Source organism: Pecten maximus, chromosome 8, assembly GCF_902652985.1.
Source record: "Pecten maximus chromosome 8, xPecMax1.1, whole genome shotgun sequence".
Lineage (NCBI taxonomy): Eukaryota > Metazoa > Mollusca > Bivalvia > Pectinida > Pectinidae > Pecten > Pecten maximus.
The window spans coordinates 16,088,242-16,222,209 of record NC_047022.1 but is presented as its reverse complement, the minus strand read 5'-3'; the positions used below and the strand labels follow the sequence as shown (position 1 = coordinate 16,222,209).

The 133,968-nt window shown below is 34.4% G+C and overlaps 7 protein-coding genes across 12 annotated transcripts; 2 read left to right on the top strand and 5 right to left on the bottom strand.

The window, feature by feature from the left end:
* The first annotated feature begins 17,487 nt into the window (after positions 1–17,487).
* Positions 17,488–30,395, top strand: LOC117333506. Its single transcript, XM_033892826.1, has 11 exons — positions 17,488–18,380; positions 18,737–18,766; positions 19,037–19,261; positions 19,971–20,024; positions 20,494–20,730; positions 23,619–23,789; positions 24,080–24,235; positions 24,694–24,998; positions 25,617–25,695; positions 29,211–29,293; positions 29,784–30,395. Exons 1-11 carry the CDS (start codon positions 17,699–17,701, stop codon positions 29,832–29,834), a joined length of 2,073 nt encoding a protein of 690 aa, XP_033748717.1. The 5' UTR covers positions 17,488–17,698; the 3' UTR covers positions 29,835–30,395.
* Positions 30,396–31,348: 953 nt separating this feature from the next.
* LOC117333505 (shell matrix protein-like) lies at positions 31,349–38,694 on the bottom strand. Its single transcript, XM_033892825.1, has 7 exons — positions 38,470–38,694; positions 35,549–35,638; positions 35,035–35,190; positions 34,347–34,717; positions 33,344–33,434; positions 32,055–32,131; positions 31,349–31,547 (listed from the first exon to the last, which is right to left on the bottom strand). Exons 1-7 carry the CDS (start codon positions 38,525–38,527, stop codon positions 31,503–31,505), a joined length of 888 nt encoding a protein of 295 aa, XP_033748716.1. The 5' UTR covers positions 38,528–38,694; the 3' UTR covers positions 31,349–31,502.
* Positions 38,695–46,968: 8,274 nt separating this feature from the next.
* Positions 46,969–61,503, bottom strand: LOC117332732 (shell matrix protein-like). The gene is made up of 9 exons (XM_033891755.1): positions 61,330–61,503; positions 56,146–56,314; positions 55,345–55,494; positions 52,388–52,513; positions 51,716–51,862; positions 50,524–50,882; positions 49,790–49,880; positions 49,382–49,458; positions 46,969–48,820 (listed from the first exon to the last, which is right to left on the bottom strand). The coding sequence occupies exons 2-9, from the start codon at positions 56,297–56,299 to the stop codon at positions 48,740–48,742; spliced, it is 1,185 nt and encodes a 394-aa protein (XP_033747646.1). The 5' UTR covers positions 56,300–56,314; positions 61,330–61,503; the 3' UTR covers positions 46,969–48,739.
* Positions 61,504–64,003: 2,500 nt separating this feature from the next.
* On the bottom strand, positions 64,004–82,238 carry LOC117333045 (flocculation protein FLO11-like). Its single transcript, XM_033892163.1, has 9 exons — positions 82,002–82,238; positions 70,258–73,774; positions 69,543–69,734; positions 68,881–69,117; positions 68,519–68,656; positions 68,030–68,400; positions 67,675–67,765; positions 66,181–66,266; positions 64,004–65,875 (listed from the first exon to the last, which is right to left on the bottom strand). The coding sequence occupies exons 2-9, from the start codon at positions 72,158–72,160 to the stop codon at positions 65,810–65,812; spliced, it is 3,084 nt and encodes a 1,027-aa protein (XP_033748054.1). The 5' UTR covers positions 72,161–73,774; positions 82,002–82,238; the 3' UTR covers positions 64,004–65,809.
* LOC117332149 (putative uncharacterized protein DDB_G0286901) lies at positions 72,192–97,344 on the bottom strand. The gene is made up of 2 exons (XM_033891033.1): positions 97,152–97,344; positions 72,192–73,774 (listed from the first exon to the last, which is right to left on the bottom strand). Exons 1-2 carry the CDS (start codon positions 97,342–97,344, stop codon positions 72,192–72,194), a joined length of 1,776 nt encoding a protein of 591 aa, XP_033746924.1.
* Positions 97,345–98,413: 1,069 nt separating this feature from the next.
* Positions 98,414–101,210, top strand: LOC117332147 (extensin-like). Its single transcript, XM_033891032.1, has 2 exons — positions 98,414–98,448; positions 100,073–101,210. The coding sequence occupies exons 1-2, from the start codon at positions 98,414–98,416 to the stop codon at positions 101,208–101,210; spliced, it is 1,173 nt and encodes a 390-aa protein (XP_033746923.1).
* Positions 101,211–102,159: 949 nt separating this feature from the next.
* On the bottom strand, positions 102,160–132,831 carry LOC117332982. 6 transcript variants are annotated; one of them, XM_033892077.1, is made up of 5 exons: positions 132,801–132,818; positions 121,816–121,937; positions 118,633–118,672; positions 115,017–115,156; positions 102,160–105,684 (listed from the first exon to the last, which is right to left on the bottom strand). In XM_033892077.1, exon 5 carries the CDS (start codon positions 105,548–105,550, stop codon positions 104,231–104,233), a length of 1,320 nt encoding a protein of 439 aa, XP_033747968.1. In that variant the 5' UTR covers positions 105,551–105,684; positions 115,017–115,156; positions 118,633–118,672; positions 121,816–121,937; positions 132,801–132,818; the 3' UTR covers positions 102,160–104,230. The 6 variants fall into 6 exon arrangements, with proteins under 6 accessions (XP_033747968.1, XP_033747963.1, XP_033747966.1 ...); XM_033892072.1 differs by lacking the exon at positions 118,633–118,672 and having other exon boundaries at positions 132,801–132,831; XM_033892075.1 differs by lacking the exons at positions 118,633–118,672; positions 132,801–132,818 and adding an exon at positions 124,549–124,670.
* Between the last annotated feature and the right edge of the window lie 1,137 nt (positions 132,832–133,968).

Genomic DNA, 133,968 nt, shown 5'->3' with positions numbered 1-133,968 from the left:
GAAAACGAAATCGCTGACCGTCATGTACTGTGGTGGTGTGGCCTTCGACAAGACATTATCCCAATCGCCCTGTATATATTGCTATATGCCTCCCCATGTTGTTCAAGGATGAAGTCACCAACTAACAATGATAACCCGCATAATAAAAACCAACAAATCAAACAAACAACAAGTAAGTTACACTGATGTTGAAACGTTTGGCATCGATGTCAAGTCAAGACAGTGAAAGCGATCGATAGGGACTTTGAATATATGGTTACAAAATCAAGCGGCACAAGTGTTTTCGGTAAACATATGTGTATATCGAATATTATGTCAGATCAGGAACAGAAATACGAAATAAAGTTACCGTATTTCTAGACTCTAGCGATGAATATGCATCATATTGAAATAATGTCAATAAATATCCAGGTGCTAATTCACCGACTGATATAAGACTGCTTTAAAATTTCTCGATCTTTACAGATCCTGTAGGGTGTACAGTCTAAAAGAAGAAGAGTCTGGAATAAGTATCATGGAATTATTCATACATTTATACTTTCAGAGGACATTATAAAGGTGGTTAAAAATGTATGTTTAACAGTATGACTGCACCCATGCGCTCGTGCAGAATCTGTGATAAACATATAGTGGACAAGAAGTCCTAGGTGTCTTAATGTGTTTAAAACGAGTATAGCCCAGTATGGCATTTTGCGATATTAAGAACAGTCCAGACGTGCGTAGCATGCAATTTGTACGACAGTAAACTAATCAGAGTATCGAAAATGAACAACACCTTGGCAGGGTCACATAGGCGGAATTGTCTGATAACAGGCTTTTGCATCGCTTAGGTCTATTTTAACTGATAGGTAGACATCCCTGTCAACAATAAAGAGTATCAATAATATTCTGCTGAAATGGTTTTAACCCGTTGATATTAAATTTCTGACACACTATTTCAAAATCACTCGCCAACACTGTTGTTGATATGCAGCTTAGCGTATGTTACTTTCAATCTGATACTCTGAAAGTCCGATAGTTGTGATGGAGCCAATCAAATAGCCACGATTGAAACAAACATGTTTTTACTGAGTTGACCTACGAGTGATAAGTGTAGCGTAGTGCAATCAACCGTGGGTAGCCGACGATTACCATGACCCTGCGTTCCAGGTCTCAAATTCCTATGAATAATTGCACCAATTCAGAATAAGCAATCATAATGCAATATTGATCGAATTATGTGATTAATACACGTTCGCTGATATATATTTCATAGAAATATATTGATTTTGCCAATTTTTCATTTCCTTATTTACTTTCTATTCAAACACTTCAATCCCATGAGAAGTCCTATATTGTGCTATGTAGTTTTATATTCGTTATAAGAAATACACTGTATTTACCACTCCAAAAAATCTTAAAGATGCTATCTACATGTTTTGAACAATATTTAAATGAAAAGATCCATTTCGAAGTTCTAAAATGTCTTCATTTCAATGTCATAAAAAAAGTATACCATGATAACGAAATAATCTTATTTATTTATTTAAATTTGTTTTAAAATTATGATAATATTTTTAAATCATTGCTTGGCAATTAAAACCCAATTAAATTAGGTAACGATGATCTTTGGTGAACACTACTGGTTCATGCTTTAATGTTTGATGGCCCAACTGACACTTTATTGATCATATAAACCTTTAACTGTCTTGGAATTTTATTGTTCTAGTACTGGGTCACCACCCAATGTTGACAATAAACAGTCAACTTAAAGAATTTGATAATAAAAAAACACTCATATTATGCATGCTTACAGGGAATTATTGAGCTGGTCATGCGATTTGTGTAATCATGCATGCTGATAATAATAGACGTCAAGAGCCCAGGGCCATACTCCTGACGTAGACAGAAAGGGATGGTATATACAATATGTCGGTCATAACTTTAAGGCCTAATAAGTAGCAGAATATTTTGTTGGGAAGTAGTCAGTTGTCGCATTATCTGTATGACCTAGTTGGTTAAGGACATTCGATGTAGAGAGCTACAATGACTGGCTTTCTAATGACATGGATATTTTTCTAGGGTTTATTTTATTGAACTATTGCCTTGTCCGAATATTTTCATGAAAACCGTAATTAGAATCCCCTTGTTGATTTCTAGCAAACACATTCAATTGTGTAGACGTATATTTGTATTGTTATTCTGAAATACGTCCCAGTAGTTATCATTATTGTACAGTGAATGTTAATAAAAAAAATATAAAAGAAAAGAAAAGAAAGGTAATGTATGTGTAGTGTCCACAACACATTTTTTAGTACAGTATTTGGTGTAGATAATATATCCAAATATCTAAATAATGATAGATTATATTTATCAATTAAGATATTAATAATAAAATAATTAATCATAATTGAAAATTGAAAAATGTTGAAATGAATAAATAATTTCAATAACATTTTTAGATATCTTGGTACAACGATTAACTCTAAATCTGTAAAATCGAAACAAATTCAGTGGTGAGAAAATCGCTACTTGGACGGGAAAAATGTTGTCCTGAGATAAACCACACGCCGAAAATTGTATTGGTAAATACGTAAAAGATATTTTATCTGTGACTAATGTTGAGTTACCTTCACTTCAGGCGAAACATAAACGTTACATATGTTTTCATAACGCCCGAGGTAACGATACGTAAGGCAGAAATTCGATTATCTTTTCTGATTATGTTTTGTCCATCCCCGAACCGCCTGGATTTGTTTGTTATACACATTTAGATATAAAATATATACCCAATTAGTTAAGCTAGGAACACTGAACTCGTGAAATAGCTCATTATATATGTCACTTTCTTCGAGGCCGTGAACGGAGACAGTCTGACATCAACCTTTGGATTCTTATTTGTACAAAAGAAAGGTATGGCAATATTTGTGAAAATAACAATACTTAGTAATGGAACGTATACGTGCCACTCGCAACACGGATATATTTAATCCATGTAATTTTTTGACAAAATTTACTTTGAACTCGTTGTAGAATATCTTTACAGCAATCTTTGATTGAATCAGCTCACATGTTTTTATCATGTAACAAAATTAATTAAATTAATTCTCACCACTTTGAATTGTATTTTCTTTAAACAAAAGTCATTTATCGATATATAATGTGGGAAATACATATTCTGCGACAATATTACTACACTGTGTTTTAGATACTGATAGCGCCCTTACTGGAAGTATGCGAGAGGTGACACAGCCGCGGGTGGCTCAGCTAGTCTTACTGCTTTGTGTCTTTTGCACTACAACATGGCACCAAGCATCAGGTATGGATATTTCTATTCAATTCTAGAAGTTGCTATGGGTTGTTTTTAAAAGTTAGTTTTAACTTTCTATACTTTTATTCAGCTTCCTTAATAAGGGATACAAAATTAACAGAGTTATATACATGTGCTTAAATACAAAAACAAGAAATCCATTCAAGAATACCTTAACTTTGGGTACGTTGGACATATATAAAGGAATGTATACCTGCTCGGAAATACTTATTTCACAATTATGAAAATATTCAGGGTTCAGTTTCAATATTTTCGAGAAAAGAATGAAAATAGTAAACATACATTGAAAATAAAAGACAGGGTAAGATATGGCCTTTTCATAATTACATATTCTGTTTGAACAGCATCTTTGTTGAAACCGTGAAGTTTAACTAAGGCCGAAACTGTTTTTATTCTATTTTTCCCGAACACTTTATCACTAATAGCCACCTGTCAGGGGAAGATCAATGTAGCCATTGCCATGGACGCGTCGCAGAGTCTCGGCAAGCTGAACTTTCTCCACGTCAAAGCGTTCGGCAAATCGATAGCAGATCATCTTCTTACAGAAAATGAAGGCGAAGGTAGGTGTGGTAAACAATTACTTCACAACTGTTTTTCAAACAATATATATCAACACACTATGATTAAAGTAGTTCCCCATAAAATGCTGATGTAAATTATATAATAACATAAATTAAGTAAATAATAATGAATTGATCTATAATTGCATACAGACAATATCTTAACTCATCAAATCTGTGATATTTACTATACAATAATTTGTCAGTTTTCCTTCTCTGATTCATATGCATTCAAACGGATAAAACTATCACAAGATAAATCAGGAAACTTAGATGTAAATCGTATTTGCTAAATATCATCTGTATAATTAAAAAAATCGAAGGATTAATTTTGCAGCCAATGTTTTTGCGTTGTGCTTTTGCCAATTGTAAAAACTACAAAGTCAAAGCATTAAGTCGTAAGTAATCATAAAAATGTAATACAAGATAGATTACCTGGTAACAAACGGGACGTATTTGCTATTTATCAATTTGTATCATTTAATCATTTCAAACATGAATTTTGCAGCCAATGTCTTTGTGGTGGCTTTTGCTAGAGACGTAGACGTTATCGTTGGAGAAAAGATGAATGTGAGCGAAACAATAGCCGCAATCGACGCTTTTGACAAAAAGTTGATTCCGGAAACTAATACAAACCTGGCTATAGATAAGTCTTCAGAGATTCTTCAAACCAAAGGGGATCCAGAAAAGCCGAGCGTAATCTTCATCGTGACAGATGGTCGGGCGACTAGTGGTCTCCAGGTTGTCATAGAGTCCGCCAATAAAGCGGCCGCAAAGCGGAATATCCTTGTAGCTGTAGGAGTTGGGAATGATTTCGCGTATGAGGAGTTGCTACATATAACGGCCGGAAGGAAGGAACACGTTCTTAATGGCACCTTCGCCAACTTGAATTTCGATGTGTTGGCAGACACTTTGGAAACAATTTGTCACTGTAAGTAGATTATGTTTGGGGAATTCATTATATTTGTACCATTATCTTAAACGTGTGATTTTTCATAAAAATGAGAACAAATATCATTTTTATGTTAATGAAATGTTGCAATTTATTTGCTCTTTGCTTTGTTCTACTATATGCCCAATGATATGCGTACTTGATGTCTAACAATACCACGTCATTTGTTCATTAGACTCTGTGACGTCAGTAAGGGCAAAGAAGTACTACAAGAATAGGATAATTACTTAGTGTTTTATTTATGACATGTTATACTTTGTATTACTTAAATTGTGTTTTTACTCATGCAGTGTCTGTGACAGACCCCACTGACCCAGCTATTGAGAGACCAAGTAAGTAAATAATCACAAGGAAGACGTTTAATGTTTACATTTTATCTCGGAGGTACGATTTCGTTATCTCGTAAATACAACATACTTAGTTGTATTTGTAGCATATATATATCGTAATTACGACTTAGCACGCTTTAAGTAAATCTTCGTGATATCATACTAAATCGTAATTACAAATTTATTTCATAATTACGGCTGCGTATGTTGTGATAACGGCTTTGCTACCTCTTAATTACGACTTAATTGTGTCAAATTTACGATAGTGTTGATAAAATAAATATGAGACGTTTTAAAATCATTTGTGGCCTTTATTGGTAACAAATATTGTGTTACATCAAGACAATCATTTGTTTTCCTACAAGTGCAGAATTTACCTCCCATTATGATTCATGTTTTCTTTTTAAAATTTAAAATTCCCAAATGATATCGACCTAAAATATTCGCACTAACATAAGAGTTTGAAATGAAAGTTTAATGTACTATCGAGTGGTTCTTGAGCTATTACGTACAATTATAGTTCTTTTTCTTCTGATTTATTTAATCTTTTGAAGTCGTCCGTCTTCTCTTGTTTACTGTGTAATATTTGCCTTTCATTGATTTCATTATTTAAATATTATCTTAAGTCAGAAAAGAAACAAGATTGATATAATGTAGTTACTTTTAGGTCATATACATGTTGCATATTTAAACGCGGTATCCACCGTAACATTACATTGAGTATTACAGTTAAAGATGAACATTACCTAGACTGGCAGATTTTGAATTTCATTCTCAAACTTGTTTTTTAAAATTCTAATTATTTTGTCATCTATCAATTTGTAGAATGTCAGGCTGACGGAACCATAGCAATCGGGGTAGAGGTATCGTCCACACCGGTACCGCTGGAACAAGAACCATTACTATACTTATTGAACATGATGAGTCCTGGAACCTTTACGGCAGTATCTAACGGAGCAACGATAACACCTTTCCACCCGGTCTCACAATTCACCAGCGGATTTTGGAACAACATGAATTCAACTGCAATAACATCTGCTGGCATGCTTCAGACAATGATGGGTCGACTGTCGCAGCAGCAATTTGGACCAAAAGTTGCTGTTGTTATCATAGATGGTTAGTTCAATGACTTATAGATACCTATCTAATATTACATGCAATATATGTTACATTATTTCCACATAGCTGTAATGAACATGTACATATTCTCTTTCAATTATGTATAATTAATTTTTATTTGTTTTCATGGTAAATACTCAAATGTGATTGGTCGAAAAATTCTTTTCATTCTTCTTTGAAATAAATTCCGAGAATGGCGCGAAAAATATGACGTCACAATACAATTGACGTTGCGTATAGATTTGAGAAAAAAAATCCCATTTAAAACCAGTAAAATTGTACATAAAACATGTTTTAAATTAGAAAATCATTTTCAAAAATTAATTATAAGCGTTGATGTCAATTTTTTTTAGTTTCATCGGGGTATGAAACAAATTTTGTTTGCAAACTTCTGTAGAATCCGCTACGCAGATTCATACAGTTTGCAAACAAAATTTGTTTCATACCCCGATGAAACTAAACAAAAATGACATCAATGCTTAAAGAGAATCAAGTTAGTAAGTCAAAGACCAACCATAAAGTTAGAGTATTATCTAACAATTGAAGCTTATATAATTATTGCTGTTTGGTACACGTGGAGCTCAGAGTATTTGTATTGGACACGTGACAGGATTGTGATGCATTGATATGAAGACATGATAAGAATATCTATGATTTTAGTTAATTAGCTTAATAAGTTTTTTTTTCATTTATACATTAAATGATAATGAATTTGCTTTTGGGAATGATTAATTTTTAAAAGAATGTTTAACATTGGGCGTTTTTTTACAGATACTTTTTGGAACAGCAATCACAATAACCTGGTTACAACTAAACAAATAGTAGATGACGCAGAAAAACAAAGTATCACAGTTATAGCCCTGATCGTTGGCAGACAGTCCGAAGAGATGGAGAAAAATCTTACGTCAATTTTTGGAACCGTCAATACGCTATCAGTCAATTCTGAAGACACAAATTATACTGTTACCTCCGGTTTCAATCAACTTCTGAAGCGTGTCTGTACAGGTAAATTTCTTGACGAAATGACTATTATCATAATGATTCGCTTACAGTTTAATATGTAAACACTCAATAGATACAAATATAAAATTGGCTATTGCAAGATAGTATCATTCATTAAAATATATGAACCTGATTTTTATTTGAGGTTTAGTACAATATTAAAGTTTGGGTATCACAACACCCCTGTAGGTTCACTCCGAACCAATTCGAAGAGAGGTAGGCTGAGCTTAGTACCAAGTTATATCAGTGTGACATAACGGTGAAAGTATGGTTATGAGTGTCAGCAAGTTTCTTGTTTCCCCAAAACATGCCTATTTTCTTTAAAGTTCGCCTTTTGAAAGCACCTTGTATTAGAAATCTAGAATTTTGCTTAATCTTTCAACACAATACATCAAATGTTTACTATAGTTCAAAGCTCGCACAAAAGACTTAAAGCGAAGACCGCTGGATATTAACGTAATAATTCTTAACGTATTTATAAAGTGTTAATCAATTTTACACTGCTTAATCAAACGATACTTTCAGGCGAGTCTTAAAAAAATACGTGAAAATTTAAAAGTAAGCCTCAAACTGAAAAGTTTATTTGAGACTTATTTAATAAGTTTTTGGAGATTACTTTTATTTACTTGTCCGAGAATTAGTGAACAACAAAAGACAATATTCTCAATTCATCCTTGCTAGCTTTTTTCATATTTATAAATGATGTCGTGATGTTACTTATGAAAGTTTTATTTCGTTTTTACTTCAAGGAAAATCTTGCGATCATAGACATTTAAATATTAGATACAAAACTATAAGGTGTGTAATCTGTCGTAAAATTACTGACAAAATGACATCATATTTATTTCTCGTGACTGGAATATATCGGCTCTTTTCTGAAAGTAGTGCAGATTACCATAACGCTAGAATATACAGCTACAGAGCAAAGATGTATTGCATAACACGATAATCATCAGGGGACAAACTGTTATAGATGTAACAAATTTACTAGGTGATTGATGTTAAAATCATATCATCATTTAAGGAGAGATAATGACGTATTTTTCTCCCCAAGCATACAAAGTAATACTAATTTATACGTTATATAATTTATAAGTTACACTGGTACTTTCGGTCTCGAGTAGTTTTTTATGGAAACGTTAAGAAAGAGAGATAATTATATCTGTTTGTTTCAGTATTGTCAGTGCCTGAAGCAGTTACCACAACGTCTACTACTACCACTACGACAGCACAACCTTCTACGACGCAACAGCCGCGTAAGCTAAACATTTATAAGTTGTTGGTTTTTCTTTTATAAATTTCCCTCAGGGTAGCAAAATTATTATCTTTATTTACGCATGTTCTTCGGGGCAATTTCTATGAATTCTTTCACGTAATTGTTATTTCTTACTTCGCCATATAGAACGCTTTGTACACTATGTCGCCTCCTAAAACAAATCTGTGCTCCTCGTTGAAACGGTGTTAAACATCTGTAATTCTCTCTCTATCAAAGCCAGCAAATTCCAAAATGTAGTAAAATTCAAACTACTGGATATTGTAAGTATTTCACGTGTGCTTTAGAAAAAAATGATTTTGTAGAAAAAGTTTTTTATCTGTTTCCTGAGGACAACATTTTCTCAGAAGAATATTTCCTTGTGACGAAATATTCGTGGGACAAAAATTTGTACGTATCGAGTATTATAATGAATAGCTGTACATCTATAGGTATTTACAACATATCGTTTAGCTTTAACCTTAATAGTTGTCAAAACTTAATTAAATTTTTTCTTCATATCATTTCCCTAGTTGCAAATTTTAACGGGGCTTTAGATGTCCATGTTACCTTCGATGTCTGCCAGGCTGTTTCACAAAAGGACGTATATTTCGGGACATATGGACACTTCACAGCTCTTCTGGCAGATAAATTGGTCTTCGGACCTTCAAATGTATCTCTGACTGCTAGCCTTTCATACTGCTCCGGCGTGGAGGTAATTGTCCAGTCTCGCGAATATATCTTCGAAAGTCATTATTCTCTTGAATTGGCAAGGACTGGTTCCTCAGAAAATGTTGACGCTACCACTATAGTGAGTGACGTCATACAAAGGTGGGACAAAACGTTAGAAAACGTAGGAATTATATTCATTACGGAAGGCAATATCGAGGATGGATTGCAGAGCGCATTGGATAAAGCTAGGATGCTCAACATCACATTTATGGCCGTGACCTTGACCTCTGACGGCGTGCCCACCCAGGCTATGGCACAGAAAGCAGTACTCATTGATGCATCATTCGTACAAATGAGCTACTCTGACCTCTACGCAGTACCAGGCCTAGCCAGGACCATCATGCAGCGCATTCCTAGCTTGTGTGCGTATATATTTTATGTTTGCAATCTAAACTTTGTGTCTGTTTGACTTATCTGTGAATATACTATAAATGTAAAATGTAAATTTTCTGTGATCAACCTGAGTATAGATTTTTCGGTTATAACATACTACAATGGAAGTATGAATAATTCCTAATTGAAAATATATATTGCATATTATATTGCTGCTTACCTTATCTCATGGCATTTGTAATATGGATTGATCTTGACATTATAACCTACCTCTGCAGATAAAGAACCCATCCAGTTAATGATTGGAATCACTTTAAATGGCGCATTACTTCCACAACCATTCGTAGAGGTGAACTTTCTTCTGCAAAATCTCAGGAAAATGATCAACTCTGTAATCGGGGACCAGGCATATACTTCATCCTTCCAGCGCGATCTCTTCTACAACCTGGAAATGACACGTAGAGCCAACATAACTCGTAGAATTGAATACTACAACCAAATTGGAAACAGCCAACCTGATTATGTCATCGTCATAACTAACAGACCGCCTCTTGATGTGGACACGATCAATGCCGCCATCAACAGATCAATTAATGCTGGTGTTAAGGTTTTTCTAACAGGTAAAAGACAATAATAATAAGACAATGACGTCATAAACCCTTCTGACGTAATATGCAATGTTTATATACATCATACATTACGTAATACTACACGCCAGAGAATGTCATTGGTGGTCTCAATACAATAGAGATTATTCTTTTATAACTTAAGCATGTTGAGGGATAAATTTTCAAAAACTTTTTTCGGGGAATTATATATTTAATCAATATTGATTTATTTTCGACGTAAGTGTCATTGTGAAAATAATATTGAATATTGAAGCGGTAAACGTATTTTAACGCTAATGTTATTGAAAACCTTCCGTTAGAGTATTACGCTAAGTGCAGTTGTTCCTTTATAACGTTTTCAAAGACAAGTATGTGCACCAAACCATTACCTTAACATGCCTTTTGTTGTATTTATAATTCTTAGGTTATACGGGAGAATCAAGTTCATCTGTGGCGACAATTGCTTCGGAAATAGGTTTGTTTTCTTTTTAAAAAATGCATTAGTGATATATGTGTTCAAATATGTATAAGCATATTTTGATTCCGAAGTGTTTCCTCATATTTTTGTTATACAATATGTGCTTAATTTTAATTGATTGTGCAAGAAATATACCTTTATATATGAATACTGCAAAATGATGAATATGACTGTTATATTGTGTAAAATTAATTTGTAAAAAGAAACCTCGGACATATTCTTAATCTCATCAAGGCCAAATATATATGAAAAACATAATAGAAGCATTACCCAAATAACCAGGATTTTTTTCCCGTTTGAATTCATAGACAAGGAAAACAAGTTCGTCGCTATACTTATCGACTCTTCTGAAAGTGTTTCAAGAGGGGATATATTTGAAGCATATAGATTGTCTGCTTCCCTTCTGTGGCGATTGAGTAATGCAGTGCAGGTCGAGGTCAGTACATTTGATGTCAACGCTCAAATAGAGATACCTATGAAGGAATTTTCTAGCACAACGAGAGTGGCATTTACCGGAGAGCTGAGCCAGATAACCCATCTTATGCTGAAACCTCCACTGTACAAAGCTGTAGAGACACTATCACAGGTGTCGGAGGATGATGTCCGAACAGTTGGTGTCATGTTTATTGCTGACAAACCGAGATACATGAACCTTCTAAATCTATTCCGAGACTACATTTATGCTAATCGTACGACGTTGATCGTTGTCGATATATCTCCGGATAATGATATACAAGGCTTGGAACAAGGTTTAGCATTATTTCCAATGCATATCATTCGTATAAGAAATCTGGATTTCGATGACCTTCCGGGACAAATTTTGGGATACATGAACTCATTGGGTATGCAATTTTTGATTATGCATCACTTCATGTCAGAACTTGATTAACTTGTCATTGGTAATTTAGAAAAGAAATTTAGTATTTTGCTCTTTTTCTCTAGTTGTATTTTGATGCTTTTAGTTTATACTTAACTCATGCATCGATTTTTAAAATTATTGAAATTTTGCTTTATTGCCGTTTTACTGATTTTGAGCTATAATTGAAGTTGGCATGACTATGATATCCAAAATACCTTCCAAGTGTATCTAACGCAGTTCTAACCTTTGTATCACCGCTATATCTATGTTTCTTTTCTAGGGTATTCCAAGTATCATACCGTTTTCACTGTTGGTCAGATTGGTTCCCTTGAACAAAACTTTAACTTGTTTGAAAACATGCTTGAAAAGTTTGAACAAGCCGCAGGCAGCTATACGTTCAGCACAGAATTTGGCTTGATCACGATGGAAAACAATGCTCTATTTGATTACTTAAACATTGACATGGATGTCATAATTGAAATTCTTCGACGTCTGATGAAAGTTAGTGATAGAGGATCAGAAACGGCTTTAGATTATTCCACGGGGATGCTGAAACACAGAAAGGAACAGACAAAAAAACAAGGGGTCAGCGTTATAATAACGGACGAAGATCCAAAATTCCCTGGCCGGTTAGCCGGTAAAGCCTTAAAAGCAAGAGAGGAAGATGCCAACCATGTTCTTGTGATGGGCGTTGGAGACAGCTTGGATACGTCCAGTCTGCTGTCCTTAAATAATGTCGGCGATGGTGACCTTTGTATGGCTTCGGACGGCGAGGATCTTCGGAACAGCTGTGTAGGATGGTTAGTCAACAAATTACGGACGTGTAAGTATTGCATTATTTTTGGCTTGTATTCTACTGTTTTAACATGCCGAGGACCTGTAAAAATAATGGCCTATTGTTTAATGAGTGTTGTAATGAAATATGATATAATTTCTTACAGAATAAAACACTGCTCAGTTTGGAGGATCTTTTAAAATGCCCATGCATGTAACAATATTTAATTTAATTTTAACATATGGAATATTTTACTTGATGAAACGCCCCACTGGAATAACTGGTTATTGATATACAAACCAACATACATTCAACAATATATATCTTACAATTTGTGATGCGTTGAATTTATCTTTTCCTATACGTTATAGTCTATATTACCCTGATAATAAAATGATTACACTTATATATGCAGCGGTAAGATAAAAGTTACATACCGTATGTTATTGCCCGCTCTTTACGTTTGAGCGTATCGTTTGGATTTAAAGGGAATACATTAGTTGCCTGTCGAAGACATTCGGTTGAACCCTGATTCTAAATTTCGTATGTAACTCAAGATCTGGTAAGTGGCCGATATTAAGACTCCCTCGTTATTTGTTATCTTATTTTGTGGTATTAACCAAATATAACGGTTATTGCTATACTATTGATTCCATTTCCTGCATTTTTGACACGCAGTGTATACGCTATCCGTGATGTAGCATGTTTAACGGTATGCACTATTATAAGTATGTACACATATTTCTTCATATACAATGACATCGATCATTTTATATTGCAGTACCAACTCTCACTCCTATGACATGTAAGTATTATATATTTCTTTTGTTTTGGAAGGTGAGAAGATGAAATAAACAACTCCTAGGTGAGATTACATTGTGTAGAGAGAAGGAACCAGGGCTCCCAATACTATCATTTCGCATTACAAGAAAAATACAAATACTTGCATCTTTAAAACTATATAAAGTTATCTAAATCAAAGATGGGAACGGATGAGTTTGTCTTGGGTCAATCAGTGTCACATCAAAAAGGGCAAGAGTCAATGTAGACCCCTTTACATGGATTAAATTATACTCGTGAAGTTATTTTAAATCGTGATAGTAGAAATTAATATGTGGTTACCAACGGAATTACTATATACATGCATGTACTATGCACAATGTCCTCTTGATATGTTTACATTCTGTACCATAACGTTATTACCAACAGAATTTTATATCTTCACGTTTCTATATTTTGCGATGTTCCTATAAAAGGTTAAAGCAAAATTATTTTATGGTAAACAAACTTTTGTTTGTGATTTTGGTATTTTTTCTTATTTCTAGCGACTGCAGCCCCTACAACTACAGCTCAATTCACACCGTGTACGTATGTTCTAAATACTGAAACCTAAGATCATTGCTGCTAAAACTCGTAGTACTACAGTCGGATAAGATATTGTATAACTTAATCAACACGATTGCAAATTTCAAATAACGAATTACATGGAAATGTGGACTAATGTCTGTTTCAATAGTTCTTATATAATATATCAATATGATTTTGTATCGATACTAATAATTTTTAGTAATTGACGTATATTTAGAATTTTGACACGTTCCGCCGTTGTTGTTACAGCAATTTCACCAAATGTCACTACTAATACTCCCCCTCAGAGTTGTAAGTATACTGATGTTTCACAACGGCCCTTTGTTAAGTAAAATACGCAATACTTCAGGCAAAATATGAAAACATAAGCTCTACTTATAAAAATCACAGTGGATGATTAATGTAACCCACAGTTGTCTATACAAACACATTATTACATTAGTGTTGATGAAAACCATCAAAGATATTAAGTAGGATAATAGCATTTTCAAATGATTTAGCTATATACTCAACTAAAAATATGCTAAGCAAAATAGAAATCTGACCAGGTAAAAGATAAGTATTTTCTCAGCACTTCAAGATCCAAAACATTCAAATCAATGAGATGTTTGATATTTTCTTGATTGCTTACTTGGCCAAATTAATGTGTTGAATAATTTTATCTATTAAATTATAAATTGATGGTATTTTACAAAATTGTTTTGTTACAAAAAACTAGCCTTCTTATGCCAGGAATTGACATCAATAAGTTGAAGTATTAATAAAATGTAATAAGCAACTAAACTATTTATTTGAAACCATTGAACTAATTTTGAAATAAAAGTTTTCTATCTAATCAGTCGATATAATCTTTATATGATTCACGTTATTGTTTCAAGCAACATATATACCAACAACTACTACGTCTAGTGCTATATCCACTCCCGCTGATAGTTGTAAGTATACAGATCGTTACACCGCCGCATGCTTAACACTTTAGATGATACAAAATACTCCCATACAAACGTTCAATAATTAATATTTTTATATGTCTGAAAGTACTCGTACTGTAACAATTAATTTTTAAAATAGCCTTTTTCAATAACATTTTATACCTTTTTCAAACTGCTTCAACACCATTTTTATATAAAGAGATAATTGAAGCAAGTAGTGCTCTACTAAGTGGGTATTCACCGGCATAAAGAAATACTTTCAAAACATATTGTAAATCAAGTATAATTGTTGCTATATTTTGCTGTTATAGCAACAGCATCACCCATAGAAACAACATCCCCCATAGAAACAACATCACCCATGGAAACAACATCACCCATAGAAACAACAGCACCCATAGAAACAACATCACCCATAGAAACAACATCACCCATAGAAACAACATCACCCATAGAAACAACATCAACAATAGCAACAACATCATCAATGGTAACAGCACCATCATCACAAATAGTAACAATACCATCAATAGCAACAGTACCATCAATAGCAGCAGAAATATCAACAGCACATTCAGCAACAGCATCAACAACACATACTGAAATACCTACGACAGAAGCAACAATAACAATAGAATCAACAACAAGAGCAACAGAAACAACATCATCCATAGAAACAACATCCCCCATGGAAACAACATCACCCATAGAAACAACATCACCCATAGAAACAACATCAACAATAGCAACAACATCATCAATGGTAACAGCACCATCATCACAAATAGTAACAATACCATCAATAGCAACAGTACCATCAATAGCAGCAGAAATATCAACAGCACATTCAGCAACAGCATCAACAACACATACTGAAACACCTACGACAGAAGCAACAATAACAATAGAATCAACAACAAGAGCAACAGAAACAACATCACCCATAGAAACAACATCCCCCATGGAAACAACATCACCCATGGAAACAACATCACCCATAGAAACAACATCACCCATAGAAACAACATCAACAATAGCAACAACATCATCAATGGTAACAGCACCATCATCACAAATAGTAACAATACCATCAATAGCAACAGTACCATCAATAGCAGCAGAAATATCAACAGCACATTCAGCAACAGCATCAGCAACACATACTGAAACACCTACGACAGAAGCAACAATAACAATAGAATCAACAACAAGAGCAACAGAAACAACATCAACAGCATCAACAACACATACTGAAACACCTACAACAGTAGCAACAATAACAATAGAATCAACAACAAGAGCAACAGAAACAACATCAATAGAAACAACAACAGCACCAGTGTCAACAACTCTAAGTACCGCAAAACCTACCCCGTATGGTATATGTAAGTATATTGTTTGTTCAAGCTTTAAGCATTGTCCTTATTAAAAGCGTGCTGTATACTTCTGATCAAACTGTGATGGAGCATTTGTTTTACTTATGGTATCCGCTTAGCTACACCAAAAATGCAACAGTGTTGGCAATTATACGTCAAGTTCATTGTGTGTGTCGCTTGCATAAACCATCACAATATCGGCTTCCGTACAGAGTTTTCCTGCGATAACTCATGTTTCTTTGGCCCGATTAAATTCAAACTTCATGCAGATCTTACTGACCACAAGTTCTTGCATGAGATTGTTTTTAATGGTCCAGAGGTCGAAGGTCAAGGTTACTATTACTATAAATAAAAAATCTGCTTCCGTGTAATGACCTTTTGTTATCAACCAACTTTCTGCGCAGGCGACACATCCACTTTCGTAGATATATTTGGAAACAGCAAACACATTATTTTGCAAATCACTTCTTACAAATGACACGATGATATTTGTTCGACAAGCAATCGGTACAGCTTTATCTAAAATAGATGTATCTTGTACATTGTAGAAATTTGTATTAGCTACTCAGCGATATTGAATCATTAGAGTTCAAAATACTGCTTTGTTTGATGAAGGTCTGAGGATGGAGTCATGCTGTGAAGCTTGTGTGTAACTGCTTTATTTTTCAAGTACATAAGGGATAATCCAATCATTCCGTGCGCTTTTCCAAATGCAAATTCAAATACATATATTGCCGCATCTAAGTATTATTTTTTTTGCTACACCAAGAACATGAAATATGAACTATTACCATCTTAATGCTACATACTTATTGAAATGATTTCGCTTTTAAGTCATCAGCGGTTACGGATTGTGCATACATTTGATTTTTTACACTATATCGTCGCTTGTTATCAGTAACCAAACAACATCATCTGATACATTCAGTTAAGTAACAAAATGCTTATTTGCTTTATAAGAATCCAAATTGTACTTTCGATTTGTTTCTACTGTATAGTTTTATATGGTAAAATAAAGATAACAGACCGAAAAACATTTCTGTTCTGAGCCTCTTCCTCACAATTTTGCGATCTGTTATTCTGATATCTGATATTTTACGTACAATTTCTGAATATATAAAGATGTATGCACGCCCTACGTCCTATGATTTGATTGGGTAAGTGTAGAGTTATCGGTCGTAGTACGGAAAGCATTGCCTGTTCTGATAAGGAGCCTTTTATTGATATCTCTTTTTCAGATTGAAATATGCACAACAATGTTGACGTCATGATCCGAACAATATCTATTGTGTTTTTATATATGTATTGTTTTATTTTACATTTTCACTTCCAGAAAATAATTTATTAGTAATTTACAGGAATGTAATATATGTATTGCGCATGACAGAAAGCTACTGCTTGAACGAGAAAAGATATTATTGAGAAGAACGATGGACGATAAAACTTATACTTATTTTTGTCTAATTGATTGTGTTTGATCCACTTTTGTTTACGTTACTGCAGACAATTTAGTTCACACAAGTATTGATGTTTTCATAACGAATGGTTCATATTCGTGGGAATATAATTAAAATGTAAATGTGGGAAAAATCAACAGGTTTGTAATTGGGGGCATAATGGTGCATTGTTTGTCCAACACATTAGCCTGAATATTTCCATTCATAAGGCATTAAATGTTTTCCAAGGTATTAAAAGTAATTCGAATTACAAAATATGTTACCAAATCATGTGGATTTGATAATTTATAAGAATAGGGAAGCATTGATCAAACAAATTATTATTAGTGTTATTTCTAATATCTCGAGATTCCGATTAAGGCTATTAATATTTAACTTGTATAAATACCATATGTTTTGTTTAATAAGAAATAAAATCCTTGCTTTCCCCTTGTATTGTAAAGTGTGCAATGCTGAAGCGCAAGTTGGAATCGGAGTGACATCTAGCCTACAGGTCCGTGACGTGTTTGAAACCTTCCAAGACAACATAACCAAGTCCGTTGGGGATGACGTTGATTTCAAGTTCCTGTTTTTTTACAATTCACAACTATTTGAAGCAGCCACTGAGATAAAGAATACCGACCCGAAGGCTTTTCAGAGCGTTGTGTTGGAAGTAAATACAAGACTGAAAAATATATATACAGTACCGTCTAATTTGATAGCTTTGATCTTTACCGACGCAAAATCTGCAGCCGGTGGGCTCTCGTCTGATGTTTTCAAGAGTCGAAGTGAGTACATTGAATTCGTGGTGTTTGGAATCGGGCAGTTCAATGCATCGGTCATAGCTGATATGAAGAAACTAACTAGAAACAAACCAAAGAGTTTGATTATGGTGGATAGCATAGATGATGTAGACTACGATAGGAGTATCGCTTATCTTGGTAACGCTGTGTGTGACGGTAAGTGCAAGTCGATTTTTTTTCAGGAAATTCTAAGAAATTTAATGTATCCAAAATCAATGGACATTATTCTTGGTAATTACATGTACATTGTACTTTAATGCAATTCATTAATCAATACAGCCATTATTCATAAATTTCATTTTTCGAAAAACACTACATGTAAGTTAAAGATAATACAACGGAAAAGTATATCTTCTATCTAAACAATGCAAATATTTAAAGTGAATATATATCAATTAGAAAAATATAACATTAATTTGATTATGATTATTAATCATTATATAATTTTCACAATGTTTTTCCCTTTAACACTAAAATGAAAAACATTTTGATTAACTCACCTGTATTGACAGCGGTGACCAGACCACCTGTTCTTGACATTCGTGAGTATTATATAAAAATTTACTTAATTGTATTTTCATCATTATAAATTTATCCGTTGGTTATTATACTTCAAAATATATGTGTAAATGTTATTAAAGAAGTGTGTCATTTAAAATGAATTAAATCAAAATACATAAATTTCATTCCAGGTCATTTTGCGAATGTAACGTTTAGGTATACTAAAATAATAAAATGACATACATTTTAGATAAAAGATACACTTTCAAATGGAACGGTTACAGTAAAATGTTGTAATATCTTTTTACTAGGTACCAACATAACTAGGATTTGTGACGATCTACCTAAGGATAAACGCTTTGGTGTTGACGCTCAGAATGAGAGGTATCCTTTCGACTGTGAGAAGTTTATCAACTGTATACGCTTCGGAACGACATTGAAAGTTAATGTTATATCGTGTCCAAGTACGGCTAGGTTCAATACAGTCACACGGAAATGTGACATGAGTCAAGATGTAGAATGCAAGGAAGTCACAGGTAAATATGAAACTTTCTCTGAATGAATATATTTCGCGGTAATATTATTTTAGCGTGTTTGATTAATTAAGTTAGTTAATTGAGTTTATAGAGGAGTTGTTTATATGTAGATACCCTTTCCAAAATGATTGCGCTAATTTGTTTAAACCAAATAATGCGCTAAAATTTCAGTGCGCCAAAATAAATAGTTAGAGTATGTTGCACACTCAGTATTCTTTCCTTTTGATAGAAACTAGAGTTTTATCAACTTTGCTAGAATTATTATTTCATCTGAAATATGTTAAACACTTGTATACACGTTTGAAGATAAGCGTAAATATCAGATAAAGATGTGTCAATCAGCTATGTTATACCTTTCTTCGTGATGCATTTGGACATTATGATAATATTCACGTACTTTCTGTTTATTAGAATGTGACGTCATTCACAGCAATGTTTTGCAATTGCAGGCTCTAATAAGATGTGGCATAATAATTACTGATGTTACTTTTTTGTTATAATGTTACGTAATAATCATACGTCCTTATGGTATACGCTTTCTCTTAAACTCACTCTGACGCCATAACCAAGGTGTTATAACACTAACATTTGATATATTGACTTGTTGACCATCTTCCAGACACAATTCCCCGGATAAATTGTGAGATTACAATAATGTCTTTTAGATGATATTATGGAAATGATAACTAATAATCAATTTTATTTTCAGCGGAGAAATACGCTCTAGAAATCGGGAAAATCGTCGACCCTCCGACTCCTAAAGGTAAGACAACACATTCTTATAGCGTATTATGTAATTGAAAAAAGTGCAAAAATTACGAAATCTTTGAGATCAAGATAAATTTATCAAGAATAATTTTACTAGCTACAAGGTATATAATAGAATTAATACAATGTATACATGCGCATAGTCATCAAATTTATTTTCGTGATACATGTTGCAACAGAAGAACAAAACTTTAATGAATATTGATTGAAATCAAGTTTAAATATTTCCTTACGTCAATATTTGGGCGTAACTCCAGTCGATTCTCGTTATCTCGAAATCAGTCGGGCCATGAAAAAAAGTCGAAATATCCGAGTATTCGAGTTATCTGAATATTATATATAGATACTTTTTACTGTTGGTACTGAATTATAACATCAAGTTGAGCAAGATATTAGAAAAATAACAGATCGATATAACGAAGTTTGTCTATATATGGTAATATAAGCTTTCAGTTTTCTTGCAGTGGTAAACTTAACTGAGGAATGCATACACAATTGTTTTAAGTCGGAGGATTTGACTGACAACTATGGATATACTTACCATCCAACCAACTGTTCAAAGTTTATAGTCTGTCATCGCCAGGGATTCGCTAACCCGGGGTATACGTACACTACCAAGGTAGCGGAATGTCCTTTAGGCCAATTCTGGAACGCTCAGAGAAAAATATGTGTCCCTTCACATCTTGCAAACTGTGCAGAAGGTAATTTGTGTTTTATTATTTTATTTAACTACCTTCAATTTATTGAAATTTATTTGTATTTTATTCTTGTAAACGATTTGTTTTTGAAGTATGATTTATGTTGATGGGGGAAAAAAGGTATGACAAATAATTATTTAATAGTATTAAAAATATATATACATCAATGTAGACTACAATGTATTAGCAACTTTCTTGAATTATTATATTAAAAGAAAATCATCATCACAGGCAATCAACTGTTAAAACGATATAAGATCAATAAAATATGTTAACTAGATTTTACAAAACAAACCCATATCATGACTTCCAAAACACAAGAGAAACGAACAATATTCACGTTTATCAAAACCCTTATGGCAAGCAGTCTCTGGCAGACATATTGAAAGGGAAAATCAGGATAATCGGCTGATGTGGAGGAGTCTCTGTGCCAATATATATGTAAGGGTCTAACGGTCTGATATGATCAATGCATGTAATGGTTTTAAAGACAAAACGAACATTTGCATATCAGAAAAATGAAGTATTTGACAAAGTCGGTTATTTAAAGAAACTTAACTTCTTATGGCAGCGAGATGCTATAAAGAAGTTTGTTTTGTAACCTAGGTATGCCAAAAGTTTGCTTGAGGATCTTAGTTGTGATATGGTAGTTTATTAGGAACAATAATAATGATAAAATAATAATTAAATAAGTATTTATATAATAATCCGAATTTTTATGTTAATGACCGTAGCGACTAAACCACAACTGTTCTGAATACATAATGACAAAATTAGATGATCAGACCACACTGGGACATTGTACGATGTTTACTTGCCGAAATATACGCATTTTAATTCCAATCCAAACCGCCTCACAGCTTCGGGTCGCCATCTTTGCTCAAATCAAAACATCTGTGCGTTTGAAAGAGTCGGTACTGCAAAGCTTCTAAATGATCTTGTGATACAAATTTTAAGATTATAATAGAAACGAAATATGGATTTTAAAATAATTTGATTTAAATTACTTATGCTTTAGGTTAGCAAATGGTAGCAATTATTTACAATGAACTTTAACGTTGTACTCAATACTGATCACGATGCTTTTATTTAGACGTTTTCTATTTCTTTCGCTTCATTTCATTTAAAGAATTGTTTTAGATTTCCCAGTAATTTCGCGGGAAATGAATTTGATGACGTAGGAAGCCGACATGCTATAGAATCAGGCATCTATAGTCGATAAGTGGAGGTTTGGAGTGGATAACACTTCGGTTCATTAGCTGTATGACATTTCGTGGCGTCGGTTATTAGAACGTGACCCAGAAACACAACGATAATAAAAACAGAAGACAATTGTACATTACCGGATTATTTTCGCAATTTTTGAGACACCATTGTGCGGAATTGCAATGGAAAGTAACACTGTTTTAATTCATAGCTATCGTATCGTAATCTATATGTAGTTGGTCAAGACCTACTTTCGTTTTACAGTTTACGGATATGGTCATATAAATAATTCATCTTCTCAACCATAGTCGAATTACTTCACGGGATAGTTCTATCAAGTATATTTGTTCTTCTTATGTACAGGGTGCATCTTTGTTTAAAATTGGTGTGATCTGGCTACTCTCAGCAGACCCTGACCCCGGGGTCACGTTACTATCGTATTCCTTTGTAAACACTTCATAATAAATGTATCCACGACTGATTCGTTTGGATTACTACAACTTTCTACCTTCTGGAAGAGACGTGTATATGATATACCATATTTACGTTGATGGATACTTCAGCATTTAAAATACTTTAATATATAAATACTTATAACCGGTAAACTTGTAATAATAATAAAAAACAAAAAAACAATTCACGGGAGGATGCTAAAGGTTTGCTGGTCGATCATAGCTCATTTGTTCAATCACATTCCGTTTTACATTTATACGTATTTGTTTACTTGACTGTCCGGGCTACAACTTCAAAATCGTTCCACTCAACTCCACAAAACGTTTTTGTATATATTAGGTTAGGACCCTACTTGTGCCTTTTCCTATTTACGACATTTCATTGATACATGTATATAATTAATGATATATCTGTATCCGCGGAAGCATAGTAAAAATAGCAAACATACTGTTTACTTTCCTCTCCGGGCTACAACGTCAAAATCGTTCCACTCAACTCCACAAAACTTTCGGTATATATTAGTTTAGTGCCCTTGTTGTGCCTTTTTAAGTGAAACACACATAGGATCTACATCACGATATACTCTTATATACTTGATATACATGTATCATTTGTGGGGTTTTATACCAACAGCTTGACGCAGGGGATAATGCTAGTCTTTGCGGCTCATTGCAAAGAGATACGTGACAAAGACTTGATTGTGCTGTCAAACAACCGATAATACATTCAGGCCTTTTTATTGGAACTTTAAAAAAATTTCATATAAAAAATTGAATTGACCTAGCTAAGCACTTCCATGTTTCTACTATACTGGCAGTGTGATACGTTTCCCCAAATTTCAAGCAGAGTTAGTAACAACATGACTTATCTCCCCTTGAAATTTGTTTTGCGTTTGTTCAACGCAGTTTTTGTTGTCACAATAAATAAATAAATAAAAAATATTAATGTTCTATTTGAACAATTTAATTTTGCACTTCAACTATGTGTGTTTCAGATACTTTTGTTTTGTTTGTCCTATGAATCTAAGTTGGAGTTGGTAGCTACATTAGTCTGGAGTTATAGCAAAAAAATCGCCAAACCAGTTATTTTTGTCTGAATAGCCAGTAGCATATATAGCGTACGTGTTTTACATTGCAATATATTTATTTGATTTTTTTTATGATTTAAGATAGTTTTTGTTATGAGTTTTATTTATGTATTTATTCATGCATTTATTTATTTTTGCATTACAGATTTGTGTAAAATGAAATCCATGTTTTCGTTCTGGAATGTCCAAAACTGTAGACATTTCTACACCTGTGACAGCGGGAAGTCCCGACTTGATAAGTGTGCCGAGGGGAAGAAGTTTCAGTTAAATGGCCACTGTGTTGACGATCCTCTCCGGGCCTGCGCAGATCCGATTGGTACTAACAGCTATTATTGCTAGTAATATATCGTATTTCAACGCAAATGTTGTCTGTCTACCTTGAACCTTCTGACATTATTATTTTAAACAAGTTTGCATTAGCAATAACTAAAAGATAACAATAAACGTTTTAGACGAATTCATATTCAAAAGATTACGTAGCATAGTCATATGGTGTTTATAAAAAAAAAGTTCAATTTTATGGTATGCCAGAAATTTTTGAGCGAGTTGCATATGTAAATGTTTGAATTACATCCCTTGTGACATAATATATATAATCACTGACAGTGCAACCAGAGAAACTGTGCTACAACCTGCCTTGGACCGATAGTACAATGTACATCGATCGTACTATTGGTAATAACGGTCAACTGACAGCATGTCCTCTGGGGAAACAGTATGAGCACCACACATGCTCCTGCAGCAAGAACTACATCATTGGATGTAAGTAAAGGAAGATTTGATATTATATTGTATAGTTTTTCTTGTTTGTATCATACAGAAACGCTGATGAAAATCATATAAATGCTTGATGCAAACCTAAAATATTAATTATCTGAGGTGACATGCAAAGCGTTGATGTTATGCAGATCAGTATGGTGCCAAAAGGAGACAATGCTAAAATCTAGATGAATACAACGTTAACAAAAGATTCGAACGCAAAATGTAGATATATATATATTGTTTATTTCCAATGTATGTATTACAAAATAAATTATTACCTTAAACATTCATTGGAAAATGACTTAAAGAATAGAATTAACTCGTTTGATATTTTTCGGATTTTTACATATTTTTGAAAGGGGCATTATGAAGTTAAAATCTTATCAAATCAATTTTCGTTTTGAGTAATACGAGTTAAATTTTATTTCATCAAGCAATGTTCCCTTTTTTGGTATTAGCTTGCCAGCCAGTATCATCTAAAACCATGGACGGTGTCATGTCAATTAACAATGTCTTCATGCGAGGTGGAGTAGCTTCATTCTTTGGACTTGGCTTATTGACGATGCCTCAGCCGTCCCCACTTACCGACACTTTCCTGATCCACGTTATACTAGGCGTGTCCAAGTCAAACCAGGACACAGTGATATTGAGTAGTTGTCCTGATCCGGACACGTCCGCATTTACTCTCCGTTTGATCGATGACCAACTTATTGCAACTGTGCAATTAAGCAGTGGTGCAGCTACTTTGTCATCTAGTATACAGGTTCGTTTTGATTTCGTACATTTTACAGCAGTAGAAAACGTTATCAGATTTTTAGTTTTTTAAACAATGTATATAGAAAGAGGATATCATGGCGTATTAATTGAAAAAAATATTCTGATTTCATAGGAAAATAACACTTTTTTAAAATGTTTTGCAATTATCCATTTATGACTATAATGCTATATTTATCTTATGAGAAAGTGTTTTATTCTTTACGTATATTGACCAAACATACCGATCCTGTGTCTCAATATCATATAACATCGAGTGTAGATTCAAATTTGATATCGTAAGTAACTTATGAAGTAGTATACATCTAGCTTTTTAAAATGTTAAAATGTTGAATTTCATGTCTTGACATAAGTGTAGTATGCAAAAGAATAGCTTATCTGACGATTTTCTTTTGATTACTAAGAGCGCCGCTACATTTGTTGACGGCATCTAGCGACAAAATCTTGCCAACAAAATCAAATGTTGCGATAAAATATATGTTATAAGTATAAGTTTTTTATACTGTTATTAAAATATAAATCAATCAAACGTCATACTCATAAAATATCAGTATATATTAAATAAATTTGGAACTCATCATTCTATGAAACAATATATATTTGACAGTTTGACACATGGAATCATGTGAATGTTGCCTACAATGGGCAGCAGATGGTACTGAAAACAGACTTCGCCAAGGATCAAGGTAATACTATATAGTTGTTAATATTTCGCGGCTTTCCTAGTCGGAACTAGCTCGCGGGTATTTAATTCCACACAACACCGCCCTGTAAACATTCGGTAGTAGACGTTAACACACATCTTAATCTCTCGCGAATATTGCAATCTATACAGTTCAGAAGAGAGCCAATAAGATGTTTTTTTTCAAACAATAAAGAATATTGACATAATTCTAGAGCGAAATATAATCAATAACATTGATTTGCATGGAGACTCCCGACTTCATGGCAAATAAGACCCCGAAGGGTAAGTGTCTTCTGCTTTACCTACGACACCCGTCATACAAATCCATATAGAATCTGGGTTTAAGTGGGATTTTATTTCTGTTTGGTGGTAAATGTGTTTAGTGATGGTGTGTATAAGCAGATAAACTATCATTTCCTACAATCTTCCAAAAAATATCAAATTATTCAGAAAAATACCGAAAACCAACCAAAATTGCAATTTCAACTAAGCATTTAACAAGGATAGGATATGAACAAGAAGTGAATCGACATTGTCCCATTGAAGTAGTAGGAGATCAAGTCAATGCTTTTCACGATCCCGGTGTCATGTGGGATTCGTACCCCCATAGGATAAGTACCCGGATACTAAAACAGGCCATAGGATGAGTATCCAGGTACAATATTTGATCATAGGATAAGTATCCGAATACAATAAATGGCCATAGGATAAGTACCTCCATAGGAATTGTATCCCCCTAGAAATCAGCTTAAATGACATAAAGTGAGGGGGGATACAAATCCTATGGCTATAGAAATTAGCTTAATTAACAAAGAAGGGAGGATACAAATCCTAGGCTATAGAAATCAGCTTAACTGACATAAAGTAGGGGGGATACAAATCCTATGGCTAAAGAAATAAAGAAATACGCTTAACTGACATAAAGTAGAGGGGGGGGGGGGGGTACAAATCCTATGGCTATAGAAATTAGCTTAATTAACAAAGTAGTAGGGAGGATACAAATACTATGGCTATAGAAATCAGCTTAAATGACATACAGTAGGGGCGATACACATCCTATGGCTGTAGAAATCATCTTAAATGACATAAAGTGGCGGGGGGGGGGGGGGGGGGGGGGGTTACAAATCCTATGGCTATAGTTATCAGATTAAATGACATAAAGTAGGGGGGGGGATACAAATCATATGACTATAGAAATCAGCTTAACTGACATAAAGTGAGGGGGGATACAAATCCTATGGCTATAGAAATTAGCTTAACTGACATAAAGTAGGGGGGATACAAATCCTATGGCTAAAGAAATACGCTTAACTGACATAAAGTAGAGGGGGGGGGGGGGGGGGGCTGTACAAATCCTACGGCTATAGAAATCAGCTTAAATGACATAAAGTGAGGGGGGATACAAATGCTATGGCTATAGAAATTAGCTTAATTAACAAAGTAGGGAGGATACAAATACTATGGCTATAGAAATCAGCTTAAATGACATACAGTAGGGGCGATACACATCCTATGGCTGTAGAAATCATCTTAAATGACATAAAGTAGGGGGGGGGGGGGGGGGGGGGGTTACAAATCCTATGGCTATAGATATCAGCTTAACTGACATAAAGTAGGGGGGATACAAATCATATGACTATAGAAATCAGCTTAACTGACATAAAGTGAGGGGGGATACAAATCCTATGGCTATAGAAATTAGCTTAACTGACATAAAGTGAGGGGGGATACAAATCCTATGGCTATAGAATTAGCTTAACTGACATAAAGTGAGGGGGGATACAAATCCTATGGCTATAGAAATACGCTTACCTGACATAAAGTGAGGGGGGATACAAATCCTATGTCTATAGAAATCAGCTTAAACGACATAAAGTGAGGGGGGATACAAATCCTATGTCTATAGAAATCAGCTTAAATGACATAAAGTGAGGGGGGGATACAAATCCAATGGCTAAAGAAATCAGCTTAACTGACATAAAGTAGGGGGATACAAATCCTATGGCTAAAGAAATACGCTTAACTGACATAAAGTGGGGGGGGGGGGGGGGGGGGGGTATACAAATCCTACGGCTATAGAAATCAGTTTAAATGACATAAAGTGAGGGGGGGGGGGGGGGGGTTCAAATCCTATGACTATAGTAATCAACTTAACTGTATATATACCTTTGATAAATTAAAGCCATTATTAAAAGAATCAGGTGATTCTATTCATGTATATCACACAATACTAGGTAATAACTTATATATATATGTATATTATATATAATAATGATTAATACTGAAGAAATATGGACAATATAATAATAGTAATACATGTTTAGATAAAAAAAAAGTAAGCACAAAACTTTATAAGGTATTTTCTTTAAACCAAACCAAATCCTAATATTTAAGTTTAAGCCTTTTTTTAATTAATGCTTGTCACAACACACATCATCCACATTCACACCTGTCAAGTCCATGGCCTTCCTGCTGATTGTGTGCACATCACACCTTGACTCCATTCATGACTGCTCACTACCGCCTCCCTAATTGTCATTGAGGTGTAAGAGTCACCAGGTATGCAGAGATGAACACATGTATAAAAGTGAACAGGGAACCACTGCAAACTGTATAAATCATATTTACTGTCACTTGAATTGACATGTCATGATTAAATATATACAGTCTGTATACAAACTATACACCCCTGCAGTCCATTCTCCCAATACCTTTAAAACTCCTTTAATCCTCCAATTATCAAAACAAATTTCACTAATACTTTCTAGTTCATAAATTCAATGTATTGAACACCTACATGTATATACAGATAAGGTTTTATATGAATAGGGGGGATACTTTTCCTATGGGGGCTATACAAATCCTATGGGCAGTATCCGGATACAAATCCTAAGGGGGATACTTATCTTATATGACACTGGTCGATATCGATCCGACTTCTTTCTTATTCAAGAAAGAAAGTAACGTCTTACGAAATATATGAATTTTCACACTGTTATTCTTCCCGTCTGCTGTTTATGTTTCTCTAAACATATCGCATGATATTAACAGGCAAGGAATACCTGAGCATTTCTGTTTCGCTCATGTTGAATTTAATATGGATTGTAGCCCCATTTCATGGAGCAAGCCATTAACAGTGTAGCAATGCATTTATATGGGCTTTTTCATTGCAATTGCAATGTCCATAAACCCTTTTCTCAGAGATCCATATGATAGTGTTCTACATGAAATTCGAGCTTTCTAAGCGAAACTGCATATATGAATGGGTGGTTGTATTTCTTATTTACGTTTTATTTGTCAATAAGTGATATATACAATATGTAAATATGTAGCTATAAATCCTCAACAAACAAATCCAAGAAAAAGTATTAAACTTCAAGTAACAGTCAATCCAAACTCTTTTTCTCACATAAAATGCATATTATAGACAAAGGCACACCTGCTTATTAAGCAAGACTGTATTTTAATGTATTTCAATGTTTTAATGATACTTAGTCATTGTATATAACTTTGCAGTCCTAGCCACTGGTCCGATCAAAGGCTGTCAGAACTCCTATGTGCTTGGTTCCGATGATGGATTCTATGGGGATGTAGATGAGGTAGGTGATGCTATATATTGCTAACATAATCAGCTTGGTTCTATTGTGCACGTGATGCATTGATAAATGAATATTTTGTTAAATATTGGAGTGATGTATGTATGATAAAAATAATACGTATGCAATAAGATATACTTTAATACCACGTGGTCGGATGGAACAGTTGATCACACATCGGATGTCAACAAGATGGCCGGGGTTTGTTTAACGAAATGATGAAGGAGAGTATTTGGCCCCCTATACGCCACCAAATGCGTTGCCTCTGACATATTCGGTTTCCTCTCCCGAACCCTAGCTACCATCAATTAGCACAAACATGAATGACTGATATAAGTTATTGAAATATGTCACAAACAATATTCAAGCAAAAACATGTGTTATTACTAAGTTAATAATAGCTTATCAATGTTTTGTATTGAATATTCCATAAAAGTAAAAAAAAATATCATGGCATTAACAGTACAAATTTAAAAATCATGTCTTTTTTCAGATTATTATCTACGACTGTATCCCGGACAAGTCTCTCTCTGTGTTCAATTAGCAAACATAATTTGAGGCAGAAGCAGTACCTTGAGCTATTAATTATTTGTTTGTTTTTAATGCGTGTTTTATGTGTCAAATGTACAAATTGATAGCATCTAGCAAAGAGTGTTATTCGTTCATTTGGCTGTGAGTACCACAAGTGCCATATGTCAACGATACAAGTCAGTAATGTATCATTACGAGATTACATGGTTTGATACAAGTAAGACAATATATATTGTAATGAAATGCATGATGCTCCTGAGGTAGAATTCAAATACCACATGACTTTTTGGTGCATTATCAGACAAAATGTATTTTGTATTTTAATATCTTATTAATTATTTTCTTTCTATTCATGCATGTATATGATTCACAATTTTCATTCAGAAAGATTTTCATGTTTGATACAATTTTTAATGTTGATAAGTTTTTGTAGCGGGCAGAGATGTCCCTGAATAGAATCAGCGGAATGAAATCCAACAAGTACTTTAGGTCAGAAATGACATTTTTTATCCTCTCATTCAATATGTTTATCGTCTATATCATTTTGAATTCCAATAAACATGTAACATATCAATTGTTTTGTTCAGAAATTACTTTTACATGGTTTCGACTGAAATAATCATTATAAGAGAATTATTTGTTTGCTTTAAATTATATATTTTTTCTCCGTTACTTCCATTTTGTTTATAATAAAGCATAGCTATGCAGTGTATGTTCAAACGTATTCATAACGACTGTATCTTTTTGTACTCCTGGCATATACGGATATAATTTCATTGGTTAATCTTCAACTATAACGTTCAAGACTCTGAAAGGTAAATGCCATCTAGCAGGTTATGGCATCTTAGGCGTACCCTTCAGAAGGCATTAGTTCTCCGTCAAACGGCTGTACCATGTACTGGGTCACCCTGTCAATCATTAATGACGTGTCGTGGTATAAATAAAATTAGAATATAAATCAGACAATACAACTTGTAGACACATATAGACAGGGACAAATGTTAAGCAACATCTATATATATAATTCTTGTGTTGTCTGCAAATGAACATGCAATACGTCCTTGTCGTCCTTTCGCAACAACAAAAGTTATCCGGATGTAGTGCCCGACCAAAGACCCTTCCTTAATTTGTTTATAACTTGAATTGAAACTTTTTGAATGCAATTGTTTGGAAAAAAAATTCCGACACCTTTTGCCACAAATGGCGAAGAAGAATGTCAAGTTTTTGGTCAAATTAATTTGCATAATTTTGCTAGATTTTGGCGATAATACAATATAATTTGTTCTTAAACTAAAATCAACTCTTTCTGTAATTTTGATATAGGTAAAAGCATTTCTCAAAATATGGATGTGAATTTTATCAGAATGCATGCATCAGCATTTTGCTGCGTTGCTGCGAGGACTAATGTCGTTATAAACACTATAGCAATTCAGGTAACTGTTGAAGTAACTTTTACAACGTCTTGTGAAGCATGATGAATAAAAGCAATGAGCAACATTTTACAATGGATATAACAGAAAGCTCGTCACATTTGTATCTACTTTAATTACTAATATAAATTATATTGACAATATTAAATTTTGATACGTTTCATTGTTCACCACTTACATTGTTTGAGCAAATCAATTATTTTTTATATTAATAACTGAAGACTTCCCTCACATGTTCTGGTCAGCTGCGTTTAACTCTGATTAAGAGTTGCTAAAATGGGTTGACATAACCGGAACTAAAACAAAAGAAAAGCAAAATTTTTCATTGTTTTTTTCGTATATGTACGCGAAGTTTTTTTTTCTATTTCATTGCCTGCATTTTCCAGTTAATCATTTCATACCATAACATATGTCACTTCTTTCCCTAGTATTGCTGTATAGTTTCTACACTATCTATTCATAAGGAATTGATTTCTCGTAAACTTGCCTACTTTGGCGCGATCAATTTTTAGTGCCTGTCCAAATTGAAACAGATTGGCGCCATAATGAATTGACGGTTTCAATAGGCACAAGTTTTACACGAATTTGTGTTTCTATATATTAAAGTAAATTGAAAATGACATGCTAGGTTTGAAGTATATTCTTCTACCATAATTTTGCATAAGTTGATAATACAACTTCATAATCTTGCGATAATTCCGTAAATGTCACCAACATAAGCCGAACTCTTTCACATTCATTTCAATTCGATAATGTAACCACCATAACATTGACATAAACCTTTCATATTTTTAAATACTTACTTCATCAATATCTCCATTGTACCCGCGTCCATTACACATTCCTATCCGTAAGCTTCCAGGACTTACTGCAATGTTGCCTGTATAGGGAACAAGTTTATTTTATCATTTTAACGGAATATGTCATAAACATAACGTACCTTGATACTCAATACCAAAAGAAATTTCACAAGCACATCAAAAATAATTACCTTTTTGAAATTTGTAATATTTCATTAGGGACATACTTAGAGGGATTAGAGACTCACCTTGTTTGGAGGCTGACATAGCCTGCGTGACTACTACTAAATCACTACTATTATACAAGCAGATATTATGAGAAAAGTGGTTCACAAGGTAGTATTTATTTCGATAACATTTGTTAGTTATTACGTGGAATTTATTAACCTTTTTATAGATTTAAAAATTGAAATAATTGGACGAGAATTTTTGGAGAGAAGTGGTTCACAATAAGGTAAAGTAGTTAATTCGATGTCATCTCGCTATGTCGTTACTAACAGATAGAGATACTTTCCTATCCCTGTATGTACGTCCCTGATTTCATATATCATTGATACGGAACCCCATAATCATGTTAATGGATAGGGTAACCCGTTTCTAGATAATGAATTGCCGATCAAATGTCTTGCAACGGTCCATCTATGTGTATGGTATTATATGAATGGAGGGAGGTAACCTACCAAAAGCGCCAAAGGGGGATTTTTAAAGAACAATATTTTTATTTGGTGTCGTTGGTACACTTTATTATACATCTAAGTATAGAGAAATGTATTATCTTTTAAACGAACGTCATATGAGGAAGTTAAAAGTATAGCATGTTATGAAATAAAAAACTACGTAGAATTAGATACATATATAAGCTTGCCTTTCAATATGATAGCCCGGTTACCATATTCATGGGCAACTACTTAGTTAACCAAAAACAATGGATTTGACATTTGTTTTGCCTTTCACATAAGAGCTGCTGTGGTACGTTAATTGTGTAGAAATACATGCTTTTCGCATTTGTTCGTTAGGTACTCATCGACTCAATTTCTGCTGAGTTAAGAACACACACCTGTTTAAATAATATCTCGCGCATTCCAAGATTTACGATGCTGTAGATTGGGTCTCCATGATTGTAAAAAATTCTAAAGCGTCATTTACTTGACAAAATGCCTATCAAAGCTGCTGGTATTGCAAGCAATTGCAATCACCGTCTGTTGCTATATCATGAACATGATTTGCAGATGCGACGCACATGACGGTACAAATATTATTCAGCTGTTCTATTAAGTAAAACAAGTACTTGCCTGTCAACGGACTTGACTTAACCTGGTTGTTGACGTTTCCAGTTAGCGCGACACCATCGTACGAATACGTTACAGAGTTCCAGGACCCAGACTAAAAACAAAATCGATACAAATGATTTATTTTGAATAGTTCACTATCCATATCAAAGAATGTAGGATACCTAAACATGCCCTAAAGGTACTTATAAAGCTGCGACCAATCAATGGGATAATTTATACCCAACCCCTCTTAAGTGCAGAAAACATGTAAATTACAGTTAATATAATGTTAATGTGGTGTCCATGTGACGGTAAATAATAATAAAATAAAAGTCAAACACAGATCTGCTGTCTCCCTAGTACTTTCGCGGCTATATCGTGCCGCTCTCCAATATGTTCTCCCCTGAAGAGCGGCACGATATAGCCGCGAAAGTACTAGGGAGAAAGCAGATCTGTGTTTGACTTTTTATTTTATTATATATATATATAGTAGAAATAATGAAATCAACACGGCATTTTCGCTAACGTTTTCAGGCCTTGCTGGCCATCTTCAGGCGATATATCTTCAGATATATATATATATACATCTGGAGCAATTCATTAAAATACGCAAAATTCATGTATAACTAGAACATTGTTACCATGTTAACAGTGCATTAAAAGTAAAGAGGTACTGTCGCATTAGAAAAAATCATTTGTAACGTTGCTTAGCATTTGTTGCTTCACTAAAATATCTAATGTAATACGAATTGTTATTGGATACATTTTATGTATCAAATTTCACATGATTTATGCAAATAAACTTATATGTTTCGGGGAGTCAATAGTCAATACAGCAACGCTGTCATTAGACACTTATATCAAATATGCGAGTATATGAGCTAAATCCTTCGCATTTGTCTGATTAAAGTAATAAACTGCCACGCATAAAATATAATATTGTTTACGATATAGGAGAATATATTTACAACTAGAACAGAATCATTTATAATCACATACAGTTATGTATGATAGGAAGTTCTACCTTATATGGAATCGATACATTCGCCGTGTAGAGTTGATTGTTGCGACTTGTAGTTCCCCTGAAAACGACATTTTGGAGAAGGGGCTGTATGACGATTTCCACACTACCACCGCTATTGTAATAACAGTTTGAAACCAACACTTGCTCTGTATTGGACGCGGGTCCTCTGCTTCGGAAACTAAAAGTAATTCCAAGATGTTCACCAAAATATATACCAGAGTACATCCAGATTGTTAGAGCTCCTCTACCATCAAAAGTCCCGACATTTTGTGAAACACCCACTCTGCCATTGTTGTCCATAGCAATGTTCGTACCACCGTGATCTTTGATAGGCTCGGCATGAAACGGTACATATAGTGGTGCCCGACATCCTATCATTTTAACGAGAGATACATAAATAACAAAATGCATGATTCAAACATGTAATATATAGTAATATACAGGAAAACACACGTATCGAGTAAAGTTCCATTGTTAAAGTGTAGGGAAAATACCGAAAACAGTAAATTTATCTCGATAATGGACAATTCGAGGATCGTTCATGTGGATATACTACAATATATAAAATGAGTCAACTACAGAAGTTAAGATAATAGATGAATTGAGCTGTGACATTTCCTATGAAATAATGATATATTTATTATATAACTCATCGTTACATTCCATTAGAATAAATGAACATTCTTACGTTGTGCATGAAGGTTTGCTTTGGGATCGTGGTCTGAACAGTCGCACGTTCTTTGATTGAAAAGTGTCCCTAATGCACATGGCCTTTTACGCCATTCCCCGTTTACGTACATAAGGAATACACGTCTGTTATTGGAGTGAGCACGTAATTCACACGCTGCGTTAAAAGAACAACGTTCACATTGAGGTTAAAAGGATTAAAAAAGAGTTAAAAAGACACACAAAATATTAGCCCACTTCAACTAATTTAGCCAAAATGATAATAAATCAATATAAATGTATTAAATAAGATAATAATAATGATAATAAAAAACATATGTAACATACTTTTAAAAGTTGTATTTGCTAGGATGTCGCATTTAAAAATATTCAAAGAATCAATTCAATAATTATGTTGATTCAGTTTTAAACGATATCAAGTGCAATGTAAAATCGATTATAATTCAGAAATATTATTCAGAAGAATCAGACTGCAATAAGCATCATCTAGTATAACGAAGAGATGGAATACTTACGTTTTTCTGTGGTAGTTGTTACCCATCTATTACCAGTATCTCTGAAAGTTCGTCGTCTATTGAAAAAGTTAAACTGGGAGGATCCGACCACTGATAAAATACATAATAACTTGATGTCAACCAGGGAACTTTGGATGCAAATGCTATTTTTTTTAATGAATATCACGTTTGGAGTAAATAATTTGATGATATGTTTGTGTAGGTATTTACTTTACCAAAGTACATTATTTTCTGTTTTTGTATTGCAGTAAAGCTCTGAATAAGCGACTAGTACATTATATAGGAGTCGTTAAGAGGGCTGATTTTATGTTAGAGAGAGTATCTATATATAGTCATTTAATCAGTAGCTTTTGAAGACAACACCACATCCGATATCGATGTATGCATTGTTAAATCAGAATTTAAGGTTACACATCCCTATTTGTTCTGAGAACATATTGCTCTATTTTATTTTAGGATTGAGCAAGGTAATTGCTATTTATACACCGAAGACCAAAGAGTACAAAAGAATCAACAAGCATTGCGTCAAAAAACTAATCACAACACTACATGACACAGGATGCACGTTTAAATGTAAATACACTGCACCGGTTTGACTCGCAAATACCATACACATAACTCACGAATTATCATTAAATCTACTTAAACTCCAGTTTTGACACACATAGCTGACTTATTATCATTAAATGTATATGAGCTCCAGTTTTGTCAAACATAGCTTACTGGTTATCATTATATATCAACTGCAGTTTTGACACACATACCTCACTGATTATCATTTAATGTATATCAACTCCAGTATTGACCTATACAGCTCACTGATTATCATTAAATATACATGAACTCCAGTTTTGACACATATAACTCACTGATTATCATTATATATGAATTCCAGTTTGGACATCCATAGCCTCCTGATTATCATTTCATGTATACCAACTTCAGTTTTGACACACATAGCTCACTGATTTTCATTAAATATATAGAGGATTTTGAATGGTTTCTCCGTTTAATATAACATATATTTCACGAGTATGACAGAATATTCGATATTTTCACGAGTGCGAAGCTCGAGTGAAAAATATAGAAATATTCTGTCATGCGAGTGAAACATATGTTATATTAAACGGGATCCATTCAATTTTCTTTTAATTGCATTTCATATACTTAAAACTAAAATGTAAAACATTGAAAAATTAGTAGTCAAAAAGAGCGGGAATCAGTAATGACATCATCTCTTTGTGACGTTACTCCACGTCAACTTGACGGCGCCATTTTGAAAGGTCCTTATCAACGTGTTTTCTGTTGTTATCGGAAAATCTGTACATGAATAGCTTACGTCAAGTGAGCATTTTATCAAAAACTAGTCTGAATATTTCAGAAATATAGCAAAATAACCAATTTATTTATATTCGCTTCGATTGGAAACATCGGCAAGTTTCAATGAGGTGAATACAAAGGTTCGCTCGGATTGGTGAAAAACAGAAAACTTATAATTTCACTGCAAAACTTATATTTTCACTGCAAAATCTTATATTTTCACTTCTAATCGCTGCAGTGAAAATATAAGGTTTATTAGTTTGATACATGTCTATATTTCACTTGCAAAAATGCAATAAATATATGAACTCCAGATTTAACACACATAGCTCACTGATTATAATGAAATGTATATAATTCCAGTTTTGACATACATAGCTCACTGACTATCTTTTAATGTATATGAACTACAGTTTTAACACACATAGTTCACTGGTTGACATTAAACTTATGTAAACTCCAGATTTGACTCGCATAGATAACTGATTATCATTAAATGTATATGAACTTCATCGTTTTGACAAACTGTTCTCATACCCTGTGGTCTTAGGTTGTTCATAGCGTAACCCTGTCTCAACCACCAAAAACAAACAAAAAGGATTTTTGTATGAAACTGAATTAGCAAATTATCACTGTAATCCTTTTTTAACGATTGTACAAACAGCATTTCATGTTCATGTTGTGGTTATAAAAAGGTATTCAAGTGTATCTGTATTGACTCGGTATTTTGAAATGTTTAGTGTAGATTGTAAACGATCTTCCTAAATGTAAGAACCTGTATACTCTCTGCAAATACATACATAGCTATATTATATATTATTTTCCTAGAAAATAGAAAGTGGAAACTTGTTAAATATTTTCAATGCAATGCACTTTTTCTATTCACTTTTTATCATTATTGTTAGGTATTATCATGCTGATTTTTACTTCTTATTTGTTGAAAATTAATTCACGAATTTAAACCATACATATATGAACACGAAAGTTTAACGTGTCAGTTTTGATGATGATATCCCAAATACCTCTATCTATGGCCTTATTTGTAGTTCTGTTCGGTTAATTGAACTTAATTTATTAAAATATAAATGAACTTTTTTTTCAGTGAAAACATTTACTTTAATCGTTCTCATAGATAAATCATGAGTATTGTTTTTCAATATTATATTTATGATACTTTTTTTTTGATCTCCGTGGCATTAAAATATTTGTTCTGTCTCTGATAATGCGGAATATAGATAGAGTATATATGTTCGCATCAAAATTATTTATAATATATTCTCAAATATTACCGATAGATTATGCTGCATATTTCATTCTAGACCAAAGAAACTGATATATTGATTAGTTGATTATTTATATCCGATACATTCATCAATAAATAGTATGGAAGATTATAAATTGGCGGTTTATGTAAAAAAAAAACCACACCTTTAATTTGAATAAAGGAATGGAAAACAAAGCAGGGAAATATAAAGCATTCAATAGCAGAAGAGCGTTATATTCTAGATCTATTTAATTCATTGACCTGCATTAATGTGACATAAGCAGGAAATGCACAAATATATATATATATATCACCAAAACATATCCATTGTACTTACCTAAATGTGTGATAAAAATCCAGACTAAGACACGTGATAGACTAGCGAAGGTAGACATTACAAACGAATTTGGCTCAAAAGACACTTATATGATTCACACCTTAAACAATTTGTCGAATTAAAGTGTGTGCTGTTTTAAAGGCATGTTGTCCATAAGACGTTTCAGATTTTCCAATTACAACCGTAAATATCTCAACCTTTTTATCAGTTGATCACAGTTTGTTCGGTTCTTTTCCAAGTGAAATATCTCATAAATATTAATACTTATTTCTCAATCTATTTAATATTCCGTACAACTGTCACGTCCCGGATTTAAAGAGTGTTGACGTATTGTCATCTGTTGTCATTTAACTGCCCATCAGATATAATCTATACCTTTCAACCACATAGATGAAAACTTCATATGGTATTAAGGAACTTTCCTACCTGTTGCAAGGTAGGTATAATGATCTCGCAATACGCGGGGAGGAGTCACCACATTTGGTGTTTATTTATTTATTTACTTATTTATTTATTGACGATTGGGAATGATTTCGAATTGGCTTTTATTCCATAATTTGGAAAAATACTAAGTTCAGGACCCTGAGTGAACAAATCTTCCATCATGGAGGCTTCACGTTCATTTCGTCTCTCTATTTAGAATTTTCCACTTTTTACAATTAATTTTCCAATATGGTAGCATCATGACTGGGGTATCAATATTGATGATATTTCGTTTATTTGTGTCCCCTCCTATTGTTATAATCGGTAACGGCAATTAAAACCGTTAATCACACTGTGATGGATGTAAAGTTTTGACCTGACATCAGTCAACTTACACCTAGGATACTGAGGCGCGTCCGTACACACATCAAGTAGAGACAGATTTACAATCCTGCCTTCATTAACATGTCAGTCTATATAGGGGCTGAATCTAAATCAAATGATTTGTGGCAACTAAATAATCGGCATTGGAAGGTTCGTCTCTAACGGTTTGCTATAAATTTAGACACATTTACATGTATAATGTATATCGTATGTTAATATCTTCAATTAAATGAATCAGGTTCAGAGGGTTATACATTCGGTGGTCAGATGCAGTTTAAATGGTAAAAGCACCGCTTTAAGCTTCCAATGCACAAATATCACAGCTTGTTAGGTTTATTATAAAATTATTCATCTAACGGTACACATTTATTTTCAAATACTATTTTGCAGACATATGTAATTTTTATTGAAGTAAATATTAATAGACCATTTAATCGAATGAATTTAAATAACAATGAATGCCATAGAACATATATAGTGTGGAGATTTCAAATAAGTATAAGGCTACTCGCAGAATCACAGGACCAATAACTCTTGCAATCATACAGACTAAGGTTAATAGTATTCCGATTAATTTTGACGATTTGGGGAGCCGACTTTTTATGTTAAAACGTTACTGGACGCCAGGTCGATATTTAAGATATCGACCTGGCGTTCAGAAAATTCGGACTAAGTAAAAATAAGTACATTTTGACCTGATTTTCTTCCTAAGATAAAAGCATACAGTATCTCAGGCCCTATCAGCTATGTATGTTGATTATAGTTTGAAAGAATATTAAGGATTATCACAGTTACCCGATCGGACGTAAAAAGGTATGGGGCCACCTGCCCGACAACGTTTGTTTTCAACGGGTTCTTCGGTTTCCTCTCACAGTAAGACTCCTCAGGCGCTTCAATCCGGGACAACAAGCGTAATAAATATCAGTTGATATATTTGGTTTATTTTGTTTAACGTCCTATTAACAGCAAGGGTAATTTAAGGACGTGCCTTGTTTTGAAGGTTGCGGGAAGCGGTCTGCGGTCAGTACCTGGCAACTGTCCAAAGTGGGTTTCGAACTCGCAACCCAGAGGTGGAGGGCTAGTGATAAAGTGTCGGCACACATTAACCACTCGGCCACCGCGGCATCTAGAGTTGATATAAATTGTTTCGTATTTGTTGTAAAATACACAAAGATTTACCGTATGACGCACATGTCATTATTAGTTCTCTGGGGCTATTTATGGCTATTTATAGCTCCGAGAACTCATCATCATCATCATCATCATCATACTTTATTTGCTCCGGTTGGATATTTTAAATACAAGGAAATCGACATAAAAAAAGTAAATGAACAGAGGAATTAGAAGAAAAAGCGAAAAAAAATGTATATACATCGAGATGCAAGCGCGGCATTGAAAGGGATTTTCATGTCCGCGCGAAACAGTTACGTTGGGTTAAGTCAAGACACTACAACAGACATCGCGTAACACGAGCGACAAATCGAACAGATTTCATGAGGAATTGTTCATAGTCTGTATCGTCAATGAAGGGAATTCCTGCATTGGCTCCTAATATGGTGCGGGTGAAGGCAGTAGCATCCATTCTCTCAATGAAATGGAATACAGTTGGACCGAAGGTAATGAGAATATCTTCCATAAAGCTTTGTTTTAGAGCAGTATTGACTATACAATCAGCACACAGATGAATTACTGCGACGTCATGAGACATTGTGCAGAGTGGGCATTGTTCATCGGCACGGCCACTAGGCAGAGCCAACACAGAACATATATAATAAATGTTTTGCATATCGGACGGAGATTCCGCAGCATGCCACAAGCTATATAGGTCATATGAGCAATGAATCTTTTGGAAAAAGGAGAAGTCATTATCATTTGCCACTCGCTTTCTTTGAGAGCCGAGTTTTCGTAGGACCTAATAGTGGATTTCACTATGCGTTTCCATTGGGACTTGGTTGGAAATATGTAAGACCGTAGATATGTCTCCAAATAATAAAGAAGATTGTATTTCCGGAGTACTTTAACTATATCAGGGAAATATCCTTTATGGTTTGCTGGTGTGTTGGGTAACACTGAAATATATAAATGTAGACGTATGGTAAAAATTTGCTTCGGCAGATAGGATTGGTCCATAGCTATCATTTTTTGTAGAAACAGTAGTTTCCTCCGGTCGACTTCTGCTGGGATTCTTAAAAGACCAAGTATAGATTCGGCTATATCTGACCTTGTACGACGTGGTAAACCCAGTATGAGTTTTACAGCGTAGTGTTGAAAACAAGCAATCTTGGAGATTTCTGTTACAGTGAGATTAGTCCAATGTTCACACCCATACAGAATCGACGGTAAAACGACTTTCTTGTAGAGACTGGTTTTAACGACAGGACTTATTGCAGATAAGGAGGGGGCTACACCAACAATAGAATGTAAGGTTCTTCTACCTTTATCACAAGCGTTGGTGATACGTTCAGTGTTAGACAGTTTGGACGAAAACACTGTACCCAGGTGAGTTTGGGAGTGTGAGATATCAAGGGTATGATGGCCTAGTGTCCATGTTTCATTCGGATTCCTTGGAATGTAGTTTCCGATTATTAAAACTTTGCACTTTGTATCACGGGACTCGAACTTCCACTTCATACTATATTTCTGACAAATGTTCAACAGGTGTTGTAGCGAACGCGGAGATGTGCTGATGAGGGTGATGCCATCTGCCAGAGTTGGATTCCCAGAAGGGACCCTATCGATAACGGCGCCATGTTTGCTTTTACTTAGATAGTCAAGTAGGTTATCAATAAACGTTTGATAAAGAAAAGTAGATAAAACACCACCTTGTCGGACTCCAGATTCAACGGGAAACCAATGTGACGTCATACCCTGCCACGTCACGGCGCTCGACATACCCTTGTACGCCTCGCGAATGGTGTTAAGTAGATGGCCTGTGATGCCGACATTAGTGAGTTTACGAAAAAGGCCTGTGTGCCAGACGGTATCGAAAGCCTTTTTTATATCCAGGAATGCAACAAACACTTTGCTTCCCAACTCTATGTTATGAAAAATTGTTTCTTGGAGAGAAAATGTGGCAGTTGTACAACTGAGAGACTTGCGGAAACCGTTCTGTTGGTCGTTTGGAAATGATAAAAGTGAAGTCTTTAGACTGTCATGAATTCTGTTGTTGATCACCGATTCAAAAAGTTTGTATGTACAGCATAAAAGAGTAATTGGCCTGTAGCTTGCGGGATCACCGCGAGATTTGTTAACGCCTTTGAATATGGGAAGAATTATACCTCGTTTCCATACATTGGGCACGTGCTCATGCTCCAGACATTTGGCGAAGAGTTTTTGAAGACACAATATCAGAGTCCGTCCTCCATATCGTAAATACTCGTTTTGAATGAGATCTACTCCTGGTGCTTTGTTGAATTTCAAACCTCGGATAGCGCACTCAACTTCGTCGAAGTTTATATTTCTGTTTAGATCATCGTGATCGAAAATGTCCTTAGGGTCATCAAGTTCGGCGTCGAACATTGCTGCCGGCCTAGAATTAACCTTATAAACAGACTGGAAGTAATTACCAAAAGCTTGCGCAATATCGACGGGAGTGCGTAAGGTAAGAAAAATTAAGTTTAAATGTCTATTTTTAGTAACAATGGTGAAATATGAGCTATACCTCCTAATCGTTGGGACGAGAATCAGTGCAATTTGTGTATGTTGGTTGTTATCTGGACTAATGACAGTATCAATTAATTTTGTCCAGGCAGGGCGTCAACCACTGCTACCTAAGGTATAGTTTACACTGAAGGGAAACACACACGTGTATGTGGTCTACAGTGTAGTGAAGGGACAAGTCCTGAATGTGTTTGTGGACAAATACCCCTGTCTTCGTACATACAAATGCATTGCTTTATATTATCAAATGATAAGATTTAATTGAAGAATTAATGAAAATAAAATACATAAAGTTATATATAGCAAATTTATATAATGTATGTGACATAAAGTTATGTATAGCAAATTTATAATATATGTGACATAAAGTTTTAAATAGCAAATTTATTGTATGTGGTTAACATATAATCAGTATCACACATTACATTATTTAATTCCATACTACGAATATTCCATAAAATTTGCATCAGAATAATTGTATCACACTTAGAGCATAGCATAGTATAATTTATATACAATATTTGTATTATAATACGTGTTTACTACAAGTTGTGAGTGAAATATAACAGGAGATATATATCTTTAATTATTATTTAACTCCTTGTATTGTCGTCAAGGGAAATATCAGTTAAATGTGCAAATCAGCAGATATCATGCAAGAATGTAAAGTATAATCTGTCGAAACCAGGTATTCATGGTTTGTAAATGGCAATATATGAAATATGAAAATTTGCATCAAAATATTGTGACGGGGTTCAAGACACAAACAAGTGTTAATACACTATTTACAGTTTATTTACAGACATTTAGTACATATCCACATTCACCTGAGTGCGCACATCAACAAGTCCTAATCAGAACATCAGAACATCAAAACATACAAAACTTCGTACTATATGGTCACCAAATCAGAGACTCCATAACATGTATGTACACCTTAACATATAAACACAAGCTGACCAAAACATCATTGTCTCCCACTCTCAAGCCACCTAAAAACCTGTTAATCTAAAATTTACTAAATCAACCTCCAGATAACCCTGGGTCTTAATCACACTAGAGCTGTTTAAATTGACCTCTAGTGACCTAAACTCTTCCCTTACTCTGCCCCAGCGTTGACACATACCAGCCAGGATACTGGAGCTGGACTTGTTTGGGTTTTTTCTGATAAAACAATATGGCCTTAAAACTAATTGATTCCAATTCTGTACTTCGTCACTCTCACAATTTACAAGACGAAAATTAGATGATATATACATAACAATTAATCATCTACAACAAATAACTAAAAAGACAATCATGATCAGTTGGTGAGGTGGATATATCTGTTTTATATTCTCAAAATTATTAAAAGAATGGAAGCCTACGAAATGTTTATTACGAATGTCGTTTACCAAGTGAAATTAGGGATCAGAATGGACAGGTTATACTAAGAAGAAATCATACATGTGAAATACTAATCACTGGAATATAATTCACAATATCTCTCTGCTGGAATTTTGAATTTGAAGTTGAAATCACAAGAAATATATCTATATATGTGTATAAGGAAGACAACTATATATATATATATAGAATAAAGTTTAAATGTCCATGTGACGGTAAATAATAATAAAATAAGAAGCCAAACACAGATCTGCTGTCTCCCTAGTACTTTCGCGGCTACATTCTGCCGCTCTTCAAGGGATTATATATATAAACAAACAAAAGTTAACGACAAACTTTTTAGCACTTTCACAGTTCTTGCCGCTCTTCGGGAAAGTCCATATAGTAAGAGTAGGGGCTAATCCTTTTTTTATCAATACTAACCAGCGCAGTGTTTTTGTTTCTTATGTATTTGTTTTGTTTTTCACAACTAGGTAATGTAAACACACTTTCAATTCACAGATATCATGATGGGGTATCAGGTTACATATTACTGTGCAGATCTTCTACCCTCCTCATACCAGCCAGGTTTGGGCTGCTGACCTGTCACATAAATGCTGTAGAGATTAGATAGCCAGTGGTGTGCCTAGACAACCAAAGACACTGAATCTCGGTCTTTAAACGTTGCAAATGTATATACGGCCTTACTATACTTTGAGGAACGTACGCAGTGCGTCAGCTCTAATAGGTGTCCTTTGACCTGTTGTTCCTTGATCTCTAATAATGTCTGTGACTAAAATTTCTTTTCTATAAAAGTAGTAAATATGAACGTATTTTGAACATGCAGATACTCAAAATGTCCACCATGATAACGTACAAATACATTGACATCATTTGGACGACGACAGCTATAGAAATAACAATAATCATATATGGTACAAGAAAATAATTTTAGGTTGTAATCCTAAAATACTGTGATACACCATAACCTTTGTAGCAATCGTTCAAAACAGATCGTTCGTTGGTGATCAATTATTGATTTTCTTCAGTTATCGAGTTTTGACTAATGATGAAATGTAATCGGTTACTAATTGATCGAGGATCGGTTGATTGTTAAATTTGGAACTTTAGCTGAGAAAGTCGTAAGGGCTGCACTGTAAAAGATCGTTTACAGTTGCGATGTTGGTTGTACCAGATCTGCGTCCGCAAGTTATGCACATTAGTCATGCTAGTTCGCACATATTAAATTTATCTTCAAGATTCTGAAGGCAGTAATTTGATTTGTTAACCGTAAAGGTTACCTGGATGTCGTCAGATGATTGTGTCATCACATTAAATGAATAGCACTCACGACAAGATCTCAACAGCGATATTTTCAGTAAATTTCAGACTGTGTGTTTTAATCGGAAAGGAATTTCATACCACTTTCCTGACTATGTATATAATCATATATAATCGCTCATGTTAGAAAGATAACATCCCTAGGTGACTGATTCAATTTAATGGGGTCGACAACCTAAGGACCCGAAGGGCAGTGCCAAAATGGGTCCATTTAGTAATATACTTACAAAATATGGGTCTAGATGCACAAATATATGCACTTTATGTAACTTTTGATTTAAAATGTAATTTCTAAAATAACCAGGTGAGTGACACAGGTCATCTGGGCCTCTTGTACAATCATGAGATGTTGGCAGCGGGCACAATATTAATTATCACGCCCTATATAGCTACATGCACCTAAAGGGGAGGGAAATGAGTAAAGAAGCAACGACAAGCCCTCGTTGTGCATTAAAACAAAATTGTTTGACGGCTTGTCGATTTCTAAGGCTATTTTGACCCGCATATGCCCTAAATGAAATTATAATAAATGCTGGATTAAAGTTCAATTATAAAAGTATCTATATAATGGCCTCTTCATTGGTCAACTATAAGGCTGCAGTGTTCAAACAAACAAACTATAATTACCAAATGCAAGACAATTGACAACAATGAATTGAATACTAATGCCATGCCAAGAGAACTACGTGGTCCTTGGCCTCTTGTATATTAGTAGGAGTTAAGGACGTAAGTTTCACTATAGGGTAGCTACACCGTATTTCGGCAAGTGTAAGATATATGTAAAATACGGAATAAAACTGTTTTATATCCTTTTAAATAATCTCACAGTAAATATTGCTAAGGACCAACAGTGTGAATATGCGATAGGGATGATATATTGTAAATATACATAGTTTAGTGATGTTTGAGCTTGAAGCAATGCGCTAGATTAGGATTGTGCTAATAACATTCTATATATACTGTTTCTAAAGGAAGTGATTGGGGCTCACTAATTCATCAATGCGTCAAACTAAGTACGATTACAGTAATACCTGTCATCAATTTGTCTCGCAGGTCGTTTACCTAATTATCATTCCGTAACGGAGATTAAGTATGAACATGAGCTTAGCATTTCTTCTGATCGTTTTAGGAAAGGAGCAAAACGTCCGAATTATGCTTATCATGTGTTGATTTTTATATGAACTTGTGATATTCATTATTTCCGAGGTAAAACTATGAAAAATATTAATCGAATATGATGTAAAGGTTACATGTCTATGTATCATAGGTTGATTTTAGGAATGTCTTTTGACATACACAAAAAAGAAACAAATCAATTCAACAGGACTAGTATATAGTATGAACTTTATTTACTCCACGAAACCATCCTATTTCTGTTCATACACACATGTCCCGTATGAAACATTGATGATCATATTATGTTACAACGTAAAAATGAAAACAATCTTTAAGTAGAAATTTACCAGTAAGTTGATTGAACAATAACACATATCAAAAATATAGATCAGTGTTAATGAATCTAGGTCCAAATTGTACACGTGGTAATCAGTTTGTCACTCAAATGCTTATTACAGATAAAACAATCTGCTGAGACACTGCTTATGGCATTGTATTAAACAAGCACGTTATTCGACATTTGAAGCATCAAGGACATATACATATATGTACATTTAAAACATACAAATGAACAGTAGTGCTATATACATTATACAGATATAAGTAACTACATATATGTACAGGCTAATGCATTTAAACGTCAATCTTACTGAAAAGAAACTTATCGACACAATAAACTTATTTTTCCCTGACATTTAATTTGGTGTTATATATAAGATATACAAGGAATTGTATCTTAATGAAGTTCCCTGAACAGTATGCTAACATGCAATATAAAGATTGCTACGGCAATGATTGCGAAAAAAGCATCACATGACCTGATGAAATAGGATACATACTGTGAACGTAATCTTTTAGCAGTAATTTCATTTCAGCGAATTTCACGCTGAATGCATTACCTTATTAATGATCGGTAAAATGAAGTTTCGTTATGTATCTGATATATTATGCTTAAGCACTAATACATCCTAGAGCCAGTCTGTTACAATTCTATATTACGATTACATTGGATGCACATATACTGTTCAGATTATGTATCAATGTCATGTTAAGTTATAAAAGTAACTTGATGAACAGTTTGTATGAAATTACTTTTACCATACAGGACATCGTTAAAAAGCTTGCTCCTATGAGGAAGAATTCATACTCATACTGCACCATATATTTTCGTATTTATTGAGTATATCCATGGTCAAACCATTCAATTGCTTAATAAAGTCACCCCTTATGACATATCCCGGCGTAAAATTAGTAACGTTGTGTATGATTTTGATTGTACCTCGGTATATCAACAACATGTCATTTTGAGTAATAAAATTCAAAAGAATATTTAGTTTACCAATCTCTCACACATAATATGTAATTTTCATTGACAGTTTTTTTTTTTAAACTTGGTTTATGTAAGGAATGGGGAGGGGGGTAGGAATTTCAAACATCGAAGAAATAACAGATACCTACATAAACATAGGAGGAAAAGGTATTTGAGAGGTCTAACCGTAAATGTTTATACGCCCTACCCTCTGCACCAACAGGGCAGCCCTCGATAATTCAGTCTTCGGCGTCCTCTGCTAGACTGGCTGAAAAATTAGACTGGGGGATATGGGACTATGTTGTATAATAAAAGAGTAATCGGATCTTTTGACCACTAACTGGGAATCAGGACCATCGGATAAGTACTGACATGATTAGATAATCTCGACGGTTTATCGGATAATTCCAGTAATAAAGACACACTGTTAATTATTATCGTCAAAAGAACATATCTTAAGTCAGATTATTATATCATATTTCATTGAGTCACCTACAGCAAATATCGGTGTGAAATGTCACGTAGCAAAACTCTCTTTGTTTATGTACATCTTTCAGGTGCAATTTCGCTTGCTGCCTACACCTATGACAGCGTTTTATGGAATTTGAATGTTCACTATCAATTAATAACATGACAAAAATATTAAAACACTTTCTAAATATGAATAATTCACTATATCACTCGTCTCGTAAATCCAAAATTGTTATTAGGTCTTGTTAGTCCAAAGTGATTCACACATCTGTATACTCTCAACTGAAATAAATAAATATATAGTTTAATAAATAGAAAGATATTTAATATTATTAATAAATTAAAATGTATGAAAATTAAATAACTAAACTAACTGTTTATTTATTAAAGAGATTTTAATAGATTGCAAATCGTATGCTGTCTCCTTAAAAAGTAAACATGAAATACACAAATTAACAAGCATATATGAACTTAAAGTACAGTATTAAATTATGAAAGCATTATCCGTTATTTACATTACAAATATAAATACATATTACCATACAAACGTTCTATGGATTACGCATTGCTTGTCTATTTATTTGAAAATATTTTTGAAATGAATAGAAATATTTTTAAAAGATTATTCCACTAAGGAAGACAGATTCCTTTCCGTTTTTATTTACATTTTGAAAAAATATTCGATGTTCATCCAAATGTATTTTTCCATTCTTGCAAATTGCTCTTTTCCATATTTCTATTATATATGCATCTGTTGTGATCAAATACCGAGTTTACATATGTTTGGAAGTAAAGTAACAGCGTTAAAGAAAGTAAAATGAATATAACATTGAGATTACTCACCTCATCCACATAGCCGACATATCCGCGCCCGTTGCACATCCCGATTTCAAATCCACTAAATCTGATATCGAGGTTTCCTAGAAGCAAAAGCAAAAAATATCAATATTTTTCAATGAAATGTGTCAGTTTCTACAAAAGGTCAAATATTTATAGCTTTACCGACGAACCGTGGAATACTCAAAACGACATCATGAACGTTTAACCGAGAAAACGTTGATTTATTATTTTACCAGGAGCGGTTCATGTTTAAATATCTGACGTGATCATTTACAGTGTTTGAAGGGTAATTAAGATTCACATAATAAGGCATGTATATATCTCAGTTATACAGATATGGCAACCCTTGATTGATTTATACATGTGCTAATTTTAAAACACGAACGACATGACCTCTGCCATTTGACCTACCTCTGAGGGGAATAGATTTTTCTTCGCCATTAACCTTTCCAGTAAGTGTGGACCCGTCATAAGCATACGTCACATTCTTCCACATTTTCTCCTGAAGGAAGAAATATCTAATTGGTAAAATACCCCCATTTGCATCTCTTTCATTGCGTCAGTAAATTTTCATTTGATCTTGTCGTCATTTAATGATAATTAATCTTGATACTAATTATTTTATGGCGTATGAATGAAATTTGTTTTATAATCAAATGAATGGCGTTATATGATCGATCGATTAATAGTGTAGAAGCATAGTCAAACATTAAAATTGAATTTTTAATCTATATTTAAATATTTTTTTTAGCAATTTTTAATCATGCCGAGAAACATTCCAAACAGGTGGCAGATGTAAATCTGAATTGAACGTGACATAAATATAATTAACTTTGCTGGAATGATATTCTAATAATCAATCAATCAATCAATCAATAACAAAATATGATGAATAAATAGCATGATAAATGTTGAGTTTTATGTAATAACTGTTCGCTATGTAATCACATAATGTAGACATAGCGCATTTAAGAACAGAATAAATCGTGGTCATGAACAATAGGAAAAGCATATATAACTTTGTTGTTGCTGTCTGATCCAACTGATCCTTAGTCAATAAGGGCTTCATTTTACTATACATATGGAGACTTATAACAGCCTTGACAAATTGGTTCAAATTCCAGTGAAAATACACATAAACTGACCTGATAAGGAAGAGCTATTTCTACTGGTCCAGATTGAGCCGTGTTACCACGGAATACAACTTCCTTCTTTCGCGGACGTGTTGCAATCTCAATGGAACCAAGTTCCTTGTCAAAGCAATTCGAAACTAAAACTTGCTCTTCTTGTCCTCCTGGAAAGTCATAGAATCTCAGGTTAATCGTCAACAGTTCGCCAAAATCCATGTTTGAGTACATCCAGATAGTTAGACGTCCACTACCGTCAAATCGTCCAGCATTGGCAACAGAATCAACGTTACCGTTGTTACCAATGGGAATGCTGGTGCCGGCACCATCGGCTATTGGCATAACATCGAATGGGACGTACAGCTCTGCTCGGCATCCTATAGAACAAAAACAGAGAATACCGACATCAAAAGGAAACCCTGATTCCAACTCGACCAAATCGACAAAACGAGGCAAAATATGAAAAAATGTGAACTAAAGTGAAGACAATGGAACCAATTAGCGTGTGAACAGGTTTCGAAAATTCTGGCATCGTACAAGGATATCTACGAAATCATGATTTAAAAAGTACGGGACGTTATAATATATAAATTGCCTAAGATAATATATAAATTATTCTTTCTGTATCCTATAAAAAATTAATTTAATAAAATATCAAATGTGAAGGATTCTGCTCAAATGCTTCTGCTAGCCAACCAGCACGTACAGACACATACTTATGCACATATATTAAGACATACAACATCACATCAATTCGTCATCCTGATTCAGACAAGTTTTAGTTAATAAAGCTTTTATGTGATGTGATTTAAAATAATCGTTTGTTGTATCTAGATAGTATCTTAATAGAAATGTTATCGCATGTATTTACGAATTTTCATTTTAATTGTGACATAACATGAATAACAATGGAACATTAAATGTGAAAAGAAGGCGAATATATATATGTAAAAAAAAGATAATGTATAATTCATGTGGTTCCTGTCAAAGAAATTTATTTATCTATCTCGTTAAAGATTCAGATGATAATTTAATGACGAACAATGTTCAATGAAAGTTAAGTAGAATTTGTATCAATGAGCAATATTTCATTCCTAATTGTATTACATCATTCTAAAGAGGAACAATAGACCCACCAAATAGTGTACGGTCATTTCACTGCAATTTCTTCTTCGCAAAAGCGACAAGATAGCGATAAGGCTATACTTACGTAAAGTAGATACGGGGGCTATGTCATCACATTTACACGACTCCTCTCTGTACAGGGTACCGATAGGACATGGGCGTTTGCTCCACCCGAATCCAATGACAAACTCCTGATAGAAGTTCCTGTCAGGGTCGGCACGGAATCTGCATGCTGCAATAAGCAACATTTAGAATATTTCCTCACAATATAGATGTCATTTAATAATATCAGGCTTCAAACCATTTTAAGTTTATGTTTTTATGGTCCTCTTTATTATCAATGAAAAATGTAATGTTTCAAAGGTGACCCACTATGTGTGCATTACCGACTTGAAGGATTTAAAACCAATCAATTGCTTAAAACTTTGATAATGGACATCTTTTTCCTGACAAAAAATATATAAATATATAAATGTTTGAAGAGATGAAGAGAATGCAATGAAAATAGGATTGATTCGGGAAATTTAAATGATAATTTGATGATGAAAAGTCAAATAAATTACGTTTTCAGTGTGAATGCTTATATGTTTATATGTACTCAAGTGAAGAAAACCTATCACACCCGATAATATTATGCTCAATGAGTTTTTTCTGATGAACCAAAAGCAAAACCTGAAGGAATCAGGAACAGAAGTTAAAGAGTTGTTAAGGAGAATATCATGGAAGGCGCAATCACGTCACGGATGAATAACCTTACGTTCAGGTGTGGTGGTCATAAATGGGCGGACATTGTCAATAACTGGTCGACGTCCAGGTCTTACAGTCCGGTCTGGGAACGGCCTCGTCTGGGGACGAATGGTTGTTGGAACGGCTGGTAACACCACTGGAAATGACATAACAATAGCAGTTATCTCCCATTCCATGTATAATACTGATATCCAAATTACAGTATGTATTTCCGAGAGCTTGGTAAATCTACTTTAAATTATATTGATTTGTAAATGCAATCCTCGTAACCATGGTTCGACCGATGTAGTACAGCAGGAATGCTACATTTAAACCCAATAGGGTTATAAAAGAATCTTACTATTTTATATATTTTTGACGAAAAAAGATACTTTGATTACACAAAGAAGGTTTACTAATTAGTTAACTGAATTAAACGTCAATAGTATATCTTACTATAGACCATATATTCAAAACAATACAACTACGATAGGTGATTCAAATCTTTACCGTCGGATCAACAACTGCAATACATATGATACATTGTGGTTATAATTAGATATATAACATAGTTATACAAATGACAAAGGAAGACCATTTTTTTACTCTTGCATTGACAAAAATTGTCTTCCTTCGTCATGTCAGGTACATGTATCAGGCCGACCATCACTGCGACATTGAAACGTTCATTTTTTAAGAACGTGGATTTGGCGCAGCGGTATAAGCTGCGAGTATTTCTGGCTAGGCGGTTAGGTGTCGTAGATCATTGAATTAGATATCCGTTGATAAAAAATATATTTCCCACACAAATCAGTTCAAGGAAGTACACACGAATATGCATTTAATAAAATTAGAACATGAGAAATATATCATTTGGTATAAATAGGTAGGTCAGTAAGTATTTAGACAGTTATTATAAATCTATTGAAATCAACTGACACATATATGTCAGATATATAGGTCAACGAATGGGTAACGATTTGGTTGGTGGTTAGTCCGATTGGGCGTCAGGCTGATATCCGACACTCACCTCATTATTCCAGAAATACACGAATTCGAACACAGTATAACGGGGATATTGAAATTCAAAGTATTAATACGACAGCTGCTTGATGCAATTTTATATTAATTATTCAGTATAAGCAATACATATTATTGTATTTTTGTTTAAATTTGTTGTTCAATTGTCTGTCATTTGTAAATGTTTATAACAATCAGTAATCATATGGTTTTTATCATATATATATATATTTTATGAAATCATTTTTGTATACCTTGAGATTGGCTAAAATAGTGTCACATGATTCCCGATAAAATGTAAAAATAACCGACCATGAAAAAAACCCTAACAACTACAGAAAACAGGTAAAAATGCTGGTTGAGTTGTTTCCAAAAAAAAAAATCTTAATTATGAGTTACTAGTTCTTGGTATTGTCCAGCAATGTAAAGTATCTTGCTTGCTTTTGAAATATGACAAGCAATAACTGATTGTTATAATATAAAACAATCGTAAAAAATAGTGTTTTGAATACAAATAACAATGGTTGTAATTCTTGTGATAATCAGTCATTATACGTTTTCTCATCATATATAATATTTATTATATTAGTATATCATTAAGACTGTCATGTTCATATAATAATGTACACAGATGTTACACAACACACACATATATTATATGTATATACATAAGTTATCAATCGATATGATAATAAAACAATCAAACATACTATAAATCAATATTATCTTGATGGATAGGAAAGGAACATGTCAATATATAGTTTGTGTATGTACACAATTCACGCTGCAAGTTAGCCCTCTGCGTTTTCCCGAAGTATGCGACTCGCATTGTTTGTCTGTATTCGGTCAGGCGTGATACGACTGACCAGCGTGTATATATTAATAAAACAATCGCGTGTTGGGACGTAAAACTGTCAGCTTACATTACGATACTGGACGTTCACACCTGATTGCCCTTACAAGCGGAAACTATGATGCGAAAAAACTATCATATACAACTGTTGATAATATGTAAGTAAAAGCCTGCCACGGTATATATGTCTATCAAATAACCAAGACACTTACAACGCGCCAACTTCCTATCTAATGGTTCCGCTCAAGGTACGTAAATGAATTGTTTGAACTCTTGGATTATGTCACAGCAAATTCGAATGTCACATATAGCCATTTTATTAGTTCGTGACATAAGATACCAACAATCCTTCACCTTTGTTTTTACAAACTATATGTTCATACAATCTCATACACAGTCACCACTGTCCTCACGCTTGTATGCTTTCCTACACAAAAATGACCTCATAAACTGATTTGATACTTCAAAAGAACCACATGTTCTACATAACATTATGGTTAAAACATCTATGTTAACACATGACGGGATAAATTATGTCCCATACATCTACACCATTAACAGACCAATTACTGAATATAATTACAATAAAAAGGACATCATAAAGTTAGAGATTAGGAAATAAGGTTAGATTAACCAGGTGAAAGGCGATAGAGGTATGCCATTTAATGAAGTAAAACAGTATTAAGGCTAAAGGAGAATATCATATAACTCACTCTCGTTATAGTAAAGCACGTTCCAAGTAACAGACAATTTGTTATTTACTTAAGATCATCTAAAAATGAATCCGTGTTTAGCAATGTGATCATACTTCAACACTGCCGAATACAACATTGAAATCAATCTTGGAAAGGAATATACATTTATGATAATTACAGTAATACAACATACCAGTATATTTATGTCACATGAAAAACCTGCATATTTGAATAAGTTATTAAAAAGGTATGTAGAAGAAGTGGTTGGGCGTTCACTCATAATGCATAATCTATCTATAAATCGCCCTTCACCATTACCACAAGACGCTTCTCCAGGTCACTGTGTAGCAGAAAGTGACACAGAGGCGTCGTTCCTCAACAACCACAAACCAAATCGTTAAAGCGGTACAAGTCACTTACTGTTCCTGTCTTTTGGCCAATCACAGGCACATTTGTCAGGGTAAAATATAGTTCCTTGTGCACAGTAGAAGTCTAGAGATGTTCCGAGGGAGAACAAGTGCACTCGATACTTATTTATTGAGTTTGGAACTGGTTGTAGAACGCATCCGACTAAAATAAAGAAAACAAATAACATACATATTAGGAGAAAAGGATAGACCATTAGAATATATTTATTATTTGACAAAATCGTTTTCTCAAAAAAGACGTATTTGCAAAGAATATACTAAATCAATTAATACTACTGTACGTAAGCCAAATTTAGTTTCCTTACTTTTCCATAAAAAGTAAAGAAATGTGTTGAATCTGTTATTTGATATGGTTTATAGAACAATGATTTGTGCTTTCATCTCAAGACTTTAAGATTTTATTGACATAAAAAATGCCAGCATTGATCTGGTTATATAACTCTTACTAATTACCCTTTCATTTTTTCTTTTCGTGTTTTCGTTTTCTTTACTTTCTCTCTGTCTGTGTCGCTGTCTGTCTCTGCCTTTCTGTCTATCTGTCTCCGTGTGTCTGTCGCTATCTGTCTCTGTGTGTCTGTCGCTATCTGCATCTGTGTGTCTGTCGCTATCTATCTCTGTCTGTCTGTCTGTGTGTCTGTCTCTGTCTCTGTCTGTCTGTCTGTCTGTCTGTCTGTCTCTGTCTCTCTGTCTCTCTGTCTCTCTCTCTCTCTGTCTCTCTCTCTCTCAAAGATAATTCGGATAGATGTCCAGTTGGTTGATAAGTTTTGAGGTGCTCTGTCTAAGGCAGACTTACGTCTCTTTCTGTCTGCTCCCTGTACATTCTGTGGACCCCTGATGCGTGTGGTCGATGCCACGTTCCTCGGGACAGATGTCAGAACTTGTGAGTTGGCCAGTGTACAACAAACAGCAATGAAAACGACCAACATCAAAGTTTGTAGCTTAGCCATACCTCATACAAAAACCTGAAACATGATTTATTATACAAAAATCATATTTAAACATTTTGAACAAAAATAAGTCTGATATCTGATGGACAAAAACAATGTTGATGTCAGGCACATTAAATTTCCTGTTGTCGACTGGTACAGGACTGTGCAGGTCTATGAAGAAACATTGGGCATTGAGGAAGCATATAATTTCTAAAAAAAAAAAGAAAAAAGTCCAACGGTAATTTTGGGTGTGTTAATGTCAGCAAATCATGACATGAATACAATGGTTTTATTCTGACAGACAGCTTATATATAACATGGCATTTGTTGTAAATACAGTTACCAGAGTGTTACCTTGATTGCTGGCAGCTTATATTTAAAATGATTTGACATTTAAGAATATAATTTCATATATATGTATGTCTTGATGACTGTTCTCCTTATTAATGTTTCCGGTTGTTTTCGTGATTTAAGCTTCTATTACAAATTTAAACTTCACCCAAAAAAATCTTTAAATACCTTTACACCTCCCCACCAAGATTTTGCTATTTAATTTGACCTCTTTCAAGTTTTTGTAGTTTTTGATGGTCGCTGTAGACCATTAGCTTCAATGTGGATTTCCAGAACGACACAACGGCTGTATGTTGCATTTAATTCATTTTGGCTCTTGTGTATCTATCTTCAATGTGTCTTTAAAGATAGTAATACCATGTATATCTTTTGTAAGTCCTCAAACAAGAGATAACTGTATACATCATAAACGAAATACAAAATAACGTCTTTGTGAAGAAGAAAGATTGGATTGCACAAGAAAACTGCAGGCAACTGTTTTTGTAAGTGTATATGTGTTTCTAACTGCACCCAATGATTCGCAGTAAAATATGTCAAATATCGGGGGATGTGCACACATAACCCTGCCTCCTGTCAATCATTTACGCCAGCTGCCTGTTATTAATGACCGGTGAGTGTAAATCATGCACGAATGTATGTAAATATCAATATTATTATTCATATGATAATTTAGGCCCATGCAATTATGTATTAACAGCTGTATATTGTACACACAGAACATTGACGTTGTAATCAAGTAATAGGAATTGATATCAACACACACTGTAACCACATAAAACTGGGAAATATAAACTTCTCAGACATTCACATTCAATAATAAGGCAAAAAGGACAACAATTCCTCAAATTACTGCGATTTCAAAATACATTGATTCCTTGAAATCGGCTTTAGAATTTAAATGTTTTTAATACAATATTCTTCCAATTTTTTATATGTATAAGTTAGTTTTATTAATATATACAAATCTATAAAGTTTTATCTTGATCGTAAAAACATGCATTTACTGTTTTGAAAACTGGCCGAGATTAGTTGAAAAGGATTGAAGATCGGTAGTCTACATAAGAAAACGACAATGAAACCACATAAGGGGTCATTAAATAGGACGAACGGGTATAAGATTGAGTTTCAGCATATTCAATGAATTATTTAATATTTCAATAACGGTTTAAAAAATTCTAAAATTGGTGTGCAATGATTACGCATAAGATACTAGGTTATAATAGCGGAAATATATCATAATGAAGATAACTTTGAAAACATTTTCTTGAAATGTATTCTTCTTAATTTGGTAAAGACTAGATTGCAATTCTAAAAAGAAATCCTATGCCCCCAATGTAGGGTACTATAAAATCATGTCCTTGCGTTGGCCCTATTTTTTCTTTTTTTCACCGGCATATGAGTTCGATGATTAAGTGTATCCTGTTCTCATCATATCTAATAATATCAAAAATAAAACATCCATCTTAAAATGATTTTGATTACAATTACAGAAATTTAAAAAAAGTGAGGATCAATCGATGACTGTTATGGAAAAACTTAAGCGAAAGATAAAATGTTGAAGAAAAAAGTTGACTGCATGATAAGCATGGGTTACAGTGTCATGTAACCATTATACTTAGTTCAAACGTGTAAAATACGCAAGACTCTAATACCTTGTGATTGTGAAATTTCTGTATAAAATAATATGACAGAGGTCTTATAGGGTATATATCCTGTTTAGTTATCAAATGTATTGCATATCTATGGGACATGCTACATTGAATTATGATAGGGGAAGCGAGGCCTGACAGGTTATGGTCAGAAAATTGTCACATCTTCATACATATCAATTATTGGTGGGGACATTTCAATGAAAAAATGTGTATTCGCTGAATGTGAATATATATGTATGTAATAAAGGCATACATGCGTGACCGTAAGGACAGTGTTTCGCGTGGATGTCGACACTCGATGTCTTATTTAATGATGACAGCCAGGCAGGTGTATGCTCAAGGTGTTACATATATATGTGTTATATTTCATATATATGTAAATGCTATATCTAACATAAGCTAAACGGAGTTATCTAAATATCACATCCTACATAATATTACCGTATAAATCAGAACACTTAAATGTTTTTTATTTAATTTCTAATATTTAAAATATGTTTTGTATTGAACAGAGGAAAACAGAACTGGCGATACCAGTTAAGTATATTTTATTATCGATTGCTATGATCTTTAATTTAATAATTGAATTTACAAATTACAGTACTGCCAGCATTGTATCATGCATTGTACGAGGACTGGTTGATAAGTTTTGAGCCTCATATTGAAGGATTTGAATTTTGCCGGACGTATTGTATTATTTTTCAACATAATCCCGTTCAGTATCTATACACTTTTGCCAACAGTGTTTAAGGGCCTCAATGCCACTTTTATAGATCCACTTCTCTTGACTGTTCAGAAAGTCATCCACTGCATGCATGACGTCATCATCGGACCGATAATGGGTGCCTGAAGTTTTGGAAATTGATGAAAGTCTGATCTAACCAAATGATACCAGTCCTACCTGGTAGGACTTTAAGAGGACATCCTTGAGTACCTCCTTCAATACGAGACTCATAACTTATCAATCAGCCCTCGTATTTCCTTTTCAAAGTATTTTTAATCATTATTTACGATCTTTTGATAAATTACCATATTCCTTTATCGACTACTTTTTTTTTGCATTTCTAACATCAATAATAAGAAGAAAAATAAATAAAAATATTATTGTCAATGGAAATTTTCTGATAGTCAATTGAATGATATGGTACTTAATGTCGTCATGGAGTCACATGACAACCAAAACTTTTATGATTGGTGGTATGCACTGACGTCCGCTAAATGCAATTGTATATAGCATCTTCAATCGTTAGGTCGTTAAATCAAGTGGAAATATACTGTATGTTATATTTTTAACTATTTCCTGCAAAATACGTCATCATAAAATTTATTACAATTTATTGAATTTTCTCTTCTCCTCCTCCATCAAAAGCGGACCCCTTTCGATATTTCCTGAACTGATGCAATGTGATTGATAGCGACACATGGTCCTGAATTTTAATGATTACACGGTTAGAAGAGTATGATTTATCATTTTGAATTACCGACATGGGAAAACTTTAATAAAAGTAAATGCTTCTGGAAATAAAATGAAATAAAAGAAAGCTTAATTAATATATGTTGTATCTAGTTGATAAATAAAAATGAAAATGAAATATGCTGTTTTAAAACAAAAACTAAAGTTTAAGCAATATTTTCGCTTTCCCAGTTAAAAGTTTGATTTTGGCCGTATTTTTTCATATGACGTAATGTTATAGAAAATAATCAGTAGATTGTTCATATATCTAAAACTTATGTTTATCTTTCCTAGAGTTTCTCTGAGATCATTCCTCCTGTAAATACTCCTGCATATGTATTGCTTTACATGAATAATCGGTATTGTAATTATGTTATCATATTCAAGTTAAGTGATGGTTTATCATATCATATAGTTAAATATTGTATATAAAGATATTACATTGTATGTTCTTTGCTTTTTTATGGCGATAAATATGTAACATAAAAATAGGTATACTGTGGACGAACTGATTTTGGCGTACACAAATCTTAGCGCAAAGCCAAATTTTAACACATAAGCGTAATGCTAAGTTTGCGCACCAATGCCATTTTTTCACATACAGTGTATACAAAGGTGTAATTAACGCAATCATAATTTAGGCGCTGAAATAAGGTTATCGCTAAAATGCACATGTTCGCAGTATATCAAACACTTACATCATTATCCCTTGGATAAACCTTGACGAGAATTTTTGAGAAAGGGGAAACCCTTGTGAAGAAGGCAGAATTAAAAACCACGTAAGCGGACAACAATCCATAAATTGACTTTCTAAAATCTGCGAGGGTTGCACTTCTTATAAAGATAAAATGCAGGATAGGATGTCTAATAGATATGTTATCCGAGGATACCACGTTTTCGTTTTTACCAACAGAGAGCCGACATGGTGTACATTGACGCGCCCACTCCCGATATTCAGGAAGTTGTATTATAAAGATTGTCAGTTTGTCAAGTAGGTTCGACCAAGACACGGACTAGTTTGGTATGTCTCCTTTGGTGCCTCTTCAGTGAAGTGCCATGATCGGCAACCGCTCTTAGTAGCTTAATAGGCTCTAACGTGACATGTTAAAAAGCAGGATAACCCCGGCCAAATGCAGCAAAAGATTGTCCCTACCCTAGACAGAGCACTATATAGCCTCTACCTCTTACACCCATTTACACGTTTGGTGTTGTATATTTGAAAGCATTTTCTATGTTCTTGTTTTTGGTAAATATACTTTAAAAAACCCCAAAGTAAATCACTCAGCTTCAAATTCCTTGTAAAGCCGTTATTATAAATTTAGTATATAATGGGCGATAAAGTGCTTAGTTGTAACATTAAAAAAAACCCAAAACAACCTCTTGTTCCCTGCTGGATTACTGCAGATAAATATTGGAATAATAATTCATTACATTAGTCATTTAAAAAACCCTCTTGTTTGACCATTCGAAGAAAATAAAAGTAAATATCTTGGTATTCATTTTGTTTTCGTTATAGCCATTGCATGACAACATATATTCTTATATAGAAATAGGAATACTTCAAGAAATACCGCATCCGTTTTAATACTCACCTATTGCCAACGCAAACTCTTTCTACCTTCCTGAATAGTTAAACGAAGTATTCCCAAAGATGTTTAACACAAGTGCTCTTTTTTTTCTAAATGAACGTCATTCTTCACCGAAGTAACGATCATATAGTAAATGATTTTGGCATTCATCAGGTGTTATATTGACCAACCAGAGGTGGACACAGGCTAGCGATCGGTCGAGCGAAACGCTCAAATGAGCCAGGGCTCTCTGTGACAAATGACAGGTAATAAAGGAATGGACAGATACATGATATCTTGGCCTCATAGGACTAATGATATAAAGTGTATACCAGGTATATTCTAACAACAAGAGAATTGCGTGACTTTTATAGCATTCATATGTCGTTCCTAGTAATATTATCTACTGTGTTGTTTCTCTCTCTTGGCAGTTACATCTGTTTTGCTCGGTATGCCATCAACTCTACGCTGTAATATCTAAGACAGTTGATGCTCGGAATTGCCTGTTGCTGTTTCTACCGACAATAGAAATATTTGCGCCCTAGGATCAACAATATTTACGTGGAAAATAAGCTACCTCCAGTTTTCCAGAAAACATCTTTAAAAGTGAAAAAAATAAATTAAAACACTTTCGATTGTTTTGTTTTCACTATAATATTAAATGTATTGAATAGTTTTCCCCCAATAATTACTAACCGATTTCTAAAGCTCAAAAATCGCATTTCATTAGACCTTAAAGCATCATATAATTATTATATCAATAGAAAATAGACGATATTTTTGTGGGGAAATATCGTAGATTCTATGCGTTCTAAATTCGAAATAGTCACCTTATCAGATTAAATGACCTCAAACACTGTATATCTGTTTAATTTTGCATTAGTTTACATTAGGTGGTTGCCCCTGTATCAGCTATTTTGCGGGATTTAATTTGACACAGAACTTCATTGATAACATACTGTAGCTGCAAACAGACATAACTATACATTTATTGTTCACCGTATATTAATTAGTTGGGGATAAATGCTTGGTTATTTAAACACTCACTTATAAAACGAAATTACCGCGAAATTACCCCCTCTCTCCCGTGAATATTACGAACGATACATAAGTAGGTGGTAGGATAAGATGAAGATTTGAACATGTAGGCTGCATTTCAATGTATGTGCTGTGCCCTAAAGACGGACACTGCCCCTCTGTAACCTTTAAATACACCCATACCAACACCTCTTTCTTTCATAACCTTGTTTTATTAATGTATAAACACATGTTCATGAAAGAAATTTACAATTGCCCTTTATTTCATTTACATACATGTATAACTTTTTCTTACTTGAAAACGCACTGTAGATACGGAATGCTGATATATTGTCTTTCAATGCCACCTAAACTTCATCCAATAATTTATGTTTAAAAAAAGATCCGTAACAAATGGTTGATTCTAAAATATGGCGTCTGTTTTTCAGTATATCTTTTATTTCAAAATATGATATCTCTTTTGATAAATTGTTATAATCAAGTAAAATATGCTAATTGCTTCAAAAACTGGGCAATATTTTATAGCACCTTCGAAAGTACAACCGCAACAGCCAATATCGATCATATTGAAGCTAATTATGAAATTTCCTGCTCTATGAGTTTAATTTAACATCAATCATCCTAACTTTCCAACTATGTACCTACTGTTTATTCCTCTCGCGTAGTTCGCGTGTGAAAGGTATATTTGAATAATACTAATATAGAACATGAGGTTTTTATGTAGTGACGGCTTAAATTACACCAAAGATAGAATCTTGATAGCTGATAAATAAAAATTATAACAATTATAACAAAAAATAATAATTTTAAAGATTCAAACATTTAAATTGTTGATTAATACATATGAGAATAAAGCATAGCAAAGTTAACCATGCTTATGCCTTTGGAGCATATTGGAGGTTTATGGGATATGACCTGGCTACTAAGTATTCTCTACCATCACAGGGTTCCTATATATATTGACAGGATTTACGATCATATTCATCACGCACTTATTATACCTATATACTACATAGCCGGAACATTAGGAAGATGTATCGTGGTTCAATTAAGGTCAAATTTGACCTAGTTCTTTTTAATATACTGTGGCACAGAAATAAAACATATTCTTGTTCATATATTAACAGTTCCTTAATCTATTTTACATATTACATTAACATCGGCATTGTGTTGTAAGTATTTTATTTTATTGATATGTAAATAAGGACAAGGACAATAGCTTCTTTATTATTGCCCGGATGTTCTTACAGATATGATCATAATATCCCAATGAAAATTCTACTTGGTTTTTGGAATAGACTTTTTTGAAAAACAATTAATCATTGTTATCGATTGAATAAATTTAATATCATTGTGATATTCCAATTCTTTTAATCACATTGTCAATACTATGATCGCGCCCGTTAAATTGAAAGATGAAAATGTGCTCTGCTTACGGAATGAAAATGTATATTTAAATATATATGCAGGATTTTAATACATTTCTTTTTTGATGATACAAGTGCGGCTGAAACTAAATTAAATGATTTTATATTATCGATATTCCTTAAATGTGTTCATCCAAAAACTGATGGGAGTTTATCTGTATAATTAACATTGAAATGTCCAATGTTTGAAAGAGTATCGTTTTGATAAAGTAAGGAAGAACAAAACAACAAACTACACATATACATCATTATTTTATTTCGTTCCAACACTAACATTAGATAAAAGTATACAATGGACAAAAGTGTGAACAATGTGAATAAATAACCTCTGTGTGATGTTGAATGGAGATGAATAGAACATATGTTTAAGTAATGTATAAAACAAAGCATTATCAATTACATTTTACTTCTATATACATCGAACCTTTTCTCTCGAAGTCTGCGGGGCAATCAAAACTTCGAGATATCTCGAGCAACCGAATCTATTTTATCTAGAATTTTACTGGCGGAACTGAAGTTTTATTTCGTTAAGCAAAATCTTCGAGTTATCAGAGGTCCAGATAACAAACTTTGATTGACTTAAAGGTATATCACGTGATGCTAGATGAAAGGTGCAGTGCTTCGTCTCTACATTGAACTAGTGCTAACATGCACAGAGATATATCTTAAGACTGGCTTTTCACCAATGTGATACTACATTTATAGCAATAAGTGCATCTATTTTTCTTTTGGTAAATAAGTACACAATCAGATAACACTTAACCATTGAGACTGAATTTTAAGGTTAGGTATATGATACCGATTATGCTTGATATATGAAATGTAAATATCATAATTTAATTTTAAGGTAAATATCCAACGATGATTTAGCAGTTTACGATTTGTCTGAGATAAGTATTTTTGTCTAAACATGTAATTGCTTTATTTGAATTCCCTTATGTCAAATATCCGATATGCAAGAGATATTAAACATGTCAGTGTCTCATTGGTCAAATGTCATGTGACATCATGATAGATATACATGTCAGTATCCACTTGACCCCATGATGAAATTGTTTGTGGAATAACATAATATTTAATGATAGTGTGCAATGGGTAATATGACTTTACTCTAGATATACTTCATTTTTTTTACGAATTCGGAATATGTCTTTTTAATACACAAGCTGTAGTATTTGCTCTATAAATGACATAAACATAACAAAAGTCATAGCGGACAAAACCACATATATACATAAATACAAATATAATTGTTTTTATTGTTATATAAATTACAAAGTTGATTAAATTAACTATCTACACCGGTATTGACGATGATGATGTGGATGGAAGAAATGATTTAGAAAAACAACATTTAGTTAACATTATCAGTTAATCAATTTAACTACCATGCCTAGCATATTAACTTGATTTTGAGAATTTTATCTTAAATATTTTATACGCAATGCGTTCCTCATGTATTATCGAGTTCTCACCTGCCGTGGTCGCACTGGTGTATATGTATACATCAAGTCATTGCCATGGTTACGAGGTAGGGTGATTTGTTAGTTATACTTTTGGATGCGTTGCTTTATTCCAGTAATCATCAGTTTTATTACAGAATATTGTATTTATAAAAATAAAAAGTCATCCTAATATCGTGTATCGAAATCTTGTAAACACACACACGACTTTTTTCTCGTAAGCCCCAAGTTGCTTCGATATACTAATGTCAACATGTATGATAATAATATTGTTTTCACACGTGATGACTTAGTGGATCATCTCCAGGTATACATGGAAACGGAATTTCCTGAGTTTCATTTTTACCAACTTCTCCGTTTGTTAATGCATATATCCACAAGTATATCCTTTCTATTTTACTTATTTCACTACCAACGAGAAGTCGTTCACTGATATCACGTCTATGCGTCAATTTTATCAGGGTATGAACTCGTTCGCCATTTGCACAGTGTCACCAGTTTCCTCTTCTGAGTCTTCATCTAACATAACGACTATGAGCTTTGCTTCAAACGTCTTTACATTATTTGTTTCTAACATTATTTCCTAGCGAACAGATAAAGATTCTTAAGATCTTCTGGTATACATCCATTGTATATCGATACCTGAAACATTGAAAATAAAACAAAATTAATACCTAATAGTGTAGGTAATTTGTATGACTACAACATTGCCTATTTCTAGTTCCTTCTTCATTTACCTTACTCATATCTATAAACCTCTCAAATGGAGTATCGGATGTTATTTCGAATACTTCGAGAATAATTCAAAGATGTTTGGGTATTCAGGTTAACACAGTTATGTTAAGCTAAGATTGAGTGCGCCTTTGATTGCATTTAATATGTATGGTTTTTACTTCCATTATTTCAGAAAATAAAAACGTAAGTGAGTGCTATATATAGTAACTTACATCATCGACGAGCCCTAACAGGCCTTCTTTTTCCTTCGCGGAGCAACCTCCTATCAGAAGAGGTGGATGTTTGCTGGGGATCTCACCTGTGGAGGCAAAATAATGGTTTTATGAACGGTTGTCAATGCCAAATTCTGTTTAAACTACAATAACTCCTCATATAAATAGTTTTGTTTTCCAACTCTTATTTGCGCTGAACTTATACTTATGTTATCGACAAAATAAACCGCAAAACTTAGCTAGCGAATAAGTTGTTGATAAACAACCCAGGAAGTATGTAACCAATAAATCTACATCTTCCACGAATATTCATATGATGGCATTTTACTTTAACAAAGAAAGCTATATTCTCAACGACATGGACACTATTCTTATGAAAAATGAAAGTAACATCAAAACATGAATATTCACACGCTTTTGGAATTTCAGTTTTGCTTTTATCGGTGTATACTCTCTCATATGTAATTATTTCCATAGCAATGGTTCATAGGTGGACTCGTGGTGTTTTTAGACTTTTATAACATTCCGACATTTTAAAAATTTGCTCTGAATAATGTTTCTGTTCATTGGTCATCTTTGAAATTGTTAACAATGTATTCTATCACTTTGTACATTAATGAGACATCAGTTATGACAGCATTCATCATTTTAATGTTACATTTGAATATCAATGATGCATATCATGTATAATTTCAGTTACTTGCGTGTTCATACTTACTAAACTTTAATAAAATCCTTATCACGAATAGGTGACCAATTTATAATTAGCTCTCTTTTAACGGCAAAGGCTTGTATAACTCATGATAATTTTTAGTGTCAAAATAGCTTTGTAAATATTTGTATATATGTGTGCTAGTATAATTTACATAATAGCATCTCTATCACAATAGATGGGTGTTATTCAACTCCCAAGGTATGAAATAAGCATTGCAACTACTGAATAACATTCAGTTAATACCACACTTGGAATAAACTCTTAATGCCTTTTGATATGTTGACATGATGACCTCTAACCAGGACTATTGAATTTATTGGTTTGAAAATAATGGATTTCCTTATTATTTATTATGATTTGTAATTATCTGTAATTTCCACACATTTCCGAAATTGTCCGTTTTACATATTAATGCTCACTAAAGCTCGTGTTTTTGGTTCCTTTATAACTAACTCTAGTGAAAGAAATACCGAGTACATAAATCACTCATTGTGTAACCTCTATTTATCATTGACTGATAAATTAATTTAATGCAAGCTAATGTTAATATATTTCTAAACGAACATACCCTGAATAATGTTTATCAAGCGCGCCCAACAAATTCATTCTTTAACTTCTGGCGGAATGTTTGCACAGAAACGAAAGCAAACGGTGAATTGAAATTGCCCTGTTTGATTGGCTATCATTTGTTGCTATGCCTTAATTGAATAAATCAAATTATCTTCAGTTTTGAAATGTGTAATTACTTAGTATTATCATTAATGAAATTGTGAAAATACCTTGAATGAACATAAGTTCGTATTCATCACCCACAGCCGCCACAAAACTTCCCCCGTCGTAGATCATTGTAACATTGTTCCACTGGAGAGCCTTCAATTAACAAACAAGATAAAAGCTATATTCGGTTTGTATTGGCTGTGTTTTCTTTATCAGCATTAAATGTATCAAATTATTACAAACAGCATCAAGGAGATTTAACTTTAGTCGGTTTTGAAATAATTGTCTTATTTTCATTTTTTAAGGTTTAATAATTTACTTTGCAAAAGTCAATTTATCCTATCGTTTGAAACAATAAGTATATCATAGATGTCTCTTTTCAAAATGGATACTTTTTTCTTATTCTAAGAAACTTACATTATACGGTAAACTTATTTTATTGCCTGGGCTCTGAGTAGTTTCAATTTTGAAATCGATCACACTTTTCCATGTATCCAGCGTTATATCTATAGCGGCTATTCCGGATTTCTGATCACAATTAGACAGTAAAGTCTGCATCCGGGAAGAGTAGCGATATGACAGGAAGCTGAATGTGATTGCTATTGAGGATCCGATGTTCTGGTTGGAATACTTCCATAGTGTGATTGCACTGTCCTTGTTAAATATAGCTCTACCCCGATTGTCTGACCGAACGTCCTTCTCCTTTACTGTATTTCCCTGTCCTGATTTGTCCTTGAAGGTACCTATCATGTCTGCTTCAAAATCGAGGTACATATCTTTTTCACAAACTGTCAACAAAATAAAAATAAAATACCTTTAAGTAAAAGTGGCTAGACATTTTTAAACGGAATACGATAACCACTATATCATTAAAAGAGATACAGTAAAATCAGAAATTAGATATACCTCTTGAAATAGGTGCTGCCTGACTCGTTATGCACGTGCATTGTTCTTGATCAAAACGTGTTCCTGGAGCGCAGGGCAGGGTGAGCGACCCTCTTTTGTAACTGAAGAGATCAGATGGATTGGCGAGCAAGTTGCACTCTGTGGACAAAACAATGTAATGATTAATATCTCACTATTGTGTGTTTGTGTTCTATTCAAATATCTTTATTTTTTGTTTATTTCTTTCTGATATATCTCTTCTTTATATATTTTCACAGTATTCGATCACGTATGTTAAACGACGAATGTCGATGTGTTATATAAGGTATATTACAACTCAATTGAATATTTTTGACGGTTGTAGCAAAAATGTATGTATGAACCTTTTGGTTTGTTGGCATTAATCAGGGTGAGGTTAGCTCTCTCCTCCTTTGACATACACTGCCCATCATCCTTGCAGTCCGGCATTGGTATACAGCCAAACCGGCCGTCCTGGTGAGGTCCGTACCCGTACCCCTTGGCGCAGCATCGGGCACTTGAGTAACTACGTTTACAACTCCAGTACGCCCGACAGTTTCCTATGTATGTATGATTTGATACGCCGCGTTGTAAACAGGGATCTGTCAAAAGTAGAAAATCCATAATAAAATAACATAAAAATGATGTTTCTGTTTTACAATTGCAATTGGTTTCTTGTCATGATGTTGAATAGATGCCTTTTTGTGGATCACGTATACACTGTATGTGCGACTTGTTAATTCTTTATCCATGTATTGCTGTGCACTATTGCTCTATATATACCTGGTGTCAGTAAGTCAGAGAACGCTTCACTTCCGGAAAACTTTTACTTTGTGTTTCAAAACTTTTCATGTAAATCTATATTTGTGCATATATGCCTTCGTTTTGTCGGTTCTAGCTCTGAATTAAGATTCCGTTTACATATCGGTTTGCTTTCCTGGTATGCATTTGAACAGAAATCTCAAACCAATAACTGTTCAAGCATTCTGCCTTGGAATGTCTTATGGTTTCGCTTTACTGTACTTACCGTATGCACATTTTACTCGGAGTGGTCGCTCGCACGTGAGATTGCCTTGGTGCCAAAACAGACCATGTGAACACTCTTTCTCAAAAGCTCGCACCTCTTTGTCATGTTTCGAGCACTCTATAAACCGGTTACAGTTGCCAGGTAGCTCGAGTCGACAATAGCCGTTTATGAAGTTACAGTTTCGGCAGATTTCTGAAATGTACAGAAAATATGAAAGTTATCCATATAAATTTACAAACATACACACACCATTTCAATATAATTTATTGCACATGGACCTCTGTCCAGCTACTTGCAAATGTCACTTAGCTCTATTCACCTAAGTAGACTTTCTAATACAGGTCGGGCTATATTTACACATGCACTTCTTACCAAATATTTCTATATGCTAGAATAAATAATAGAAAAAATGTATGTGAAGTGATGGCACCACAAGATATCTCAACATTATTTTTTTTAGAAGTATCAAACCATAATAGATTATATCATGTACCATGGATTTAATAAGAATAGTGTTGCCTATGTCTGACTAAAGTTGGTTTGCATCATACTGCACCATACGACAATTTTAATCATAAAAAATGTTGGAAATTCATAATCCAAATTGGCCGATTAAGATTTGAAAATGCTACATTGTTAAAGTCATGTACTTCATTGACGAAAGGTTAACATCATACTAAATATGTATTTATACAAATCCACGAGTGACCTTTACCTGCAGCATTAGTGAACTCCCGAAGCTGGGCCTGACTAGCTGCTGGGAACGTCTCACTTGTCAGTACAGGTTTAATGTTTGTTTCCACAGGTGTTGGATTAGGTATATCAGGTGTTTGATTCGAAACAACCGAGCCAGTATCTACGCTAGATGTATCTAATATATTAGTGGCAGTTGTCTCAGTTCCTTCAAGCTCTATGTTTAGATTTGAGGACGGAGTGCTACTACCCAATGTATAAAACACAGTTTCACTTGCAGTTTCTATAGCAGCAGCTGTAGTTGTCTCTGTCAGTATATTTAATGAGTCAGTTGAGCTTAGCCCGCCAAGAGAGCTCGTTGATATTCCACCAGCTTCCTGTTCTGACTTAATGTCTACAATTGGTGGCAATGTGCTTGTCGTTGTAGTTTCAGAATTTTCTGTTATCGGTAACACCTCTCGTGCGGCTTGTGCAACAGGCATAGAAGGCTGATTTGATATCGAACCAGTTTGTACATTTCCTGAGGGACTCCATGGAATATTTGTGTTTTTAGATGACTTTATATTATTATCTATTGAAGGAAAAAAGCTCTTCTGATTTGATTGCATTTTTAACGAATTGAAACCGTCAAATGGTTTCTTGTCAAAGGAAGGTTTGAAGAATTTGTTTTCCCAGCTAGGATCACCATGCATAGCAGAAAGTTTATCTTCGACGAATCTAGGTGACCGCTTGGTGGTGATGACACTTTCACCTGTTCCTGATCTCCCAAATGAAGCCCCAGTTATTTTAGCAAATATTTCAGAGGCGTCGTAACCTATCCTTCCTGGTGGTGGTGGAGGAGGTGGTATCCCTCCGGAGGATTCAGCATTTAAATCTGAAAATGGAAGGTTTTTCGGAGGAGGTGGTTGCTCAAACTGTGGCCGAAACAATGATGCTCCTGCTTTCGACGGGGGAGGAGGAGGTTGCTCAACATTGGACGAAGAAAGTTGTGGTGGACTTGGGTTGTTAAAAATGTTACTGCCGAGGTTTGATGATGGCTTTGGCTTAAATATAAAGGGAGGGTCTCTAGTTGGTGTTTTTTGGTTTTGTTGACTTACGGATCCGGATTTTTTGGAAAGTGTTGAGCCAGCAGTTGGTAGCCGCGCGTTTCTCCATATGTCAGTCATATCCCGATTTCTCGAGGATGTTGAAGATCGGCTTGGAACCCCAAACTCTATTAGTGCTGGGTCAGCCTTGTCCCAGACTGGAACACCTGGACGTCTTGCAGAAAAAGGATTTGTATTGACATCCATCGGAGGGGTTTGAAACAAACTGTCAGGGTTCATCGGTACACCGGGAGCGGATTTTTGAATTGTTGAAGCCGAACTTCTTCCAGATGATGAAAATGGACTAGTCCTTATGTTCGTCGGCGACTCTTTAGTGTTAAGAGTTTCTGTTATATCTCCCAACCCAACGAAAGGAATTCCTATTCGCGATGCTGCCAGGCCGAGTTGCTTGTCTAATGCATTGGATGAAACGGAGGACATGATAGAGGTGTCAATGATTCGGCCCCCAGCAGGATCACTCATGAATGGTGTTGTATCTAGCCAGCTTGATACTGCAGGCGCCTCATTTACCACACTATTAACCACTCTCTGGGCAGATCCAGTCTGTGTCGACGTCTTTGACGAACCTGGTACCTGATAAGGCCATGCAAATGGCTGATTTCCGGAATTGGCAGACTTAGTATTAACATTATTTACATTGGGCGATTGGCTGTTTTTAACTACCGAGTTTGTTGATCCAAGAATTGATCTGGCCGGTTCACTTGCCTCTTGCTGGCCAAAGAACTTAGCGAACGTAGCATCCCTAGTAATAGACTTATCTAGTTGTGGGGGAGGAGGAGGGGGAGGGGCAACACCACTTGACCGAACTGCACTTTTCATAGCTGTTTGTACGGGTTGACCAGCGTCAGGATTAGGTAAAAGTAGGGGGATTGAATATATTATTAGGTTTTGAAGGTTTTTCAATTCTGTTTTCAGACGTTTTTCCTGTATCAGAATTACCTTTGTTTATATTATTAATGTTATTACTGGCAATGTTTTCACGCACTTCATTTGATACAAACATGTTGTTATTAGATGGAATTTGATTGTTATTAGATGGAATTGGATTGTTATTGAATGGAATTGGATTGTTATTAGATGGAAATGGATTAGTTTGGTCTCTCTGGTTTAAATTATTATTTTGTGTTGAACTAATCTGATTTTCAGTATTCTGGGAAATCGATGCAAATTCCTTTGTGGGATTAAAAAAATTGACACCACCAAAAGCTGGTACTCCGGCATTAAATGACTTAAATAAATTTCGTAGTCTTTCAATTCTGGCAATTTTTGTTTTCCTTTCTCTTTCAAAAGCGTCTTGTCTGTTTCTCGAGGGAACGTTTGACTTTGGTACAGGTAAAGAAATCTGTGGGAGTCTTTTTAATTCAAATTTTTCTTGGTCATTAAACAACATATCGAAACCTTGTGATGCCGCGGCTGGTGGGGGAGGTGGGGGAGGGGGTGGCGGAGGAGTGACAGGCTTTGGGGTAGTCACTACTTCAGCAGGGGGCTCACATGGGGGTTCAGTGCATAAGTCAAATTGGGCTGGTTCTGGGCCAAAAATGTCCTCTCCGAAAGGATCCCCTTCAGGTCCATCGCCAAATGGATTGCCAAAAGGATCATCAAAAGGATCCAGACCTCCGCCCATACCGGTATCAAAGGGAGATTGCTCCAATCCGAGATTTTCCTCCATATTTGGTGAGATAGGAATTTCTGTACTAGTGGCAATAGTGGAAGTTATAATGTCGGATTCAGGAGCAGCTGTAACAGTACTCGTTGTATCATCCGAAACCGAAGAATTGAAGACACCCCCGATAACGATGTCTGTTTCATTGTTTGTCGTCACGTTCATGGAGAAAGAATCATCGCCAGCAGCGTTTGTCATATTTTCTGACTTTGAGATATTACTTGTTAAAAACATATCATCTGATGTACTCATATTGGTTGCTCTGGTAATATTTTCTGACGTCGTAGTATTTATTGAACCCGTTGAATTAAAATCTGTAACAGTCGTGTTGCCATCCATTTGAGTTGTATTACTCTCGGATACCGTTGCATTGTTATCGTCAACGGTTGTGTTGCTATCTGAAAGTGTCGTATTGTTATCCACAAATGTCTCATTTCCCGAAAATGTTGAGTTATTATCCGACGATATTGTAGTAGAATTATCGGATAGTGTTGTATTTGTGTCTAATATATCATCTGAACTTGTATTAACAAGACTAGAGTTAGTGGTGATATTGTCTGCAGTAGAGTTGGCACTACTGGTATCCGACGTAGTGTTGTTAGAAGTACTGTTGTTTGTATCAGTAAAGTTCATGGGACTAGTAGTATTAGTATCACTGATCTCTGCTCCTGTTGTCATGTTACTAGAGGATTCAGAAGTATTTGAGGCTGTCGTGTTACTTTCAGAGTCGACAGTGGTAGCATTGCCAGTATCGGCTGGTCCAGCACCTTCTGGAAAAAAGAAAAGATCGTCAATAATATATGGTATGTATAGTGATAATTATTGCCAGTTGGTACATTCAAAGTAAGAGGGGATCTCATGTCATAATAACTGTAAAAATACTAAGATGGGCGTATCAAAAGAGAAAAATTTGTGAAACCGAAATTTGTTCGTGAAAAGTACAAACAAGAACATGTTCTTATTCACAAATCATTAAAGGAGGCATGTAAAGCAAGCAAATGATTTCATATCAGTGAATATAATGCATGTTCGGATCAAATATTTCTCTGTGCTAATTTTCTTAAACACTATCACCTTTAATTTGAGTTCACTGACAAACAATATTCCAAGAATCTAAAAGTGTTTATATTTTAAGATAAGGAAATGAGAAGTAACCTCTGCGTTTCTACTCTGTGCTTGATCGTCATTAATTCGGAAGGTATTAACCGATGTGGTGAAATACAAATCCATAAAGAAATATCCAATCAGCAAAGGTGTTACACTAGGCGGAGAGAACTACTGACGAAGAACGCAAATACCAATTGACCAATCAAAAAGATCGATACAAACGTACACAGATCATATTAGTAATGTCGTTTTTTCTTTTTCTTTTTAATAATTATGGTTTTATATAGCGTTTTTAAAGCAACTGAAGGTAATACAATATAATGACCGGGGTAATTTAATGGTATTCCTAAAAATAACTTATACATTTCATGTGTATTGCGCGTATGCATTGGTGTATTTCTCTGTATCTGCTCACTCGGGTAAGATATCAAATTTGTTATCACTTATACAATTATTGGATATTCAAAATTGTTTAACAAGTCTAGCGGTTATGATGGTTAATACCCATAGCAGTACCCATGTGGTACTACAAATCACATAGATTTCGCGAATACTTTATTTCGTCAACTTACCACTTCAGATATATTTGCGAATACATTATTTCCGAATGCTGATCACGAAATGACATTAAATATGCGAATGTTGAGCTATTAGAGTCATGGACTCAATTACCTATATTGCTAACCGATAGCTTGGTCACCGTCCAAAGGTGTTATTTTCTTACAAATGATCACGAAGAATTTTAATTCGCGATCGATTCTCCTTGCGTATTAACGCGAAAATAAATTTTACGCGAAATATATATTTTCAGTTTATAACTAAAAACGCGTGTATGAGGTTTACGAGACGGAAGCCAGCTTGTAAAAACCATATGTTGGTCGGTTGCGGGGGCACGCATTCCCGTGTGTAGGTTGTGAACATGATCTTGATGGATATGTTCGTGACATCCCTCATCTGTTATACCTTAGTGTGATCGATACAAATGATGATCAATGGTAAGTTTAATATAGCTGAAATAATAATGATATTCAAACCATCTGTGACACTCTTTTCAAGCATTCGTAGTTACATCATAAAAATGTCGTATTTAATTGTTGTACTGTATAAGCATCATCAATCGATGTCCAGGTACATGATAGACTTTTTTATATTACATTGTGAAATTATCAATGAAAATAAATTATTCATTCATTATACGAAGTTTTAATATATATCAACTTTTCAATAGATAAGCGTCAGTATACACAGCGCAATTTGTATACGCCTGCTTCTTTGTTTGAACTGCCTAACTAAAGGGACTGACGTTACCACTGTCCCCATCAAGCATCTTATTGATAGATGAATCTAACACAGCTTATTTTTTCCCGAGAAATGGGGCGATAGCAAAAAAAACCTAAAACGAACATCACGCAAGAAGATAGCATTCGCCCAGAAGCATCTCATGATAAATATTCCGTTTTCTGTTACTGTGAAATTACATATTTGTTATATATACTTTAAATAGTTTATTACACAAACATATTAGTTATAAGTGTATAGTCTAGATAATAGTAAGGTCTGTTTTCTGATAGATATGAAATTATAGTTTAAAAATCACAAAACTGTGACGTTTGAGGAATTATATTTTTGTAATTAAGCGGGGAAATGTTATTTATGTATACAGTTCGCTGTTCGTTTTCCTAACATGCCTTTATCCTTTTGTATAGTAGACACAGACATATATACATAAGTGTCATCTTGTATAAATGTCACTTGTGCATGTAAATACCTAAATTTGACCGCGGAATGACGGAAGCAGACGACATTTGACCACGCGGTCCGGAACTGGGCGTGAAAGGTAAGGTATCGAAAACACACTGGCATGCCCACACCTCTATGATTTATAGACGATGTATTCAGGAATATGTGGCGTTATTATGGTTTTAGGGATGTTTCCTTATTGACGGAATTTGTTTATTACGGACACAAATATAGACTTGGAAGATACCGTATGAAGCGTTATTTCAGAATTAAAAATAGAATGTAAGACGAATATATAATTGTGTTTATATATTCCTACATTATGCCGCATAACAAGATATTACTATATAAACAAAGAACCATTAAACATAATGTAGTAACAAATTACACAATTAATCAAATGTAATATATTCCTTAAGATATTTACTATGTATATACAAATTTTGACAATACAATTTATTCATTTATTGTTTAACGTATAAAATAAATATATAAAATGCACTATATTATAGTTAATTGTTTATATGTGGTACACGCGGTATTGTTACAATAACACCAGATAGTATCGATATAATATCGAAACCTTAATTCAAATCTAACCAGAAATATATATTTACTTTGATTTATTTGGAAATAATATATTAATTCAACTTTGTTCGAAATATGTTATATACACAAGTATGGCAATTGTTTTCTGGATATTCAGTATGGCGTTTTTTTCCCTCAAAATAACATGACCAATAGAGGTGTCACGTGACCGTAATCAACTAAGGATATTGCAGTTTAAGGATACTTCAACATGGCCTTGGTTATCTGTACATGTATGTAATAACGCCACCTTAGCTGTTGGCTGTAACCTTTCTAATAATCGAACATTTCACAATCTTCACACTAGTGACACATAATAAAGGTTACTTAATACATGATATAAAGGTAGAGTCACGTGATTAGCGTGTTAGCACTGATTATGCATACAATACTTTTTACATGTCATATGGTAGACGAAACAGAATCATTACTGATATGTTTGACATGAGAAACGAACTATAGAATGGTGGTGGGAGTCTATCTGATTGATAGAAGTGTCACTTAGTACGTCTGTCGAGAATTTATAGAGACATAAACGTGAATGAAGCTGAATTGCACATGATCAGAAATATTAACAAGCCTACTAGTCTATTTTACGTCTTTAATGTATTCTAGTTGGCGTAAGTCCCCGAGGATATCGCCGGCAAAAGCATGTCCCAGAGCTATGTTTCACGTTCAATTAGCATAATCATATCAAAATGTCGAATAGATAATGCGAAAATAGTATAAATATCTGACGTTGGATTTGATAAAATGTGACATGAAGATATATTCTCGTTCATAACTGTACGAATGACAGATTGTTCATATTTTAGAATGGGTATAGGAAAGTTAAATCTTAAACATATTGCCTTAAACCGTGCTCGATGTTCATTTATGAATTTATTGGTTCTATTGTCACAATCCCGATTCCATTTTTAAGAATATGACATTGCCAAATTTCAAAGAGTTACGTCATCCATGAGGAAGAAACTGCTTGTCTTTCCGGAACACCTGGTCTGATCGACTTTTTATTGAAATCCCCCTATATTTCATTCACAGTTTATCCTCGTTATGTAGTTATAGAGTTATGTTTTCATTTACACGTCAATAAATTCGTTTTGTTTTAAAGCTGAACTATGGTATATCATATAATATTTAGAATATAATAATGTGGAGAAACGGGCCAAGCTGACGTGATAAAACACGATCACACTGATATTAAAACTTTTGACTCAAAGTGGACAAACCAAGGGCAAAATATGAATTAAAGATAACCTTGCAAGAAAATCCTCCAAAAGTACTAGAACAGGATCTGGCGTTCGCCGAAAAACGATTTACTCCCGAATGTCGCGTAAGAAAAAACACAATTAGTGTAATTGATTAATCGTTAGAATGAATTTTAAAACAGAAAGGTTTCAAACATTTTAATTTGGATTTCAGAAAAAACGTTTCCCGGCCAGTATTCCCGCTATGTACAGAAAATCTAGTTAAGAAAACAAACAAAGCTCCTTAGTTACAAAATGGAAGATTCTGCATACATCCGAGGCCATTTGGTGGGAGACTTGTAGGGACGTTAATGAGTGGTTATATTTATTTATCTGTCTTTTTATCAGACGCAAAAGTGTTTGATGATGATTAGAATTTTTTTTCTATTACACGATACACATACTGTACCAGGATCATATACTTAAGGTCCCAGTTATATCAATGTATACGATAGGGTAGAATGTATTCAATACCGAAATCCTGAAGTATCCTTTATATTCTTTCGTAGAAATACATTAATTTTCTTTTTTTTTCAAGTTAGCGACAGATGCAGATTAATGAAGTCTATGAAAAAATGTTAATGATGTCATTTGCAAATATTATATTTCCTTATCCAATATGAAGTCAGACTGTTCCATGTGTGTTGATATGCCTAGTGGTTCCATTGTCCCCACCCTAGTCCCCATTTTGAGAATTTGACTTTGACCTAGATTTGTCTATCGGTAGTCGTCCATGAATCAGAAGATCCCTGTCATTTCGGAGAACCCTTTCTTATCTGCCTTGTACTTTTTTAATGTTATGTAAAGGTAATACACATCTATAGTTTTGTTTTAATCGGGTTTCAGTTGGAGGTTTGGTTTGATCAGTATGTCGATATTCTCTGGTGAATTTGTAATGTGTACAATACTATTGCTTCATTTTGCGATATCTCCCTACTTTCTACTCGCTACTTTTAACTAAGAACTAAGACATATATCTATATTCTACAGCCAAGCGCTTCCCGAAGCAAGCCCAAGCAAGAAGCAGATCAATGCTAAGACTTCTTTCCATCGATCGAACAAACTCCTTATAGTTGATATTGGTCGGCTGATTGACATTAGTTATTAGATCGTTGTCAGAATAACAACACCTTTCAGTGAGAAAGTACATCCGACAGTGATTTTCAATCGGTGGACACAGTCTTCGTGTTTGGCCAAAGCTTTTGCAAGAGCATACTTGCAAGTCCCCAAACAACTTAACAACCGGAATTGGAATTTGACAGCTGATATGTTATATCACCAATAAAGACGAAGAAATTAATTGAAGCCATGATAAATGTTCACTTACTTTAAACGATATTAATACTGCACTTCCGTTTGATACATTTTATGATGAGCCGACAAATTTCTTCAGTATGTTAAAAGATGTTTCACCAAATGCATCATTAATGCAAATTGGGTAACACCAAAGCTTATTAATGCGTCATGTTCAATTAAAATTAAAATCTAATATCGGCTGCATATCTGTCACTGCTATTAAAAGACAAACGGATCTTTATTCATTCAGTTTAATCATTTATAAATAACGTTTTAAACGAGCTTCAGAGAAGTTTCTTACTTATATCTCTAAACTTTTTTTTTTATAAAAAAAGCACTGACATCATTTATTGGCAGCGGCCGACACATGTAGGAAACTATTTATTCATCACCAATGAAAAAATAAAAGGTCACTAATATAGACGGTTGTACAAGACACAGAGAATACTCACACATTTTAAAACAATAGATACAGTAGAGATAAACATGTAAACTTTATCTATTTTACAACAAACTACAGTGGCAGCTGATGACCCTAAACCCTTCACATCAGATGGGGAATCGAACCCCGGCCGCTAAGTGAAAGGAAGTCCTTGAGATTAAATGAATTAAACTGCGTCAAAAGGCTGTTTTGTTCTTCTAGGACTAGTCAGTGACACTCAGGGCCTGAAGTTTTGAGCTTAAGAGGTGACAAAAAAAAAACTAGAAATATGTAGAAAGAATTGACACAATCTGTCTGGATGGAGTGGTGTCAGAACCATAATTAAAATTTCATAATTTTCAATATTTGATTTCAACAGAACATAGAATTAGTAATTATAATTTAAGGGTAGTTTAGATTACAATAGAAAGAACAGTTTATTCGAGTTGACTAGTACTTGTATGGAAAAGCATCTACGTAGCTTCTCTCTATGGAGGAAGCTGCTGTAAGACTACATGATACTGATATACAACTGAATGTTGTTTGTAAACCAGGATAGGATGTCCTTGGGTTACAAAGAGAAAAAACAACCATCTAGTTCCATCAAATAATCACTACAGTAAACATTTAATTGAAAATGTTATTGTTTTTTTGTTCAGAATGTAATTGATAATGTGACGTCCGCTTGGGAAAGGTTTCTTGTCTGATCGAAAGGTAAACAGATTGTAGCAATTGTCAAATGTGTGGCCTTTAACTTTTTATGTTGTTACGAGATTGATGGATCCCACCACATTAGCCTAAAATTGATGCTGTTGATGTTTACATGTTTTCATCTTTACATCTTTGTTTTTTTTTTCTTTGACGTTTTGTTGCCCTACGTTTTTGGTAATGAAGAAATACGAAGTTTGACACTTAGTCGCGTCATGTCACGTACCAGATTGATAGGACAGGACTCATCTGATGGGGATACAGGCACCGATCGGCCATCGGCCTCTTCGGCCTGAACACAATGACAGCAAAAGGGGACATTTAACCATGTAACCAACCAAACAACCAACCCATCAGATATATTTCTCTATTTATCTAGGAAATATAATTGGCTTTGTCACGCTAAAATGAGTATATTACATATATAACTCCTGTTCCTGATAAGTTTTTCTAATCTTTATTTCTCGTCGATGTTTTCAAAACACTTTTTTCGAATGAAATAAAAGATATAATCAACATGGCAAATGAGAAAATATCAATATCGATAAAATGGGTGCAATACATCCTAACTGATACAGATATTTATACTAGTATCCTTGGAAATTTACAAGAAATATATAACCATGTCTCTTGGGAGGTGACGACTTCAACAAATCAAATCTGGGTCAAATAAAACCACATTCTTTATATCAGAATAGGAAAAGATAAGGAAACCACACTTTATGCATATTAAACTATAAACTGTTCATTTAACATCAATTCCGAAACAAATTATATCAATTTATAATAATCATGCTCTCTGGCCCGGATGCAAGCGCTCGAGGGGTCTAACTGCGGGAGGGAGGGAGGAAAATGGAATATTCGTTGAAAACCCACGTGGTCGGGCATGTGACCTCATATCTCTTTGTACGACCTATCAGGGAATCGAACCCAAATCGACTAGGTGTAACGACTGTGCAATCCGACTAACACATGCATATTAACGAGCATTGTACATATTACACAGGAAAACTTGTATTTGCCAAGTACATAACAGAGTCTGTACATCCTAATTCTAATGTATTATCCGTGTTGATTCGATAATCCTAGGATGATCCCAATATGACCAATTTAAACGGAGATAATGTTATTTAGGGTGAAGTCTGGGTATTCGCAACACCTATAACATGCAAATAATGTAGGCTTGGCAAGTATGGTTGTGACTATCAAGGAATGGAAAGTTCGCATGAAATTGAATCCACATTGTGGCTATTGATAACCTAGTTCGGTGACAGATGTAGAAGAAGCTATGATATCATTGATTTAGGTTTCGTCGGTTTTTATCAATTTTCAAGTTTTTCTTATTTAAAGTTCAAAAATGTTTACACGACTGACATGAAAATTTTATTTTCTGTTTATTCACAAATGCGCATCATCAAATTATCTTAAAGTGGATTCGAGGAACTCGGCTACACGCACGAAACACAATGTTTTAATTTGCAGTGACAAGCGCAATTACATATAACATATGCGTTAATTAATGATTCTACTCAGACATCATATACACAACACGAATGAGTATTGGTGGGTATTCCCAGGACTATTTTCTATATATCATTTACTATCTAATAAAATGTATATCAAAATTTAATACATACATCATTATCATGGTAAAAATAATACATTTATAAACGTTTACATAGAAATATATTATAGAAATCTAAATCTAAATTACTTGATTTTGTTAAACCCGAAGTAAAATATTTCCTCCGCTATGTTTCGAGTCTTTCAACAAAATTGATTTCTGTATTCAATTATCATGGTCTGCCACAATAAATGGCCGAATATGTAAGTAAATCTTGTAACTAATATGCCAATTATGGTATTATCGAACGTGTCAATTTAACTTACCTTCCTGGCATAACGAAGGTGTGAGTATAATCCAAACGTACAGAACAGAAATAAAGATTGGTAGAACGTGAATTTTCCCCATTGTTGTTGTTAATAAAATGTCTGATCACATGAATACTTCACGAAAAATAAAAGCTCCCGAAACGTTAAATTTTCTGTAACTGTCAAGTCATCTTTGCCAAATGTATGTCCCTGTGTTCTGATACAACCTGACCGTGGAGCTCTCTGTATTCACGTGCTTCGATAGGAGAAGGTCTGTTAGTATTATATACCTTTCTTAAGCAAATTCTCATTAATATTAAATATATACTTTCTGTCTAATTAATATGCAAGCGGGCTGTCACGATTTAGAGGTTTAATGTAACAACCTACTGTCGCTACCGTCATCAGATGTCCACACGCCTGACACCCTCACCTAGCGCGCAAAGCGATCCTAAAACATAGAAATACCTTATAATTCTGAGATTCCATTAATCAACAGGAGTGTTTGTTAGTTACAGCATACACAACAACGTCATATAAAAACGTAAAGGTCGTTATGACTTAATGAGTGTTGATTATTAAGACACGCGCTAAAAGAAACCGCTATTTATTATTTGTAGATAGACCGATTGTTTACAGGCCGTGCTTTGACCCAACATGTACGAGCATTGTCACGTGGCTCATTTTATGAGGGATGTGAAGTTCATCTTGTTTATTTTTGCATATGGATTTCGAAAAAGGCCAACACCTAACATTAAACGGCATGAAGGCGTTAGTAAACACATCAGTGACGCAATTGTCAATCAAATGATTCGTTGTTTATCTTATAGATCTACAATCAGTCACCATTTCGTCATTAAAAATAAATAAATCATTATTTATGTTCGTAGCCATAATGCCAAATGTTTTAACAACTTGTATCAATCTCGTACAGTCATTAAGTACAGATGATGCTACCCTACCCTACAGATATTGCTAAAGTTAATGCAGTGTTGATGATCAAGGAGTTAAACATGTCCATCAATCTATCTGTAATAAAACAACATGTTTGATTACATCTGTTTAGATTGATAGGAGAATTTATGGTAAACAAAGCTATCTCTAGATTTTTTAGCTCCCTCCTTCCGTATCTACGTTTTTTCTTTGTTATTTGTTTTGTTTGTTTGTTTGTTTAGGTTGTTTTTTTTTGGGGGGGGGAGGGCGCCTATTTTTTAATGAGGGTCAGGTCTGGGGTAATTGAAGTGTACTATGATACTGCTGTATCATATATGCACTAAAGTATGGTAATGAATCTGAGATGTTTCATATCAATGCATAAAATATTACATCAAAATACTGGTCTTACTTGGGAAAATATTTTCAAGGGATAATGCCATTCATGTATTTAATGAAATCTGATTGATTACCATCAGATAGCCTGTATGTTTATAAAACATACCTTCAATTATTTATGAGGTGCATACTAATTTATCAGATAGCGAGTATGTTCATATAAAACCTCTGTACAGCACATGTTCACATATCATACAAAGTTTGTGAGATGTATGAAATAATTCATCAAATATGTTTTGAGATATATAATAGATGAAAGATGTCTCATGAAATCTAATTTAAAAAAGAAAAGAAAAAACAAACATTATCTAGTATCATATGTATCAAATGAATTAACATAAATAACATGATATAATTTCTCCCGGAAGATTACGGTGGTACAGCTGAAAACAATATGAAACACATGTATAGCAGTTAAAGACTAGCGGTCACTCACCCTATGCTAATTATAAGCATATTGTATTGTATATTAATTGGGTAATGGGGAAAATGGAATCCAGATGTTGTAGTGACTAGTCTACAATAAATAAATCAAATCATAAGGATAATTTTAATTTATTTTAATTATCATTGATACTACTTTAACAGAATTGGACAAAAATATGGCCGCAGTATAAGAACCCAGAAAGAGTACATGAATCCTTTTACAGACTGGTTACCAATTGTTCAGTTGTGGTCAGTAAGAACAGTCTCCCTTGTGTGCGAGCGTGTGGTGAGTGTATGCTTGTTTTGGCTGGCTTAGGTAGACCTGTGTAATGATACACTTTGAAGAATTTTCTAAGTTATTTCTCCATTCTTGAAAAAAAAATATCATGTTTCCGTTGTTTATAAAGAACTAAACATATTTTTCATTGAACACATGCTGTGCCAACTATACATCCCCAAAATCCGGCGAATATAAATCATGTTTCAAATGAAAAATCCAGTTGGCCTTACAATTCGGTTTTTTGGCATTAAGTTCTACTAATTCGTTATAACAAGCCCTCAATATACAATTATCAGTCTACAATAGGTGTAGCCAGTATTTAATGATATAAACCTTACGCTGTATATAATATGGAAAACGACCAAGTTCAAAATAAACCATAGAACTATTAACAGCCAAAACAGATTTTCAAAAACGACAAATGTAGCTTTTCAACCTGTGGCGCGGTGATGAAGCCCCTGATCCCACATTCATAATTCAAATGCATGATATGTAAGTATCAAATAATGATAATTTAGTATTTTAATTCAATATAAACTTTTTTACCTTACGATTGAGGAGATAATAAGCATTCCTGCCTTGCGCAGCAATGACACTCTGTACCACTGTAAATTTCCCATTATAATTAAAAACCAAGCCTAAGTAACAAAACTGATCTACCACCTCTATAACTTTTCCAGCATATTTCCACTGTTCATTTGGTAAGAATCGCTTAGTTTTTTTTCTAAAAATCACACGTTTTATCTACATTTACAGTCAAATTCCAACGCTCCGAATACCTCTTTGAAAAGTCAAGCATATTTTTGAGGTCAACAACATCTTCAGAAAATATATCAGCATCAGCGGACTCTCAACTGAAGACAGCATCTTTGGAAGAACAATTCGATATGATCCCATATCCAGTCGCCCCTTACGATTTCTGGAGTAAGTCTTACAGTCTTGCGTCATACCAACAAGATACTCCTCATATTTTTTTATTTTTTTTTATTTTTTTACGTTAGTCGTAGTTTACAAAGGACACACTAATGAAAACACTTGTATTATGAAGCCTACAACATAGAATAACATTTTGGTACCAGGCCCAGTTGTCCAAAAAGTGATTAGGCTAATCACCGTTAAAACAATTTTAAAATCCTGATAAAATAATTTATGGTAAAACTAACTTGGCAACGTGTTAAAAAAGCTATATCACTCTCTACAGTCACAGTCTCTCCCTTACTTGCTCCTTTTAAGGAACACACACACAGATTTTCAAGTAAAAGAGAAATGAGAGTTTCATTAATCGAGTGATTAAGCTAATCATCTTTTGAACAACTGGACCCTGGTGTATTTATATCTTAATCCCCGTCAGAGGTAGTTGGAAATTTGAAGCTTCTGAATACAAAGCTTTGTAGAAACTGCCATGTTGAATCTCAGACTATTACTGTTATCGGAGAAAATTAATACAGTAACGTTTTAGATACCTTTTTAAAAGACGTTTTATGTTACTCCCAATGACAGTAGTGGATGTGGAATAGTATTTTATATGATAGCGTTACCATAACTGTCTGCTGGTGTTATGTTGAAATAGTACGACTGTCAGAATGCTAACTTTTTATATCAAAACATTCATAAACATATCAACACCTGTGCAAATTGTGTCATATCTGCATGAATTTTTGATAATTATAATGTTTTGACGTAGCCGAGAAACTGTTATTACCGTATAAGACAAATTATATAGTTTTGATTCCAGTCCAAATGTGTTTCTAAGTTTAACAGCGGTATTTTTATTGTGTAATTATGTCTTTCTGTCGTAACTTAACACTCCACGTTCTGAATATATTGACTTAACGAGTTCATGCGTAATGCTTCTAAGAAAACTAAATTACACCTTAGCTTTACTCCAAATTTTATATATAGGAGGCACCTACTATCAAATCAGTAGTTTGATCTGTGTGACGTCTTCGTTCCACTTGGACTTGACAATAGGTTTTAAAGAATAGTCCATGTATATATTACATATATAATGCATACATGTATATTATTGAGGCCGAGTATGAGTGCCAAGTCCTTGTGCTTTGATGGATAATCGGCGGTGATATATATATATATATGATTCTAGGAAAGGTCAGTCTTAACAAACTAGATACGTGTAATAGACTGAACATGCTTTACCAAAATCTCGGAAGTCGATTGTGATATTGAATATTTGTAAGTGTATGGTTATTAAAATAAAAACTCGCTCTTTATTTAATCGATAAACACTATTGTACATGTATATAGCAATAACTAATAATGATAATAATGAAATAATAAGCATGTATTGTTTGGAAAACTATTATTTAAAGCTAACAGTGACTAACAATGGAAATCTTCACACCGTGACAGGTTCTAATGTTTCTGAAAAAAGGTTAATGACCTTTTGAAGAGCAACCACGAGAATGAGCATTCCTGGTCGTCAGTCGTCCGAAAAACGTAATAGTTTCTACAGATTGTTAGTAATGGTTAGCTTCCTCACCTTGACAAAGGCTATAACAATAATTAAAAAAAAAACATTCTCGTTCTACAGTTTAGTCTAGCATCTCGTAATTAATTGTTTTGGTGTATTGTAAACATCCACATGTCGACTGATGAGCCGAAAGCCGCGAAGTAATAAAGAACTGAACTGAATGGAGCATCTGTATCATACGAACTATTTTCTAACTTCACAGAAGGTATTAGTTTTCGCAACGACGACCACAAATCACGTGTTTTTTGGTTTTTTTGTGTGATAAACGATGGTAAACGATACAGCACTGCTTATAATCGTGATATTTTTTTTCCCTTCGGATCTCCTAAGGGCAACTTTCCTTGTTATTACTTTTTCCGATGTTGTAAGCATTCCTCATATGTTCCGAGGAATACAAAGATGCCACAAACAACTCTTTTCATATCAAAGCAAAATGATTTTGGTTATGAGAGTAAACTGCAAAGAGACATTGCGAAATGTACATTTCAATTTCATAGAGCACTACCAAATAAACAAACATATATCACTTTCATAAGATATGTTTGCAATCATTATCATACTACACCAACATGTTAACGCATACCCGGGAATGCATTCTGACACGCATACAAAACATACACACAACCTCACACACAGACACACACATACTACCTGTTTAGTTCTGGTACACTAGTAGCGCACTAGGTGTAAAATTTAGTCAAAAATCCACGGAATTTGTTAAATAATATTCTAGTGGATTACAAATTTAGTCGACATTCCACCGAATTTGTTAAATAATATTCTAGTAGATTACAAAATTTAGTGAAGTTTTTGTCATCTAGTGGATTGAGAAATACTCATTTAGAAGTAAAGCCTGCTGGCAGAGCTAAATGAAAAGCTTATAAAACAGAATAACACGTACTTCCGTCGGACATTCTGCGGGGGTTACCTGCCCGACCACATGGATTTTCTCCGGGTACTCCGGTTTTCTCACATCGCGCGCTTCGATTCCGGCAAACAAGCGTGATTACAGCTGTAATTGTTGTAAATAAGGTGCAAATTTTACGATTTTGTTTAATCTCTCATAATCGCAACTACTTTCTGACTTATTTCAGTTTGATATATGCTTATATCCCTCTATAAACTTACATATATTTATGTTTTGTGTTGAGAACGTGAATGCGGACAAGCAGTATCCTCTGTGATTATTTTAGGCTAAGCGATTGTGTGCCGTAGATCGTGAGTTCGAAGCACGGTCAGTGAAAGAGTCATAATGTTGTCTTTCTTCGTCATTTGTGTTACTATGTTAAATATGGGAGCTCGAAGTTGGTTCCGAGTTCCGAGTTCCTAAAACAGAACTCGGAACTGGGACCAAGTCCCGTAAAGCTTATACATAGTAGTTCCGTTTTCTTAAACGGAATTCGGAACTGGTTCTTAGTTTCGTTTTTCTTAAACTAATGCTATTACCTGTGTTAATTGTACTGCGTCTAATACATATTGTTTATAAAATTCGTTTCTATTTGTACATTTTAAAAAGCGTATACGGTGAAAATGTCCATTATATCAGTGTCCAAAAGTTATCATTCTCGATGCACGACAGACATATGTTGGTATTGGCTTTATCCATCATAAAATGCATTCATCCGTTAAGATGCAATTAATTTCATTTTGATATAAAATATTCCTTAGATAAATGATGTTCTCTTGATTCCATAAACCATAATGTGTTTTTATTCATACAAAACCAAAGCGTCAAATAAAATTTGATGATTTACATGAATATAAAATTCATCTCTCCTTTGAAGTTTACGACCTGATACATGAAAATGAAATACACGTGTGTTAAAAAAAACGAATGTGATCAATCACTTCCCAAAAAATATGAAATTCGACAAAAAATGAAATTGGCAACTCAAATATGATTGATAATCTTTAATACCATGATCATTAATTATACCAGAAACAATTACTGCTTTCACTCCATATTTCTTTTTGCATGTTACACAGTTATTGTGAACGCCTTGTATTAATATCGAAAAAATACAAAACATCGTCTGTTCCCGGAATAATTATTGAGTGAATATAAGTGTTTCAGTCAATGTATTTATATTTTTTCTATGTGATGGATATATTTGAATAACGCCCATTTTTATTAGGGGAGAACAATTGGCTATTTATCAGGTGCGGTTAGCCAGTTACAGAAAGATTGAATGCATAAGCATACCCAGGCTAAAGTTTTGCCTCTAAATAGTTTAATTAAAGCTAGACACTGCGTGTAGGGTAGTGGCAGACAGCGGGGATTAAGTCTACCAGCAAAGCTAAGCACCTTAAATAAATCGAGGTCAACCAGCAAGGCTTAGCACCCACCAATATCAAAGGACGTAAATTCAGCCAATAGAGCGTATCACATAGCAATATCAAAATAATTAAAATCAACTAGCAGGGCTTAATTAGGACCCAGTAATCTCTAAGGAATAAAAGCTTCCAAACAGGGCTTAGCACCCAGAAATCTAAAAGTCTTAGATTCTACCAACAGAGCTTAGTATCCAGAAATCTCCAAGGCATCAGAGTCAACCTATATGGTTTAGCACCTAGAAATCTCATGGACTTCTATAAACGATGTACAAATTGATAACACCAAGTGAAAATATTTCAAAATATATCAAATTTCAGTAACCGTGGTTTAGATGCAAAAATTGGAAGAAATGAAAACAGGCATTGAATTGTTTTTGTTTTGTTTTCGTTTTTTTTTTAGACAAAACAAAGTGATAAATGGCTGTGTCGATCAGATTGCCTTCATTTTTTTTTTTCAGTTTTCAATGCTGTTAGTGTAAACAGTATTTTGTCATTAGAACACCAGGTGTTTCGTTTTGCTTTTACGAGAATATTAATGTCTATTTGTCAATTAAGAAGACGAATCGTAGTGTTTTAATTATACCTTTGATCAGAAATGTAATATAAAAGTATTTGTATTCTAATACAATGGCACTGTTGGTGTCTACCTACTATAACACCAATCGTACGATCTCGGTCATTTCCGTGAAGGTTATGAATTGGATGAATATGAAGTTATGAATTACTGTATGAATACCCAGTATGACTGTACTTCTCATTTCTGAACATATGACTTGTGAAACGCCTTTACTTTACTGTTTTTTTCATGAATTACAGTTATGTACGTACAATCTGATAAGTTTGTATACTGAATCTAGAAGCATTGCTGCTACCAATGTATATTATAATGTTCTAATATTAGGCAATCTTGCATTGCTATGCTGTAAATATGCTTATGTATAAGGTGATTTCTTTTAACAAATAAACATTGAATTTTGATTCCTTTTACATACATAACAAGAATTTTGATTAATACATTTACATGTATAATATTCACAAAACTCCAGAGTATAGCCAAGGATGTGTTTTGTTGTTGTTGAACGTTTGATATACAGATTAAAATACAAAATGAGAAAAATATGTTGCCCCATGTGCCCATGGTTGAATCTTACAAATCCAACGTGACGTAATGACGACACTGATTAATTGTTAGTGGGATATAGGTCAGCAAAACATCCACGATTTTAGAAACCCGGTAGGAAAACATCGTTTATACATTAGGGTGCTTAAATGGGGAGAGAGGCCTATCATTCTAAATATATACACTTATATGTACTTATACTGTATATCTATAAATAGAACTTTGTAAAAGATGTTGCATGAGTCTACATCACATAATGATGATATTAATAAAAGCGGCTCGGTAAATGGAAAGTTAAAACCGTGACAAGTGAAGTTTATGATAATTGGAAACGAGTGTAAGATGCTGTTTATCACATAACGAAGGTAGTTTAGCTATTAGTAAAGAGTATACATTTGACTGACTAAATCTGAGTAATGTCAACATTTAACAGCTCAATTTTCTTGTGGTGGCAAATAATATTTGTAAATTAGATATTTCCCACTTTGCAGTAGCCGAATACGTTTTCCTTCGTGATACTTTGTGTTTCATAGGTGATATGTTACATGCAAATAAGTCATCTCGATCTAGGATTGGAGCTGATTGTTTAGGGATAAATCTGTCTGGATAACAATGTGTTCCTGTTATACATCAGTTTTTGCCGAAAAAGAACAACTTTTTTATTGGATTTTTGCCAGTGAAATATAGAATTTTATCAAACTAATAAAATGTATATTTCACAGCAGAAATGAGCAGTGAAAATGAAAATTTTGCAGTAAAAATATAAGTTTTTCGTTTTTGACCAATCAGAGGGAATCTTTGTATTCACCTCATTGAAACTTGCTGATTAGTCCAATCGAAGCGAAGATAGATAAATCTGTTATTTTTCTGTATTTCTTAAATATGTCACTCGTATGACAGAATATTTCGATATTTTTCACTGGTGCTTCGCACTCGTGAAAATATCGATATTCTGTCATACTCGTGAAATAAATGTTATATTCAACAGGAAACTGTTCAATATCCTCTATCTCTATTACACATTTAACTCATTCTTTATAAATATATAGTACATGTACATTGTGTTTACAATATTTTTCTTTAACGCCGACTTGGCCACGTGGCGAAGCGTTTTTTAAGCACACATGCATGGTCTTTGACAAGGTCAAGGCTAAGGTGTGATATATTGTAAACATTTCCCCTTGTTGCCAAATTCTTCTCGTGTTCCGAATAGCTTAACGCGAAATAACATAAAATCTACCATTTTGAATATCAAAAAAAAAAAAAAAAAATCTAGAAATCAGAGCTTACCTGCACATGGATCTGAAATGATTGACATCAAACGAAAATGTACAAAAGGTATGTTTGAAAGATATTTCCTATGATTTTTCTTATATATATCTTTTGTATTAACGATCTGTCGAGCTACATTGTATGTAACCCAGTTTTGAACGACGGGGGTCTGGACATGAGCCAACTGACATAAAAAATGTAACCAGCTGTTGTCACGAACAAATATTTCTCATTGGTGTGACGTATGTATATCTTAATATAGATTCATATGGCAAACAACAAAGTACATCATTGAGTATTTTTTAATAATTAACGAGTTAATGAACGCGGCAAAAGTATAATGACATAAATGTACGGAATAGAAGTTAAGTTAGGGGAGGTAACTCCTGTTCAGCTTTGTTATCCTGTATTTGCTAAGAGCGATAACTCAAATATTTCTGTATACTATTTATATCTAAACTGTCGACATGGTCAATTCTCTAAATAGGATCGAAAATATATCATTAAAATATCATTAAAAACAGATCAGAAATTGGTTATGTTTATTTTAAGACAGCTATCACCTAAACACGAATAACCGACTGTTTTACGATAGACATGCCCTACTTGTGTACACGATTTGTAGAAAGTATGTTTTATTATTCATATTATCAATTTTGTTAAACTAAACCTCGAAATATTATAATCAGTATCCTGAATGCATACACATGCTGCTGTTACGCAATTTTTTTTTAATATGAAGCATGTTTAAGATATTATTTGTTGTAAATGATGTGTAACTGTATCTAATTTTCTTGACTTGCCTTTTAGATAGTCATGTCATTGGTTCCTAGCATCGCTACATATTTATAATTATCATTTAATATTAAATTCATATTCAAAATGCTAATCATTTGTGTGTATTTTAACAATGCTTTAGTTGAATATCAGGAACATGATTTCAATATAAATACATTTCCCCAAGTTGTATTTTCTACCTTCGCAATGAATTATTTAATATTCTATTATCTGATGTTATTTTCCTGCCTACTTCATCTTTATGTTAAATGAAATAGCGACTGTGTCGATTTTTGTACAATTGTGAGTCAAGTGTCAAATACTGCATGTTACATTTCAAATGTCTGTGTCGATATTTACACGCTTGTGAGCAAAGTGTCAAAGATGTTCTATTTCCATATGGATCTATCACAAATATTATTTAAATGATATACATAGAATCGATATAAAGTATTTTACACTTTAATAGAACACATCTAAGGCGCTAAACATTTTATTTATGCAAATGAAGAACTGAAAGTTGACAGCTAAACAAGTATGTCATGAATAACATTTAAAATTTACTTTAAAGCCCTAAATGTTATAAAAATATCCTCATTACTGGACTAATATTTAAAACAAGTAATCGGCTTGTGTTTTGATATGCTACACCAGTTTCTATTTCACATACATCTAAATATACTGAGGTGTAGATTTCTGCATTGACATTTTAATGCCAACTTTCAAATAGCAGTACTGTTGCCCTGCAATACAGTACAACTGACATCAGTTTTGTAATCTTTATCTTAGTTGTATTTCAATATCCCACCTGTATAATTTAGTCCAAAATAATTTGACATGTACGGGACATGTAAATAACATTTAATGCATGTTACAGCAATAATAGTTTAATGTTGATTTATTACATGTGATGCAATAGGCAATTAATCTCTACCTCCGGATCAAGTGAGATTGATTGCTCTTGTGCGCAGATGTGATATTCATGTACAGGTGTTTAACGTTTTGAATTCGCTGTGTAAACTTGTGATCTCTAGTTCTAGTTTACCATTTTTATTGCAATTAATGCTATAAGTTTATAATTCTATTTTTCCCTGTGTACATGTTGTTAAATGTTTATAGCATGTGGGACTATATTCAAATAAGATAAATAATTTCCCATTTCTAATTTTCGTTCTATCGTTCGTTAGTCTCTTAGGACTAAAGATTAATTGATATCATACACGTGATTTTTAAGTGATGTTTGATTACATGTCAATATGCCTAAGGGTTATGTAAATAACACATTGTCTGCTCTGTGTCATTGAAATTGAAATTGAAATTGTCAATTATGCGCGCACGTGGCATGTAAATATGCACATGTAACAGTAACTATATGATTATGCAATAGGACGTAACAATATATTTTAAAATGTACCTTTGTAATCTGTTGGTACGCAGCTGTTCTCGAGGAAGGATATGTTGCCTTGCTGACAAATTAATACGCTTTACTCGACGAAACGTAATATATCTAAAGTCAATTTTCATAAACTGGAAATATTTAGGGAAACAAATTAGAGGATTATTATTATAAACAGTAAATGATAAACATGAATATTTTCTCCATGCAAAATCTATTGTAGTATATGAGAGATTGGGAGAACTCAATCAGTTGTTGAAAAGTTGCCTATTGTTGTATTATAGCGACATTGTCATGTTTAGAAAATGGGTACGTAATTTCGCACACCTGACGATGTTTTGCGTTTTCCCTCTAAGTGGTTGAGGACTGTGCTTCTTTGTTTATATGATGACTAATGCCAGACTTTAATGGAAATTTGGCATTTTAAATCTTTTCAGATTAAGTTTAAATTTAATTGATACGACACTATTCCGATAAAATGGATACTGGATGATTAAATATTTTATTTAAAATTATTCTTGTTGTTGATATGGATGTGAATTTTTAAGGAAACTGTAGTTTGATAAGATTATCATAAAACCTGAATACAAACACACTAAAGTATAACTAATAACAGCGTTGACCTGCAGACACTCTGTCATTTTCGCCGCCTTGTTTACATTACCTCCGTAGGGAGCGTTCATTATTTAACCCCTTCATCCATAGTGACCATATTGGACTTCATTAATGAATGGTAGAGTTCATTCAGTTTCTTAGGGTTGAAAGGGTTAAAGTAAAAGAATGCGGTAAATTGACACTTTCCAATTCTTAATAATTTTTTTTAAAGATTATTTTAATCATGGTATATTGCTTAATCATAGTTTAGGATGTTGTTTGTCTACAAAAAGGCTGAAAACTATATTTACCAACAAAATTAAAGAAGTTAGATGGGTGTGCGAATCACGTTCCCGATCGTCTTCAAACCCAGCAATAAACACAAGTTAACAACAGCTCCCATGCGCAGTGATATGTGTGCGCATAGCAAGTTACACACTTGTATGTTATACTGTACGAAGCATTCGTACATGTACATCTAACAATATGAGGTATTCTATCTCGATTTGAAATTGATTTGATGGAAATATATTTAAATGTCTACCGAAAGTGTGCGGAATTACGTACCCCCACTCTAACATTATTGTTAGCTAGCGATGTATTGTTAATTGATTGTTACCTGATTCACTTCTATACCTGATATACATCAATAGTTATTTATTACGGACCATGTTCCTCTCAATATACGCACATGTCATATTGCCAGACGGTCCCTATCACCGAATATTGACACTAATGGACTTGATGTACAGTATGCTTATTCTTTCACGTTCAATTAACATTTAATTTCGCAATCCCTTCCTGTACATATAAGATATCTGTCAAGGTCGTTTCCATATTCATTTTTAACCATGTTACAAAAGGACTAAATCAAACACTCACATAGGCCTACCATACATCTTGATATGATTGCAGCATACCATTATATTATTGCATAACTTCAGTATACCTTCGATACGATACTGTCAAGCGTCTTCGCGAATCCGAAGTGAACGGAACTTTTTGCGGGGTCACTTTTTGCCATGTTATTACCGCCATTTCTGATGGAGATGCTGATGGTGATATTTGGAAGCAAGGCAGCAGATATGACTAGACTTTACTACTGTAAAAGAGCTACTGTATGCCACATAATTCTAGGGCATTTCACTAGATGGTCGTTTTGTTTGCCCACCATCAGTAAGATGTGATCTCAAGGTGTTAGCAGGAGTCGAGCATTGACTGCAGAACGCTTTTAAAAGCGGTGTGGGGTTCGACTCCAACTCAGGACAATGTCAGTTGAGTTTACTTTCCCCACGAAGGCATATCGGTGCATATGTGTTGTGTTCGTCTTTTCTTCCATCCTTCTGTGCCTAATCAACCTTGTCTCCATCTAACACACTACTTGCCACTGTAACTGAACAATAAATGAATATGATGCTATATACATGAATAGCACATGTACAGGGTACCTATGGTTCACTTTACGGATCAGCCCGAGTTTCCCCTGGTCCTGACATCAGACAAAGTTTGCTCTGGTCATGACGCCATGTCTGATGCCGGAAACTCGGGCTACATACAGATATCCGGGTTATAATAAATAGTACAAAGGTAAAGCCCGGACTCTATAAATATATTTATACCAGGTTCTAATCATGTAGGCGAGGCTGTGTGATAGCAGATCACTGACCAATAATTTTTTTCTCCTTGTCCATTTGTGTACCTGTATATACACTAACATTTTTGCTCTGTGTCCCGTGTCTAGGAAGTACTCAGTCCTCTTCTCCAAGATACCATTTTTTACTGTGAAATATATACCTGAAATACAGATAACAATGACACAGAATTATGGCAAAATATTTGGGCTCACCTGTGGGTGGCCTTAAGTATCATTTATTGAAAGGAACTTAAAAACGCATACATATACATAAAAAGCAAAGGTGAGCGGCAAAATTACGCCAAAATGACCGATATGTTTGCATATCATTCATCCGCCACCCGAGCAGCATTGAAAGTATACCGCTCTAACATGTTATCCATCTAGTTGTTAAAAATGTTAAAATTATACCCGAGTTAGTTGAACTAAGGAGACAGTCAGGACCCACGCGCTGAAAGTATCCATCTTTGTGTTACAATTTGTAATGTATCAAAAATTGTTAGGTTTTTACAAAAAAGTGAGAGTCAGGACCCACGATTCATTATCGAAGGCTTTCCGCGTTAACAACTTGCGTGTTTTAACAATATATGAATTGTTGGGCTGCGGCCCCCGGGTACTTATCTACGATAAAAGTAAGGCTATAGGACAAACCTTGGGGATCATTAGTTACTGACAAAGTGATTGTTGAGGGAATACCTGTTGAATGTTTGTATTGATAAATGTCAATTATATGTTTGTTGTTCCCGAATTGCAGTAGGTGACATGAACATCAGCTACCTGAATCACCTTCATTGTGTGTATGTCTGTGCAAGAGGATGACCTTTCGAAAACAAATATAGTAGTATTGATGTTTCATCCACTAGAGTACAAACACCTGTCCAAGGATTTCCAACAATACCCTTTAGGGAATCCCTTGAGATTGGATGGAGCCCGCCCATGAGTTGTTGAGGCTTTTCAGGCCTTATTTTGCTTGACCATATCATCATGCCACCATTCCCATTCTACATTTTCCTATAGTTTTGTGTGGTCTTCGGATTTAAGGCGGCTAAAAGATGGTCCTAATAGGCCAATTTCACTGTTTTTTTGGCAATATTTCTGACCAATGACGCATACTTTATTAGGACTTAAAAATCCCTTGTAACGTTCGACAGTAAATAGACACAAATAAATGAAATAGGGTTGTTCATTGTTCAACGGACGAGGCTTTCGTCTTTGACACATACTGCTCAGTCGACAATCCCATCCTCGTTTTGTTAACCTACCATCTCCATAGCATTGTTTTGCTCCTCGTTTTCCAAAGAACTGAGATGGACACATCACCCTGCCCAGAGTTTTGCCTTAATGTTGGCTTAAACTAATTTTGATAAAGGAATGGACGAGGAGGTAAAAGCTGGTATGTCATCTCGAGGGGCAGTGGATGTTAACGGTAACGTTGGTGCAATATTATATACATTATCAAGGCTGAGCACTGTACGTATGGAATCATTTGAAGAAGTAGAGCATGCACTATTACTTATTAGTGACTGTATTTGTTTCTGCTGCACAAGCAAGATTTTGTCACTTGTGGTCCTTGGCTGCTGTTGCATAAGGCGTCTAGCTTCTTCAACATCAACACCTTTTTGAAACTCCTCATTCCCCAAGTGTTGCAAATCTTGCATTGGTTCCAATGGTACAGATGTATTAGTGTCTAAAACATTTTGTGACATGGGTTTGCATCCACGTGCTCCATTCTTCAGCTATAGAGTCTGTGCGAATGGTCTGATGCCGTCTGGCGGGCGGCCTATTCGTTGTGGGCCTCATGTTTTAAATTAGATGTAGAAATCTTGTAAAGCGTGTAAAGGTATAAAAATGTGCCTAGTACTAATACAAACATTAATTTAAGGCCAGTTTGGAATTAACTGTAACCATTTAAGGCAAGTGCAAAATAATTAACTGTGTAATATTAACGATGACCATTTAAATTCACTACAAAATCAACTGTAACCCTTTCAAGGCCTGTAAAAGAATACTAACCATTTATGGTCAGAACAACTATTGTAAGCATTTTCAGAGTCAAGTTAAATTTTATATCTGTAAACGTTGAATGCAAGTGTTAAAATACACTGAAACCCTTGAATGCCAAAACTATCTGATGACACTACTATTTATATTACTGATTAACAGTGTACAGATCAATCCCAACCATGTCCATGATACTGTGTAAGGGGAGATAACTCGTAAATATTCCGTCGGAAATTAGACATTGACCTACCAAACTCGTTGTACATGCTTGTAGATCGTAAAGTACACTGCCTCTGACAGACCTATAGTAAGGCTTTTGATAGAGGCAATGTAAACTCTCGTGTCGTAGAGGGTAACTATGTTGGACGATCTATCATGTTTCCAATTTTCGCTCTTCTGAATTTTAGTCTTTAATCGAGGCAGTAAACTTAGGACCATCACGTATTTTAAGTAAGATGAATAAAACAGATCGAGAATAAATTACTCAATGTTTTTGACTACAACGTCAGCCATGTTCGCTGGTCGGCTCAATGATCTAACATAAACAGTATAAGATATATGTAGATATGGTAGAATACTGGCTGGCCTGAAACGTCCGATGGTCGGTGTCGACTTGATGACAGGTTTTCACTAGAAGTCACACAGTTCCAAACTTTCTAAATGACATCTTCCCTTATCGAGGAGTCTTGATGTTGATGATGATATGTCAATCCATGTGGGCTCACAACGCTTATATAAAGCAAATGTTGTTTCAGCAAGGTATTAAAGTCAAATATGGCGTCTCCGGGATTCCTTGCATCGCATAAGGAGTAAAGGATGGGTCCACAGACGTGTGTATAATGGTGTGGCACCCAATCACCTGTATCACATATACATTAATAGCTTGTTCGATGACGGTTTGTAGGCGGCATTGACGGTTTTAGTAGGAAGCTTTTGTTTTTGAAATGCTATGGCAACAACAAATCTGTAACTTTGTTTCGACGTTTTTATCTGGTGAATGAAAATATGAGTCACACAGGGTCCGCTCAGTCAAAGGTGTATATATGTCAATACGGGAAACTACAGGCTGTCTGAAAAAGGGATTAACCACCGCCATGATAACGGGGAAGGGTACCCACAATCAGAGTATGGAATGTTTGTAGCGTGATATGTATTAAGGTGTTCTGTTTTACACAATATTTTAATATATGGAAGATCAAAGGATCCTGGACTGTTATAACATAATGCTATGTGTATGGGCCAATGCATGGGATGATAATAGAATGGAATGAGAGCTGTGAAGACAACTCCACAAGTACTTGGGTTGCAGGTCAATTATAAAACACAGTTGGTGTTGACGTACATAACAACACTTCCAGGACGATGTTGTAGATAGTTCAATTCCTGATGTTCTGCTAGAAACAAGGAAGAGTGGAAATGTCCATATTTCGTCCTCTGTTGGAACTTAATGACCGGTACATACATATATTGATACAGGAATTGGGTTCTCCTCACTATAATATTGATTTTGGTATCGACGATTATAAATCCTCATTGAGTGTTATACGTTTATTGAACAGTTAATACTAACACATAAATGAGAAACCAGAATAAGCTGTTTCATATTAAAGGAAAAGCACAATATAAAACAATGAAGAAAATATATCTATATATAATGAAGACAGATATATTTAACTTAATGAGCTTAATCATAACTTTGCTGTTTTTAGCATCTGACATTTCTGATCACGCTTCGTCCTTCGCCGTCCGGCGTACGTTTACTTTTCACATTTCAAACTTCTCAATTTTCAGTGGTACCACCGAGCTGGAAATTAGTGGGGATGTGGGGAAGTCGACAAAGAGTTATTATTTTCGGCCTCATAAAAACTAGTCAGTCACAGCAGCCATTTTTTAACATGATTTTGCAATCATGGTTTTCCTGAACAAAACCTATTTTAAACTTTCCGTGTTCCACCTGTGTGATTTAGCACAACCTTGCCTGAAATGATCCCGAGACATTCCTGTCCAAGTGTGTTATGTTCGGGTTGCTTTGTAATCCAAAACGGTGGCATGGTAAACATACAGTATGGTAAAATCCCAGTTGTTGTCAACCTCTATACTGCTACTCAGTATGCATATCAGTTGTCCATTAAGGCCCATGGGCCTCTTGCAATTTTACTACAGATCAAAACTAATGTATACTGTAAATTCACCCTTGGAAAGGCTTTATACAATACATTTTGTATTTGTATTTCATGTTGTACTCTTGAGAGAGATATAGAAAACTGAAAATAACAGTTTACAGTATCATGCATGTCATTCCTGACAAATATTTGGACCAAATGATAGGATATTATAAAATTGGAAATTATATATGCAAACTTCAGTCTGTGTAACAATATATATTAACTTTAAACTGTGTCTCATTTTTCCTGGAGGTCTTTTCACTTTCAGTGGAGCCGACAAATCACAAAACCACCTACGAGCAATATTGCGTCACCCTACGCCAACATACGTCACCCTACGCCACCCTACGCCAACATACGCCACCCTACGCAAACATACGCCACCCTACGCCAACATACGTCACCCTACGCCAACATACGCCAACATACGCCACCCTACGCCAACATACGCCACCCTACGCCAACATACGCCACCCTACGCCAACATACGCCACCCTACACCAACATACGCCACCCTACGCCAACATACGCCACCCTACGCCAACATATGTCACCCTATGCCATCTTACGCCACCCTACGCCAACATACGCCACCCTACGCCAACATACGCCACCCTATGCCATCTTACGCCACCCTACGCCAACATACGCCACCCTATGCCATCTTACGCCAGCCTACACCAACATACGCCACCCTACGCCAACATACGCCACCCTACGCCAACATACGCCACCCTACGCCAACATACGCCACCCTATGCCATCTTACGCCAGCCTACGCCAACACACGCCACCCTACGCCACCCTACACCAACATACGCCACCCTACGCCAACATACGCCACCCTACACCAACATATGCCACCCTATGCCATCTTACGCCACCCTACGCCAACATACGCCACCCTACGCCAGCATACGCCACCCTACGCCAACATACGCCACCCTATGCCATCTTACGCCAGCCTACGCCAACACACGCCACCCTACGCCACCCTACACCAACATACGCCACCCTACGCCAACATACGCCACCCTACACCAACATATGCCACCCTATGCCATCTTACGCCACCCTACGCCAACATACGCCACCCTACGCCAGCATACGCCACCCTACACCAACATATGCCACCCTACGCCAACATACGCCACCCTACACCAACATATGCCACCCTACACCAACATATGCCACCCTACACCAACATATGCCACCCTACACCAACATATGCCACCCTATGCCATCTTACGCCAGCCTACGCCAACACACGCCACCCTACGCCACCCTACACCAACATACGTCACCCTACACCAACATACGCCACCCTACGCCAATATACGTCACCCTACGCCATCTTACGCAACTCTATAATAAAGGGCTGCAGACTCCGCTTACTTTACCTCTGATGTTTTACGACTTACCAAAGAAACCGGTCACGTATTACACTAGGTGGACGAAGGTCCCTAATTGTGCACATCGAAGCTTTGTTGAAGAAGACAATAAAAAAACCTTTTAAATGCTTGTCATCTAAAGAGTTTTAAATGTTTTTATTATTGCCCAGCAAAATAAGAATAACATTCGGTTTACTAATTTATCATTTTAACAACGAACACAGTAGTCAAAGTAACCACAAGCCGGAAAGAGAACAAGGTCTGAAAAATTACTTTCATGGATTGACTGTTCACAGCACTTAAGAGAGTTCCTAAACATTAAAACATTATCACAATCAGACCCATGACTCCAAATAGGGAAGAAACTCCATTCTTTAAAGTAACAAATTGGAACTCTTATTTATTAGAGATAATAATAGATAACCGAGGCATTCTACCTAGTTAGCCTGCAATGGTCGTATCAAACCTATGCTACGTAACAGGAGTTGGTTCAAAATCAGATAAATCCAACCACTATTTGTTTGTATTATTTAAGATTGTGAGAGCATACACGTCTTTTTTATTTACCTGGAAAAAATGCAGATGTTACGACGCCATTCTTGATGTGGAAAAAACAAGTGATCCACATGCTCTAAGCATCATGATTGGCAATCTGTTTGTTCTTCCCATGACTGGCCATTGCTGGCATTTGGAAGCTATGATATATTTTTTGGGGTGTTTTCGATATTTCGTCGACTTCTTGTGACATTGCATATTCAATGACTAATGTAGTATATGTTACTTCTTACGTGTACAAGTCCTGCTTATATCACATGGCGGATATTGTATTCGTATTTCATTTAGTTTATTTTCATTGCTGTGTCTACATCAAATTTTAATTTGATCACGGTTGCTTTGCTTTTGTTGTCGCAAAAATAAAAGTCGAAGTAAGATAGTTTAAGTTAAAAATCAGTAAGGACAATTATCAAATAGTAACGTTTATTAAATGAAAGACAAAACGGGAGTACAAAATGACATAATCAACTTTGACGGAAGTCATAACCACACGTACCATAAATATCTAGAACAGACAATAACAAAACATAACACGTGTCATTAGTAATAACACGTATAAGTAATACGAATTACAAAAACATGACAGACCACGGGTATGCAGATTACACACACCAGATTAGTCTGGAACCCACCTCACTGACCATAGTTAGTGCTGAAGAAAGTAACCAGGTGGTTAGCTACCCGTGAGTAGACGTCTATTGAGACACATTATCATCACCAATGGAACTGTAACAACGCCTCGATGTGGCGGCGTAAATGGCTGTTCTAGTATATCACGTGACATTAGCGAATGGTATAACATGTTTAAAATGACATCACCAGACTAAGACAACATTTATAACAGTTATACCAATTACATCACATGGCATATGTAACCGGTATAAATGGTATGACTATTCAACAACGTGATATACACGGACGGCATTACAGGTTTGATTCAATCAGGTGGCATGAATGTAATCATCACGTGACACGTATTACAGGTATAACAGTTACAACAATTAACCATATGACATAAATAGTTGGTATAACAGCTATATCAATACATCACATGACATAAATAATTGGTTTAACATTTATGTCAATTCATCCATCACGTGACATAAATAATTGGTATAACAGTAATACCAATGCACCACTTCACACAAATAACTGGTAAACCAACTTCATCAATACATCACGTGACATAAAACATTGGTATATCAGTTATATCAATACATCACGTGGCATAAATAATTGGTAAAATATCTATATCAATACATTCATCACGTGGCATAAATAGTTGGTATAACAGTTATATCAATACATCAATCATGTGACATACATAATTGGTATAAGCTTTATATTTATACATCAATCATGTGACATACGTAATTGGTATAAGCTTTATATTTATACATCCATCACGTGACATACATAATTGGTATAAGATTTATATCAATACATCAATCATGTGACATTAATAATTGGTATAAACTATACCATTACATCTAACACGTGACATAAATAATTGTAATAACAGTTATATCAATACATCCATCACGTGACATAAATAATTGTTATAACACTTATATCAATACATCCTTCACGTGACATAAATAATTGTTATAACACTTATATCAATACATCCTTCACGTGACATAAATAATTGTTATAACAGTTATATCAATACATCCATCACGTGACATAAATAATTGTTATAACAGTTATATCAATACATCCATCACGTGACATACATAATTGTTATAACAGTTATATCAATACATCAATCACATCACATCAACGATAGGTATAACAGTTTTATAAATGCACCAGATTACACACATGGAAAACGTTAAAACAGTAAAAACATAACGATTATAACTTAGACAGAAATTACCCATATCAACAGTTGTTTCAAAGCATCGCGTGACAAAACAACCCTATGTAAATGGTAGACCCTCCAGGTGAAAGACGAAACTTTAACAGTTCACAATCTATTTTTGTAGGTCACTACTGTTGCAGTGCATAGCTGTCGCTGTATAATCGACGATCGCGACTTATAGCTTTCAATATGATATAAGGGCATGTAACAGATTGTTTATTTAAAGACAGTAATGACAATAACAATTGTTATTTTTAGTTTGACTAGTAAATGTAAGCGATAGCAAACAGTGATAAGAGAGAAGAAAAGTGACATATTATTTTGCTTTCTGTTTTGATAAATAAATTGCTCCTTGTTTACTTTGTGGTCTATTCTAAGGAACTTATCGAAAATTTGAAGTAAATAGATCAAACCATCAGATGAGTAGATGAGGAGTAGATTAGTGCACGTCACGCCATTGCGAGTACAATGCATTCCGTTGTTTAAACAAGAATTATACGCTCACTTATTTCCAAATTTCTTCACGGCTTTCATCGCACCAAAACATCTAAACACTTTATCTAATACGAAACATAAACTCCATTATCCAGAGACACTGTTAACGAACACATTGATATTATTCCGCCGTGTTAGATTTTGTTGGGGTCATAGAAGGAGGAGGTTTAACAGGTGATAAACTTTGTAGCTTCTGTTTTTTTGTCCCTCCAATTTTCCTCATCGGTGAACCATCCCGGGAAAAAATTGGAAAGTATGACCCCACGCTCCCTGAGGGAGAGAGCACTGGCGTTTTCGTTGCTATATTTAATCCTATATTTGATCGCGGGGACGATTGCACTGATGGAGGGGATTTTTTTGTTATAGGGATATTTCCATTAGAGATAACTCCATTGTTTTGAGCCTTGTTCCGTAGTAACGCCAGTTCGTTTGGCGGTAGACGGCGCGGCGGTGGTGGTCCTTGGTTGAAGTGATCACCAATCGGTTTTGTTCTAGCGAAATTTTCATAGTTTGTTGTATTTATTACTTCTTTATCACCAATATTTTTTTCAAACCACTCTCTGTCCGTTTTCGATTCGTTTACCTTTCCAAAGTTATCTGTTAATTTTGGTATGTTTTTACCACACTTTCCGGGACCAACATTTCTGCCATCCCCCAACTGATGATTGTTGATATAATCCCACACAGACTTTGGCGCGTCCGGGCCTATATGATGGCTGCTCGGTCCGTAACTTCCCAGAGCACCGTCAGACACAACGCTGGAACCTGACGACGAAGACGCTGAAGATCCCCGTATTTCCACCCTACGGCCTACTGATGGTAAATCATTTAAAGAAAAAGAAACCTTCTTTCCGGTAGAAAGCAAACTTCCATTTTGTGTTCCTCGATAAACAGAATCTGGCATGCGTGGAAACCTTGGACCAACTACTTGTGTCTCTACTTCATATACCGGCACCCCATCACTCTCCGTGTATTTGTAAGTTAATCTCTGTTTCACTGATTCGGTGTTCTCTGTATTTTCATTCCGATCCGTCATAGGAATATCTCGTGGTGGTAAATTGTGTCGCCTCGTAGGAGATTCCCTATATCTCTCAATCCTTGGGAGATGAATGCCATGAAGTCCATGTTCAGCGTCCCCGCCTAAATGGTTAAGGCCTTGACTGCCTCGGGGGGCCGTCTTGAATTTATCCATTCTTGGCTTTTTAACTCGGTATGGAACATTTGGAATAGATTTCATTAATGACTTGACGACACCCCTGTTCCTCTGCTGGTAATTCCAGATATCCTGCCGTCGTTTGAGATCGTCATCTTTAGGATTGTCGATCAGGTATGTTCTGATTCGAGCCCAACTTCTACCCGGCGGCTCGTGAGATTGTGATACACCACCGACCCGAAATCCCGGGTTGATCTCGGGAAGTATCGGAGTATTGACTTCCTCCATTTGTGTTTACTCTAGTGTATCCTATAACAGAACGGCGCCATTGTTCAACTTGTCTTCGGGTTCATATTTGGCAGTGTCCCCATTCCATTATGACGGTTTCCGCATCATTGAACAGCTGGGTGAACTCAACAAGTCTGCAAACATAACATAGGTAAATCTATAATACAATGAAATGAATATATATTTTAATGAGTATACAAAACGTAGCTGTAATCAATAGTATCCTCTATTCGTGACGTTTTAACATTTCACACCGCCGTATTATATATCTACACAGGGTTCATAACAATGGTCACGTGTTTTTTATGAAAAGATAAAGATCAGTTTAGTTTTTGACAATAAGCTATCAATGTATTGAAATATATCACTAATTTCCTTATTCAGGTGTTGAGTCCTCACACACGTTACCTGCGGATCAAATAAAGGAATGTTTATATGTTCATTATCGATTAACAAAGCTATGCACGTACATCAAGCGAGAAACATACCTAACTTATCAATAAATAATGATTTATAAAACAAATTAATCAAAACAAATACACAGTATTTCAAAATATTCCCTTTGTGTGTAGGATTAAGTCACTAAGATAATAAAAATTCCAGAGTATTTAAGATGGAGCTAGATTGTATCTTATCAAACATACTCCCATTTACATATACATGTAGTTGACTAGACTTATCAGAAGACACATACTCCGAATGATATGACAATATCTATCAATGACTTTACTTGTTGTTACGGAATACTGATCCATAACTGATGTGACTGTGATGACTGTTGAAAGAAAATTCTCTTGCAAAAAATAAAAAAAAAAAATTAAAAAAATTCGCTCATCCTTTTTAAAATCATAATAGTTTCCAAAGCATCAAAGAAATCGTTAAGTGTATTTTCATATGAACTATGGATAAAGTCTGTATTGTTGTATAAGAAAGGTGAAAACATTTTTTTATTTTCTTCAATTTGTTTACTCTACCATGCCACAAATCACAAGCTGGTAGTTTGTGTGTGAGCAAACTGACAAGTAACACTTAAATTGTGACACTCCATTGTCAAACATAACCTTCAAGGATTTAAATGACAGGGCTTAAAGTAAAGAAGTATCTGGGAAACAATCAACGATTTTATCCATTATAAAGTAAACTGGTCACTGATTATAGTTTGAGTGAGTATTTCATTTTACTCAATAGCTGTACTGTATTGGGTACATAGTGCTGATGGATTCATGTTCCATTTTACTACAGTCATTTCTGTAACAGCTGAAAATGACGGGTAAGAAGCAGAACAGACGATTGAGGGAGTGAAAGGCAGATAAAACGAGATGTATGGGAAGTTTTGCTTCTTATTGACAACCAAGTTGACTCCTATACGGTATCTAGGTAGAATACTCCAACCGGTTAGCTTTAAATTTATCTCCAAAGTACTTAGTATTCGTAATCACCTACAATGACTTGGTGGAAGGAATATTGACCTTTAAGGAAAAGAACTTGTAACGTTATGATATAAATATTATGACAGGATTAATTGACATATCTGCAAACCAGATATACTTTTTTTACACATACATTGTAAATATATATTTATGAGTATATCCAATATCTTATATGTGTATGGGTTATCTAATATATTATATCTACACTTGTGTATATACTATATTATACCTGTATGGGTGTATGTACTATATTATATTTGTATGGGTGTATCTATTGTATTATATCAGTATGGGTGTATCTATTGTATTATATATGTATGGTTATCTATTGTATTATATCAGTATGGGTGTATCTATTGTATTATATCAGTATGGGTGTATTTATTGTATTATATCAGTATGGGTGTATCTATTGTATTATATCAGTGTGGGTGTATCTATTGTATTATATTTGTATGGGTGTATCTATTGTATTATATCAGTATGGGTGTATCTATTGTATTATATCAGTATGGGTGTATCTATTGTATTATATCTGTATGGGTGTATATATTGTATTATATCTGTATGGGTGTATATATTGTATTATATCTGTATGGGTGTATCTATTGTATTATATCAGTATGGGTGTATTTATTGTATTATATCAGTATGGGTGTATCTATTGTATTATATCAGTGTGGGTGTATCTATTGTATTATATTTGTATGGGTGTATATATTGTATTATATCAGTATTGGTGTATCTATTGTATTATATCTGTATGGGTGTATCTATTGTATTATATCAGTATGGGTGTATCTATTGTATTATATCAGTATGGGTGTATCTATTGTATTATATCTGTATGGGTATATATATTGTATTATATCTGTATGGGTGTATCTATTGTATTATATCTGTATGGGTGTATCTATTGTATTATATCAGTATGGGTGTATCTATTGTATTATATCTGTATGGGTTATCTATTGTATTATATCAGTATGGGTTATCTAATATATTATATCAGTATGGGTGTATCTATTGTATTACATCAGTATGGATGTATCTATTGTATTATATATGTATGGGTGTATCTATTGTATTATATCAGTATGGTGTATCTATTGTATTATATCAGTATGGTGTATCTATTGTATTATATCAGTATGGGTGTATCTATTGTATTATATCAGTATGGGTGTATCTATTGTATTATATATGTATGGGTGTATCTATTGCATTATATATGTATGGGTTATCTATTGTATTATATCAGTATGGGTGTATCTATTGTATTATATCAGTATGGGTGTATCTATTGTATTATATCAGTATGGGTGTATCTATTGTATTATATCAGTATGGTGTATCTATTGTATTATATCAGTATGGTGTATCTATTGTATTATATCAGTATGGGTGTATCTATTGTATTATATCAGTATGGGTGTATCTATTGTATTATATCAGTATGGATGTATCTATTGTATTATATATGTATGGGTGTATCTATTGCATTATATATGTATGGGTTATCTATTGTATTATATCAGTATGGTGTATCTATTGTATTATATCAGTATGGGTGTATCTATTGTATTATATCAGTATGGGTGTATCTATTGTATTATATATGTATGGGTGTATCTATTGCATTATATATGTATGGGTTATCTATTGTATTATATCAGTATGGGTGTATCTATTGTATTATATCAGTATGGGTGTATCTATTGTATTATATCAGTATGGGTGTATCTATTGTATTATATCAGTATGGGTGTATCTATTGTATTATATCAGTATGGGTGTATCTATTGTATTATATCAGTATGGGTGTATCTATTGTATTATATCAGTATGGTGTATCTATTGTATTATATCAGTATGGTGTATCTATTGTATTATATCAGTATGGGTGTATCTATTGTATTATATCAGTATGGGTGTATATATTGTATTATATCAGTATGGGTGTATATATTGTATTATATCAGTATGGGTGTATCTATTGCATTATATATGTATGGGTTATCTATTGTATTATATCAGTATGGGTTTTCTATTGTATTATATCAGTATGGGTGTATCTATTGTATTATATCAGTATGGGTGTATCTATTGTATTATATCTGTATTGGTGTATCTATTGTATTATATCAGTATGGGTGTTTCTGATATATTATATCTTTATGGGTTTATATAACATATTATATCTGTATGGGTGTATCTATTGTATTATATCAGTATGGGTTATCTAATATATTATATCTGTATTGGTGTTTCTGATATATTATATCTTTATGAGTGTATATAACATATTATATCTGTATGGGTGTATCTATTGTATTATATCAGTATAGGTGTATATGAGTGTATTTATTGTATTATATCAGTATAGGTGTATATGACATATCATATCTGTATGAGTGTATCTAACATGTTATATCTGTATGGGTATATCTATTGTATCATATATGTGTGGGTGTATATGATATATTACATCTGTATGAGTGTGTCTAATATATCACACCTGTATGAGTGTATCTAATAAATTACCAACAAAATATGTAATACCTTGCATGGTGATTAGTCAGGAAAGAAGGAGGATGGATTATTGATAGTTTTATGGATTGGCTACAGAATACGTACACCTTGCAAACTTATATACTAATAACTAAACAGGTTTATATTCCCTTTACACTTTACAGTTGGAGGATTTTTACATTAATGTCATTAATATTTATTTACTTTTTTTTCAATGAAGATATTTCGAAAACAATTACACGAAATAATAGCCCTGGAGACAAGATAAGTAATTTTACGTGTGCACACATTATAGGTGAAGTAAGTAAAAGGGAACTAACTTTTATAAGAAAATTGGCAGCCAAAATACCTGTTATCGTGTCAAAGGGAGAAAACTCCTGCAGAACAAGAAGCATGATGATATTTTTATATGGACTAGTGTAACGTATGCCATGATCAGTGAACAAAATGTAAACTAGGCGGCGTGATAAAAAATAATTGGAATTGCTGAGCAGCGATACTCAAATAGCCCATATGTAGACTATATCACGTATTCTTATAAAATACATTTTGAAATTTTAAGCTTAAGAATACTTTATCAGTTTTTGTTAATCACAATAACGAGGCTTGTCGACAAAAACATGGAAACATTAACAAAGACAGGGGGGCTTTAATGGAGCTGGTAGCATTAGAAAACTTCATTGTTATGCAATATCAAAAATGGTAAAGAACCTACTCAACAATTTTTTGTCGGTACAAAGGAACACATACAAATTATTCATCGCACTCAAGGCACTCAAACTTTACCTATACATCAACGACGAGACACACGTACAAATATTACTACTACTCACATTTGTAAAGGAACACATATGAACAATTATGACTGTAAATTTATATGAACAGTATTTACCAGTGGCAAGGATTTAAAATCATCCATCAGTCTGAAAAATATCCTCAGTGAGATGCATGGGAAATGTTGACCAATAGAAACAGCTTTTACGAAAGTGTGCATGAATCGCAAGAATGATAATAAAAATAATCATCCTCCAAACTCCAGGGGTTACATTTACTTTCGTTCTTTGTAACCCTGGAATTTGTCGTAACAAAATTGAATGCTCTGTCACCGTAATATTGTGGATTAGGGAGATACTTGTTGGTTAAAAATCAAACGAATTTCGAATCGCACCATACCGAAGTATCGAGGATGTCCATCTTTGCAATTGAACACAATCGATAATTAAGTATTAGAAGCGTGAGCCACACAATAACATTTTGTACCGGCGGAAAGGTACACAGGTAATGATTATTCTTTAGTTTCAGAAGTGACCACAATAAACCTATTCATTATTGACACTAGAACAAAAATGAAATAAACATACTGGTCATGATTAAAACTACTCGTTGGTGAGCAGGACTTCGTGCTTTTATTCATAACAGTTTTACCAGTGAAATATCGAAAAATTATTCATTCAACAAAAATTGAAAATATAACTTTCCTGGTAAATCACTAGTGAAACTATCCCTTTTTCTTATTATACCGATCAAATTACTATTTACAAAGGGCAATGGGAGAAATGTAAAATCTGTCCCGGTATATTTTGCTATAAAATGTAATAAACAAAATATCCAACAATGTATTCAGTAATACCAAATATAGTTCACTCGCGTGGCTGACATTTTGATAATATTCATGAGTGCACAAAATATTAGCCTCACTCGTGAAATATATTTGGGCATTACTGAAGACACTGTTATATATCCTCTATTTATTCTCCTGTAACCACTTCCAGACAATCAATCGTTAAAAGAAAATTTGTTCAAATTAAATCAACACATACGATTGTTAAATAAATCATATCAAACGTACGTTGATATATCTAAAGAAGTGTGCATTAAGGTGTTAAGCCGATGTCAGTCGATCGTGTGGTAGAATCAACAATAGAAATACACCTGTCGGATAAAAAAAAATAGCATGCTATCTTCCTGTAGATCGATAGGACAATATACATGGAAAAGAAACTTGAAAACTAAATCGATCACATAGACTGTTCTCACTCTGCTAATCCATACCCTTTCATACACAGATGACATGTAGCACAAAGAAAACCTGTGTATGGTGCAAAGGTAGTCTGGTAATCCTGTCTGTCAATTTCCATTTATTACATATCAATTTCCAGTGGGTAGTATATATTTAATCACCAAAGAGCATCCCTATCTCTTAAGGCTTGTCTCTGGTTCGATTCCCTGGCATGTGGTCGAGATATATTTGCATTAACAAACTACTTGGTAGAGTTCTGTTAAGACCATGTCTATATACAAGAAGACAATACAATGTAGCGTGCTTGGCAAACATGACACAACAATCGTTTGTTGGTTTACACGTTCAATCATTATTAAACTGTCAGGGTATAACTATGTATACAGTCGTAGTGAATGACGTTTTATTCATCTCCCTTCAGATACAGTTCGGTAAGATATTAAGTGTAGGATATACCGGTATATTCTCTATAGATATCAACCCTACAGTGCAAAAAAGGAAATGATCAATTCATATACCGGCGTTTACGTGGATGTTAGGAGGCAGAAGGCCTCAATGTTACAGCAGGGAATTACCACATGCATTTTCAAAGTAGGATTTATACAATGACATAAATATAGGATCTTTTATGGGATTTTATGAAACTGGTCTAGAAGTTTTCATTTTACAGTTAACAGTTACCAGAAACTAAACTAAGTTGGTAGAGATGACAATAAACTAGTTTTATTTGTCAAAGAAGATACCAGAAGTTAAAACTTCACTTTTAATTAAGTCATGCAATACATGTATATCCGCAGCACATACAGTCGAACCAAAGTCAATGGGACCATGAAACTAACTTCGAGCAATCCCGAATATTCGAGATACCGATTGTACTTTACACATATTTATTTTTTACCATTTACTTTGAGTTAAACAGGGTCTTCGGGTAAACAGATTCGAGATAAAGAGGTTTAACTATATGTTCTGTCGATGCAATAAGGCTTGAATGTATCTTTCTGTCGTTGCAATAAAAAAGATTTTGAGCTTTATTAACAGATACAAACGTGCTAGTTGTGATTGATAATTGTTGATTATGATAATCAGGATCACTTACTGTCCATTATTATGTAATAACATTTCCGTATGATTTATAAGATACAACGTAATGTTGATAGCTTACATTATGTACGAGTATTTCTAATTAGTTCCTACTGTTAGGTATTCAACAGCTGTATGGAGAGAAATGTAAACAAGATGTCAAAACGTCCTTATTTACACGACTAATGTTCAGAATGTTTACAAAGTGTATCGAAAAGCAGCTTATATGGCGTGATTTGCCTTTAAACAATGTTATTCAATTGAAATTGATAAACATCCATATCCAAATCTCAACCAATGTTTGGTCAGGAATGCATGCTGTTACTAAATGCATGAGAAAGAATGAAAATGAATACTATTGATACAACGAACGGGTCAGTAGATCCATAAACCCATTTTGTAATTGTTTGTTAACAGAATAGTTTGTTAATATTTATTTTTGGGGCATTATTTAACATCTGTATAAACTGTTACTGACTCCTTCAGAAGGGCTACAAATAAACTGTACGCCGCAGAGTATCAGAATTATATCTCCGCATTGAAGCATGATGTAGATTGTCCTCAAGGTCAAATTTCAAACAACGATTCTACAACAAATTACGTATTTTGACAGTAATATTTTAATCGTTCCTTTATACTTTAACATTTTAAAGGTATTTACTTCCATTCCGTATGACTGTTAATCCATATACCGTTTTATATTCCGAAAAAATGCTAACAATGGGAAAGGTTTCTTCACATATGAACAGAACAACTAATGCAGCATTTAGTATAAAAAAATGTGGACAAGTTTGAAGCATTTGGAGAATTAGTTTTACTTGTTTTAGAGGCAGCATGACTTTTTTATTCGCTAATTACCGGTTAAGGTTTGAAAAGCTATGGGCAGTTATGGCCTGGTATTTAACTCAATGATCTTGCGAAAAGAAAGTTGAATTACGGCAGTGATAACATAACAAGGCATTCATCAAACGTGACATAAAATTCTCATGTTGTTTTAGACAATAAAGCATAATAAAAAAGAACATAATAATGTACCCCTACACAACGGAACTAGTGGGAAAATCGCAGCAATGTTATAAACACAATTATACAGATATTTGCGAAATAAATATCTGATGCTAATTTCCCCAAATAATGAAAATATAGGGTTAAATATGAAACCATATTTATTTCACACGCCATTTCATTTTAATTCAATAAATTTCATTAGCAACGTTGGCAGAAAACAATTGGATACACTGTTTGTGGTTATCCCAATCGGACCTCGTTCTCAAATATTAAGTTTTGTGCAACTACATTCTACATTAATAATACATTTGTTTGTACTCTATACATAAATCGTCGCTGGATATTTATTTCCGAGCTATATTTCATTATCGCAAATATATCAAAATTAAATACCTGTGTTATTATGACTTATACAGTAACTGGCAATACTATTCAAATGATCTCCAAAGCTACCGAAAGTAATGTAAAGTGTAGATTTGGGATTTGATTTAATTTCAGACGTCATGAAGGGATAAGGGTAAATAACATTTGATAAGGTTATGAAATGATCAAATGACAATTTCAAACATCATATAGGTATTAGAGTAATAAATATTAAGTAATAAATATCCCATATATTATTCAGGCATATGGGTAAATAGATATCACATATTAATTTCACACGTCATATAGGTACATTTGTATAATGGTAAAATATTAAAGTTTAATTTCACACGTCATATAGATATTAGGGTTAAAATGTTATTAACCCATGTTATATATGTATAAAGGTTAAAGTGTTCAAATTCAAATTCCTTATGTCTTATAGGTATACTGATAGAAATATTAAATTTCGATTTCACACTTGATATAGGTATCAGGTAAAAGCATTAAATTTTGATTTCACACATCATATAGGTATACTGGTAAAATATTAATTTATTTCACATGCCTTATAGATATAAGGATAAAATCTTAATTTTACATGTCATATTGGTATACAGGTAAACATACCACATATTAACTTTTTAAATGTTACATATGTATATCATATATTTAGTGTGCTTTTCCCTACGTTGACAGCATAACTGCAGATGACACCGGTTACTTCATACCCTATCTTTCTCAACGTAAGGTGAGATTCAAAACCTCACAGTTGATATCAATTATCAATCAGATAATTATAATATCTAATGAATTGATACTTAAGGAAATCAAATAAAAACTACCTAACGAGGACAAGAAACATGATCTGATTAATTATGATTATCGTTGATACAAGTTTGACTGAGAAAATTCTAATGCTAGCATACAAAATCGACGGTAAAGGAATGCCTAATTGAGATACATTGTATACTTTAAAAGGCTAACTGAACAAGCAATTAATTCCTAAACGATAGACTTTAAAATGACGTACCTGATACATGTGTCATGATTCTAGCCACATCAAGCAGGCAGAACGACTTTACATAGCACTTATATCCAATGTAGTTCGTATGCTACACCTTTGGAGTGTTCAGGTCAAGTAGACAATTCCTGGAGACAAGCTTAACACCGCTGGAAAAAAAATCCGAAACTTTAATATACATAGGATTAATCATGATATAAAAACATATCGATCTAATGTTAGCAATAGTTTTAGAACTACAAAGCTTAAGAGCTATTCGGAATGGTAAATAAAAGATGTATCGAGAATACCTTTGAAATAGATGTTGACTATACTATGGACAATTCGACACTGAAAATTAACGGTGTTATCGGTTTCATTATTATGTATATACAATACCGAATTGAACACGTTGAATAAGGGCCAGAGATCGAGGTAGCTTATACTTATATACCCCTTGTGTTTATTTAGCCTGCGCTCTGGACACTCAGAAAGCCATTAATTATTGACTGTACATGCTATGCTTGCTTTAATCCCCTAAACACTATATGTAGTGCGATGTTGGATGTAACAGTCTTGTTCCACTATATTATAGAACTTTTAACATCCACCTAGCTATACAAATGTTTGTGTGCGGAACCGTTCATTTACTATGTACATGCTCCTAACTAATGAACGCTACCGTACATCAAACAAAGGAACATGATTTGTGTATTTTAGTATGCCAATACTCATTTAGATTTATATAATCTTAATGGCCTCGTTTGGAAACACTCATGTGTTGTATTTTACATTATAATGCTATATATACAATATCGAGCATTACTATTGAATTTAACCCACATTTTAACCTTACTAAACATTATTTGACAATAAATTTAATACAGGTATATTTTATGGCATTTCGAGTAATTGAGTTTGTTGGAAAATCATATACGATAAAAAAGTTAGGGAGACAGAGGCAACACCACATATATTTTTATCACGTGACAGAATGTATCTTTTCCCGTGGCTCTGGCGCCATGATATATAACGATTTCCCATACAAATAAATCAAAAAAGCAAATCACGAAGATTCAGATGTTTTAAGAGCCCCCGTATATTATGACATCATTGAACAGAGATTTTTATTACCTGTTCAAATAACAGTGTTTTATGCTACCTTAAATCACAATTTATAAATATTTTACGTTAAAAATGGAGAGGTGATTTTCATGCTATTTTTCAAGGTTTGAATGCGTCAAACTCAGTAGTTGGCAGTAATTGGGCTATCAAATCTTTTGCACTTGTGGGAGTCTTTTTTTGTATCGTTGTAATGCGAATCATCAATTGCAGTTATCGTAGTCCAAAAACCTAAATAATTTGTAGGAGTCACCAAATCTTATACCGATATGGGAGTTATCAAGTATATGGAAGCTCGTAAAATCATCATCATTTTGTGTGCCTGGTGTGAAATCTCATAGCAGTTATACTAGTTATTTAAAAAGCCAGTATGGAAGTATGCAAGTTATTCAGCTTTCATATATCTAGGTTATGTGTCATCAAACCTTTATATAGTGGTTATATGAGCTATCAAACCTTTATCGGTTAAAGGAACCATCAAACATATAAATAGCGGTTATAGAAGCCATGAAACCTTTATATAGCGATTACAGGAGATATCGCATCTTTGTATAGCAGCTATAGGAACCATCAAACCTTGTTATAGTATTTATATAAGCCATCAAACCTTGATATAGTATTTATATAAGCCATCAAACCTTGTTATAGTATTTATATAAGCCATCAAACCTTGATATAGTATTCATATTAGCCATCAAACCTTGATATAGTATTTATATTAGCCATCAAACATTTATATAGTATTTATATTAGCCATCAAACCTTTATATAGTGGTTATAGGATCCATCAAACCTATATATAGTGGTTATAGGACCCATCAAACCTATATATAGTGGTTATAGGAACCATCACACCTATATACAGTGGTTATAGGAACCATCAAACCTATATATAGTGGTTATAGGACCCATCAAACCTATATGTATAAGGGTTATATATAAGAACCATCAAACATATATATAGTGGTTATAGGACCCATCATACCTATATATTGTGGTTAAAGGAACCAACAAACCTATATACATGAGGCATAGTTGTTATAGGAACCATCAAACATATATAGAGAGGTTATAGGAACCATCACACCTATACATTGTATATAGTGGTTATAGGAACCATCAAACCTATATGTATAAGGGTTATATATAAGAACCATCAAACTCATATATAGTGGTTATAGGGCCCATCAAACATATATATAGTGGTTATAGGAACCATCAAACATATATATAGAGGTTATAAGAACCTTCTAACCTATATATATATAATGGTTATATGAATCATCAAACCTATATGTATAAAGGTTTTAAAAACCACCAAACCTTTTAATAGCGGTCACCGGAACCATCAAACCTACATGTATATAAAGCGGTTATAGGACCCAGCAAACCTTTATATAGCGGCTGTAAGAACCTTCTAACATATCTATATATATATAACGGTTATAGGACCCATCGAACCTTTATATAGCGGTTATAAGAACCTTCTAACCTATATATATATAATGGTTATATAAATCATCACACCTATATATAGCGGTTATAGGAGCCATCAAACCATATAACAGTTACGGTACATATGTACAATGTAGAAATTGAACCAATCGTTAATGGGGAAGTCATCAATGCTATATCAGATACATACAGTTGTATGTGAGTCATTATATCTATAGCAGCTATGAGAATCCTTACATAGTAGTTATGGAAGGTAAGCTACTATAAGAACAATTGAACCTAGAACAGCTATGAAAACAGGGGTCACATTGGCCGTATTTCTGTGACTCACTACGGAGTAGAGTAGCGAAACCTGGTATAGTACTATAGTCAATGTCTAGAACTGACCTTTACAGCAATTCAAAAATTACTAAATAATATTGTTATTCCATCTTAGGTTATACTACGATAACATTAACTTCAAATATAGATAAAACGAAATATTTCCTACCTTTCACAAGCACACCTTGTACGCAATCACAATGTAGACTAGCGTTTATAACTGCATGTAATACCCGCGTATACAGTACATATCTCCTTTCCTTGGTAAGTAGCTGTGGAAGCCGTCAACTAGCCTAACATGACAGGACGAATATCACAAACAAACAAATAAAGGCCAATTTGACAGGGGAAGTCGCCACACAAACACAGACTGTACGACGTGTGGATGATAACTTTATGAAATGATTATAACCATCGGAATGTTCCACACATATCCACAGAGCAGTCAATCACGGTAATCCGGGGATAGAAAGTGAGTTTCCATACCTGACATTGCACCGGCTGTCACTCGACCCAATACATTCTCCTATCTACTGTTACTTGTCAAAATATATTCAGCTTTTAATTGGTTAGACACTTTAGCCTGTGGTACAATTTATCAATCTATGCCAGTAGTTAAAAGCTGTTTCTTACCAATTTGTCATACTTTTGCCTACCATTGTGGAATACTATTTCAAAGGGAAACAGTGAATGTTCACTTAGCGTTGGTGAACGAAATAAAGAACAACTTGGTAATTTCATTTCATACCTTTTACCTCCAGGTCTCTTATCAGCGATATCTGTAAACGCTATATAAAGATATGAAAACGATAAAGAGTGAAATTATAAAAGCTTCAATAATAAAGTTCATATCCCGATAACACCGGCCGTTGAGCAAAAATAATCGTACAATATCCAATACACCCAGCTAGATACAATGTATAGCTAAAACACATTCGAACACAATATATATATATAATTAAGTTCTCACAGAGCTTAAAGCAAATGACAAACCTTAGTCGCTACATAATTGATGTTCTATAAAGAGCTTATTTGAAAGCTAATAAAGAAACATTTAAAATGACTAAATGCTACCGGTATCCTATAAAAGTACATCTCAATAAATTCAAAACGGTGTATCAAGGATGTATTGAAGCTGTCTGTAGGATTAAATATAAAGTTATGTGAAAGATTTGTTCGATCAACCACGGATCTCTGTTATCAAAACATTTAATTTTGCCATATTGTAACTAGGTGTCTGTTCTCCTATTTGAGGGCTTTACGATAGAGGAATATTAATGATCGTGTTCTGGGACAAATGTTACATACATGTATATTAAAGAAATGTTTACCATAGCGAAAATGAATTCCTGGTTTGTTAATATTCTTGGTGATTTTGTGCATAACAATGAGAACCAAAATATGTTTGCACCATTGTTGTATACGTTTAGATATGCTTCTACATTATCTATTTAAGGGAGGGTACTTAACTGTTTAATAAGCATGTCGATTTTTGTCTTTCCTATAATGAACTTTTCCTCTATACAAACACCCATGATTCCTTTGCAACGTTCACATGTTACAATAAGTTTGAGCATTATTATGAATGCAATCTTTGAGTTGGAACCATATTAAGTGTAGTAACAGCATTTCGTGAGGCTTATCTTAACGAATGACATTGACACATTTCAAATGTGGTAAGCAGGTCCTCCTGTTTTAAGTTATAAGTGTGTGTCTTGTGGTTACGTTGTCACCCTAACGGTGTTCATGTTGATAGCGTGATAGTAATTGATAAGGATATATGTTTATATATTGGCTTATAACCCTGTACAGTGTATACGCTACTATAATCCCGTAAACAGTATGTTAAATTAATGGCCCATGCTTATGAAGAAATATTGACGAAGATGCTGTAGTAAACGAGTTGCGTTGTTTTATACTTGGGTGGTTGGGTGGCACAATGATAACAATCTTGCCGTTCACCAATGCGACCTGGGCTCGATTCCCCGATCAGCCTGAAAAGCACAGGGTCATCCGACCACGTGGATTTCTCTGGTAATCTGATTTCCTCCCACAGTAAAACCCCTCGCGCCATCTAGGACAACATAACTTGTTTCGCAATTGTTACAAAATAAATGAAGTTAACGTTAACATTACATTGTGTTGTTTCCTGATATAATAGCGTCATATACTCATTAAATGTCAGGAGTGATCCGAGACGAGACAAACGTCTTGTACGTATGACCCGGATGCTCCTCCGTAAGTGTGTGGATAGTAACGCAACAAGTTGGGCGTATACCGAAAATTTAAATCACCTTACGACGATTATACAGTAACGGTGTAATAATAAGATTAGATATCTTCATCCCGACAAACATAATGTATTTCCAAACGGAAAATGGCCATCTTTAAAATCATAAACAAATTGATCCTTCTGTCACAATGTTCAAGAACCTTTGCCCCCATATGGCCACATTGATCACTCACGCGTCTAATGAAAAGGATCAAAGGACCTTGTTTTGAATCCACTCAGTCCATGTCTTGTTTTTACCATTAAGCCCCTTATTCATATCGACGTTTCTGGCTTTTTGTTGTCACCTAGCGTATCAGGTGAAACTGGAATAGAGTTTTTAATCTGTGTATATCCTGTTACAATGTATACGCCTCCCAATCCTCGCCGATCGTTAAATCCGCATTAGCCGCAGTGGCAATTCCAATAAGGTTTGTACAATACATACAGTCTTAGGGTAAATCTAAATAAATTTTGCATAACCCAATTCTATATTGTGTTGTGGAGTTAACTGCCAACAATCCACCAATGTATGGCAAGTTATAGAATATTTGGTACTCGTGAGGTATAATAAGTGCAAGCTATTGAGGATATAATGGCATTCTAGAGATGCTGGGAGTCATTAATCCAATCTCGTAATGTAGTTTGTAGGTTAGAGGTATTAAACAAATAAACTAGAGTCTGTCTTTTATACAATGGGCCATATCGTAAAACTATAACCGATTGTGGGATTAAACATATTTATAAACCGGCCCTCGTAATACGTTGGTTTAAAGGTTTAAAGTCAGAACAATAATAACCGAGCTCACGACAATTATATTAAATCCATTACTGCAATTTTCTGTTGAAGTAATTACATTTTGTAATTCAGTCTGAGTTGTTAGAGAGGAATACATTATTGGTATAAGTAAACAGTATTGTTGCTTGGTTCTACCTGAAAACCTATAACGGTCAACAAAGTATGTATATATTGACATTAGTTTTGTTAGCATTCCGTATCAATTCAACCGTCAAAACAGAGGCTGTTAAAATCACTCGGGCAAACACGGAATCATCTCAATAACTTCCCAAGTAATACTATAACTAACCACAGCATTTTAAACGTTTCCTATAGCACAATGTTACTCGAAGTATATGTTTTCAGTATCCGTATCAATGATAAATTAATGGTGATGAAATGTGATATTATGTTACATACATTGGAACATCTTTTGCATTTATTTGTTTTTCATTACATGTACGTCTTCAACTATTAGGACACTAGTGAATCGGCTTAAACACAAAGATCTAGACACATTTGCTCTGTGTGGTTTTCAACACATACACCAGTATAGCACAAGTCAGGCCTTTAGAAACATTTATCAAATAATAGTTTACCCTGTCAATTCTCCTAGCTATGTAAAGATGTATTGCACATTCGGCTGTCAGCGAAAATTATATTTTCAATCATCACTTAAAATTAAAATTTTTTTTAGATAAAATTGATTGGAATTAAATGAAATACATTGTACACCTACATTATTTTGGTACATGTTCATAGACTATATCCGGGTTCAATTATGCAAATGGAGACATTTTATCAAATATAATATCAAAATGTTTTTTATCCTTTTTAATACGTTGCCCGTGTTACTTAGTTCGAGACGAGGCTTAATGACTTACCTGTTAGTGGGAGGTTATCCATACGCGGATACAATGAAATGATCCTTTAAGACGTCAGAATCCTATTTCCGAAATAAGACATGATAAGAAGCGAACTTTATCATATTTCACACGGGAGAAACCTGTTGGCATAAAAATATAATGGAATATAACAGTCTTCTAAAGTCGTAACATTCAAGTGATTCACTCTTGTTTTTTTAAAAACACATATGCATGTAAAATGTCACACAGAAAATTTAAAGATACACATATCACAGCTGAGTCGTTACACCTCCATGAGGCGACTATGAGAAGGTACCACGGTGGCTTTCCGGTAAGCACTGTGGTATATCTGTGGTTCCGGACAGACTTTAAGGTCGAGATAAAACGACCAACAGACAATACACATGTTAACCAATACACAGGTAATAAACAGCACAAACACACTGCATAGGTCAAAGGTCAGTTTGTATAATAACACCTCAGACAAGCCTGTCAATACTCCCCGTTTAATTCGTCGATGGATCATTACATACCTCTTAAATCTTCGAGGAGCGCTGATTGTATACATATATAACTAGAGACCGTTAGTATTAATTGATTGCGGCAGACTGTTCTATTGCTGACAATGTATCGGCTCAGATACCAGACTGTTAGTAAACAATCGCCCCACGTGGCGACGTTACATGGAATAGCTATTTCAAATATAAAATATCCATTTTTTGTTTGTGATTCAAAACGACAATTCAAAATTAATATGGACTTTAAAAGAACAATACGTACAAATGTACAGTTACATTACATTACAAACCCTGGCCTTATTTTGCTAATTAAACACATGATGACATAGCGGGCGATATAATACAGACTGATAATTTTAAATCTTTAGTAATTATCATGATAACACTTATGTGACCAATCGTAGTTCTGCCTGTCCCGATCACAGGTATCCCGTATGACACATATGATGGTTATCGGGTGAAAGATTACATACAAATAGGTGTATTATACAACTAATTATCATCAAACGTTAGTGCCATAAACACTGCATATATAAATGTACTTTATTTCTTTTAAGTACTACAAAATGTCATTACGTTATATCTTAAACATATGGAACAATATATATGTATAAATGCTATCTACAATATACACAGCCTGAGCGTTTACTGCACGTGATTAACATATCAAACAATACAATTCATTCACGTAACGAACACTAGAAACACACAGTCATAACTAGTAAATAGTATATAATCCTTGTTAGATTATGACTCATAGCCCATTCTTACAAGTCGACTCACTTCTTTTACAATGATAACTTGCTATTCGGTCTATAAAAGTGTCAAATATTTACGTGTAAATTTTCCTTACCCGAAATGATTTGTCCCGTCATACCTGTAACGATCTGTGGTGTTAGAATGGATGTGTAAGTAAAGTTACTCACGTGGTAAATATTTAAATAAAACGCCAGCTAGACTAAAATCAAATATGTTAATGGTCATTAAATAACGCTAATCGTACCTTATACACTAAAAGGCACTTTACGGTAATAGGTAGATGTAGTTGTGAATTCATCAAATACCCAGTTAGATTTAACCTAGAACATAAATACATAAATACCACACACTTCCATTAGTAAAACTACCTTCAATGTCATCTAAATAGTGACTATTTATCTACCGTTATGATATATATAAAATATCTACATCATGTATAATCTAATCTCCTGTAGCGACGTACAATGTACATTTTTGTAAAGCAATGACCGTCTGACCTACATGCTAAAAGTATATTTCAAAGAAGCACGAGGTGTATCTTCGCATATGTCATTTGTTTCTGTATTCAAAACGCCATCCTACTGTACCCCACATTTCACCTTCGGCCATATTGTCCATAGTAGTACATTGAAAATGTCTTAAGATGGTTATTTGGACGGACCAAAATATGTCTTACAAGCAATCTAGTGTTTTCTTGACCAAGCAACGTATCTTATCAAGTACTTATCGTCTAACGTATTCTAAACCGAACAAAATCTATTAAAAAGTAACGATCGCCTAACTTTTTTCTAGACAAAGTATTATTTCTAATAAAATACTGACCGTACTACTCTTTCTCTACCAAGCTAAAGTTAAGTGCCGACCGTCTAATATTTTCTGGGATACCCAATATCTAATGGGTTTTCCGCCGAATTATCCAACATCTCATGCAGTACCGGCATTCTGTTGGTCTCTAACAAAATCACCGTTCGTCCTACTCTGTGCAAAACCGTTATTTCTGGTGAGTACCGACAATCTTACTGGATGATACCCTCCTTTTGGCCGTTTAATGTGCTACATTGAACATGTTAATGGTAATGAATAAAATGTAATGGTATCATTTTATTAAAGCCGATAAACCTAAATAATGATTGCTGCACGTTTGAAAAACCGGCTTCATACCTTATAAGCATCACTGTAAAAAATATCTTAGATTTTCACATCCCTTGTTTTTTTATCAAATAGTTAAGAAGTTGTCTTAATCTTACAATTCTCATCTGTTATTATATGTCCATGACCTTTGAGGTTATTACTGTAATGAACAATGACTCGAGATGCTTCTCCTTGGTTGTGACCGCGGTCGTCCGACTCCCCACCGGCACATCCATGTACATATATATAAATAAAGCAGAGGAAAGCGAACATGTACCACCCAACAACTGGTCAGTTCACCCCTTGACACCTATAAACACTCAATAATTGAAAGGTGTCTTACCTTACTGAACTCCAATAATTGATTCCGTCGTCATTAATACACTACAATACTACAGTATGGACTAGGACTAGAACAGACTGGCACCAGTGTATATATGTAAACCAATCTATAACACCAGGTTTTCGTATTTTTTCCAGACTGGCGAATCGACTCTTGTTTATTACAGTGGATATGGCACGCTTAGTTAAAGTACTCCAGAGTCACGTAGATATGAAAGTTGATTGAACCTATCGATCCCGGGCTACCTGTTTGTCTCCCCAACCTGTTGTTGTAACAAATATACTAGCTACCGAACGAGTACCACTGAGATATGAAAAAATATTTTAGTTCTAAGCGAGTGAGAAATATACTGTAAAATACAGGTCAGAAATACAGGAAAACCACCATCAAAACGATTGCTACATGCACAGTTATGCTGTAAATGTACTAGGTACATATTAAGTGACAAGCTTATCAGTTTTTCACGCTATTTGGTTTGGTTTGGTTTCTTTTGTTTAACGTCCAATTAACAGCCAGTGGCATTTAAGGACGTGTCAGGTTTTGGAGGTGGAGGAAAGCCGGAGTACCCTGAGACAAGAGGCCCATGGGGCCTGTATCGTTCACCTGGTTGGATTTGGCCAAATGTCAAAATAATGTTCATGTTCATGTTCAATTCGTTTTATTTGTCGGTCTCAAATAATGCTATACATGGTTGTAGTGTGGGGATCTAAACTGCTTTAAAGAAATAACAAAGTCCAGACTATCTGAAAGACCACAAGAATTGTTTTTACAACATGCATTCATAACTTTATGACTAGTAGCAATTTAAAGGAATTACCTTTTTTTTCCCCTTTTGGCCCCTCGGGGATCAGAGTCACCATTTATGCAAAATCTGTTCCCCTTTCCTATCCCCAAGGATGTTTCTGACTTAATTAAGTTCAAATATATTCATAGCTTTATTACTAGTAGCGATTTAAAGGAATTACCTCTATTTCCCCTATTGGGCCCCGCCCCTTTGGCCCCTCGGGGGACAGAGTCACCATTTCTGCAAAATCTGTTCCTCTTCCCCCCAAGGATGTTTCTGACCAAATTGAGTTCAAAACCATTCATAACTTTATGACTAGTAGCGATTTAAAGGCATTACCTCTATTTCCCCTATTGGGCCCCGCCCCTTCGGTCCCTTGGGGGTCAGAGTCACCATTTATGCAAAATCTGATCCCCATTCGCCAAGGATGTTTCTGACCAAATTTAGTTAAAATCCATTAGGAACTTTTACTAGTAGCGATTTGAAGCAAATGTTGACGGATGGACGGACGGAGGGACGGACGGAGGGACGGACGGAGGGACGGACGGACGGACGGACGGACGCCGCGCCATGACATAAGCTCACCGGACCTTCAGTCCAGTGAGCTAAAAAAAACAGCGGCCTGCGGTCAGTACCTGGCAACTGCCCCACGTAGGTTTCGAACTCGCAACCCAGAGTTGGAGGGTTATTGATACAGTTTCGGGACACCTTAACCACTTGGCCAGCGCGGCCCCTTTTTTCACGCTAAAAGTATTTCCGCTAGATTTTGATTGAACTTATTGTAATTTCTGTTTATATTGTTTTCAAGACAGGTTTAGAGGGTGCGCCAATTCATCATTTCGTTTGTGTTTAGACAAGGCTATATTCGCTATAATTTGAGTTCGCCAAAATAAGAGCATTTACAGTATCCTAGAATACTATTTACACCTGTTCGACTTTAACATACTCATTCAATTAAAAACACTTGTTTTGGAGATGAAAAATCGACTAATGTGTTTCGGTTCGGCTGTATGCACTAAACATTGAGTTCGCCAAAAAAATTCGAGAACATTCAATCATAATAACTTGTTTTAGAGCTATATGCACTAACATTTCAATTCGCCAAAGTAAGTACGTTTACTTTATCAAAAGGTGTTATTTACACGTGCCTGTTATAGATGAAATGTCCTTTAAAGGGACATTCTTCGTTCGGACATCAGAAACATGCACAATTTCTATCGATGAAATATATGTCTAAGCGATGATTATTTGAGTGTTTAAAAAACTTGTGCCTACATGTAATGAAATAAACATCGAAATGTACAGGGAAAAGGCATATCGTATACAAATACCATATGTCTTTGCGGTAATTAGTGATACTTCGGGTCGAATAAAGAATGATCAGGACTTAAAACTCGAAGAACTTCTGTTTATCTTGAAAGTTAAACTGTCGTATTAATGTAAAGATTACAACTTTTACTACTTGGAAAAAATACATCATTTTCAGTAAGTTTAATTTTGACGACCTAAACTTTATTCAAACGAAGGAATGGCCCTTTAACATTATGGTTAACCTGATTATTTACATTACATGATGCACTTTTTATTAGATATTATATATTAACATCATGAAATACTACTATAAAAATATGTATAACCACTTACGAACAGAAACTTATCACACAGGGACCAACCTTGATATAATGGTTTGGAAACTAGTCTTTGTTGATATTGCTGTGAAAGATGACCGAATATACAGTGTTATATAGTCAATATCTATATTGCCGATAATGACAAGTGTAGTCTACGATTACACAAGTATGGGTGCGTAAAATACGTCTTAATACGAGCTTGATCAGGTGTAGACTACGGCCGAACATCACCTTCGGGACGAGGTGACATAAACACCTTCGCTTAGACAAGTCAGCTCGTCACGTACATTCACAACAATATTCTATACTGCAATACTTCTCCGTGTCATTCGGAGAAGTATCTATTATTTACCATAGTAAATTGGCCTGACATTATAATGCAATGGAACGGTACATTGAGGTTAACAACAGGATAGCATATACAACGTCACAGTCAGGTTTTAACGGACGTGAACGTATGTGTAAATCAGGAGGATATTACGACTGCTAATATCCAAATTGTGTGGATATACATGTATGTTTGCATATGAAGGATGAAAGTTAGAATCTTTGCAATGAGGATATGCATGAAAATTTAGATTCTGGCAGCACTTGTGTTTAAAGCAAGAATTGGATTGCTTCGGTTTCACGTCCCAATAAAAGTCATGGTCAGAGTTTGAATTAAAGCCGTCTTTATAGCATTACGAAATATTGAAATCGAAAAAGGATTCAATATTATTTAATAGATAGACTATAAAATAGGACAAAATGGAGTACAGAAATATAAAACATTTTTGCAATGGGACTTGCAGATCAGTTTTGGTATCTGCTATTCCCCCTAAACAGACGACAAATCTCAAGGTTAAGGGAATGACATGTCGAACAAGATTACCCGTCCCGAGTTGGAATTTTTATCACAATTTTTAAGAAGGTGAAATGTATAAGGCACGCGTATATTCAAATGACTGAAGACACCATTTTATTTATGTGCCGGTGAAAACAAATGTAACAAATGTCTGTATAGTATAGGATCACAATTCACGTATCTATATACAATTCAATGAGAAGTTATGCATTCAATGTTACTAGTTAATTAGGTTTTAAGCAGGCAATATGATAACAAATCACCTGATTTAATCCTAAAAAAACGAATCATGCAAAAATAGAATATTAGTCGAGATTAATCATCAACAACGACCAATAGATATTGTGGTGTCGAGTCAAACATTACTTGTTGACGTTATGCTATTGTTTTCCCAGTCGCTAGTAACCATTGTGATACCTATAGAAGAACTGGAAACTTATAACATATTTATAATCTACGACCTACGAGCAGAGCTTACCTACCTGTCGTCGCACACTGATGATGATGTCCAGCTTGCAAAGTCTTTCGATTTAATTGATCGCCGAAGTCCAAATGATGTGCCGATGTGTAATCATTTTTGTGACAATTATAACTAGCAACTTCAATAGTTTCCCAATATAATGAGTTTAAGAACTACTTTATATAAATGTAGTAAAAAAAATTACATACAATTTTATCAACAACCCAGTGCCTCTATACCTTAAATCGCCGCTTGATGCCTAAGCAAGCCTTAAGTAACTACATGTATATGTATTCCCAGAAAAGCTGTATATACTATGTGTAGTACCCGTAGAGTTAACGTCACTATGTGTTCTACAAACAAACATAACGTATCTATATGTATTCATGTGGTTTCAAACAGTAACTCTATTTCAAAATATTTCTCTTTCCTCAAAACAGCCCATAAACAGGGTTAGTTTTATTGCAGCATATTATGTTATTACGTATAATCCTTTCAATCCGTAAACTCAATTACATATTACATCCCATATCCCTTTAAGGACCTTCAAAATCTAAATATTTCCGATATTGCCCATCAATTAACGTGTTGACCCATGCTATTCAAATAAGTCAGTGATTACCTTGGGCGGTTAATTAGCTCTACACATACATACATTTCCGTCACAGCAGTAGAGCATTGGTCGACATTTCCCCACAGCAGGCAAAAACTGTTCAGTCACCAACTCCAATCAATATTACCCATCACATCTGAAGGAATCTGGAGCCCGCTGATTAAAAGGTCCAATAGTTACGACCTCAAACAACTGTGTTTGGCGATATTGTTTAATAAAGATCGATACCTATATATGACAAATGTTTACTAGGGCTGGCTGTTTAGAAGTGGGACTGTTTGAATTGACATCGAGGTTGGATGGCAAAGTATTGTCTAGATTGTTGAGAGTTTGGCTACCAATTATTGGACTGACAACATCAGCATCGTGTATGTATACAGAAAATGTCAAAGAAATATATAATTCCCAATAGCTAGGTCGATAGCAAACATCTGTCTGTATGAATGCATTCGCGTGAAATCGGTTTTATAAATAGCAATAAGTTCTATATATACATGTAGTAACGATAACTTCAAGTTAGGTACATGAAAGGGTTGTACTAATATACCAGTAAATAATACCTTAATATAATCGATACTACAGGGGTTATCGAGGGATAATCGTAATCACGGGAGTATCGAGGATGCCTTTATATATAAATGCAGTTAAAGACACAGTAAATGGCTAATAAAGAAAAATGTTATCTAAAAACTTACTTTTGCATAGACTTCCTCCAAAATAACTAAAATGGAGCTACATTGAAGACCAGTGGCTATGTATCTGATGAGTGCCTTTCACCTTGACCTTGGTTCCTCGAAACATATACTCATCCAAGGCATTCTCACACTTACGCTTTGATATTAAAAATATAATTACGCTCCATTAAAACATAAAAATAGCGTAATGACAGGAGTAAGCATTTCATTGATAAAATAATCCGTACCGGTTTATAAGGCCTTTGGTTACAAGTGGATGGCCTCTGACAAATTGACCACATGTTTCACAAAGGGGGTCATTGTGGTTGGTACATGGAGAGCTTGGTTGATTGTCTCCCCCTGGACCAGGTTGAGGTGAAAACTCTGGGTCACAAGGAGCAAGCGTGTCCTTGTCTATGGCATTTTCATTCACTGGACATATGCCGCATTTCCTAAAACCCGTTTTTATATTGTGTGGACTGAAAACTCTGTCGACTGCTGCTCTAAGGATCTGAGCAAACCTATAGGTAAATAGCATACAACTTTTAATATGAAAATACCATCATGATTTAAATTATTTTTAAGTGTACGAATGAAACATTTTATATTATAGGCTATATCATAACCTTTATTTTAGATCAAATAAAAGTTTTTGTCATTCCTAGTAAATGTTATAAATGTTTGATTGGTAGATAACTTCAGATTTACCTGTTTTTTCCTATTACAAGGTTTGGATTGGCATAGCCAAGGCTAACTGCTAAATCTGTAACTGTTTTTTTCAGTGGACGAAAAAGGACAACATCTAATGGTTGGAGCAAGTGTGTTGTGTGGGGAGGGAGACAGTACAACTCCACCTGGTTTGCTCTAGCAGTTTCTATAAGGTCAATGGACAAGTGGCTTTCATGATTATCCATGACGAGGAGAAGTGGACGTTGTTTACAGGCATGGACCAGGAACACCTGTTTGAACCACTTACTAAATCCATCTATGTAGCCATTGGGTGATGTACTAAATAGCCAGTCACCAGGAATTCCTGAATGTTGATGAAATTATGCCTTATTTCACAACACATTTTCGGTATTTTTTCTTTTCTTGTTTTTATAATATAAGTTTGGAAATTGAAGTGACTTTCTTTATCTGACAGTTAGATTTAGATATTTAAAGCATATGGATAATGTAAAGTTTGATTGAAGTTGTATGTATTGTTTACTTGAACTTGTACATGTTACTAGATCTGCTTGATTTTATTATTATTTTGTCTCATTTTCAATCATATAATATAGCATTGTTTCAACAGTAATATGTGTACAGCATAAAAGTAAAATGAGGTATTAAGATACCACATGTGCATTTCATGTCACTTGCTGTTACAGTTACAACTTTTATCTTTTCTTTCAGAAAAACGTACCATCTCTGTAAGCTCCACTTGGAAAACTTTTTTCATACACTACAAAAGTTAGCAATACTTTTCCATCTCCGGACACACATATGGTTGCTGTTGTGTGTGCCGTAGTGACCACCTGTCGAGTATAGGCCTGGCCTTTGTTGATACAGACCCTGTCTTGAGCTGCAACTCCCTTCCCAAACCCAGTTTCATCAACGTTATAAACCAGGTGTGGTTTATTGTCAATATCTGAATTGATTAAAAGGTAACTTCACATTTCAAAACACTTCAGAATGAAGATAACCAATTTAATTTATTTGCATTTAAGCAAATTTTCCTTTATAATTTGCATCTTGTTGTAAAGTGAAATAACTTAATTTAATATTACTTGCAATATTCTTATATATTCCATTGGCAGTTCATAAGCTGGTAATATACAACATACATTGTAGCAATGCCAAGCAATGATATATTGATCTAGTATAATATTTTCAAAGCTATTTTTTTTAATGTGAAAAGTACATTTTTAACATAAATTATGCTGTAAACAAAATTTTAATTCAGTACCAAGTGTGATTTAAATGCTTTTAAAATCTACATATTCCCCACCTACCGAGAGGCTACTGTTTCTTTCAGAAGAGAAAAGTGCTGAGTCATGACAGTTGAAGTTGACATGCGAACTCTTCCTCCATCAAGGGTCTGTGGATTTCCCATTTTGAAATTTGGATGCCTTCTCAGAAAGTTACGAAACCATTTATAGGATGGTCCATTTTCTCCTATTGTTGTTTGTCTTTCTTTTTTCTTTACTATACCCCGTACAAACAGTTTGATCATCCTACATATGTATATGTCAGTGGCAGTGATCTTTCTTGACAATATTCAAGATATGTACAGAGATGAATCTCTTCCTCTGCTGTAAGCACTCTTATGGGCTGGCCTTTCAACAAATTTCTTGCATGACGTTTTACAGTCATATGGCTCAGTCCGTGACTCTTAGCTGCCCGTTTAATTGGGATGCCCCTGTTAACATCATTTACTGCAGATTGCAGTTGTGATAGGACTGTATTCCTTGTATTTTACTGAATAAATGAAATTTAAAAAAAATCTGAAGCCATGTGCTATATATATATGATTCTTTCAATGTGGTTTATGCTCTGTGTTCAATCAAGATGTATTAAATCTGAAACTTTTATGATTTATTTTGTATGTGACGCTTTAAACCCATCAACTCATATATATCTATCATGTATTTGTCATGTAAAATTACAATGCTTGAAATCTTAACTACAGATATAATTCAATTGCAACGTCCTGCCACATGAGCAATTGGAAATTGTGTTACAAAAACACAAGACAGCATTTATTCGAACAAAGTTACAGTTTTATACAGTATTCAAAAATGTTCAAGATGTAGTGGCATGTTCAATTAGGGAAATAACCAAATTACTTTTCTTTGTAAATTTAAACTGGAAATTATATTTAAAAAATCAGAGGGAAACAACTGCCAGATCATTGAATACAGACACATTTTTTGCGACGTAAGGGGAATAACTCTTAGATCGACAAAAATCCGGATTTTATGACTGTCCGATTCAAACACCTGTCTGAAAGGTCGACATGCGCAGAACAATTGAAGCAAGATGGCGGAATCAACACCCGTCTAGTTGTTGGTACACTGACAATTGAGATTCTAGCAGGGTTCAACGATGTTTTTTTCTCGATTATGTTGACTGTTTTAGCTTTTAGAGAATACTAGCTAACAAAATATACTTTGATTAGGCCTAAAGGTTCTCTAAGGCACGAGAAAAACACTTGTCGCATGGTCATATGGTTCGGGAAGCATAGATATTGGACCGACTTACCCATTTCAAAATCTTCTTGCGGAGAAATTAAAGCAGCTGCACACAGGAAAAATACGTTGAATAAACGGTAAATAATGCCATTGTGACGTCATGAACGGGAAATTGTGCACATTTTATTCACGACGATTTTGGAGCGTTTTTTTACATTTAAGGTATCAATTTGGGTACACTGACGTTACACGCTGTGTTCACTTTTCATACTCAGCGGTGAGATTTCCTCTCAAATGTAGATTTATGTAAATGTAGATAATTATTTCTTGTACACAAAACGTCTTTCCTTTGGATAATTCGAGTTATGAAAGCCCTCCAATGTTATTGAAATTGTTAGGGTGAAGCAGACGGTGGAAGGTGGTAGAATGCCTCTACTGACGCACACGCTTGAAGATTTTCGGAATAATTTGAGAGATACAACAGCTCGTACTCGAAATGATTCGAGTGAACCAAAGCCCCGCAGGTTCTCGGAATTATTCGAGAGATGTAAACGCTTGCATTTTCTACTCAAAATGCTTCCAGTGATGCAAACGCTTGCAGATTTTCGGAATGATCGAAATGATGAAAACGCTCACATGTAGGTTCTCCGAATGATTCAACTGACGCATGTACGTTTACAATAAGTTGGCTTACAATCACATATCAAAGATCTTTCTCTCATATCTCGCCATGTTGGATAGAGTTTGCCCATGTAAGATAGCTATGTAAGATAAATCTATCTTACATAGCATTTCACGCGCGCGGAGTAATCTGCGTTCAAGGGGGACAACTGTCACAACGTCGTCTGCTTGTGTTTACATCCGACAATATCGTCGGTGTTGGTTTTGAAACGTTGGAACGTTGTAATACATACATTCTTAGATAAATATATATCATATCAGCAGTCAAGCAATAAAACCCCAACCCCATTGGCCCCGCCCCTCAGGCCCCTGGGGATTCAGAGTAAAAATTTATACAAACTCTGTTCCCCTTCTCCCAATGATGTTCCTGATCAAATTTGGTTCAAATACATTCATAACTTTATGACTAGTAGCGATTTAAAGGATTAACCCTATTTCCCCTATTTGGCCCCGCCCCTCAGGCCCCTGAGGGTTCAGAGTAAAAATTCATACAAACTCGGTTCCCCTTCCCCCAAGGATGTTCCTGACCAAATCTAATTAAAATCCATGAAAAATTT

Bases quoted from the DNA above. Each gene is read 5' to 3' on its own strand.
- LOC117333506 (XM_033892826.1), top strand. From the start codon at position 17,699: ATGTTACCAAATCATGTGGATTTGATAATTTATAAGAATAGGGAAGCA. The intron at 20,731-23,618 runs GTAATTTGTGTT...TTTGCATTACAG, and splicing joins TCTTGCAAACTGTGCAGAAG to ATTTGTGTAAAATGAAATCC. The intron at 24,999-25,616 runs GTTCGTTTTGAT...TATATTTGACAG, and splicing joins CTTTGTCATCTAGTATACAG to TTTGACACATGGAATCATGT.
- LOC117332147 (XM_033891032.1), top strand. From the start codon at position 98,414: ATGGCGTCTCCGGGATTCCTTGCATCGCATAAGGA. The intron at 98,449-100,072 runs GTAAAGGATGGG...TTTCACTTTCAG, and splicing joins TTCCTTGCATCGCATAAGGA to TGGAGCCGACAAATCACAAA.
- LOC117332149 (XM_033891033.1), bottom strand. From the start codon at position 97,344: ATGTCACAAAATGTTTTAGACACTAATACATCTGTACCATTGGAACCA. The intron at 73,775-97,151 runs GTAATAGTGCAT...TCTTTTTTCCAG, and splicing joins ACAAATACAGTCACTAATAA to AAGGTGCTGGACCAGCCGAT.
- LOC117332982 (XM_033892072.1), bottom strand. From the start codon at position 105,550: ATGGAGGAAGTCAATACTCCGATACTTCCCGAGATCAACCCGGGATTT.
- LOC117333045 (XM_033892163.1), bottom strand. From the start codon at position 72,160: ATGAAAAGTGCAGTTCGGTCAAGTGGTGTTGCCCCTCCCCCTCCTCCT. The intron at 67,766-68,029 runs GTAAGTTTCTTA...TGTTAATTGAAG, and splicing joins AAATAAGTTTACCGTATAAT to GCTCTCCAGTGGAACAATGT. The intron at 66,267-67,674 runs GTATTTTCACAA...TTGCCTCCACAG, and splicing joins CGAACTTATGTTCATTCAAG to GTGAGATCCCCAGCAAACAT.
- LOC117333505 (XM_033892825.1), bottom strand. From the start codon at position 38,527: ATGTCTACCTTCGCTAGTCTATCACGTGTCTTAGTCTGGATTTTTATC. The intron at 35,639-38,469 runs GTAAGTACAATG...GTATTTTATCAG, and splicing joins GATTTTTATCACACATTTAG to TGGTCGGATCCTCCCAGTTT. The intron at 32,132-33,343 runs GCAAGTACTTGT...TTCCCTATACAG, and splicing joins TAAGTCAAGTCCGTTGACAG to GCAACATTGCAGTAAGTCCT.
- LOC117332732 (XM_033891755.1), bottom strand. From the start codon at position 56,299: ATGGCTAAGCTACAAACTTTGATGTTGGTCGTTTTCATTGCTGTTTGT. The intron at 51,863-52,387 runs GTAAGGTTATTC...TGCTTATTGCAG, and splicing joins TATGACCACCACACCTGAAC to CATGCAGATTCCGTGCCGAC. The intron at 50,883-51,715 runs GTAAGTATAGCC...TTTGTTCTATAG, and splicing joins AGCCCCCGTATCTACTTTAC to GATGCCGAGCAGAGCTGTAC.